The sequence below is a fragment of the Miniopterus natalensis genome, chromosome 8, assembly GCF_054644295.1.
Source record: "Miniopterus natalensis isolate mMinNat1 chromosome 8, mMinNat1.hap1, whole genome shotgun sequence".
Taxonomy (NCBI): domain Eukaryota; kingdom Metazoa; phylum Chordata; class Mammalia; order Chiroptera; family Miniopteridae; genus Miniopterus; species Miniopterus natalensis.
The window spans coordinates 81,760,735-81,904,913 of record NC_142088.1 but is presented as its reverse complement, the minus strand read 5'-3'; the positions used below and the strand labels follow the sequence as shown (position 1 = coordinate 81,904,913).

Genomic DNA, 144,179 nt, shown 5'->3' with positions numbered 1-144,179 from the left:
GGGCGGGGAGGGGCGGGGAGGCGGGGCGGGGCGGGGAGGCGGGGCGGGGAGGGGCGGGGAGGCGGGGAGGCGGGGAGGGGAGGGGAGGGGCGGGGAGGCGGGGAGGGGAGGGGAGGGGCGGGGAGGCGGGGAGGGGAGGGGCGGGGAGGCGGGGAGGGGAGGCGGGGAGGGGCGGGGAGGCGGGGAGGCGGGGAGGGGAGGGGCGGGGAGGCGGGGAGGGGGAGGGGCGGGGAGGCGGGGAGGCGGGGAGGGGAGGGGCGGGGAGGCGGGGAGGGGGAGGGGCGGGGAGGCGGGGAGGCGGGGAGGGGGAGGGGCGGGGAGGCGGCGGGGCGGGGAGGGGAGGGGCGGGGAGGCGGGGAGGGGAGGGGCAGGGAGGCGGGGAGGGGAGGGGCAGGGAGGCGGGGAGGGGAGGGGCAGGGAGGCGGGGAGGGGAGGCGGGGAGGGGCGGGGAGGGGCAGGGAGGCGGGGAGGCGGGGAGGCGGGGAGGGGAGGCGGGGAGGCGGGGCGGGGAGGGGCGGGGAGGCGGGGCGGGGAGGGGCGGGGAGGCGGGGCGGGGAGGGGCGGGGAGGCGGGGCGGGGAGGCGGGGAGGCGGGGCGGGGGAGGGGAGGGGAGGCGGGGAGGGGCGGGGAGGGGCAGGGAGGCGGGGAGGGGCAGGGAGGCGGGGAGGGGCGGGGAGGGGCATGGCGCTCAGAGGCTGGCGCGTGGGGGGCGGGGCCGGCACCCGCTCCCCTCCGGGCAGGTGGCGGGTCGGGGTCCGAGTGCTCTCGGGCAATCGCGGCGTCCGTGGGCCCAGCTCTGCGGTCCGGCGCGGCCGGGCTGCCTGCCCTGCGGCCTCTCCCCGCCCCTCCGGCCGCCCCACCGGCCTGGGGTCCGGCCGCGGGGGTGCCGGGCGGGGCTCCGGCGGAGGAGAGCGCGGAGGCACGGGGGTGGGACGGAGGGCACCCCGGGCAGGGCTTGCCGCCGTTGGCCGGCGGGCCACACCTGGGATGTCTTAGGTCAGTGTTTGTTTTCAGCACAAGAGTGTCACCCTAAGAAACACGCAGCCCTGTGGGAATTCCTGAGCTTAGGTGGGCCAGCTGCCAGCTGCCGGGGAGCAGCATCTGCGGGAGTGGAACGTGCTCCTGAGCCGGCGGCTTTTGCACCGGGTTTGCACATTGCGGTCCGGAGCCCGCGGGTGGTGGGTTAGGGAGCGGAGGGAAAGCGCCCTGGTGCTGGGGGACCCCTGGGATTCGATGAAAAGTGAACCATAGACACACTTAACAACTAACATGATAATAACAGTGAGGGGATTTGTGGTCTCTGCTGTGCTGTGGTAATTGTGCTTTGAGGGGTCTGGAAAAAAATCGAATTACTTTAATAGGCCAAAAGTATGTTATCAGGTATGTTATGGTAGATAAAAAAAAAAAGACAACAGACTCAGTTAAGGTGAAAAATAACCTTTGGTACTAAAAATAGCGCCCTAGGACAAGGCTACCTGCTATAAACTGCTTTTAGTTAGAAAGTTTTAATTTCACACCATCCCAAAAGGTTAAGGTTGGTGGTGCGTGGGCAGGCTAAATGGCCATCTCAGACTGTGGATAAAGAAAAATTGAATTTATTTAAGGAAAAGGGGTGGGGGATGGGGACACCCAAAGGGAAGGCTACAGGGCATTGAGCCAAAGGCTACTGGGTTTATGACGGCAGCAAAAATACACTCAGGACAGTGAGACAAGGAAGGTGCATAGAAGAGGCAACAGGAGCCCAGCGGGGCTGCTCTGGCCACCGAGAGGTCAGAGAGAAGGGGCCTTGGGACAGGGTCGGGGGTGAGCCCCGGGTGAGCTGCCGCTGCCCATTGCTCCCCAGGTTGCAAGATTCCTGGGGTCCCCTCTGAGGGAAGAAGGGGATGGAGATGGCACTGGCGTGCTCCCCTGGGGGAGAGTGTGCACTGGGTCCTTCATCCTCAGCATATTTATCTCTTTCTTGCAGGTGGGAATCTTAGGGGTGGTCTCGAGGGAGGGTCTCAATAAAATATTTACCCGCTTTCCAGGTGTGCTTTTTCAGGGTCATAGTCTCCACTGATTGGTGGGTGCCAGGGTAGGGGGTCATTAGTCAATGTAGCTGGTCCTGAGGCAGCCATGTGCCACTTGTCTGGTTTTGCTATTTTTCTGTGGCTGGAACTGAAACACAGCTGAGGCCTAGATGTTATTTTTAGGGAGGAAACAGGGGATCTAAACCCATAACCAGTGATGTGCTGGGGGAGGAAGGTTACCCTGGGGATGAGGGTCTTGTTTTCCCAATTTTGTTCCTTTCTAGGCATCTGGGGCTTTCTGCCCTGGTGAGTCTCTATACCTGGCCCATGGTCCTTGCTCTGCCCGTGTTTATCTAACACATCCTATGTGGTTGTCTTGGTCTCTGAGTGTGTAAGGCTGACACGCAGGCCTTCTCTGAGCATGTCAGGGTTAGTATGTAGCCCCATTTTCGTCCATAAAAGCTAAAAAGGGTTTTTCCATTTTTCAATTGTTGAAAAATACCAAAAGATGAGTATTTTGTAACAAGTGAAAGTTATCTAAAATTCAAATTTCAATGTCCACAAAGAGTTTTATTGGAAGGGCAATGCTCTGTTACGTGTGTCCATGCAGATGGTTGTTTCACAGGACAACGGCAAAACTAAGCAGGTGGGAGAGACTTCATGGCCCCCGCTGGCATTCCAGAGTGTGCTCAGGCCCCAGCTGTTCAGAAGGCAGCTCTGTCTGTGGATAGTACACCCTGGAGTGGGGGTGGACTGTGACCTGAGGGAAACTCCCACCCGGGGAGCCATTCCAGCCCTGCAAAGCTTCTCAGGGTTTGTCAGCTGGCAGGAGAGCCTTCCTCACCAGCTCCCTGGAGCTGCCTTCTCTGGGGGATGAACTTCATGGGCTCTGGGGCAGTGGCTCCGGCTGCAACATGTGGATTGAGTTCCGGCCCACACCATCTCCGGGAGCCCTACACTATGGGGCATAGAAGGGTCCCCAGGGCCACATGCTCCCAGCTGAGTGGTGTTAACTAGCTAGTTCTCACAAAAAGCTCAAGGAAGTCAGACCTGCACATTTATTACGCGGTGGCTCCCAGGGACAGTGACATGCCGCTCACCTGCAGCCTAGGGCAGACTGCCTTGGCATCGGGTTCTGGCCTTAAGACAGTTGTGGCCTGACTCCGTTTTTTGCTTGCTTGTTTGTTTATTTGTTTTAACCCTCACCTGAGGAAGAAACATTCAAACCTGTGAAGAATGTTTGTGAGTTTATTTGAGCCAAGCTATCGACAATTGCTAGAAGCAGAATCTCAACAGACTGAGAAAATACTCCCAAGAATGGCAGTTTTGCATCTTATTTTATTTACACATTACAATCGAAAGAGGAGATGCCAGTGGGTTACATGAAATCCATTGGTGCTAGATGAGGGAGGCGGGAGAAAGCAAATCGGGGAGACCTCTGGGATTGAATGAAAAGTAAAATGATAGACACGTACATATTTTACATAGGTGGGTGCAGGACAGTTAACATGATAAAACAATGAGAGGATTATGGTCTGTGCCCTGTACACTGGTTGTGCCCTAAGGATCTGGAAATAGGGGAGTTTCCCTGACATTCCAAAGGAATGTTATCATAGATGCAAAAGAAAATAGACATGTTTAGTTAAAGTGAAGATTGACCTTTGTCAGGGAAGATACCAACCTAGAACATGACTACCCACTATAGTTAGAAAATTTTTAATTTCAGACCATTTCAGTAACCTTGTGTTTATTTTAGATCTCTGAGTTTGCAAGGCCACCAAGCAGACCTTTCCTGAGCTAGTCAGGTTAGCATGTGGCCCCTTTTTGTCCATAGCTTTCACTGATTTTAGAGAGAGAGGAAGGGAGAGTGAGAGAAACATTGAGTGACTGCCTTTGGTATGCAACCCAACCAGGATTGAACTCCCAACCCAGACATGTGCCCTGACAGGAATGGAACCCTCGACCCTTCAGTGCATGGGACAATGCTCCAACCAAGTGAGCCAAAGCGGCCATGGAGACTCAGTATTTTTCAAATTGTGGTTTTTTTTTTTTTTAAACAAAACAAAACACCTCAGCCCTCAGTAAGAAATACAGTTTTCATCCCAAAGCTTCACAAAACTACCCCTGTTGTCCGTGATGGTACTCTTGTCATTGTCTATTCTATTTCTATTTCCTTTTTGTTAATCCTTACCTGAAGATATTTTTTCCATTGGTTTTTTCAGAGAGAGTGGGAGGGGGATAGAGGGAGAGAGAGAGAAACATTGATGTGAGAGAGACACATAGACTGGTTGCCTCCTGCACTCATCCCAACCAGGGGTGGGGAGTGAACCTGCAACCCAGGTATGTGCCTTTGACTGGGAATTGAACCATCACCCTTTGGCACGGGCCAGCACTCTAACCACTGAGACACATGTGCCAGAGCTCTATTTCTATTTCTATTTTTTGTTTCATTTTATTTAAATTTTATCTTTATTGTTGAAAGTATTACAAATGACCCTCTTTTTCCCCCCATTGATCCCCTCCCCCTGCACCCATCCCCCGAGGCCTTTGCCGAACTATTGTCTGTGTCCATGGGTTATACATATATGTATATAAGTTCTTAGGTCAGTCTCTCCCCACACACTCCTGCTTTCCCTCTGAGATTCATCAGTCTGCTCCATGCTTCTCTGTCTCTGGATTTATGTTGTTCATCACTTTATTTTATTCATTAGATTCTACATATGAATAAGATCATGTGACATTTGTCTTTCTCTGACTGGCTTATTTCTCTTAGCATAATACTCTCCAGGTCCCACCATGCTGTCTCATAGGGTAAGGGATTCTTCTTTTTCACAGCTGCAGAGTATTCCATGGTGTGAATATCTGAGAAAATGCTTGATATGATTTCAGTCTTCTGGAGCTTGTAGAGACTTGTTTTGTGCCCTAACATGTGGTCTATCTTTGAGAATGTCCCATGTGCACTTGAGAAAGCATATTCTGCAGCTTTAGGGTGGAATGGTTTGTAAATGTCAATTAAATCCATCTGACCTTTTGTGCCATTTAGAGTCGCTGTTTGCTTGTTGATTTTTGGTCTGGAGGATCTATCCAGTAAAGTCAATGGGGTGTTAAATTTCCCTAATATGACTGTATTGCTGTCAATCTCTCCCTTAAAGTCCTCCAGAAGTTTTTTTTTATTTTCAGCCTGTGTGAGTCTTTTGATCTGAGGTGGGTCTCTTGTAGACAGCATATATTTGGGTCACGTTTTCTTGTTCATTTGGCTATGCTATGTCTTTTGTTTGGAGCTTTTAATCCATTTATATTTCAGGTTATTATTGATAGGTACTTATTGTTGCCATTTTCCCCCCTTATGCTTATGTTTCTTATTCTATTTCAACTTCTTATTACAGCAGTCCCTTTAACATTTCTTGTAATGCTGGTTTGGTGGTGATAAACTCCTTTAGCCTATTTTTGTCTGGAAAGCTCTTTATTTCACCATCTACAGTGGTACCTCAGTTTTTTAACATCTCTGTTGACGAACATTTTGCTTTACGAACACCGTAAACCCGGAAGTAAATGCTTTGGTTTTCGAACACACCTTGGAAGTTGAACATGCCACACAGCCGAGTGCAAGATCCTGAGGCCTAGCTGTTGGCTGTTGATCCCTCGGTTTTTGAACGTTTCAGAACTCGAATGATCTTCTGGAATGGATTACATTAAAAAACCAAGGTTTCACTGTATTTTGAATGATAGCCTTGCTGGATAGAGTAGTCTTTGTTTCAGATCCTTGTTTTGCATTACCTTGAATACTTCATGCCATTCTCTTATGGCCTGTGGAGTTTCCTTTTTTTTTCTTTAAAAATATATCTTTATTGATTTCAGAGAGAACAAAGGAGAGAGATAGAACCATCAATGATGAGAGAGTCATTGATCGGCTAGCCTGCAACCCGGGCATGTGCCCTGACTGGGAATCAAACCCCAATCACCTGGATCCTAGGTTGATGCTCAACCGCTGAGCCAAGCCCAACCTGGCCTGTGGAGTTTCTGATGAGAAGTCAGCTGACAGCCTTATGGGGACTCCTTTGTAGGTAACAGATTGCTTTTCTCTACCTGCCTTTAAGATTCTCTTTGTCTTGAATTTTGGGCATTTTAATTATGATGTGTCTGGGTTGGGCCTCTTTGGGTTCTTGCTTGGGACTCTCTGTGCCTCCTGAACTTGTGTGACTTTTTCTTTCATCAGGTTAGGGAAGTTTTCTGCCATTATTTCTTCAAACAGGTTCTCTAACCCTTGCTTACTTTCTACATCTTCTGGTATTCCTATGAAGTGTGTATTGTTGCATTTCATGTTACCTCATAGCTCCCTTAAACTGTCCGTTTCTTTTCTTTTTTTTTTTTAATATATCTTTATTGATTTCAGAGAGAGGAAAGGAGAGGGAGAAATAGAAACATCAATGATAAGAGAGTCATTGATCAGCTGCCTCGAGCCCACAACCCGGCATGTGCTCTGACCGGGAATCAAACCCCGATCTCCTGGATCCTAGGTCGACGCTCAACCGCTGAGCCATGCCTGGCTGGGCGATGTCCTTCTGTTTCTTAATTGCTTTTTCTTTTTGGTTTTCTGATTGAGTGCTTTTTTTTTCTACCCTGTCTTCTAGTTCGCTGATCTGATCCTCAGCTTCCCCTAATCTACTCTTTATTCCTTCTAATTTTTTTAATTTTTTAATTTCTACTATGTCATTCTTAATTTCCTTCATAGTTTCCATTTCTTTTCTCATACTGTTGAGCATCCTTATGATCAGTATTCTGAACTCTATATCTTATAGATTACTTATCTCCATTTCACTTAGCTCTCCTTTGGAGAATTATGTTCTTTTATTTGGGGCTTATTTTTATGTTTCCCCAGTTTGGCTGCCTGTTTGGATTTGTTTCTGTGTATTAGTAGATCTGCTAAGACTCCCAGTCTTTGGATGGTCACTGGTGTAGGCCAATGTCAGATGCTGTTTGTGACTGGCCTTGAGTACCCTGTTTGAAACTTTCTGCACTCCACACCTTGTGGTTCCCTGTGCTGGAGCTGGGTGTGTTTGGAAAGAACCAAGGTGTGCACTAAGTCTGCTTTTCCAAACCCTAGGTCCTGAAGCAAATCAAGGAAAGACTCAAATCACCCCAAGGCTGATTGTTTTTCAGTCTCTTAATGAGCCTCAGGCTGTAGAAACTCCACAGGGTGGGGTGAGAGGTTGTCCAACAGGGTAGGGCAATTCCGCCTCCTCTCTCCCCGCCCCCCCCCATGGCAAAAGCTGCTTGAATGGTAAATGTCTGCTTGAGGAAGATGTCCTCTGCAGTATGGGGGAATGACTCAGCACAGGAATCCAGATAGCTGCTTTCTGAGCTCCAACCCCCAAGCCAGGACCCCTAGACTCTCCCCACACAGCTCCAGTCTACTCTGCCTTTCCTCTGCCAGAGCCCAAGGTGAATGGCTGCACACAAAACTTTGTGTGTTGTCCCTTTAAGAGGGTGCTTGCATTTCCAGCCGTCTCTCCCTGACAGACAGAAATCCCACTGCTTTTCACAGCCAGATGTTATGTGGGCACCTTTCTCAGTTCTGGTGCTCTGGCCTGGGAGGCCCAGCTTGGGGTTTAGGCCCCAGAGTTCTTAGTGGGTCTATTTTTTTTAAAATGATGATTATGAAACACCAAATTTATTTTATGATCTACTAGGTTGCAACCTGCGTTATGAAAAATGTGTTTGATAGCATCCAGACATATGTGTCTTTTCTCTTTTTCATCACAAAGCCAAGCAGGAAAGGGCCTCCTTCGTATATTGGCAAGAAGTTTCCTGCATCAGTTCCCATGACTCACCTTGACTTCCTTCCACCTAAGACAGAGCCCCCAGCCTCTATGAGCAATAAATACACATACATGTTTGTTTATACCTGATATGCATTGGATCTTAGTAACTGTGATTACCTGGTGCTGGAGGAGGGGAGGGACTGGAGATGGGGAGAGAATTTTGTTTTCACTGTACTTAGGTACTGTTTGAATTTTGTGTCATATATATTACATTAATTTTTTTATTTAAAAACATTTAAAACCTGCAAAAAGGTGTTAGAACTGAACCCACCACCAAGTTTATGCACTCTGTGTTTTCCCATCTACCCTCCACTCCTCCTCCCCATAGACATCTCCAACCACCCTCTGCACTTCCCCCTTGAAGTTGCTGAAGCTTCCACGTTGTCACATTCTAGGCAGCCCTGACAATTGATCATGTAAAAACTTGAATTGAAAGTTATTTGCCATCCTGTAGACTGTCCCCTCCTGACATTTTTTTTATTTTGAAAATTTAGACTTACAAAAAAAGTTGCGAATATATCACCCTTCACTCAGATTCCCCTAATGTTAACATCTCATATAGTCACATGTGGACAAAAAAAGTTCTATAGTAAATAACCTCACAGGGTGATCTGATTGTATAGTCCTAAATGAGCAGGTCATGGTGGGTGGTCACACTGCAGGCCCATAACTTCTTTAGTAAAAGGCTTATCTTTTTCTTAAGCAAGCCCTGTCCATTGTTTTTATGTATCGAGGCCAGGGTGGGGAACATCTGGCCAGAGGATTGTATACTGCCCAAGAAATCTTTTGGTCTGGCTCTGCCAAGGCAACCACAGGCAGGACTCAAAATTCCATAAATCTAGGAGCTTTTTTCATAGCTAATTTTTAAGTTGATAATTTTGTGTGGCCCTTGAATGATGTTATAAATATCCAAATCGCCCTTGGCAGAAAAAAATATTCCCCACCCCTGAAATAACATACCTTTGAAATGCCCCCTTTCAGACTCCTCCTTCTAATACCTGACCACCTTTTCAGACACCTCATAAAGCATACAAGCAGTAAGTTGATCCCTGTCTTGCTTTCTCCCACTTTTGTGTAATCTTCTGTACCTTCCCTTCTTCAACTTAAATCTATAAAAGAAACTGCAGACTGTCATTCTCAGAAGCATTTATCTCAATCTGTTGAGATCTTGCTTCCAGGTATATCCTCTGTTTGGCTCAAATAAATTTTTGTAAAAATTCTTTATAGGTTTAGAATCCTTACGTCAACATTTACCTGATATGGTAGGGCAGGATTCTGAAGAAGCCCACCCAGGACCACCCCATGAAACTGATCCAGGGCTAGGTACCAGCAGGGGCCCTTTGTTCTCTCCAGTGCCCACTGTGCATTAGGTGAACTTGGGGAAGTCTTTTTCTGGTAATTCCAAGCCCACTTGCTTTAGGTGGAGGGTCCTGACTTACTTGAGCTATTTTTATTGTGGCTGCTTTCAATTGCTTTTTTTAATTGGCTCAAAAGAAAAATTAAAATTAGCATGGGAAATTGTGCGGCTAAGGCTGAAAAGCCCAACAGTCAGCCTCCCTTTAGTACTATGGTGAGTTTTATGGACAAATCATACAGAACCTCAGTTTAGGAGTATCTACAGAAATGTAAGATTTAACAAAAAGTGATATCAGCTTAAGGTGGCTGAAATGGGGCTCTTTTTGTTATCAGTGGAAGTGGGGTTCTTGGGGTACTGCTGAATAAGCACTTATGGAGGCCCCCATGGGAAGATGTGATATAGTAGGGAGATTTATTTGTACGGAATTGCTTCCCTGGGTTTCTAAAGTTCAATTTCCCTTAGTCCAGTCACAGAAGTGCAGCTGGGGTTTCAGTAAAGCTAGAAGCAAAGCCAGTGCCCGGAGTTTCTGTTCCATGTTGGAGCCAGGTCCAGTATAGCATCAGGCTAGTTGCAGTCCATTAGTCCATTGTGTGTGGGGTCCACATGGCAGTGGGCAAATGCCAGAAAGCCAAGCATGAGCCATGAGCCAAGTGTTCCAAGAGGAACCAAGAGAACCAGCTTCTTTGTTCAGGGAATTAAGTATCCCAGATTTCTACGTCCTTGCAGTGCCCATGCCTGTTCTGGCCAATAACCTCTGTTTCCAGGTCTGATTGACAGAAATCACCTTCCCTAGTAATCTCAACTTTACTAGCCAAGTGTCTATCTTCCCTTTGTTGGGTCCCTTGGGAGTGCAAGGTTGCAGTTTCCTTGTGAAGCTGCCTAAATGACATGCGTATAATACCTGGCTTCCTTTTGCCCCTTTCCTGTTATTAATAGCTAGTTCATTACAATGGTATCATTTTGATACCTCTAAATTATTTTTGTGTGAATTCAATTAGAGAAAAGCAGGCTTTAAAACTGAACTGAATAAATGGAATGCTTACCTTGATTGGAAAATAGAAGCTTCTAAAAGGAGTACAGATAAACTTTCATCTCTTAAGAAAGCTATTAAGAAAAATTTAGACTATTTCTATCTCTCAGATAAAATTTCCTTGCTTCAGGAAGTTAATAAAGTTTTATAGTGCTAAAAGCAACCAAAAATGATAACCTCAAGAAACCGTAAAGTTTGGAGTGCCTTAATTTTTAACCAGTTTCCAGTAAATGGTTTAATACATGCTTTTGCTGAAATTATTGAAATTTTAAGGAAAAATAAAAAGAAACTTCTAGAGACTGTCTCTGAGCTAAAGAAAGCTTCTAAAACTGCTCAATGCCAACATTCCACTTTCCCCCTTTCTGCAACTGGACCACTACTTTTTGAGCTCTGTTTTCCAGACTTGTTACCTTTCTCCCCTTCCTCTTCTCTACCTTCTCCACCACCACCCTCTACTGACAAGGAGAAACTAAGGCTAGAGAGCCAGACCAGGATAGGTTAGAAAACCAGAAATTCTGGCAGCTCCCTTTAGAGGAAAGCGTCTCAGGATGAGGGGAACCAGCAATGGTGTACATTCTTTGAACTAGGACAGAATTAAGGAATCTAACTAAAAATTTTCTGGATCCTCTCCAGGACCCTGATGGGTTTGCAAAGGAATTTGATTTAATAGTTAAAATATATGATCCTGGCTATACTGACCTGCTCCAATGAATACACCTATTGGTTTCTGAGAACAAAGCAGCAGAAGGCCTACGTACGGTCTGCTGGAAAAGTTCTGTAGAGCATTTTTTAAAACAAAGAGAAATAGACCAGGAAAAATGCATGGAATTAGTCCATTGGCTTCACCAAGCCACCCCTGATATTTTTCACTGGAAAATAGACGGGACAAAAATCCAGCAATGTAGATGAAAACCTGATGAACCTGTACTTGCTTTCTTTGAAAGTTTTCAGGAAACTTTCAAACAACACTCAGGATTGTCTCTAGGCAGTTTTAAGGATCATCAAAATGATGCAGTGATCAATTCGGCATTGGTGGAAGGATTAGATGAGGGGCTTTAACTCTGATTAAACAACATGAATTAAACTATCCGATCACACATGCTGATAAAGTAGAAATTCTGCTGATCAGTTATTTAAAACTACTTAAAAGGAGGAAAAGGAATAAGCTACTAAAATTATGGATTTACAGCTCCAGCAACTAAGCAACCAGGCCAGACCTCCGCCAAAGTGCGTTCAAAGCGGGGAAGGGGGGTATGCTTTTACCATAGAAAGCCAGGCCATGGCAAGAAGGGCTGAAGAACACCGAAACAGGGTTTAGAGAAAGGAGGTATTACCGCAGGGTATAGGCTCTGCAGTGTCACAGGAAAAGAATGTCAGGGACACTCACACTGGAGGCGCTTTAAGCGATAGCGGCAGGGTTTATTAAAGTGAAAAGTGACAGCACTCTCAGAGAGACAGTGCTGGGAGGTGGGAAGGCAGCGGCTGCCCCAAGGTCTTTGTTGAGCCTCCTTGTATGCATTTCCTTGGATCTGGGAGAGAGCAGGCTTTCTCTCAAACTATCCAAACCCTTTCCCGGATTTTCCTGGTCTTGTGCCCTCCCCCTTCTGTGGTCATCATTTTGGTTCCTACTGCGCAGGCACTGGGTAAAGGAATTCCCTCTGCACCACTTTCTCCCTCCCCCGTCAGTCAGCACACTTTCTGGGTGGCTGAAAAGCCACCCTTCCTGTTTGCTCCTTTTGGCAGACTGATGTCGATTATCCCCGGGGTGCCTGTTAAAGCTGTTTTTTTCCTGCTTAATCAGCTTAATCAGATGTCTGGTTCCATTCGCTCCCTCCTCTCTTCTTAATATCTAACTAACTGCCACTCTAACAAAAAGAGACTGGAGGAACCATAGAGCTTCTCTGAGGATTGTGAGAGGGCATTTCCCCTTCTCCTTACCAATACTTTAGGGGAAATTGAAATTACCATAAAAAGGGGAAACTATGAAGGTCCTTGCAGATACTGGGGCTACTTTATCTGTTCTTACTCATACCTAGTTAGTTTCTCTCTCCCTCAAAATAAAATTTCTGTTTAAATGGTAGGGATAGCTAATCAACCAATGTCTATTTTTTAATCAGAACCCATTCCTTTTTTTTTTTTTTCTTTTCTTTTTAATTTTATTTTTGTTTAAAATGTTACAGATGTCCTTTTTGCTCCCCAATGACCCGTTCCACCCTGTCCCTTCCCCCTCCCCAGTCCCTTTCCCCACCATTGTCCGTGTCCTTGGGTTGTGCATATATGCATAAAAATTCTTTGGTTACTCTCTCCCCCTCCACCCACCCGCCCTCCTCCATCCCTCTGACATTTCTCACTCTCATCTATGCTTCCATGTCATTGAATCTATTCTGTTCATCAGTTTATTAAGTTCTTTAGATTCCACGTATAAGCGAGATCATGCGATGTTTGTCTTTCGCTGCCTGGCTTATTTCACTCAGCATAATATTCTCCAGGTCCATCCATACTGTCCCAAAGGGTACGAGATCCTTCTTCTTTACAACTGCATAGTATTCCATGGTGTGAATGTCCCACACCTTTTTTATCCACTCATCTACGGATGGGCACTTGGGCTGTTTCCAGATCTTAGCTATTGTAAACTGTGTTGCTATGAACATCGGGGTGCATATATTCTTTCTGATGTATGTTTCAGGATTCTTAGGATACATTCCTAGGAGTGGAATCACTGGGTCAAACGGCAGCTCCTTTTCTAATTTTTTGAGGAACCTCCATACTGTTTTCCATAGTGGTTGCACCCGTCTGCATTCCCACCAGCAGTGTACTAGGAGAACCCATTCCTTTTCAACTAGGGAATATTATAGGGCAAGATATATTTTTGATTGTCAAATCTGCCCCAGTTCATCTGATAGGGAGAAACTGCCCACATAACCTTTCCTTGAAAGGGTGAAATGTATTTAGAACTAAAGGAATCAGACGCTGAAGCAATTGAAAAAATAATGTATTTTAAAGAAACCTCCACAAAAGGAAACTAATATTGAGACTTAACATTTGCTGCTGGATGTTTCTACAGAGCTCTGGTCCCTTCCCAGTACAGATCCTGACAAGATCAAGTCAGCCACTCCTATTAAAATAACTATTGATAGTACTTTGCCTCTACCTAATATCCACCAATATCCTTTAAGACCTGATGCAGTAGCTGGAATGTAGCCTATTGTGCAAGGTTACTTAAAAAGTGATTAACAATGAAAAAATAGCCTTGGGTGAGGGGAAAAAAAGGAGGGGGGCTTATAATTCCATATACAGGCCCCTGTAATTCTCCTATCCTTCCAGAAAAGAAACTAAATGGGAAAGGACGGAGATTTGTACAGGATCTCATAGCTATAAATAAAATAGTTATTCCCAGACATCCTGTGGTTCCAAATCCACATAACCTATTATCAGCCATGCCTGTGAACTGCCAATATTTTTAGGTGATACATTTATGTAGTGCCTTTTCCAGTATTTCTATAGAAAAAGACAGTCAATGCCCCTTTGCTTTCACCTTGGAAGATTGTATATTTAATTGGATGGTAAGGCCTCAAGGATATACAGAGAGCCCCACCTATTTCTCTCATATACTAAAGGCTGAGTTGAATGATATTAAATTTCCCAGAGACTCCACTCTCGTCCAATATGTGGATGATTTACTTTTATGCTTTAGGACATCATGAGATTCCCAAAAGCAAACAATTTACCTATTACAACAACTAGCTATAAAAGGACACAAGGTCTCAAAGGACAAGCTTCAATTCTGTTTGCCCCAAGTGAAATACTGTGGTCATCTTATATCTAAACATGGGATACTAATTAATCCTGAAAGTCTCAGAGGAATCTTATCTTTTCCTCTACCAAGAACTGAGAGGAAGCTTAGAGGGTTTTGTAGGGTTGACGACACTGTCACAACTGGGCTCCAAATTTTAATTAATGGCTCAGCCTCTATATGTTGTATTAAACTCAGACTGGACTGATTCAATCCAATGGAACTCTGAAAGGAAACAAGCTGTAGGAGCTCTAACGGACGAATTATTTAATGCTCTCACTTTGGAACACCCTAATTATAAACTTATTTTTTTTCCTTCTCGTGCATGGAGAAAAGGAAATGCTTTAGAAGTTCTAACTCAGAAACATGGAGATCATCACAGACCTATAGGATATTATACTCAGCAACTAGACTCAGTAGCAAAAGGGCTTCTACAGCCACGTTGTGCAAACAGAAGAGATAGTTCTGGGTTTTTCTTTAACCATTTATGTTCTTCATTCTGTTGAATCTTTGATAAAATCTCACCATACGCAGCGTTACTCAGTCAGCGACTTGTTTCTTATAGAGTACTCCTTCTTCCTGTGTCTAATATTGCTTTGACTGGATGTAACAGTCTTAACCCAGCAACTTGCTATCTTCTTTACAGGATGAAGATGCCCTTGACTGCACTTTACTTATTGACCACCTTTTTGCTCCTAGGAATGACTTACAGGAAACTCTTATTGATAATGTTGACTTAATTTGGTTCATAGATCTTATCTGAAGAATGTACAAGGACATTACCGAGCTGGAAATGCAATAACTTCCATGGTGGACATACTGAAGGTTCTTATCTATCCGAAATGAGATCTGCCGAGCAAGCTGAACTAATTGCTCTAACTCTGGCTTATCATTTGGCCAAAGATCAAGTGGCCAATGTTTACACTGATGGTCACTATGCATGTGGTGTAGCTTATGACTTTGGAATGTTATGGAAGCAGTGAGACTTCTTAACTTCCTCAGGGCAGCCCATACAAAAATGGAAAACTGGTTGTAGAATTATTAGATGCCACACAGCAACCAAGACAACTGGCAATTATCAAAATTCCTGCACATTCTAAGGCTGCCACCATGGAAACAAAAGAAAATAATTTCACTGACGCTGCAGATAAGTACGCAGAATTCAGCAATCAAATTGTCCAGACCCGAGAAGGTTCTTTGCTCCATGGTAAATCAGCAGAAGACCTGCTTTTACAGTTCCAGCGTAAAGCTGACAACAAACGGGAACCTTCTATCCAACGAGATACCCGGCCTGGACCCACCGAGAAACCGATCTTACCTACAGGGACTCGCTTGCCTACACTTCAGCGTACACGAGCTAACACAGTGAGCTCCTGAAAAGATGATTTCATGGAGGAAACAGTATTCCTGGAACCCTCCTCTCACTGTAGCTCATACGGCACAACAGATGTTCTGTCTGTCCACATATAACCATGAAAAGCCACTTCACATATCCTGGGGACATTTTCTACTCTTTTTAGGTCCATTTGAGGTTTGGCAATTGGATTTTATCTAAATGCCACCATCTCAAGTATACAAATATGTGTTAGTTATGATTTGTATGTCTTCTCACCGAGTTGAGGCCTTCCCTTGCAAGAGAGCAACAGCCTTAATAGTAGGTAGATTTTTATTGGGAAAAATAATTCCCACTTGGGGAATTCCCTCTGATTTGACTTGGATAAATGGAAATGCAGAACTTGCCTGACCTTGGGGTAGTTTGGGAAGGAACAGGCAAACCGTATGGGGTTGAGGGGGAAGTAGAGCGACAAACAGATTCCAACACTGAGAGAACCCTGAGTGAGCCCGGACGGGAGGGCAGCTGGGACCCTCATCCTTGGCTGGGACAACTGTGGGAAACATGGTCTCTATGAAAATAAAAGAATGGACTCAGAGCAGCAGAGCCTATGGTCCACTGGGATTCATGCAGAACTTGCCTCTGAGGTGTGCCCTGGAGTTGGGAGGGAGAGGATGAGTTTTATTTTCTCCCTTGCATTAGTACTGTGTGATTGTTTTTAAAACAAAAGACATAGCCTCTATTAGTTTTAAAGTAGTACAGATAAGGTGTACTTGTCAGTTTTTCTTTAACAATGTTTATATTTATTTTCTTTTCTCCAACTGAAGAGCGATGGAAATATGGATGATGGATTGTGCGGCGGGGCTCAGCCCCACACCTTGGTCTGTGCAGGGCCCAGCTGCACTCTAGTTCTGAATGACAAAACCCTCTGGGCTCAGAGGAAGAGGAGATCTGGAACTCTCCTGATTGTCACCCACAGTAAAGAAGATATTTTACAACATGACCTACCATACAGACACATACTCAACTTAAACTTTCACATCACAATATTTACTCTTATTATCTGTGACACATTCTATTTTCTATTCAGTGCAGTTTATTTCCTGCTAGTTTGATTTCACAATATACTAATAAACAGATCAAGACCTGCAGTTTGAAAAACACCCCTTTGGGCCAATCCCTTATTGTATAAACGGGGAAACTGTTGATACAATAAACAGCCCTAAGAAGGGGATGAGTGCTCAGAATGCTGTGGCTTTTCAGGAGACATTTACTTATGACCTTTAAAGCAATGATACATTTTCATAGCTATTGGGAAGAAATAAGTCTGAATAATAAGAGATTATTTTAAAGTTTTAAGAGCTAGATTAAATTGGGCTAAGGGTCTTGAACCAGAGATCTCCTGCCCTTATTCAACAGTCCCAAATTCCTAATACTAGAGGCCCAAATAAAGTAAAGGTTTTGTCTTTTACCTGTCCATTCATCGACTTACTCGGAAAAGACCCGAGCGGCCCCGCAGCAGCCGCATGGAGATGAAGGTGCGGGGCTGCGGGGCTGCGGCGTCCCGGGAGGAGGGGTGCGGGACCTGCAGAGGGCCTGGCTGCTGCGGGAGCCGCGCAGGCCGAGGGCCCGAGGCAGCCCCGGGCTGTCAGCGGCCGGCTGGGATGGAGCCCGGGAGGGCCGCCCTCCTGGGCCTCGCTTTCCGCCCGTGAAAGGGCGCGGGTGGGGCCTGGCCCTGGGTCAGCAGCGGGCGGCCAGGCCGGGAGGCCGCGGGCTCGGGAGGGCCTGCGCACGGGTGGGAGGGGCGGCCTCCTGCCGAGAGGGGCCCACGGAGCTCCCAGCCGGGGGCCGAGGGGTCCGGGGCCCGCGGCGCGCGGGGCGAGGAGCGGCGGGGGGCTGGGGGCCCCGCGGCCCCGACGGAGGCCCTGCCGGCCCGCCACCCCGCGGCCTCACGTGGCACGCCGAGTCATTCCTCGTGCCGACCCGGCCGGGGAGCCCCGCGGCCGAGGAACGGGGCTCGAAACCGGGCGCTACGGCTCGGGCGTAGGAAGGGGGCGCTGAGCCCCGCGAGCCGAGGCAGCGGGCCCCCGGCGCAGGGCCCGTCCCCCAGCCGACCGCGGGGAGGGGTCTCCAGCCGCGTCGGCAGGGACGGCCCCGAGCCCCGCCGCCGGGCCCTCAGGCAGGCGCGGCGTCCGCGCGCGGGAGGGGGTGTCGGGGAGGCCACCGGGCTCCGTGCCGCGGGCGCCAGGCCGGGGCCGCCGCTCCCGCCCACAGGCCGGGCGCCTCGGGGAGGGTCACGCGCCCTGGACCACGGCGGGAGGCGGGCGCAGGCCCCGCGCTCTCGGGTCTGCGGGAGCGCCGGCGGGCTCGCTCCTGTGGGCCTCGGACGCGGCACTCTCCCGCGGGGCCGGTCGGGGAGGGTGAGCCAGCGGCCCCGCGCGGCGGCCGGCCGGCCGGAGCCCGACTGCAGCCCGCCCGCGGCCGCCCGCTCCCGCCGCGGGGACGCCGGGCTCCGGGCTCCGGGCGCGCGCGCTGCGCCGAGTCGCCGACCCCCCGCCGCGCCCCGCCCCCGGCCGCGGCCTCCCGCCTCTCCTCCCGCCCGCGCCCCCCAGCGCCTCGGGATTGGGGCTGTGAACCCCGCCCCGGCCGCGGCCTCCCGCCTCTCCTCCGGCCCGCGCCCCCCAGCGCCTCGGGATTGGGGCTGTGAGCCCCGCCCCGGCCGCGGCCTCCCCGCCTCTCCTCCGGCCCGCGCCCCCCAGCGCCTCGGGATTGGGGCTGTGAGCCCCGCCCCGGCCGCGGCCTCCCCGCCTCTCCTCCCGCCCGCGCCCCCCAGCGCCTCGGGATTGGGGCTGTGAACCCCGCCCCGGCCGCGGCCTCCCGCCTCTCCTCCCGCCCGCGCCCCCCAGCGCCTCGGGATTGGGGCTGTGAGCCCCGCCCCGGCCGCGGCCTCCCCGCCTCTCCTCCGGCCCGCGCCCCCCAGCGCCTCGGGATTGGGGCTGTGAACCCCGCCCCGGCCGCGGCCTCCCCGCCTCTCCTCCGGCCCGCGCCCCCCAGCGCCTCGGGATTGGGGCTGTGAACCCCGCCCCGGCCGCGGCCTCCCGCCTCTCCTCCGGCCCGCGCCCCCCAGCGCCTCGGGATTGGGGCTGTGAACCCCGCCCCGGCCGCGGCCTCCCCGCCTCTCCTCCCGCCCGCGCCCCCCAGCGCCTCGGGATTGGGGCTGTGAACCCCGCCCCGGCCGCGGCCTCCCCGCCTCTCCTCCCGCCCGCGCCCCCCAGCGCCTCGGGATTGGGGCTGTGAACCCCGCCCCGGCCGCGGCCTCCCGCGTCTCCTCCCGCCCGCGCCCCCCAGCGCCTCGGGATTGGGGCTGTGAGCCCCGCCCCGGCCGCCGGTGCGGCGCTGCCCCGGGAGGCCTGGGCCGGGCCGCGGGCCGGGCGGGAGGTGCGGCCGCGGCGCGGGCAGCTGCGCCCCGCAGGGACTTTGCCACGGGGCGGGGCGGCCCCTCTGCGCGGGACCGCGAGGAAGGCGCCGCGGAGGCGAGCACAGGCCTGCTTCCCGGGGCCTCCTGCTGCTGGGCCCGGGTCTCGGGCCCGGGTCTCCTCGAACCTGCACGTTTCTTTATTCCCCGTCGATTACCTGGTTCCTCAGTTTAGCTGCAGAACACGTCGCGAGGGTGGCTCCCCGGGGTGGGCCTCTTGTCTGCACACTTGCCCTGCTCCCGCCGAAGGCTGTGTGCGCAGCAGCTGCTATCGCAGGGCTCTGCTTAGGGCCAGTCAGCGTGGGCAGCATGTGTGTCAGCCGATTCATTCTCAAAATGACACTATTATTTTTTTTATCTGCCTCATTAGACTTAATTTACAGGCAATAAAATTCACAATTTTGGGTGTATAATTTGATGAATTTTGACAAAAGTATATAGTCTCACAATCAGTGTTCATGGCATGGAACATTCCCTTCAGGGAAGTTCCTGTCTGCCCCTCTGTGGATAACTCTGCCTTTGGCCGCTGGCAAGCACTGACCACCCTAGGCCTATCTTTTCTAGACTTTCATGCATATAGAATCATATAACAAGCAGACTTTTATCTGGCTTTTCAAATTCACTCCTGTTACCATTAGTTTGTTACTTTCTTTGCTAACCAGTTGATATTTCGGTTGTTTCCAGTTTGGGGCTCTTACGAAAAAAAGCAGCCATGAACATGTGTGTATAAGTCTTTGTGTGGGTATGTTTTCATTTCTCTCGAGGCAATACCTAGGAGTGGAACTGCCAGCTCATGAAATCGGTGTTATCATCTCCATTTTGTAGATGAGGGATTGAAACTCGGGGAGGTTAAGCAGCTTGCCTGAGTTCACACAGCTTGGCAGAAATTCAAAGCCAAGTCTGACCTTTTTGCCAGGTGGTCGCCCATAGGGGATGGGTATTTTGGGAGGTCAGCCCTCCTTGGTGGGTGATTACTGTGGTGCTGTGTGCACGGGCTGTGTGCAGTGGTATTCAGGCTGTGGCCTACACTAGCAGGCCGCGCCCCGCACAGGCTGCTGAGCACGCACGTCGCAGGACACGGGCACCCTCTGAGGGCAGCTCAGCGGGTGGCTTCTGGAAGCCTAAGCAGCAGGGCTGTAAGGTTTTTGTTTCATTTTGTAAAGGTGGTGTTTGCCAGGTTTCTCCACTCATGATTAGTTCTTTGAGAGCATAGCGTTTGAAATTAAGTATCCGGTTCCCAGTCAAGCTCTCACCCACTGGCCTTCCTGTTCAATGTAAATTTCCCAGCTCCACCATTTTACATGTGTCAATTGGCGCTCTTCCTTTAGGGAGAGCTTCCTCTTTATCAGTGTGCCCCGTGGACTATCTTATTACATGGGATATCCATATTATTACATGGGATAGCCATCACAGCTTTAATATTCAGTGAGTTCCAGATTTGGCCAGAAGCAGTCTCCCTAGGCTGACATCTGTATCCCTTTAACACACTTCCGTGATTTTCAGAGCACTTCCTTACTCTAAGGTGTAAGATGCTCCAGGCTCTTGTACTTCAGCAGCTCTGGTCCCTTTTACTGGAGAATGGAATTCAGAAACCAAGATTGGGCCCCTAGACGTACTCCTTGTTCCTGGGATATGTCCTGGCTTCTAAGGCTCCTTCAAGATATAGGAGTGTAAAGCAGAAGGTTAAGTGAAAGGTGGGGCCATGAGATAGGACTTGTGAGCGAATCTCAGCAAAACCAGTTTGAAGATTGTAGAGAACTTATAGTGCCAGGTTGACTGGGTAGGGGCACCTAGGCCAGGCCAACCACGCAGTGCAGTTTCTTTGCTCAGAAATATCTTTACAAATTTCACAAATTCATAAACCTCCTGGGGATCATCAATGTAAGAATGTCCAAACCTGTAGATAATTTTTGAGTTTGTTTGAACCAAACTGGGGACAGATGCCAGAAAGCAAGGCCTCAAATGCTCCAGAGAGTAACAGTTTTCTATCTTTTTTTATGCATTTGAAATTAGAGAGACCTACCTGGAGGTGGAAGAAGGCAAGGCAACGATTGGATTACAGGATAGTTAAGATTATGGGCTCTCATGGGGGTAGTTTTCCTTATTTCAAAGGTGTGCTAACCTAGATGCACAAGAACAATGGACAGGACTGGCTTAAAACCTTTCACTAAAGGAGTTATATGCTTGGGGCATGACTACTCACCATGACCTGCCCAGTTAGGAATTTATAATTACAGCACCCTGTGAAGTTACTTTCCATAAACCCCCCCTTTTTTTTTCATCCACAGGAGTAACATCTTTCAGCCCTTCTTGCTTTGGTGGCAATTACTTCCAGGGCAGAGGATGGGAGACTGGTTCTCAAGGATAGTGGTGGAGGGCCAGGGAGAGTAGGGGCAGATGTGGGAGGGGAAGGGTGGTCTCAGGGGCTCCAGAAGGTAGAGTGTGTCTCCCATAGCAACAGAAAATTGCATGGATTTTTCCCAGAACAGATCCTGTACTGTGTTCAAGGCTGACTGGCTGGCTGGTTAATGGGAGCCTGAACATGGGAGGGAATGCCAGGAATTAAAGGTAGTGACTCATAATGAGGGGCCACAAGTTCAGAGTTGGTTTCCCTGAAAATAACTGTGCCTTCTAGTCATGTGTGGGCTCCCTCCCTTCTGAAGGGCCTCCTGGCTTTGTATTCTACTGGAGCGGGGGCAGTGCTGGGCCTCCTGTGGCAGCAGGTGGGGACAAGTGCTGTGTGTTTCTAATGGTTTCACATGCCTCACCCACTGGTGTCCACCACAGTCCTAGGGCAGCATTCCTTTTTCTGTCTTCCAGACAAAGATGCTGAGGAGAGTGAGGTGGAGGAGGGCAGGCACCCGTCTCTGCCACTCTCGCATTGTTGGTGCAGCCTGGCTAGAGCGCTGGGCAGGCCACAGCAGGGCCTGGGCTGCTTGAAGGGAGAGGGAGTCCCATTCTCTGAGACTGGCCTGAGCAGCTTGAGCAGTCTGTAGGGGCTGAGGGGTCAGTGGCATTGCTCCCTCACAGGATACTGAACCCTGCTCTGCTCAGCTTCAGCCAGGCTGACCTATGATGAAGAAAGGACACCAATCCGTGTGACTTGACTTACAGGAACCACAGTGAAAGGTGCCATCTCACATCCAGTTGAGAGGTAAGATGAGTCATAAGTATGAAAGTGACTTAACTGCTCACCCTTCTCTGCTGGTGTTGACCCTTGATGGCGTACTGAGGGGGTTTAGGCACATGCAACTAGCTCTAGAGGGGGATGAGAGGGCTTGGAGTGAATAAAACCAGTGGTTTCAAGAAAGGCAAGGCTGAACCTGGACGGGAGAGCCCCAAGTACTCAGAGGGCAGCTGGAGGGGCCAGACAGGAAGTGGTGCCCTGGGGCCTTAGGTGGTCAGGAAGGAGCTGTGGGACCTGGCATCAGGGAGAGAACTCTGAGACTTCAGGCACTTGGAGGACCAGACAGGTGGACTTCCTTCAGGGCTGCTCCACTAGGTGTCCCAGGGGCCTGGTGACAGCCACCCAACCTTTCTCTGCCACTTTTTCCTCATATGCAAATGAAAATAATTCTGCTGACCTACATTTCAGGATGTTTGTGAAAACTAACTAATAAAACATGGTAAATTAAAGAGAGTGGAGAATAGGCAGAGAGAGAAGGAAAAGGAGGAACAGGAAGAGAATAAACAGACAATATAACAGGAGAAAAACAAGACGCAGAAGTCAGAAGTGAGAGGTTCACCAGCAGGGTGATGTGCAGTAGGGAGACCACCAGGAGGAACCAAGCTAACAGCCAACTTCTAAAAAAACCGGTTGTTAAAAAATATATTGTTAACAATTTGATGTTCTAAAAGCACATCTCTTAGTATAAAGTCTTAGAATGCACTACCTTATATAACCCCTATGCTTTAAGTGCCTTCAAGCCCTTTTTCACAATAGGAAGTTCTCCCCCAACGATAATCCATAATATTCCTTCAGCACTGTATCATGACAGCGAGAAAAAGTAGCTAACACTGAGACAACCATTAAGGAAGGTGAAAGGGACCATCATTGTCTGTATGAGTTTCACTTCTCAGATTTAAGTTAGCATCAGTGTCTCAGGTGGTCATTCTTATTTTGCCTTAAACACTAAGGGAAAAAGAAAATCTCTCCATTGCATTCCCCAGCAGCCAGAAGCTGTCATTAACTCTATATCTGTTTTATGAACATCTTTAATAAACAAAATTAGAATAAAGTTAAAGTTCTAAGAATATATATCAAATATTCAAATTTGTTTGTATGTATAAGAGAAAATAAAGTGAAACTACTTATGCTGTGTAAGTGAAAAACTGGGATACAGAATTGCAGTTACAGGATGATCACAGCTACCTAAAAATACCTAAAAAATGTATCTAAAAATAAAACATCAGCACAATAAAGATCTATGCATAGAGAAAAGTTTGGGTAGAAACAGAGCTACAGCAGGAATGAGAAGTTTTTTCCTTATGTTTTCCACACATTCTATTATTAATATGTATAACATAATGTAAAATATGTAACAAACATAATTTTAAAATACATGGACTGGCAACTGAGAAAAGAATTAGAGATGATTGAGATCATAGAAAATTCAAGAATAATAATTCTCTGTTAGAAATCTTGTCATAGGCCTCTTCCCACATTCAGAATGCTTCCTGGGCAATTTCAAACAGCAGAAACCCCTGATATGACTTTTCTTTGGTTGTAGAAGCACTTTTTATCAGGGGATTTACCTTACTAATGGTTTGGTTTTTGAAACAGTAAAGTGACTTTCCACTCAACTTTTCTGGGGATTAAAATAATAATCACAGACTTGCCACAGATCATTTATACAGCACTCTGTCCACCTAAGGGGTCTCGTTCTGGTTCCCCACTTCCTGCCTCTCTATGTGCTTCCCAGGGCAGTCACCATCCATTACTCATCTCCCTTGTAACCTAGCCTCGGTTTCTATCTAGTCATGCCTGGTAGTGTGCCGCCCCAGGGGCAAACTTCCTGTAGGCTGAACCACCATGGGAATGCTGACTCCTTTTCAGGCACAGGCATGGGCTCCAGCTCCAGCCAAGAAAATGCTAGTAGGTTCAGCTACCACTGACAGAGATCTACTTCTCTCTCATGTGAAAGTATGGAGGGGCAGCTTTCTCATAGAAGTGCTGGCAGAGACCATTGTTCCTTTTCTGAGCCCTCCATCCACAGGGCGGGCAGGCAGGTGCCATATCTGAGTCTCCATCAACCTACCTGGCTAACACTGTTTGCCCCATCTTGGTAATTCCCTGAGGCCCTGCCTACCCAACTTTTAGGCCCATACAAGCCATTTTCAGTGTCTTTTCCATACAAATGGCCAGTTTAGCTCATGCTTTGAACTTTCCTAAAATATTTCAAACAAGCAGCATCTGGCATCTGCATACCCCCTATCTCTTGCTAAGTGGCCATGGAACAGCACTAGTAGCAGCTGGCCTTGGTTTTAAGCTTGGCCTTCCCAGGCACATCCAAGCCCAACACAAGTAGCAGCCATCTGCAGATTACTGTGTAGCTCATGCAGCGTGGCCCTGGGCAGAGCACTGGCAGTAGCTGACCTTGGCCTGACCTCGCAGGGGCCCCAGAGCCAGTGTACCCTTTGGACAGCTACAGACCACACTGAAACACCCCCCAACTACCTCCACAGGTGACACACTCAAGGTGTAGACTTGTCAGGTACATGAGCCATGCTGAAGTGAGTTCTCCATGGGGTAAGCCCCTGACAGCAGATTCTCCACTGTGGTTATTTCAGGCCTCACAGCTGATTGGCCTGGGGGTAAATTCTTTCCATTGACATGCCAACAGCAATTAAGGCTCAACTTGAACAGGAGGGTGCACACAGCCCACATAAGGAGTGCACATAGAGTTCCCAGCTCAGGTGACCAGGAGGCTGTACCACTGGACTCTACAGGACACCTACTACATCAGGCCACTCTCCTACATCAGGGAGATGTAGCAGCTCTATGTAATACATAGAAACAAACACAGGGAGGCAGTCAAAATGAGAAGACAAAGAAACAAGTCCCAGATGAGAGAACAGAACAAAACTCCAGAAAAAGAACTAAGCAAAATGGAGACAAGCAATCTACCATATGCAGAGTTCAAAACACTGGTTATAAGGATGCTTAATGAACTTAGGGGAAGAGTATAGAAACAGTGAGAATTTCAACAAAGAGATCGAAAACATAAAAATGGAGATAAAAAACAAAAAAGAACCAGTCAGAAATGAAGAATACACTATCTGAAATGAAGCATACATTACATAGAATAAACAGTACAGTAGATAAATCAGAGGACCAAATGAGCATGTTGGAAGATAAGGAAGCAGAATACACCGAATCAGAACAGAAAAAAGAAAAAAAGTCCCCCCCGAAATGAGGACAGAGTAAGGAGCCTCTGGGACAACTTCAAGAGTACCAACATTTGCATCTTGGGGGTGCCTGAAGGAGAAGAGAGAGAGCAAAAAGTGGAAATCTATGTGAAAAATAATGACCAAAAATTTCCCTAACGTGGTAAGTAGACATGCAAGTCCAGGAAGAACAGAGTCCCAAACAAGAACAATCCAAAAAGGTCCACACCCAGACATATCATAATTAAAATGCCAAAGGTTAAAGACAAAGAGAGAATCTTAAAAGCAGCAAGAGAAAAGCAGTTATTTACCTATGATGAGCTCCCATAAGACTGTCAGTTGACTTCTCACAGAAACTTTGCAGGCCAGAAGGGATTGGCACAAAATATTGAAACTAATGAAAAGCAAGGACCTACAACTGAGATTATCCTCCCCAGCACAGCTATCATTTAGAATCAAAGGACAGATAAAGAGCTTTCCAGACAAGAAAAAGGTAAAGAAGTTCATTACCACCAAACCAGTATTACAAGAAATGTTAAAGGATCTTCTTTTAGAAGAAGTAGAAAAAGATTAAAACTATGAAAAATAAAATGGCAATAAATACGTATCTATCAACAACTTTTTAAAGTGCAAATGGATTAAACGGTCCAATCAATGGATGTATGGTGGCTGAAGGGATAACAAACCAAGACCCTTACATATACTGTCTACAAGAGACCCACTTCAGATAGAAAGACACACACAGACTGAAAGTAAAGGGATGGAAAAAGATATTTCATGAAAATGGAAGAAGGGGAAAAAAAGCTGAGGTAGCAATACCTCTACCAGACAAAACAGAGTTTAAAGCAAAGGCTATAACAACAGACAAAGAAAGACCCAGCAATTCCACATCTGGGTAATTTTCCAAAGAAACCTAAAACACTAAATTAAAAAAACATCCATCCATATGTTTATTGCAGCATTATTTACAGTTGCCAAGAATGAAAGCAACCTAAGTGCCCATCAATAGATGATGGATGAAGAGGTGGGGCACGCATGCAACGGACTATGCCGCAGCCATAAGGAAGGATGAAGTGTTGCCTCTGCAGTGACACGGATGGACCCAGCGGGTGTTGTGCTGAGTGAAAGAAGTCAGACAAAGACGGAGATGATTTCCCTTACATGTGGAATCTTTTTAAAAAAACAAAATAAATGAACAAGCAGAACAGAAACAACTCACAGAAACAGACTCAAATGTTCAGAGATACAGAGAACATTTTGACAGTTGCCAGAAGGGGTGTTGGGGGAGGATGGGTGAAAAAGTTGAAGGGATTAGTAAGTACAAATTGGTAGTTACAGAATAGTCATGGGGATATGAAGTACAGCATATGGAACATATAGTCAGTAATATTGTAATAACTCTGTATGGTGTCAGGTGGGTACTAGATTTATCAGGGTGATAACTTCGTAAGTTATATAAATGTCTAATCATGGGGTTGTACACCTGAAATTAATATAATATTGTACGTTGACTATAATTAAAAATAAAAATATTCTGAAAAAGAACTATTAAGGTCATCAAAAACAAGGCAGGCCCTGGCTGGTGTGGCCAAGTGGTTAGAGTATCAGCCTGTGCACTAGAGGGTCGTGGGTTGAATTCCAGACAAGGGCAGGCGCCTCGGTTGCAGGCTCGATCCCTGGCCCCTTGTCAGGGCTCATGCAGGAGGCAACCGATCAATGTGTCTCTCTCACATTGATGTTTTTCTCTCTCTCTTCCTTCCACTCTCTCTAAAAGGCAATGGAAAAAAATACCCTCTCAATTGAGGATTTAAACAAAACAAAACAAAACAAAAACACAGAGAAAAACACAAGGAAGTCTACCCTGGATGGGTAGCTCGGTTGGATAGAGCATGATCCCAATACGCCAAGGCTGCAGGTTTAATCTCTGGTCAGGGCACATACAAGAAGCAACCAATGAATTCATAAGTAAGTGGAACAACAAATCTATGTTTTTCTCTTTCTCTCTCTGTCTCTCCCTCTCTAAAAATCAATAAATAAAAAAATTAAAAACAACAACAAAAACCAAGGGAATTCATAGCCAAGAGAAGCCTAAGGAGACATGATGACTAAATGTAATGTGATCTCATGGATGGGATTCTGAAACAGAAAAAGGACATTCGGTTAAAACTAAGAAAATTTAAATAAAGAATGGACTTTAGTTAATGATAATGTATCAATATTGGTTCCCTAATTGTGACAAATGTACCATGCTAATGTAAGATGTTAATAATAGGGAAACTAGGTATGAGGTATATGGGAACTCTCTGTACTATCTTCTCAATTTTTTTATAAATCTAGAACTGTTCTAAAATTAAAAGTTTGGGAGAGGGAGAGGGAGAGAAGGAGAATGAGTGAATCCTTACCCTCTTTCCTGTGTAGGAGGCCATAGTGCTTGGAGCTGAGGTTGCCATCTTCTGACTGCAGAGATGACAATCCACAACCCTAATAGGCTTTAAAGCCATGTATTGGATTTGTTATTTGAGAAAATAAAGTTCACTGTTTAAGCTGTTTGGGGCCAGGTATCTTATTCCTTGCAGCTGAATGCATCACAACCAACACTCCTTACATCACTTTCCAGGCCAGTATGGTTGTGTGGACCTTCATCTCTTAACCAAGCTCTTTAGCCTGCTCCAACACCCCCTTCTTCCTAGTCTGGTTGCTGTCTTCCTTCTCTGGCTTCACCCCCTGCCTGCATCTCTCCCAATACCTGGAGGCTGGCAACGCTTGTCATTTCCAGGACAGGGCATGTTCTCTCCCACTTCCAAGCTTGTGCACACTTGATTCCCTCTTCCTGCAATGTCCACTCCTCCATCCTTATTTCTCCCAGCAAATATCTACTCTGATTCAAGTTTCAGCTTACCATGTATGGGAGGCAGAATTCTCATGTCTCAGGAGATCCTTGCCCACTGCTGAACATAGCCTGCATAACTGTGGTACTGTAAATATAATAAATTGTACTAAACAATTACATTATGTTGTACAACAGAGTTGTACAGGTTATCTGGGTGGGCCTGATTTAATCATACAAACTCTTTAAAAGCAAAGAGTAGTCCTGCCTGGTGTTGTCCAGTGGTAGAGTGTTGGCCCATGCTCCAAAGGGTCTAGGGTTCAGTTCATTAAGGGCATGTACCTGGGCTGTAGGTTCGATCTCCAGCTCTGGTCAGGGTGAGTGCCAGAGGTAACCAACTGATGTGTCTCTCTCACATTGATGTTTCTCTCTCTCTCCCCCCACCTCCCTTTCACTGTCTCTAAAAATCAATGGAAAAAATATCCTCAGGGAAGGATTAACAACAACAAAATAAAAATAAAAGCAGAGTATTCTCTGGCTGGTAGCAAAAAAGAAAGTCAGAGATTCAGTGTGAGGGGGATTTAAAGTACAAGAAATTGTCTGTTGCTGGCTTTGAAGATGGTGGGCTCTAAAAGTCAACTGCTGACTGACTACAAGAAAATGGGGACCTCAACCCTCCAACCACAAGGAAATGAATTCTGCCAACCAGAAGAATTAGGCTGGAAGCAGATCTTTCCCAGGGCCTCCAGATGAGAACTGAGACCAGCTGACATCTTGATTTCAGCCTTATGATACCAAATGGAGACCTCAACCATGATGCCATGCAAAGTTCTAACCTACAGAACTATGAGCTAACAAATAGGTGTTGTTTTAAGCCACTAAGTCTGTGGCAGTCTGTTATACAGCAATAGAGAACAAATTCAGCTGCTTCTCTGAAGTCTTCCCTCTTTTCCCAGGCAACCCTGTGACATCTTCCTTCCTACTTCTATGGCACCTCATACATATCCCTGCTGCAAGGCAAGTCGCTAGGCCTTATAATGATCCATTTATCAGTCTACTCTCCTCACAAATTCTGAGCTCCTGGGAGGTAATAGGGACTATCACTATATCACTGCAATCTCAGGCACAGAGCAGGAATGTAAAAAATATTTGTTGATTGAAAGTTTCATTAAGAAACAAACATCCCAAGATCATTAATTTGTAATCATATATACTAAAACAACCAAGAATGCTGGAGATTTACTGTCTAACGAGAGGAAAAGTCACCCATGTAAAAAGGGAGTAAAAAAAGAGAATATTTTAAATGTACATATGGGGTGTTTCTAAGGAACCAGGAGTGAATGAAGTCCCTAGGTGTGGTAGGTAAGGGAAGGAGTGAGCAGAGGTATGAGAAAAAAATCCATTTCTAGATTACTTAATAAACAAGTAATTATCGAATGCCTGCAATGTGGGTCAGGCCAGGAACTGTGCAAAACAAGGTACAAGTTTAACTTAAACCCTACTGAGGATGTTGAGATCCTCCTTTCTGTGGCATTCCAGGCTTAGAGTTTCAGAACCCAAGGGTATCTTAAAGACCTTCATTTTATGTGTACATAACTTTAAAATTTCTCCACTTAAAAAAAAAATTTTTTTATTGGTTTCAGAGAGAGGAATGGAGAGGGTGAAACATCAATGATGAGTCATTGACAGGCTGCCTGCCCTGAGCCGGAACACCAGGCATACGCCCGGACCGGGAATCAAACCTCCATCTCCTGGGTCACATAGGTCGGTGCTCGACTGCTGAGCCACGCCCACTGGGCAAATCCTTCCTTTTTAAAGAAGTGGGCTCAATCTGATTTTCTATTTAGCTATTTTTGAGGTCCTCCAGCATCAATATCTGCCCTTCTTTGTGTTGCTTGCCTGATTCATTGGCTCGGTCTGACAGTCATCTAGGCCGCTTTCAGGCTTTCACCGGGACAAACACCCCTCACTGAACGTCTCTGTTCCCTTCCTTTGACACCTCTGCTAATGCGTCTGTAGTAAAAGTTCCAGGAAGGAGCCCCGGCCAGGTAGCTCCCTCGGCTAGGGCTTTGCTCAGCTCCCCGGGGCCAGGGCACAGACCAGAAGCATCCAGTGAACGCATAAATAAGTGGAACAACAAATCTTTCTTTCTCTCTCCCTTCCTCTTTCTCTAAAGTCAATCAAAATATTTTTTAAAATTCCCGGAAGGAGACGCAGATGTCCTGACGTTCCTCGACGGGGCTCGGGGTGCTGGCGCCGCTCCCGGCCGGGCCCCCCCTCACCTCCGCCGCTGGTCTGCAGCCGTGGGCAACAGGCAGGACGGGGTGGGACGCCCCTGGAAGGCCAGGGGGTATTTTCGGAAGGGAGACCGTGGAGGGAGAGGTGCTTTTTGGATCGGAGAAGATGAGGTCAGGCCGTGGGCGCCGGGCCGAGGGCCGAGGAAGGACGCCGTGAGATTCCGCTCGAGCGCCGCCGCCAGCTCTGGGGCGGCGGCCACGCCGCGCTCGGGACCAGGTCCCCTCGGTCCCCTGCGCAGAGGGGACGGACGGAGCCGCGCGGATCAGGCCCGGCTCCAGGGGCGTGGCTTACGGTTAAGCGACAGGCCGACGAGTTTCTAAATCCTTCAGGAAAAAACTCTGATACGAGATCCAAAAATTAAGACGCGGGGGCTCTTCGCGGGCAAACGGCCTGCCAGCCCTCGCGGCGCCGCCCGCGGCCCCCAACGCCGCCGGCCGCCCACGCAGGACGCTTTTCGGGACCCGCTCCGAAGCCTGAGCGCTCTGCAACCCGCAGGCGCGGGCGGCCGGCTGCGCGTGCGCGTGCGCGTGCGCGCTCGGGCGGAAAAGGCTGCTGGGAGCGGCCTCCGAGCGCCGGGCCGGGCGTCCCGTCCCCGCGGCGCGCGCGGAGGCAGTGGGCGTGCGCACTCGGGCGGGAGGCGGGCTGCGCGCGCCCGAGCAAGCCGGTCGTGACGTGGGCCGCGCTACGCCCGACGTCACGGGCCCGTGTGTAGTGGCGGCGGGGCTGCCCTCCGCGGCGGCGCAGGCTAGGGCGGTGTGGCCGCTGAGTGCGGCGTCGGGGTCGCCCGGCTCGCGCGGCGACGACGAGGCCGACGACCCGGAGGCGCGGCAGCCCCGGCCGAGCAGTCGGCACTGCCCCCTCCTCCTCCGGCGTCTGGCGGCGCCCGGCCCGCGGCTTCCTTCTTTCCTGCTCAGCTCCCCGCGGGCCCGAGGGGCGAAGAGCGGCCCCGATCCCCCGCGCCCGCCGCCCGGCTTGGCCGGACTCCATGTGAAGGAGGGACGCGTCCGGCCCCCCGGCCCGCGCCCGACTCCGCGCGCCCCTCGGGCCCCCGGGCCGGCGGCCTCCCCCGACCGGGGGGCGGGGTGACAGGCCGCGCGGGGCGGAGGGGCGGGTGAAGAGGCCGGCGGAGGCCACTCTTCGGGCCTGCGGGTCCCCACGTCCCGCGGCGCGGCCGGTACGTGCCTGGGGTGGGGGTGGGGGTGGGGGTGGGGCGCGCGCACGCGGGGGGCGGCTGGGTTTGGGGTGTTGGGCACGTCCTCTGCGGGGTCCCTGGGCGGCGGCGATCTCACCTGGGGGAGCGGGGGGTGCGGGTCTGGCGCCGCCCGGCGCGGGCCCTGGCCGGCTGCCCGCACGGCCGCTACGCGCCGGGGCTGTCGCGGGTCTGTCTCCCGGTCGCCTCAGCCCAGTGAGGGTCGTGTTTCCCATTTCACGGATGACAGGTTGAGGCGCAGGCCCAGGAAGTTGACCGAGGTCATGCAGCTGGTGATCTGGGAAGCCTTGGTTCGAATATGATGACTTTTCTGTTGAACTGTATTTCTGCGTCTTGCAAAAATAAATATTTAAGGAAAATAAGACTAGCTGGAGAGTTTAGTTTCTTCCCGGGAGTAAATTCTTAATATGTAGGTAGACGTAGTTCATTTGCCCCCGTCGTAGACTGGAGTGTTTTGCCGCAGCCTCGCCCAGTCATTTCTTGGCCTGAGTCAAAGCGACCGAGCCCTGGCGGCGCGGCGCGGGGTCCCCAGGCGCCGAGGGTCGCGGGGTCCCCGGGCGCCGAGGGTCGCGGGCTCGTTTCCGGCCGGGCTCGGCGGGGCGCGGGGTGCTTCTCCCCGTCGGGCGCGGGTGGGAGGCAACCAGTGGATGTTTCATGTTTCTCTTTCACGTCGATGTCTGTCTCCCTGTCTTCCTCCCTCTCCCTCCCTCTCTCTCTAAAATCAATAAAAAACATATCCTCGGATGAGTATTAAAAAAGATTATTTTTAAAGGTTGGTACCAGCACCTTTATCTTTTTTGCAATAGGACTGAAGAGAAAAAAGTTCCCCTCTTACCAAAAGGAAGAACTATAGTTGGTAAAACTCCATATTTCTTGAAAAGTTACAATTTTAGTTGTGCATTTTATTCTTGATGCATACAGGGAACTTGTAGTTGGGTTATGTGCTTGATATTTCCTTATTGCAAAATTTGTTGCTGGATTATGTGGCAATGGCAACACTCTTGGTAATTTTTGTAGTCTTATGCAATATTCCTGAGTGTCAAAAATGTATAGAATATTGCAGAAAGTTACATTTTAATGGTGTGATTTCCCCCCCTCATTTGTGTGTAGCCACTAATCAGTGTTTATAAGCTACCTACCAATTCTCATTTTAGCATTGGCCTGTATTATTTCTTTGGTTATGGTTAGTGAAAAAGTAAAGAGCCTTTATGTTTCTTTTTACAGAAGAAAGTGTTGATAAATTTCTTTGAGTAGTTGCTTTATGCATAGTTGCAAATGTTAAAGAACTCTATTAATGCACAGTTACAGTACTGTATAATTTCCTCTAGTCTATTACCAGGTTTAAGAAAATTTGTAGTTGAATGGAATATCCAGTTACAGAGTTAACATGTGGATGGTTCACAGACTGACTTGTCGTTTGGTTAAAATAGAAGCCTGTTGAGCCTTGTTGAATTATGTTGAATACGATACCATTAAAGAATGGTTTTCTGGTCAAGTTCTCCATGTGTCTCTTTTGAGAACTAGCAGTTAAAGGCTTATCTCAAATAATTGGATTACATTGCAGACTCAATCTTTTAAGCAGTGTTTTAGGTGGAGCTTTCATTCCTAGTTAACCTTTGCTACCAAAGGGGTAAACTGTATTTAACAGATGCTAAAAATGAAGTCATATTTGGTTCTTGACAGTTCCCACAGCTTTGGTTTTAGGTTTTTTTCTTCTTCCCTTTGTAAAAGGGGTGCTCTCTAGCCCCCGCCCCCCCCTTTATTATGAAACTATTTGAGTCATACAGAAAATTGGTAATAGTGAACATCCATATGATGACCTTCTAGATTCAATATTTGTTGCCATCTTTTTGTGTTTGCTTTATCTATAAATAAATGTATATTATTTTTGGCTGAACTGTTTGAAACTAAGCTATAGACATCATGATACTTTATGCCTCAATATGTCAGCATGCATCTTCAAAAATAAGGACATTTTCTTATATATACAAAATACCCTTATTTTTATTTTTTTATTATTTTTATCATTTATTTATTTATTTTTTAATACCCTTATTTTTAATTTTCTTAGTTAATATTATTGATAATTAGTTAATAGTTTCTTATTGCTAATTCCTTAATGTAATCTAATATTCATCCATATTTAAGTACCTCCATTTGTACTGAAAGGTCTTCTATGACTTTTTACACCCAATCCCATCAAACCAGGATTCCAATAAAGGTTTATTCACTGCATTTGGTTGTTAAATCTCTGATCACTTCTAATCTAGAACAGCCTCACACTTTTAAAATATGAGTTTTTAAAGTGATCAAGTGTGTTGAATGAAATGAGTCACACTCTTGATTTGTCTGACACCCCTCCCCCCTTCCTGGTATCATTTAGAGTGTTCCTCTGTTCCCCCTTTTATTAGCTGACTGTAATCTAGGTTTAAAGGGTTGATTAGTTTCAAATTAAATATTTTTGGCAAAAATAATTACTAAGTGATGCTGTGTCCTTCATATTGCTTCCCATCAGGAGACATATACTACCAAGTCCTGTTATTTGTAATGCTGAGTTTGATCACTTGGCTATGGGGGTAAAGTAGTTTTTCTCCACTGTGGTTAGCACATAATCTGTGGCATGATAAATTAGCACTGTAGTGCTAGCCTCTTCTCCAATAATCTTTCACCTAAGAGTTGTAGCATCTATTGCTCATCCTTGTAAAGCTAACATTTATTTATTTATTTATTTATTTATTTACTTATTTTTAAAAAATATATCTTTATTGATTTCAGAGAGAGGAAGGGAGAGGGAGAGAGAGATAGAAACATCAGTGATGAGAGAGAGTCATTGATCGGCTGCCTCCTGCATGCCTCCCACCGGGATTGAGCTGGAAACTTGGGCATGTGCCCTGACCAGGAATCAAACCCAGATCTCCTGGATCATAAGTGGATGCTCAGCTGCTTAGCCACCACAACCAGGCAAGCTAACTTTTGAAATTTCAGTGTTAACAATCGTTTGTTGGTCTGTAGATAGACACAAAATGATTTTGTAAAATATCCAGTGCTGCTATATGTATTAAGCAGATTCTGATTTTGTGGATTTTTAATTATGAATTTAAGTTGTCTCCTATTATGCATAAATAAATAAAAAGGCTTACTTGAGGAAAATGGGAAAAATTCAGTGCTGTTTTTTTCCCTGCATTCTCCTCACTTGGAGTGTGTTTCTTTTAAGTTTTCCTTAGCCAGTATTTGTTGCACAGAAATTAGCAGAAATATAATAAAGGAAGAGTGGATTTACTAAAAACCACTCTGAGAAAACTGTCCATTTTCTGGTGTAATGGAAGGAGCACTGGATTAAGAGTTAGAAGATCTTAATTGTCCTAATTATACCACTGTGTGAAGTTCAAGAATTGTAAGTTTTTTTTATTTTTATTTATTATTTTTTTTATTTTTTTAAAAAATATATCTTTATTGATTTCAGAGAGAGGAAAGGAGAGGGAGAAAGAGAGATAGAAACTATCATCAATGATGAGAGAGTCATTGATCAAGCCCACAACCGGGCATGTGCCCTGACTGGGAATTGAACCCTGATCGCCTGGATCCTAGGTCGATGCTCAACTGCTGAGCCATGTCCGGCCGGGCTATAAGTTTTTTTTAATGTCACTCTGTTCTCATTTTATAATGTTAGTAAACATTATCAGAATTATCATTATCATTATTTCTGATAATGAAGCGTGTTGATTACATTTAGAGGTGAACCTCATTTTAATTAAACCAGATAGACACAACTCAAATACATTTAATATAAAGTTGAATTTATTTCCCAACTCATCAACTGACATTTGGTAGGTGATTGTTTTAAAAGAAGAGTTCATAATAGGATTTACTTAACTAGCACATTGTCTCATTAATAACATTTAATTAATGAAACACATCTTTTGTAAATCAGGATGGACTGTATATGTGGAAACAGAAAACCTTTTTCTTATCCTCAAGTGTTGTGTGAGGTATATCTCTATATCTATATACACACATAGTTGTAAGAAATGTGTCTGTATAACTTGTCTTTTGTCTGGGATATCCCTGAGATTTGTTGACTTCATTTCTCATGGTGGTTAAAATGACCTGATTTCTTTGTAACATCTCAAATTGTTGCCTTTATTGTTACTTCACTCTTAGATTGTTTCTTAATTTTTTGGTTATATTTTGTCTCCCCAGTTGACAGGAGGATAGGAATAGAATCTTTGGAGTCCCTCCTGTAACTAGCAGGTTGCCTTTCCCAAATGTGCTCAAGAGTGTTTTGTTTGGGATTCATAGTACCATAAATTTAAAAAGCACAGTGTGGTTTGTAAACTTTGGAAGTTATTTCTAATGGTATTTTTTCTCCCATTTGTGCAAGTAGTCATTTAGTGTGGACTTTAATAATTAATAATGACAAACCAGAAGAATAAGGTGTGATTTTTATCTGTCTTTTTTTTTTTATAATATATCTTTATTGATTTCAGAGAGAGGAAATGAGAGGGAGAGAGAGAGATAGAAACATCAATGATGAGTCATTGATTGGCTGCCTCCTGCACACCCCCAACTGGGGATCGAGCCCGCAACCTGGGCATGTGCTCTGACCGGGAATCAAACCCTGATTGCCTGGATCCTAGGTGGACGCTCAACCGCTGAGCCACACCCGGCCAGGCTATCTATCTTTTTTTGATAATTCCCGTATTACCCTGATGGCCACTGCCTCAGCCACATGCTCCTAGAGCCCTGCGCTGGTACTAACCAAATGGTACTACCATCATCTTTGTGTCTCCACTAGGAAGTTAGCTCTTCAAGGACAGAGGCCGTGTGTTCTTGATTAGGTTCCCTAACACCTAGAACAGTGCTTGGAGCCAAATGTTTATCAAATAGAGAATTGATAAACAGAAGAGACCATCCTTTACAGTGTTTCAAGATGCTTTTTTAAAACCCTCACTAGAGGATATTTTTTCCATTGCTTTTCAGAGTGGAAGGGGGAGAGAGAGAGAGGAACATTGATGTGAGACACATCAATTGGTTGCCTCCTGACCAGGGCCAGGGATCGTGCCTGCAACTGAGGTACTTGCCCTTGGCAGGTAGTAGTGAATTGAGTACCGTTCAGTCTGTGGGCCGACGCTCTAACCACAAGCAAGCTGGCTGGGGCTGTTCCAAGATTCTTAAAAGGTGATGCTGATTTGTAAATCACTGACGATTTACAAAAGTATTTGTTTGTTTCTTTAATTTATTGGTTTTCTTTGTTCTCTCCCAGTATTATTCATTTTATTTAGCAAACTTAAAACAATTTCTGCATTCTAGGCACTGCTTTAAGCACTACTTTAAAGATATTTATTTAATCCTTATTAGCAACCCAATGAATTATTACTTAATTCATTGTTACTATTATTATACCCATATTACAGATGAGGGAACTGAAACACAGAGACAGTAAGTATCTTGCCCATGTTCACACTTGTGTGTGATGGAGCTGCGACTTGAATGCAGGCAGCCTGGCTCCAGAATCTGCTCTGAACAGCTGTACCATGCTGTCTCTGCTTCATCAGGGCAACCAGAAACTTAGAGTTGCTTTACCAAAGTACAATTACCCTTCATGGAGTACCTACAGTGTGCTCCTGCGGGGAGAGCACTTTCAGAAGGCCTTGAAGACAAGCAACAGTTGAACTAAGGTAACTAAATTACCAAACACATTAACTGATTGTGATTGTTCTGTTGAAAACACACATTAAGTGCAGAAACCGTAAGGAAGAAAATAAAAGTAGTAAACACTTAAAAGTGTGAACTTGGGAGTTAGATCTGAATGTGAGCCCAGCTCTGCTGTTTAACCTCTCTCAGCCTCACTTTCCCATCTGTAAAACAGAGATAATAGTACCTAATGCATAGGTTTCTATGAGGTTTAAATGAGATAATATGGTTAGTATGTGCCTAACATGATAAGAGTTCAAAAAACATTATCAGTTATTGTGGAAATCTCCTGTAGTCTCCACAGGTGTAAACCAAAATTAATTCTAGACTGTAATGAAAATAAGCATTTATTTGAACAAAAGGAGCTGGAGCCTGGGATACAGATTCAGGTAGCAGCCTGAATGGTGTTCCACTGAGACAAGGGGAGGCCGCCTTTTATAGTGAAAGTTCCCTCCCAGGTTCTCAATTAGGTCTGTTTTATGTAAATGAGGTACCAGATTGTGCAGTTCTGATCGGATGGGACAGGTCTCAGTCCACTGGTAGAAAGATGTAAACAGTGAGCATCTTGTGGGAAGCCGATGGCTCATCTGAGGTTCTTTCCATTACAGTAAGTGAGAAGCCCCTGTCAGCAAATGGCCACTAGGCTCTTATTATTCATAAAATGTGGCTCCTCTGTGGACCACCGAGAGCTCATCCCAGCAGATAATTCCTTCTCAGGGTTCACATCAAGTGAATCTTCTTGGGGTCCATATTTCCCCCTTTCTGTAGAAACTTGGTAAATAGTGTTGATAATCGATCATGTTTTTCTTAGGTGTGTGTTGTTCCATGTTGGCACTGGAGTGGTTTGGCTCCCGCTATTGGTTTATCTAGTCCCTCGGTGGTATTCCTGAGGTTGGGCTAACGCCAATTGAGCAACTAGGGCCACTTACCTTTAAGAGGTTCATCAGGTACCTGTTAAACCTGGAAGGTTTATGAGACAGATTTTGCCATGAGGCATTGAATTAGTGAGGCATTAGCAATGTTGTCCTGTAAATCTCTGGAATAAACAGTATAAAAGGAGTTGAAAAATAGATTCAGGCATTAATTCTGCAAACATTGGGTAAATCAAGAGCAGTTGGCAAAAGACAGTTATACTTACCAGTCTAGTTAGCCTGTATCTTTTTCCCCCCCCTCCCAAGAGGAAGGGAAAGAGAGAGAGGTGAGAGAGATACATTGCCTCTTGACTGAATCTGCAACCTAGCCATGTGCCCTTACTCTGAATGGAACCCACAACCTTTTTGGTGCAGGGGACGACACTCCAACCAACTGAGCCCCTGGCCGGGGCTAGCCTGTGTCTTCTCGACCCAGATACATATTCAAGCAGTTTATTGACAGCAGGGGAAGAGTTCAGGTCATTCTAAATTCAAGGAGGTAGCGACTTGGTGTATCACTTCTGTTCTTGGTGCAGCCACCAACCTGAGTCTTTATAGGGAGTTTTAGACCTCTGGTTATGCAGAACAACAGCTTGACAATGAGCTACATTAAACACACTAAAACCATGGGAGTAGGACACTTTGCAATCTAGGCTTTAAAAAAGCCCTGAGCCCAGTTGGGAGCCAACGGAAAAATAAGCCCTAACCTAACTCGTCGCAAAAGTGGAATGTCCCTTAAGAGATTTTATGAGTGTAAGAAGGTTGTTTTTAATTCTACCTGGAAAGAGATATTTGACCAGGTACGGCATTGGGCTTTGAGCAAATAATCTAAGGCAACTCTGTGTGGAGGACTAGGGCCAGGAGGTGTGAAGGTCTTTGAGCTCTGAGGGCTCCAGCAGCTGAGCGGGCTGTTCTGTTACTGTTCTGCTCAGGTTTTACATCACTGTATCTAATTGCGCTGTGCCAAGGCCAGTTCATGAGCCCACAGTTCTAAGGAAGTGACTGCTCCCATGTTAATCTCAAAATCAACCTGCCATCTTGGAATGATCGAGATTCAGCTACATCTGAGAAGAGTTAAAAGGAATGGGACTGATGGAAATTGGAGCTAAAAAAACCTAGTCTTTTTTTTAAACCTTGTCTTACGTGCTTTGAATTGATGGTATTTAAAATTATACAACTGGATTTTTTTTTTTTTTTTTTTATGTACAACTGGATTTATTAACTAGTGTCGGAATTAAGAAGTACTAACATCCACAGAAGCACAAGAATCATACTCAAATTTACAGAGAGACATAATAATCAGTTTACCACACAGCTGGCTGTTTGTGAAAGAGTAATGGTTAATAAAATAAAATCCTTACGAACATAGTACTAATGTATGTCAGATTATATCAGTTACATAAACAGCTCAAATTTATAAGGGTAAAGACCCATACTTTCAGAGACAGGAAGGGAGCAATTCAATTCCTCTATCATTTTTATCCATTCTCATAAATCTGGTATTAGTTTCATTGCAATGTTTAGGCTAAGGTAGGCCAAAGGATCCAGTGAATCGAATTTTCTAGGTTCCAGAATAATTCTGTTACCTGAAGCTATGTCTCTGGTTGAAACATTTCTGGATCAGAAATTAAGAAGTTAAGACCAACGGCCAGTGAAGACAGACTCTTTCCTAATTGTCAGATAACAGTTTGGTCTTTTCTATCAAGTTAAAATTTCTTAGTAAATAGCACCAGGCCTCATTTCTTTCCTTTATTTAAAAAGGAAATTTTTCTCTCTTTATGCCTCAAAAAAAACACCGATTAATCATATGCACACTTTAACTTCAATAATACAATTTATGGACTCATAAATTTTAAAAATTACATTAACTGTTATCCATACTGACAGGTTTTTAAAAACATGTTAGGCTTATTCTGTCTGACATTACTTAAGATGCATTTTAGTTTGAAATATTGGCATGAGGTGTAGAAGACAAGGAACTCACAAGGGAAGTAATCTTCAAATACTGAAACTGTTCAATACAGTCCTGAGAGTGAAGTAAGAAAAGTTATTTTCTTGCCCGGCCGGGCATGGCTCAGTGGTTGAGCATTGACCTAGGATCCAGGAGATCAAGGTTCGATTCCCTATCAGGGCACATGCCGGGGTTGTGGGCTGGATCCCCAGTAGGGGGTGTGCAGGAGGCAGCCGATCAATGACTGTCTCATCATTGATGTTTCTCTCTCCCCTCCCTTTCTCTCTCTGAAATCAATAAAGATTTTTTTTTTTTTTAAAAAGAAAAAGGTATTTTCTAAGATGGCAGACTGACTACTATTGAGATTACTACTTCTATCTGAAAGAAATTTTCTTATATTTGAAACTACTTTTTAGTTTAAAGTATTGGGAAAAAAGACAGTACACGTTCTAAAATTTTCATGGAGATTCTATGTAACAGTTTATTTTAGTTGTCGATTTTATTTTACCATGTTGCTCTAAATCACCTTAGTTGAAATACAGGTATTTTCTACTTGAATAACTAATCAAGTATCAGTACATGAGTTAAGTTTTTTTCCAACAAGATAAAAGGAATGATTCACATTAAAAATGATGTGCCTTTCATAGACTAGCAGCACTTTGTCCTTCCAGGACATACAAATTTGGTTTCATTGACTCGTCAGAAACAAAGGAAAATGCATATGATTCCAAAACAGCGCCTTGTACAAGGGAAATGCAAAGATAAGCTATTTAAAATAAGTCACAGGGTGTCAATTAAGGCAGGTTCATACATTCCCCAATCTAGTCTTACATGCTTTCTGAGAATGATTTTAAAAGGGACAGTTGGTGTTTACCGAAGGAAATAGATCTCAGGTTAAGCAATACCAGGGGAAGGGCTTTAGGCCAAGGCAGATTCAAGGATTTAACAAGTTTCGCCAGTTGAGCTTTGACTATCTCTTGGGTTGTTCTACAAAGCCAGAGGATGGGATAGTAAGCACAACCGAATGCTGCAGTGTGGGCCAACTTTTGCATACTGGTGTAGCATTGGTCTTATAAAGTGGCCTCCAAACTCCTGTGGGGCTCTGGAGGGGTTTTTCAAGCAGGGAATATGCTTTTTTGAGGTATTTTAGTAACTGCTGCAGCTGTGGCCCTTCAACACATGGATGTTTCTACCCAATGAGAATACAAGCAAATCATCACCAGTACCTTGGCCTTGAGACGGGCAACTGGATTAAAATCCACTTTCCAAACCTCAAGCAAGCCATTCGTTTCATTTGCCCTTTTTGTAAAGAGATTCCCTTACTTCAGCTACCCATTTAATTGTTAACAAAGACTTTACAAACAATTACAGAAATTTAAATGGTTAGAAGCAAAATTTAGCTCTTTTAAAATTAAGGTTTGCCTAATAAAAGACTTGATGACTCAGAGCAAAGGACATAATTTTAGTAAGATATAAAATCTCTTTTTAATAGTTTTTTATTAAGAGCATACTAATAGTACAGGAAAACATTGTCATTTTAACACAGAGAAAGAATCAAACTCTAAGTTTGCATCAGCTTTTGTTATTTAAATTTACTTACATTCATTTTAATCATATTTTGCTTCACCACACTTAAACTTTCTTTCTCAAGGTTTCCTTTCCTGCCTCGCCAGGCAGCTCAGTCGGTTAGGGGGTCGTCCTCATGCACCAAGGTAACAGGTTTGATTCCGTCAGGCACATAAAAAAATCAACCAATGATGCCTCAGTAAGTGGAACAACAAACCTCTCTCTCTTCCCTCCCTCTCCTCCCTTTCTAAAAAAAAAAAAAAAAAAAAATCAATAAAGAAAAGATTTTTTCCCCCCACACACCTTACAGCTCTTGTCCCCTTTAGTTTGTCTCTTCTTACTCATTTACAAATAACCAATGTAATTAGGGTAAACTGTTTTCTTTTAATTCTTCAAAAATGCATTTCCATGCCTTATACCTTCTTTTACTGAAAACATATATATATTTTAATATGTTTTTATTAATTTCAGAGAGAAAGAGACGAGAGAGAGAGAAAAACATCAATGATGAGAGAGAGCCATCAATTGGTTGCCTCTTGCAAGCCGCCTACTAGGGATCGAGCCCGCGACCCGGGCATGTACCCTGACTGGGAATCGAACTCTGACCTCCTGGTTCATAGGTCAATGCTGAACCAAGAGAGTAAAGGGGAACCAGAAGGCAAGAGAGGAACTCTTTGTTTGGGGGTTTTACCTTTCCAAGATTTTGTGTGCTTGCAGTGGCTCCACTCTCCTAGCCAATCCATTGTTCCCAGGCTAGAGTGACAGGCAAGCACCTTCCCTATGTCACCGCAACTTCAGTGCCCATGTGCCCATCTCCCCCTTTCTTTGATTCCTTCTCCCAGTGATCTGTAGGGAATGGACCAGTGGTTCCCTGAGGAGCATGAAGCTGTAGCTTCCTGGTAAGCTGCCCAGATGACTGTTTATAATGTCTGGGTGGACTCCCCTCTGCTCTCTTCATACTATTAATATTAATAAACTAGCTAATTATGACAATAACCAATCCAAATTATGTTTCTCACAGATGGACTAAGTTAATGTTTTGCTTAGATGATCGAAGCTTGGCATGCTGTAAGAATTTCTTTAAAGCTGTTTTAAAAATCAGTTTGTAATCAATCATAGAATACATTCTATTGTCTGTGAGAGGTTTGAGATCCTTTCTTTTAAGGGTGGTCCTTAAGGTGGACCTACTGACAAACACAAACAAAAAGAAATAGAAACAAGATGGCAGCGTAGGTAACAGCTCCATTCGCTGCCTCCCGCCACCACATCAAAATTACAACTAAAATACAGAACCACCATCACTCAGAGCCTCCTGAAATCCGGCTGAACAGAAGCCCCACAACCAGGGAGCTGAAGGAGCACCAAGAGTGGTAGGAGGGGAGACGCTGCTGCGGGCCCACACGTGGTGCTGTGGGTAAACCGGGAGGGAATCTCGGCGGTGGGGGTTTCCCGGAGGAGGGGGGGGTCCCAGCCCCACAGCAGGCCCCCAGCCCAGGGCTCCAGGGCCAGGAAGAGACGTCCCCACAACTCTGGGCTGTGAAACCAGCGGGGACTGTCTGTGAGGGTTGGAGAGGCTGCAGGAGCCCCAGCAGCTCCTCTTAAAGGGCCCGTGCATGGACTCACTCAGACGCGCTCCCTCTGAGCCCCAGTGCCCGGCAGCAGCCTGAAAGGACCTGGGACACTTCGGGGGGAGGAACCAACCTGCCTGAAGTTGGGGCAAGAGGTGGAGGGGTGGCTTTCTCCCAGGCAAAAGAGCTGGCAGAGGCCATTGCTCCTTTGACGAGTCCTCCCCACACACAGCTGGCAGGCAGGCACCATATTTGAATCACCAACACCTGGCTCACACCTTTCGCCTCGCCCCATGATTCCCGGAGGCCCCGCCCCTCCCTACTTGGAAGCTCATCCAAGCCATTTCCAGGGGCTTTTCTCTGCAAGTGGCCTCTTGAGCCTTATGCTTAGGACTTCCCTAAAATCTCTCAAGCAGCAGTGGGCCCCATATGGCTCGATAAGTGGCCCCAGGCCTGGCACTAGCTGAAGCCTGCATTGGCTCATAGGTTGGCCTCTCCTGGACACCTCCAAGCCCAGCACAAGTAGCAGCCATCTACAGTTTGCTGTGTAGCTCATCCTGGGTTGCCCTGGGCAAGGCACAGGCAGAGGCTGACTTTGGAGTTCCCAGAGACAGTGCACCTGGTGGTCAGACTCGACCACGCTGGATTACAACCCTACCACATCCACAAGTGACACACTCAAGGGATGCAGTTGGTGACCACCAAAACTCCACTAAAGTAAATCCTGCTCCATAGGGGTGTCTCCAGCACAGCAACTCTCTGGCTATAGTTGCAGCTGGTCCTCACAGCTGATTGGCCTGGGGGTCAGAGCCTCCCAGTGACACCAACAGCAACCAAGGCTCAACTACAACAGGACAGTGCGCACAGCCCACATGGGAGCACCTAGAAGGCCCAGCTCAGGTGACTGGGGAGGCTTAGCCACTGGACCCTACAGGACACCTACTACACAAAGCCACTCTACAAATTCCAGGAGACATAGCAGCTCTACCTAATACATAGAAACAAACACCTGGAAGCAACCAAAATGCAGAGGCAAAGAAACATGTCACGAAGGAAAGAACAGAAGAAATCTCTAGAAGAGGAACTAAATGAAATAGATCCAAGCAAGCTCACAGTTACAGAGTTCAGAATAGTGGTTATAAGGATGCTCAAGGATATTAGTAAGAGTATGATGAAAATAATTGAGAAAATCGATGACATAATAAAGAACCAATTTGAAATGAAGGCTGCACGAACTGAAATGAATAATTTGCAGGAGATCAACAGAGTAGATCTGTTGCTGAGAATCAAGTCAGCAATTTGGAATATGAAGAAACAAACACCCAACCAGAAGAGCAAAAAGAAAAAAGAATCCAGAAATATGAAGATAGCATAAGGAGCCTCTGGACAACTTCAAGAGGCCCAACATTCATATTACTGGGGTGCCAGAAGGAGAGGAAAGAGAGCAAGAAATTAAAAACCTATTTGAAAAAATAATGACAGAAAACTTCCCCTACCTGGGGAAAGAAATAGACTTACAAGTCCAGGAAGCATCCCAAACAAGAGGAACCCAAAGAGGCCCACAGCAAGGCACATCAGAATTAAAATGCCAAAGGTTAAAGACAAAGAGAGAATCTTAAAAGCAGCAAGAGAAAAGCAGTTAGTTACCTACAAGGGAGCACCCATATGACTGTCAGCTGATTTCTCAACAGAAACTTTGCAGGCCAGAAGGGAGTGGCAAGAAATATTCAAAGTGATGAAAAACATGGAACTACAACCAAGATTACTCTACCCAGCAAAGCTGTCATTTAGAATTGAAGGTCAGATAAAGAACTTCTCAGACAAGGAAAAGCTAAAGGAGTTCATCACCACCAGACCAGCACTACAGGAAATGTTGAAGGGTCTTCTTTAATAAGAAGCTAATGAACAAAAGAATTTCATGAACTAAGTAGATCCAGAGACATTGACACATGTGACAGATGATCATATTTCAGAGGGAAGAGGGAAGGGGGATGGAGAGTGGGAAGAGATTAACCAAAGAAGTTATATGCACATGTGCATAACCCATGGACACAGACAATAATGGGGTGAAGGCCTGTGGAGGGCGTGGGAGCGAGGTGGAGGGGGTCAGTTGGGGGGAAAATAGGACACCTGTAATACTTGCAACAATAAAGATAAATTTATAAAAAAAACAGAAAGCTAATTTGCACATTAAAGTTAGAAAGTTCAGGCTGGAAGGAGACTGGTTTTTAAAGGAGCAGATTTTCCTGGAGCTGTGCTGTGCCTGAGCACAAGGTGTCTACTGCCACATGTCCTGAGACAAAGAAGGTAGTGCGGTGGGGGGAGGAGAGGAAGCCTCAGGTGCCATTTTTGCTTCTTTTGATTGTTCATGTGCCTTAGAGTCCTGAATACAATTGGAAGCCTCTAGGTGTACCATTAAGATAGCTATACCATTCAGTTTTATTTTATAGCTGCAGTTTTCTAACTTAGCTTTGAGAAAAACAAGCTTGGGGAGGTCTAAAGTTTCCCATAATGGCCAGTTTCACTGTAAATCCCAGTAATTCTTGTCCAAAGATCTAGCCAGTTACAATTTAACATGGGTTACCCATTTGCACTCCCTAATGAAGGCGTCCCCTCGAGTGCACTGTAAGCAGCGTGCATGTCCTCATAAACTTTATGCATCGGGCTGAGTCTGAGCCTTATGGATGAGATCTCCCACTGTGGACCAAGCCCAAAATTGGATGAAGGCTCCCTTCCTTGGTCAGAATATCCTTATGGACTAAGCCCTTACCTGAATGAAGGGTCCCTCCCCTGTAGACAAGTGGAGATGGAAAAACCAAAACCCAAATCTCTGACTTGAAGACAAGAGAACTGGAAATCTTGAATCCGAATCTCCCACTCAGATGAATGGAATCTGGCAAACAGAAAAAGAAATAAGAAAATGTTCAAATAAAGGCCAAAATCTTGAGCAAGAGGGTTGTTTGGATCCAGGAGGACTTGCTACCAATCGCTAGGACTGCTGGAGGAGCCCTTAGAGAACAGTGGTCTCTTGCCAGTACCTTGCATAAGTCCATGATGGCACTAGGACTGGAGCACAGTCAGTCTGGATCCCACCACGGCCACTATTACTGTAAACCAAAATTAATCTTCTATTGTAATGAAGGATAAAAACACTTGAGCAAAAGGAGCTGCAGCCAGGGGACGCAGATTCAGGTAGCAACCTAAATTGTGTTCCATTGAGACAAAGGGGAGGCCACTTTTTTCCCCTGGGGTTCCCTGCAGATAAGGGATGGGGGCCTCCTCTAGTATTAATAGTCTTTATCAAGCATCCACACAGAAACATCTAGATTTGTGTTGGGAACTTAGGAATTTGAGCTATCAGGCCAATAATTTCTCCTCTAGAATACACATACCTGGGTTGTGGGTTCGAGCCCAGATTGGAGTGCATACGGGAGGCAACTGATGGATGTTTTTCTCTCACTTTGATGTTTCTCTTCCTTCCTCCCTCTCTCTCTAAAAATAACGAAAACACATCCTCAGGTAAGGATTTTAAAATAAATAAGCTTATGTCGTGGTGAACGTTAAGCAGTTTATCAGAAGACTGTATAGAGAGAATGGAGAAAGTTGGTTAATTTGCCAAATTGGTTTAAGGAGGTTGGATAAGGGAAAATACTGTTTTCTTGCCTTCTGTCTTTGAGTATGTGGGTGTGTGTATTAAACAGGTATTTAAATGCAGGAGTCAGCTACCTGTTCATAATATTTCAGTTTTATTTCAGCTCCTTCAGTTTCTTGTGTGTGTACCTTTGTTTTTTCTTTGTGTTCTGGTTCCTTGGCAATGTGTGTCGTTTTTAGATTAGATCTCCATTCTCCATCCTTCTTGTGTGTCATTGTCTCTTAATATTTTCATCTCTTTGCTGTGTTACTTTGCATTCTAGGAGAGCTTCTTGGGTTTGACCTCCATAGTCACATATACAGTTGTGTTCTTTATGCCTCCAGTATGCATTAGGAATATTTTCATCTTGTGAGTATTTTAATTCTGCAGTTGAGTATCGTCTTGGCAGTCCTTGATCTCGCCCATCTCTTTTTCCTCTCAACCTTGTTTTGCATCTTGGATTGGTGTCTCTTTCAGCTTTCCATTTTTGTTTCATAAAGGCATGTCTTCTGCATTGAAGATATCACACAACTTTCTGTAAACCTCAAACTATCTTGGAAGGAAGACGTAATATCTGTCTATTATGTGCCAGAAACGTCACACATTAGCTTCACAGCAACTATGGTAGATCATATATATTATCTTAATTTTACAGGTGAGGAAACTGAAGCTCAGAGATGTTAAGGCTCTTGTTCAAGCCCTGGCTGGTGTGGCTTAGTTGGTTGAGTGTTGTCCCATGCACCAAAAGGTCACTGGTTTGATTCCAGGTCAGGGCACATGCCCGGGTTGGGAGTGTGCAGGAGGCGGCCGATGGATGTTGCTATCTCACATAGATGCTTCTCTCTCCCTCTCCCTTCCTCTCTCTCTAAAATCAATAAAAACTTTTTTTTTTTTAAAGACTCTTGCTCAAAGTCACATAGTAGAGTTTGGGATTTTGTCTGGCTCTTCTAGTTAGAGCAGGTGTTCTGTACATGCTCTTATTCCATGCAGCCTTCTCCATGGGCATGCGTGCACTGGAATCTGATTTAAAAACACACTCAAAGTCAGATATTTTCACTGCTCATCCATTATAATGACTAAGTCAAAGGGTTCTGATAAATACTCGGGTAAACCTGAATGATTTCTTTTTTTGTATTATGTACACTTCTCAGTGGGGTTAGAATAAGCTGAGAATACATTTAAAATGAGTGGTATGGAAAGTGTCTTTTTTCCTGATATCTAGGGAAAGTAGTACAGGAGAGTTTAATGTACTTCAGAGAATTGACTTTTTTTTTTTTTTTTAATGAACAGAATGAGCATTAGGAATTTTCAGTGTGATTTTAACTTAAGTTTCAGACTATATCATTTCTGAACAGGCTTTGAACAATACTCCCCAAATCTCAATGGCTTAAAACCACAAAGGTTGATTTCTTTTGTTCATTCTGTGTTCATTGAAGATCAATTTGGTGGTTTCCACTCAGTATTGTCATATTTACTTTAGGTCCCACTTTGGATCCTCACTTTGGGACCTCACTTGGGAGCAACCATTATCTGGAACAACTGATTGCCAGGTGTAAAGAAAAAAAATTTTTTTATATTGCACTGAATGCTTCTCACACTTTGGGTCACCAAATACGTGTGTGTGTGTGGCTTTCCACACACAAATTCTTCAATACCAGATGGGTGTGGCACAGTTTAAATTCTTACACTGTCTACCTGGAGATAGTGTCAGATCACACAAGTTAAGTCTTACGAGACTTCTAAGGCCAGGTAATTGGAAACTCCCATCACCCCTTCTCCAGTTTGATTAATTTACTAGAATGGCTCACAGATTTCAGGAAACACTTAATAGATTTCCAGTCTGTCATAAAAGGGTGTAACTGAGGAACAGCCAGGTGGAAGAGATGCATAGGGCAGGACATGGGGAAAGTGGGGAGTGGAGCTTCCATGTTCTGTCTGAGTGAGCTCCTCTTTCAGCACCTCCAGTTGTCTGCCAACCCAGAAGGTCTCTAAACCTATCCTGTTGGGTTAAAAACCCTCATTGAGCCCTGCTGGTGTGGCTCAGTTGGTTGGAGTGTCCTCCCAAACACCAAAAGGTTGTGGGTTTGATCCCTGGTCGGGGCAAGTATGGGAGGCAATCAATCCGTGTTTCTCACATTGATGTTCTCTCTCTCTCTCCCTCCCTCTCTTTCTCCCTCCTTTCTCTCCTTTCCCTTCCTCTCTCTCTAAAAAAATAAAAATAAAACAGCCCCTGAAATGGAGGCTTTATTACCGAGGCATGACTGATTCCATCATCACCCGTTAGCACCCAAACTTAATTTCCAGTCTCTCTCCTTCCCAGAGGCCAGGGAATGGGGTTCTAGCCATCTAATTACCTGGTTGGTTCCCCTGGCTACCAGCCTCCATCTCTAGGTGCTTGTCAGTAGTCATCTCATTAATATAAACTCAAGTGTGGTCTGAAGGGATTTGTTTTGAATATCAAGACACCTATGTGTTGTTACTGCTTAGGAAACTTTAAGGATTTTAGAAGCTCTGTGCCAGACATGGGGACAAAGACCAAATGTCTCTCACAAGGCACAGGGAGGGGAAGAGTAGAATGTCACAGCGCTTCATGGCTTTGATTTTACCTGGAAGAAACATTCACTACACTCGCCACCACGTGTATTGGCCAAAGGAAGTCTGTTGTCTGTATCTGAGTTAAATGGGTGGGGAGGTTCAACATATCCTTGTGCTCAGAAGGAGAAAACACGGGTGTCAGGGATGCTAACCCCACCCAGTTGAAAATCCATGTGTAACTTGACCCTCAAAACTTAGTTGTCCCTCAGAATCCGCAGGGGATTGGTTCCAGTACCCCCCTTGGATACCAAAACGGAGATGCTTAAGTGCCCCCATATAAAATGGCTTAGAACAGTGCACACAGCTGGCCCTCTGCATCTGCAGACTGAAAACAGTACAGGGGTTTATTGAGAAGATACCTGTAAGTGGACCTGCACTTTTCAGACTCGTGTCATTCAAGGGCCAGCTGTATATGTGAACAGCCCTACCACAGTGGCAATGCTGTGGAAAAGATTTTCAGAATTATTTTTGAAAACTAATAGGAGACAGCGACGAAAGTACGAGTTGATACTGATTATTATTTTTTTTAATCTTCACCTGATGATATTTTTTCCATTGCGTTTCAGAGAGTGGAAGGGAGAGAGAGGCAGAAACATCGATGTGAGAGAGACACATCGATTGCCTCCCACATGTGCCCCGACTGGGACCGGGGATTGAGCCTGCAACCTAGGTTTGTGCCCTTGGCCAGAATTGAACCCGAGACCCTTCATTCCGCAGGTTGATGGTCTAACCGCTGAGCCAAACTGGCTAGGGCAATACTGATTATTTTTTATAAGCCTTTGGGAACAGATATGCAGTCCAAGATAAAGTCAGTTTTTTTGTGTTTGTTTTAATATATCTTTATTGATTTCAGAGAGAGGAAGGGAGAGGCAGAGAGGAAGAGAAAAATCAGTGAGAGAGAGTCATTGATCTGCTGCCTCCTGCGTGCCCTCTGCTGGGGATCGAGCCCACAACCTGGACTTGTGCCTTGACTGGGAATCTAACCTCGATCTCCTGGATCCTAAGCTGATGTTCAACTGCTGAGCCACGCCACCAGCTGGACTAAAGTCAGTTTTTAATTGTTTCTGTGCTATTATTAAATGTTACCAAGTTGTATTTTATTTTAGATTTGTGACTTAAAGATACTTCATTATCATTGTTTGATAAGTTTGTGATTACTCTAACTTTGGCCAACTTGGCTACTTTTTAATGGTATTTGTGGAGTTTTAATCCAAAATATTTTGTTCGTTTTAATATAAGGAAATCAGACCAGTGCCCTCTGATTCAGTTTAAGGAGAGATTTATATGGTGGCTTTAATGTATTTTTAAATCAGTTTAGGTGTTTTTAAGTAGCCTGTTGACTCCTTTTTAAAATTAATAATTGCATTGTGTACTATGACTTACAATGTTTAAGAACAGTGTGTCATACAATATTTACAAAACATCTATCTAGCTCAGACACTGTAAGGAAACAAACAAAGGAGAAGGTACCCGTAGTGTTGATAAAAATTTGCTTTGAGAGAGTGCAGTGCTAACCAGCCAGTCTGTGAGCAGTGCGTGGTTGCATTCTAATGACTTCACTCACAGACCACCAGGTCCCTGCCTATATAAATCCTGCCCATGACTTGAGAAAGGGTAGATTAGTTATGTGCTCTGAGGTCATGTAATGTTTATTAATCAGCATCAGAAAGTTATGTCCCATAGTCATGGACTGTTAGAGCCTTAGGGTTGGAAGGTTTTTCTCAGGGATGTCCCGAGGGTTTTCTTACCTAGAGTTTTCCTGAAGTGAGTACCACAAACTGTATTCCATTCTGTTTGTTGAACACTGATGGTAGGTAGGAAGCCTGAGTTCAGTCTTAAATCTGCCATTAATTAGAAATAGACTGTGACAGAGTGACTTTAACATTTCTAAATTTGAAAAGTTGCCGTAGGTGATTTCTTTTTTATTTTTTATTTTATATCTTTATTGATTTCAGAGAGAGGAAAGGAGAGGGAGAGAGAGAGACAGAAACATCAATGATGAGAGAGTCACTGATTGAGCCCACAACCTGGGCATGTGCCCTGACCGGGAATCGAACCCTGATCGTCTGAATCCTAGGTCGACTCTCAACTGCTGAGCCACGCCCGGCCGGGCAGTGATTTCTTAAAGACCTGTCTAGCCTGTGATTCCATGAGACCCACCACTTAATAGAAAATAATAGAGTCAAAAGAGATTTAATTTTTCTTGCTTGGGAAGTTGTTAAAATGACAGTAGTCCAGGGAGGATTTGTGATAGAGCAGCATTAGGAAGATAAATAGCTTGGTTTAAATGCAATTAAATTGTCAGGATGAGACCTCTTACTTAATTAAAGGTATTTTATAACCAGATACCTTGCACTGAATTGTGTTTGACATATAGTAGGCTGTCAGTAAGTACTTGTTCAAAGAGTGAATAACTTTAGTACTGATGTGAGAGAAATCAGAATCACCTGTGGGATAGTTCAGGGATAAAATCCAGGATAGTAAGTATTGAGCTTTGGAAAATACAGAGAAGAACTGAGTTATTCTCAGGATATGAAAGGGGACCCAAGCTCACCGGCATGGCTCAGTGGTTGAGCGTCAACCTATGAACCAGGAGGTCACGGTTTGATTCCTGGTCAGGGCATATGCCCAAGTTGTGATCCCCAATTGGGGCAGCTGATCAATGACTCATCATTGATGTTTCTATCTCTTTCCCTCTCTCCCTTCCTCTCTCTGAAATCAATAAAGACATATAAAAAAAAAAAGAAAAGAAAGAAGAGACCCAAGGTTAATGAAATATGGTTTTTGAAATACTTTAGCCAAAAAGAGAGGGAATATCTTTCTGGAAAAGAAAAGAAATTACTGGAAAAATTGTACCCGCAGTCTTTAATGCCCACTAGAAATTTTAAAATGATCTAGGAATATACTTGGATAGGCCACAATGGTTGCATTAAAAAGAAGCCTCCCTGCTTCCCAATGAAAAACACATTTGGGATAAAACACATATTAACACATATTTTTTTCCTCGGAATCTTCCGGTTCCTTGTTTTCTTTTTCTCCACCTTCACACCTCTCACCAGTGCGTAGAAGTAGGCTGTGTTCCTAGCTTACTTCATTCTAGTTAGTAAGTTGGTATTGCCATTGGCTCATCTGATCCCCACCCTAGTGTTTTTTTGTTTTAATTTAAATCTTGCTTTTTTGCAAATGGGAAGGCCAAGTAGGGAGACACGGCTTCTTTAGAACGCGGGATACTTCAGCCTGTTTGGAAGCAAGATGGATAGTGCAGAACTGGTCAAGTAAGGCTTAACTGGAGTCTGAAAGGGCCTAGTTCTTAGATTTGGTTATATGGAAAGATCTCAGAAGGGAAAGCTGCAGAGATTTCTTGGTCAGCAGATTTGGAGAAGGCTTGAGTGGTTGCATTAGTTAGGGTTCATTCAGGGAAGCTGAACTGCTATGATATGAAGTAAGGGATTTATGAAAGGGGTCAAGCCTTACACAGTTGTGGAAGAAATTTGGAAATTGGAGTCTGTAAAGGGGCGGTGTCAGGTCAGTCCCTCATCATCCTTCCCAAAGCAGGGGTGCATGGGTTAAGTCTGAGTTTGCAGGTGAATCTGAGAAGCCAGGTGTGCCCAGCTGTTGGATTTGGGACCATGTAGAAGAGCTGGTGGAAAGCTCATGGAAAGCTATTGCCTCTGCATAGTTCCTCTTCTATGGTCTCCTGCCAGGGTTTGGTGGTGGGCCTGAGGGTGCTATTTGGCCAGCAGGGTTGGCCAAAGAGCTGCATGTAGAGCAGGGGAGAGCAGAGACTGTGAACTCTGACAGCTCTGCCTCTGTCTAGCCATGACCTTTAGGTAGTAATTTCTTTTTTTGCCAAGTCTGACCTCAAATCATATGGGAAGAGGATTCTGGGAAATGTAGTTTGAACTTACCCAAGTTGAGTACTGTGTAAACTGCCACAGCATATAAAGATTGGATGGGGGATCACTGTGGGGGATGTGGTAGTTGTGGAGTCAACAGTGATATTTTATAGAGCTAGGGTCATCCTACTGTGAGAAAGCAAGCTCTTTAAATTCTCCAAGCTTTTTCCCTCCTGTGTGAAGTGGGGAGATAATATCTACCTTATGGGATTGTTATGAGGATTAAACAAAATGTTTGTAAAGCATTTAGCAGAGTGCCAACACTGTGAAAACTATCATAAATGTTAGCTTTTATTATAGTAGTAATTGTAGTAGTAATGAGAAGGGATTGAGAAATAGGGTGTACTTTGAAAGGGAAGGGGACCAGTGGAGGGAAGAGAGATGGACAGAGATAAGATAAAGTAGAAGATACAGTTTCTATATTTGAGAACTTGTAGTCTAGCTGCAGAGAACACATGTAAACATATAGAATAGTTAGTGAAGCTATTATATGAGTAATATCCTTTAAGAAAGATGACGCCATGAAGAATGGAGAGAGCAGGAGCTGTCACTCCAGTGTGGTTGAGGTTAGGTGGTAATAATATATGAAGCACCCAGCACACGGACAGTCCACAGAGGATATTATTTTCCACTTCTTTCATTTTAGAGGAAAAGCTGACCATGTAGGGGGATAGGGAAGGCATAAGCTGGGTCCATAAAAGGGTTTGGACACGTAGAAAAAGGGAGGAAGCATTTCAGACAGAGCAGAGATAGAAGGTGGTATCAGCAAGGCATGCAGCTCTCCACTAGCACAGCTCAATACCGGTTGACACCTACTCTTTGCTTTTGGTAATCTATTTGTAATTTTTAGAGATTGTCTGTTTGCTCCTGCTTGGACCCACCTCTGGACCCTCAGTCAGTTGTGGCCTAGGGTGTGGGACCATACTTGGCTAACCCGGTGACACTTGGTAATCAGATGGGGGGTTGGAGGAGGTGGTGGTGGTGGAGGGACACGGACGGGCTTCCAGAAGAAGGCGAGTATGGGAGAATAGCTCAATCACTCATGTTGTCACAGTTGTTCTGTGCTACAATCTTACCTTGTTCCTTCCACTTCCCCAGTTAAGCATTTTATTCTTGTTTTAAACAGTTAGTACTTGTTGAGGTTACCATGTTCACCATCTGCTTGCTGGCTTTTGTTTTCTTGGAATCACTTCCCTTCTTTTTGAAGTATATTTTTTTGGAAGTTCCTCAGCTAAGTACCTGTTGGGGATAACTTAAGATTTCTGTTGGAAATCTCTTCTTCTTGACTATTTTAGTTATGTATGAAATCTAGATTGGTGGTTATTTTTCGCTCAGAATTTTGAAGATAATATTTTACTGTTTTCTGCCATATAATCAGACATAAAAGGCTATATGGATGTTTTATTAGTAATGATTTTTTTATTGTGGTTAGAGACTATATAATTGGTTTTTGAATGGAAGTATTTATATTGGTTTTCTTTTTTCTTACTATTTTAATTTTAAAATTTCACTTTCAATAACTAATCAGTTATTGAAAATCTTAGCCAAAGGGAATCAGTAAAATAAGCCTTTAAGAAATTTATAATAATCTAGTTGTAGTTGTTCATGTGCAAATTGGGACATATGGTTTGCCCTCCATATGTGCAAAAAAATTATGTAGCTTGATTGAGATAATTGACATAAAATGCACATTTAAAGTTTGTAATTTGGTAAATTTTGACATGTATATACCAGTGAAATAATCCCTTTATCAAGATAGTAAACATTCACTACCTCAAATAGTTCTTTATGCTCTTTGTAATCCCATCACTATATTGCCTTTATCTCTTGTCCCTAGGCAACAATGATAAAGCTGCTATGAACATTTGTGTACAAGTATTTGTGTAGACACATGCACTTATTTTTCTTGAGTAAATACCTAGGAGTGTAATGGGTGGGTCATAAGAAATTGCCAAACTATTTTCTAAAGTGGTTTTACCATTTGACATTCTTACCAGCAGTGTGAATATTTTAGCTGCATAATATCCTTGCCAACACTTCAGATGGCCATTCTTTTGGAATCTCATTGTGTGTTTTTCTTTCGCTGCTGTTTTCCCACAGTGAAAAGCAGAGAATTTTACTTTCTTTTTTTGAACAGTTTCAGTTTTACAGAAGAATCGAGTATAACGTACAGAGTTCCCACATACCCTCGTACCCCATCATACTTTCTTTTATTATTAACATCTTGCAGTTGATGAGCCTGTATTGATACATTATTATTAACTATAACTAAAGTCTGCAGTTTACATTAGGGTTCACTCTTTGGGTTGAACAGCTTATGGGTCTTGACAAATGTATAATGACATGTTTCTCCCATTAATGTAGCATCATACAGAAGAGTTTCCTTGCCCCAAAAATCTCCTGTGCCCACCTATTCATCCCTCCCTCCCTTGGTCCCCTGGCACCCACTGATCTTTTTACTGTCTTTATAGTTTTACCTTTTATAGAATATACTTGGAATCATATAATATATAGCTTTTGTAGATTGGCTTCTTTAACTTAGAAATATGCATGTAAGGTTCTTTCATGTCTTTTTGTGGCTTGATAGCTCAGTGTTGTTGTTTTTATCACTGAGTAATATTGCATTGTCTGAATGGTTTGTTTACCCATTCCCCTATTGAAGGACATCTTGCTTGCTTCCAAGTTTTGGCAATTACGGATACAGCTGCTAAACATCTGTGTGCAGGTTTTTGTGTGAGCATGAGTTTTCAAATCATGATACCATAACATTTGGGTGAATAACCAAGGAACATGATAGTTGGATTGTATGGTAAGAGTATGTTTATTTTTTTTTAAGAAACTGCTGGATGTTTTTCAAAGTAATTGTAACATTTGACATTCTCAACAGCAGTGTATGAGCATTTTAGTTGCATAGCATCCTTAGTGACCTTCGGATGGCCAATCTTTTGGAATCTCATTGTGATTTTGATGTGCATTTCCATAGTGAGCAATGATGATGAGCTTCTTCATGTGTTTATTTGCCATCACATCTTTTTCTTTTTGGTGAAATGTATGCCTGAATCTTCTGCCCTTTTCTTTATTAGGTTGTTTGTATTTTTTAATTGGGTTGTAAGAGTATTTAACATATTCTAGATACAAATTCTTTGTTAAATATATGTTTTGTACGTATTTTCTCCTAGTCTGTGGCTGGTATTTTTATTTTCCTCATAGTGTGTTTTGAAGACTAAGTCACTAATTTTGATGAAGTTGAATGCATTTTTTTTAAAAAAAATTTAGTCCGGCCGGGCGTGGCTCAGCAGTTGAGCATCGACCTAGGATCCAGGTGATCAGGGTTCAATTCCTCGTCAGGGCACATGCCCGAGTTGCGGGCTAGGCAGCCGATCAATAACTCTCTCATCATTGATGTTTCTCTCTCTCTCTCTCCCCCTCCTTTCCTCTCTCTGAAATCAATAAAAAGATATGTTTTTAAAAAAAAATTTATACCATTGCTCTTCAGAAGACACTAAGAAAATGAAATCTTTGCCAAGCTCAGAGACACCAAGTTTTTTTTCTAGTAGTTTGATAGTTTTAGTTTTTATATTCAGATCTATGATGTAGTCTGAGTTAACTTTTGTATGTTATGAAGTAAGGACTGAGGTATCCAGTTGTTCTGCAACCATTTATAGAAAATATTTTTCTTTCCCCATAACTCTAGCACCTTGTCATTGAGCTATATACCATATGACCCACCAATTGCAGTGTATAATTCAGTGTTTTTTAGTAATATTTACAGAGTTATGCAACCATCACTGCAGTCATGAACATTTTAGAACATTTTCATTATACCAAAAAGATGCTTTGACCCCTTTGGCCATCAGTCCTCAATCTTCCCATCTCTTTCCCTCCTCCCCCACCTCCTATCCATCTATCTTCCCAGCCTTGGGACACCCCTAGTTTACTTTCAGTGACTTTGCGTATTTGCCTATGCTGGACATTTTACATAAATAAAATTATATAATATGTGGTCTTTTATGACTGGTTCCTTTCACTTTGTATTTTTTGTTGTCCGTTCCTTTTTATGGCAAAATAATATTCCATTTTGTGGATAAACCACGTTTGTTTATCCATTCATCAGTTGGTGGACATTTGGGTTGTTTCCACTTTTTGGCCATTATGAAAAATGCTGCTATGGACATTTGTGTACAGGTTTTTATGTGGACATATGTATTCAATTCTCTTGGGTGGTAGAATTACTGGGCCATATATAACTCCATTTAACCTTTTACAGAACTGCCAGACTGTTTTCCAAAGGGGCTCTATCCATTTTACATTTCTGCCAGAAGTGTGTAAAGGTTCTGATTTCTTTATACCCTTGTTAACACATGTGGATTTTTTGTCGTTTTTTGTTTGTTTTTGTAATAACCATACCAGTGTATATGAAGTGGTATCTCATTGTGTTTTTGATTTGAATTTCCCTGCTAACTAGTGATGTTGAGCATATTTTCATGCATTTCATGTATTTTAAGAAATACCTATTCATATCCTTGGCACATAAAAAATGAGTTATCTTTTTATTATTGAGTTGTAAGAATTATTTATATATTTTATATATAAGTTCCTTATTATATGTGTGCTTTGCAAAATTTTTCTCTTATTCTGTGGATTTTCTTTTTTTTAAAAAAATCGTTTATGCCTGGCCAGAGTAGTTCAGCTGGTTGAGTGTTGCACCGAAAGGTTGCTGGTTTGATTCCTGGTCAGGGCACATACGTGGGTTGCAGGTTTGATCCCCCGTTGCGGCATGTATGGAGGGCTGCCAATTGATATTTCTCTCACATTGATCTTTTTCTCTCTCTCTCTTCCTCTCTCTCAGTAAGTAAGCCTGTCCTTGGGTGAGGATTAATATTTTTTTAAAACTTAAAAAATAAAATAAGAATTATAAAATAATTGTTTATTTTTAGGTGTTCCAGAGGAGAATTATGAGTTTCCAAATTGTCTACATTTTCAGTAAGAGGAGTTTATATAGAATTTTATGCCAATTTTAATCAAATACTTAACTCTATAAGTTTAAATCTTATCAGTAGGTTAGAAAAGGATTTTCTTTTTTTTTTAAATCCTTCCCCAAGGATATGTTTTTATTGATTTTAAAGCGGGGGGGGGGGGGGGGGTGGGGGGGTGGGAGAGAAACATCATTCAGTTACCATGCCTCCCTTATGTGGCCCAGTCAGAGATTGAACCCAAAACCTTTTGGTGTATGGGACAATGCTCCAACCAACTGAACCACTTGGCCAGGTATACTATATTCTATTTTGTCTATTAGTGTAGCCATTCCTGATTATCTTTTGGCACTGTTTGCATGGTATATCCTTTTCCATTCTTTTACTTTAAGCCTGTTTTGTCTTTGAATCTAAAATGTTTCTGTTGTAGATAGTATACAGTTAGACTATGTTTTTAAAAATCTATTCTGTTAATGTCTGGCTTTTAACTGGTTTGTTCATCCATTTATATGTAATGTAATTACACATAAGGTAGGATTACATCTGCCATTTTATATTTGTGTTTTATGTGTATTGTGTCTTTTTGTTCCTCATTTTTTTATTATTGCTGTCTTTTGTGTTAGATATTTTTAGTGTGCTATTTTAATTCTCATTTCTTTTACTATTTTTTTAAATTTATTTTTTAATGGTTTACATTGGGATTAAAATTAATATCGCAACTAAAACAATGTAGTTTGAGTTAATATCAACTTAATTACAGTGGTATACAAACATTTTTCTTTTGTAAAACTTCATCTCTCACCTTTCCTGTGTGCTGTTATTGTTGTACAAATTATATCTTTATATATTGTGTGCCCCAACTGCACATGATTATTGCTTTATGCATTTTCTTTAAATTTGTGTATTAGTTTCCTGTTGCTGCTTGTGTAGAAGAGTTAATATAGCAAGCCTCACTGCTTATCTTAGAATGAACTACTTATGAGGTCCATCCTTGGCTGACATATGAGAACTTGGATTTCAGAAGGGTTCCCACCTGCCTAACTGATAAGAATGGCTTACTGTACCTAAGTTGCTTATGAACAATATAGTTTATGCTGAACACCTGCTTTTATCCTGGGAATCTGAAATTTTGGTATGTGCTAGGTAGAGGTGGTCTATCTGAGCAGTGCCTAATATTGTTGAATCCTGTGAAATCCCTCTAGCAATTCATTGAAACTGGGGCGGTCTTGAATACTCCCTACGTGTAGGTGTAACAGATTCCCACAGATTTGGTGGCTTAAAACAACTTAAGCTCATTATGTTACAGTTTTGGAAGTAAGAAGTCGGAAATGAGTTTCACTGGGTTAAAATCAAAGTGTCAGCATTGCTGTGTTCCTTCTGAAGGTTCTAGAGGAGAATCCATTTTCCACTTTCTAGAAGCTTCCTGCATTCATCTACTCATGGCCACCCCATTCCGCCTGCAAAGCTAACAATGTCTAGTCAAGCCTTTCTCATGCAGCATTACTCTGACACTCACTTTCTTGCTTGTTCCTGTGATTTATAAGGACAGCCATGATTATGTGGGATCCAACCAAATAATCCAGGATAACCTTCCCATCTAAAGTTTCTTAACTTATCATATTTTTAAAGTCCCTTTTCTTATGTAAATTGATAAGCAGAGATTCTAGGAATTGGGGCATGGACATCTTTGGGGTGGACTGGTTTTGTACCTACCACAGTCAGGAGAAATGAAGAGTTAGAAACAAAAGGTATGCTTATTCCGTCTTTTATTTATACTTATATAATTATCCTTACTGGTGTTCTTTTTGCCTGTGGATTGGATTTCCTCTCTAGTATCCTTTCATTTCAGCCAGAAGGACTTCTGTATTTCTTGTATGGCAGGTCTGATTGTAATGACTTCTTTGTGCTTGTTTATCTTGGAATGTCTTAATATTGACTTCAGTTTTGCAGGATGATTTTGCTGGATATAGAATTCTTGATTGACAGTCTTTTAGCATTTCAAATGTCACTCTCTTGCCTTCTGGTCTCCTAGGTTACCAGTTAGAAATCAGGTGAGCATCTCTTGTACATGATGATTTTCTTCTCTGTTGCTGCTCTTAAGATTCTTTGTCTTTCAACAGTTTGATGATGGCATTTCTAGGTTTGGACCACTTTGATTTTTTTCCTGCTTCGAGTTTTTTGAGCTTCTGGAATGTACACATAGGTTTTCATCATATTTGGGAAATTTTTGGCTATTATTTCTTAAAATATTCTTTCTGCTCCCCCTTTCTTCCTCCTCTCCTTCTGGGATTCCTATTATGCATTTGTTGGTGTGCTTGATGGTTTCAGTTATTGTACTTTTCAACTCCAAAATTTCTATCTGGTTCCTTTTTTAATAAATTTTGTTTCTTTATTGATGTTCTGTTTGATGAGACATTCTCATACATCCTTAGTGCCTTGCGCATGGCTTCCTTAGTTCTTTGAACATATTTAAAATAGTTGATTTAATGTCTTTGTTTTGTTAGTCTAACCGCTAACGTAGGCTTCCTGAGGGTCAGCTTCTGTTGATTTCTTTTTTTCCTGTATATGGAACCATGCTGTCCTTGTATGTCTCATGATTTTCTTAAACACTGGACATTTTAAATATTATAGTGTGCCACCTCTGGAAATCAGATTCTCCTCCCTCCACAATTTTTTCGTTTGTTTGTTTATTCTTATTTATTCATTTAGTGACTTTTAAAAACTAATTTTTTAAAGTCTGAATTCTTTGTTGTGTGTGGCAACTGAAGACTGCTCAGTTAGTTTCTTAGATGCCTGGAACCAGTAAGTTTCACAATCTTTTTTGAGAGGTTCTCTGTATGAGGCTGGCCTTCAGCATTCTTCTGGGCATTTACAACTCCACTTTAGTCTTTACTTACTGCTGCACAGAGCCTCAAGGTTAGTCAGAGGTGAAAGCCTTAGGGCTTTCTTAGGCCTTTCTTCAGTATGCAACAACCTTGGTGGACATTTGTGTGACTTCTAGGTTCCCAGGAATCTGTTGGAGCGTCTCAAAGCTTTCTGTTGACATCTCATTCCACAGCTTTTCTAAAAAAATTTTTTTTCTTAACCTATTGTTTTGCCCCCAACTGTTTTCTCCTTCCTCAGACAGTTGAAATAATGCAATAATTGCCTGATTGGTTTTAACAAACACCCTAAACTTTTTGCACTGAAAGAGCTTTGAGTCAGGTTAAATATAAGACAGCCTTTCAAATGGGGTCTTCCATCCAACCACTAGATAGGTCAAATAATGACAATTTTGGGAGAATTGGACTTTGAAGGCATTCCTGCCACATTCCGTCCTATCCTATGGCTTCCAGGCTGCTCATTTTCATGGTGATTGAGAGCTGTTGGTTTACATTGCTACTTTGGAGCTGGGAGTAGAAGGCAGGGAGATAGAAATAGGGAGGGTCAGAACACCATAAGGCTCTCTCTACTTAAATTTCTATTTATTTATTTATTTATTTATTTATTTATTTATTTATTTATTTATTTATTTATTTATTTATTTATCTGTCTACCTACCTACCTACCTACCTACCTATCTATTTAAATTTTTATTTATTGATGAGAGAGATCGATTTGTTGTTTCACTCATTTATGCATTCATTGGTTGCTTGTATGTGCCCTGACCAAGGAACTGAACCCGGAACCTTGGTGCATCGGGACGACGCTCACAACAAACAGCCAGGGCAGTCGCTCTTTTTATTGAGATGCTTAAATGCTGCCTAGATTGCTGCAAGCCTTTGATTAATGTCAGAGTTCTGAAAAAGTTGATCCTGACAATATTTCCTTTTATGGAAGATAATTTTTGTAAGTCTTTACTGTTTTTGTTGATGTCCTCCCTTTTGTCTCTAAACATGACCCTTTTTACTCATCTTCATATCTGCCATTGTGTTGTAGGAATTTGAGTTTAATAGATTATCTCTTAAGGTTTTTGACTCTCAAAAACTTTGGTTCTTGTTTTTAGCTTAGATAGCCAGGGGCCTGATATAAAATTAATATGAAGTAATAATATTGGGTTTTTTTTGTTCATTCTCAATAATTGAGTGTCTGGGGAAAATAAAGGACCTGTCTTCAGCAAAATGTATAAAGTATTAATATTGTATATTTCTCATTAGTGTTTTTTATACTGATATTTTTTGAGTGTGTGTCTGCCTCTTCTGTTTTTTCTTATTATTAATGTTTGTTTTTTACCTCCTAAGGCAGTAAAGAATGCTGATGGGAGAACCATTTCCCTAATTTTCAGATTGTTGAGCTGGTTGCCATGATGGGTAAGTTCAAACTAAAAGAATTTTTATCTATAATTAAAGGGTAAAATAGGAGAGAAAATTTTTTCCTGTGTGCGTGATAAACTTGTAGTAACTATGGAAAACAATACGGAGGTTTCTCTTGGTAACCATGAGTACAGTGCCATCACATGGTCCAAATTCTCCACTTTTGTCAGCTTCAAATTGGGTACCCTTTTACTGAACTATCAACTTTTCATTTTGGTTACTCTGACTTGCAGTTTGAGCTGTGTATTAATCAAATTGATTTCTACTATACTTCTCAAATAATACTGCACTATACTAAGCAACAAAACAAAGAACAGTCATTGCTTAAAAACATATACCAAAGTAGTCCTAGAAAAACATGAATATTTTAGTGTGAGTCACAGATATTTGAATTTTTTATTGAGGATGTTCTCCTATAATTATTTTTAAGTATAAGGTATCTAATTAAACATGTCTAATAAAAGATTTTACTTGAAATTATTTCCCAAATATATTCTGGTTTTTCCCCAAATATATTCAATGTCCTGTCATCATGTGTCAGAAACCCACTGCTGCTTCTGTGTGACTGTTGGTCAGACTGTGGAACCCTCTGGACATCCTTACTGCCATGCCTGTTGGATCAACTCATGGTCTTTACAACATTTATAACCTGTCTCATCTGTCTAGTACCTATGACTACCACAGAGATTCTTAATTGAGTAAAACAGTCTGAGAATTGTTAGAATAGTGCTCGTGGTGTATCTCAGCTCATGCTTTGCTTGATCTTTTGTGGATTTGTTAGTTTACATCTTGTTTGCTTCTTTAAAGTAAGTTTCCTATTGGATATTTATTTACCATATGATTCTTCTTCAAGCCAGTAAAGAAGAAAGTCAGTTAAGTTGCTCTTTATTAGTATGTCACTTCTTTGAGAAGTTACTTTTATTCAAATGGTCCTCTTTATTTTTGTATACATATGATAGAAAACGGTACTCTTTTTTTTTTTTTAAAACAAGGAAATTCATATATGTAAATGTGATAAGAGATTTAATTCAAAGCCTTCCCAGGCATTTGCTTATTTTTGTATTGTGAACGTGAAAATACCTAAATTCTAGTGTTTAAGTTTTTTCTAATGAAGAAAATAATTAAAACATAGATATGTTTAAGTATTAGAATCCCCCTCACCCAGTGCAGAATTAAAAATCTTACCTTTCTCAAGAAGGTTATGTCAGATAATTTTATTCCAGTTGAGATCATTCTCAGCTAATTTTTTTTTAAGGGAAGATTTATTTTTATCAATAAATGACATAGTCTGGCTTGGACCCATGGACAATACACATTTTGTGATTATATTATACCCTTTGGTTCAGTTACTCTTGGGCTAAGCTAACATTTTGATGAAATTTTATTTTACAAAGGTTACTTATAAAATTCTTCTAAACGTGGAATTTATTAGTAAAACCCTTGGAGTCATTAATTTTCATTTTAATATGCAAATAGTTTCACTACAAAACAGAATATATGAGTGTTAATACATTAGAGAAGTCAGTATTTGTGTGTTTGAAAGACTGATGAAACCATTGAATCACCACATTCTTTTAAATGATTTTTCATGACAAGATAAAGCATGTGTGAATTATTACTATTCTGGAACATAAATTATTACCAAAATGGTTACATTTTAAAATGTAAACTGTAAACTCCCTAAATTCCTTATTTCCCAATTATGTATTATTATTATTAGTGGAATTGATTTACTAGTGAAAATCAATTACGTTGTCCCTGAAGTTTTCCAGCGAGCATATAATTGGCATTACTAGGAGGCTCATGCTTATAGTCTTAGGAAGAAATCTTTGCTATATTTGGAAAAAATTAAAAGTTTATGGTTCATGATTCTTTCACTCAGTTTTAAGGGCTTAGTACTTTTTTCCTTAGGAATGGATTTTTCTTGTACCGTTCCTTTCTGAATTGTTCCTGGCTGAGATTATGAGAGAGTCTTAAACATGTGTGGTCTAATTGAGCTTGTTGGGGAGAAGGCCAGGAAAGCACCTTACAGAGTCAATAGGACGTCTAACGGGAGAAGAGCTCTGAAAGGAACTCTGTACTTTGAGCATAAATGCCAAGTAATGATGATATTTATAGAAAGTTATTTCCCCCCACTTGTTTTAATTAAGATTTTAGATGTCTTGTGATGTTTGTTTAGGTGTCATAGAAAAGAAGAACTTGTCATACTTGTCATAACAGGGCTGTTTTGACCTATATTCTAGGATGTTACATCACTAGAAGAATCAGAATTACTTTGTTTTGCCTGTAAATGTCTTGTGTGGACACCTGGTAGCATGCTAGTGCTTGTGTCCAGTGCTATTTTAATGTTACTGCCTTCAGTTTTTAAATAATTAAAATTTTATTTCACCAAAATAACAGAAGCATAGGCATTGAAAATGTTCTAGATGCATTTTTGCATTAAATTTCATTATTAATTTTGTGTTTGATGTCAGTAGTAAATACATATTGAAATTATAATTCTGAGTATGTTATTTTAAAAATATCTAGATGATCAGCAAGCTTTGAACTCAATCATGCAAGATTTGGCTGTTCTTCATAAGGCCAGTCGACCAGCATTATCCTTACAGGAAACCAGAAAAACAAAATCTTTATCACCAAAAAAGCAGGTATTTGTTTCAATAATATTTTTAAAAAGTTATATTGTTGTTCTGTGAATTATTTTTCTTGAATATCCTGATCTTATAGAGGTTTGCTTAAAGTATTCATATTTTAATACTTTTCAATCAAATATTTTGTTACATATTTTTAAAATAAGGGTGTGTGTTTAAAAAAAAAAAAGATAGCGTTGCATTTAATGTGGTAACTGCTCTCTGACGCTATTTCATCCATTCTTAAAGTACTTCACATAAGCAAATTGTTTTCATTTAAAGTAACCTACTCTCTTTGTCTACAAAGAGGATCATTTTGATTCTTACAGGATTTAGCAAATGCCTGATACCCATGATGCTGTCACTTACAGATCTTGGTGGTCTTTCCTGCTGAGCCCAGATTCAGCCACCTAATTCTCAACTTGGCTCCTTGGCAGACCCTATCAATTGATTGGAATTATATTGAAATGAAACCTCCTTCCCCCTCTGCTCTGTTTTAAATGAGTGCCTAAGAAAAAAGTGATTTAGAAATTCTAGAAATTTTATCTGATTTCTGAAATGATTTATCATTTCATTATAGAATGATGTCCGAGTCAAATTTGAACATAGAGGAGAAAAAAGGTAAGAAAAGAAACATTACATTTCAGATTATTGATTTAAATGATTTAAATACATGTTCTAGTTAAAGCCATTAGAGAGAGGTTTTTTCTATAGCTTAATGAAGGCTCATGGCTTACAAATTGAGATGGAATAGTCCTTGGTAGTGTGTAATATGTATTTAGATTTAAGGTAGAAGCTGTCAAAATTCATGCCAAACATTAGAAAGGATAAATGTTTTTATTTTGCGATATTAGGAAGTAAATAAGATTACATAATACAGCCATTGAATATTACCATTTCCTTTTTTTTTGCTTATCATAATCATGTCATTATCTTCCTATCATAAATCTCCCTATCATAATTATACTATACAGAATTATGCATGTGGACTTACCATTCACAATTCTGATTATACTCAAGGTACCTCAATCATATGGCATGTACTTAATTAGTAATATTGAGGGAAATGGGTTGGAATGGTGGCTGTAAATTATTTAGCAGAGGTGTAAGCCTAGTCTTGTTCCAGGTATCTGTATCTCAGTACAGTAGTGGAGATGGGTGGTGATGGTTAACAACAGAATTATTAACAAGACTAATAGGAGCTGGAGAATATGGGATTTCATGTTTGTTATTCATATCTCATTAAATTAATTTAATGAAAGATCTATTTATTTTTAGGACTTTCAAAAGGCTCATACATCATATGACCTGAGATGTAAAAATGTTTTACACAGAGATATGGTTTAAAAAATTGGGACATACCAGATACACCATACAACTGTTGTCCATTCTACTTGTTTTCTATTTACAATTCTTTTATGGATATTTTCACAGTTTTGTTTTTTCCATTCATGGAACATTATTTATTGAGTGCTTACTATCTGCTGGGCCATGAAGGGATAAAGTCAATGACACAAATGGCCCCTCCTCTTACAGAGCTTACAGGCCAGCATAGACATCGCCAAGCTTAGGTGCATGGTCCCCAGGGACAGCACAGGCCACTGTGTTGTGACATAGGAAGAAAATACTAGAATTAAAAAATTTTAATCCTTTAAAAATATTTATATTTATATTTAAAATATTTATATTTAAAAGTTGATAAGGTTACAGAAATAAAAATTTGAATCCCCAAAGGATGACTTTTGTTCTTGTTAACAGTTTTGGTCCATTCCGTTGTGTGGGTGTCATGCAGTTAAGTTTAATTATTTTCTTCAGTGAACATTTTACATTTCTGTTTAATATTCATATAACAGTTTTAGTGCAAATTAGAAACTGCAGAAGATTTTAAGAATTTCCTTTTTATAATTTTTATTAAGATAGAACAGACTTCAAGTTTTTGAACTTAGTGTTGAGAATTAGTGCACTTGATCAAAAATAAGCCTTTGTAGTGTTCACATAAAGTGAATGCTTACATTTTTACTTAATTTTAATTTCTCTATCCAAGAGATAACTGTTGAAGTATATTGTTTAACGATGCCTAAGGAAATAAAATATTTTAAAATTCTGTTTATACAGAATCCTTCAGTTCCCCAGACCAGTTAAACTGGAAGATCTGAGGTCTAAAGCTAAAGTTGCCTTTGGACAGTCTATGGAGCTACATTATACCAATAATGAGGTAAACGAGAAGTTTAACTTTAAGTAGTTCTTATTTTGGAAAGTAGTGTGTTCATTTCAGAGACTGTTTTAGGACTGCTGTGATTTTATTCAGGGATTGATAAGGATATGGTGTGTTAGAGGAATGATAGAGCACAATTAAATTTATAAATTTAACAAATTAAAATGGGTTTTTTTCCATTGTCAAAAATATTAAAAGGTTCTACTGTGAAAATAATTCAATGAGAATCTATTTAAGGAGGAAATATATATATATTACTGAGACGGCTGCTTATTTATGTTATATTTTTACTCTGTGTATTTTATTGATAAAATGCCTTTCCTCATACTCTGTCCTTGGCTACGGAGATAATAGAGCTTTGGTACTGAGATAGTTTAGTTAAACTTACAGGATTATTTTCACGCTGGTTAAGACATGATTAGATCATGCTTATGTTTGGGAGTGAGTACGTGATCATAAGGGCTGCTGTGGCTGGCACTGAGGAGCTCTCTGTTCTGGGGAAACCCCTTTTGAAACTTCTGTAAAATTTGGATTGGATTCGATGATCTCTGGAGATTCTTTCAGATCCTATGAGGAGATCTCAAGATCTTCAGGTCTTAAAATTTTCAGGGACAACGTAGTTAACTGGTTAATTTTTACTGTGATTTGTTGTTGTTGCTTTACTCATCCCCTCAGAAAATACTTGTTGAATTGCCAGGTATAATGCTATGAGTTAGGAATTATAGCTCCTTATGGAATTTATAGACTTGTAGTAGAAGCAGATAGTTAGTAAATGAGCTGTTTAAATATATTTAGTTCTTTGAAGGAAATGCATAAAGTATTGTGATCAAGAATAAAGGCAAGGGCAGCAGGTACTCTTTTTAGGTAGTGCTGAGGGAGAACTGACTGAGGTGCTAATGTCTAATTACTGAGAACTGACGCACGAAAAGCCAGCCCTGCAAAGTGTTTGAAGGAAAGAGCATTCTTGGTAGTGAAAGCAGCTTGAGAGCAGCGTGGAGGTCCTAACATGGAAAAGACTTCCATGTTTCAGGAACAGAAAGGGGACCAGTGGGAATGGAGTGACAGTGGAAAGCTTAGTAAAAATTAGTTTTAGAAAACATGAAATTGCTTTGCAAATGTTAAAGCATTATGCAAATAAATTTCAAATGAATTGTTAAAGCAGAAGAATATACTAATATAAGTGTGTCTAAAGAAACACAACTGAAAATGGAAAATATTTTGATAAAAAATCCATTTCCAAAGAAGTAAGATACCTGAACAAAGTGATGAGTGCTGTAATATTTTAATACCTTAAAATTTTATTTTTCAAATACTTTTTGGCTTTAATAGCCATGAACCCCTTGTTGCCTCGCCCTGTCTTGGCACTTATTATTTCTGTTTGTGCTGGCCTGATTTCCAACTGCCAGTCCCTGAGACCCTGTTGGCTTTTCAGGGGTATGGTTAAAGGGCCTATGCTGAAGTACATACCAAGGATAGGGTGGGAGATGGGGATGGATAGGCTCCACTTGCCCATAGTGATAACTTGCTGAAAAATACACCCTTTATGGATCTCCTTCTCTTCCCCGCCTTCCCCACTTCCCTACCAGTGTTTCTTAGTGTGTCTTCCCATATAAACAGTCTTGAACTTGAATCTTTATGTCATGGTATGATTCTAGGGGAACCCAGATGCATCTTTGTTTTGGTTTGGTCTAAAACTGTGTCATAGAAAATTTTCAGATGTCAAGTACATTAAGACTACAATGTTGTCTTGATGTAACAGGCAAGTAGAGCTATCAAGAAAAATGATGGTGTTAGTTTGACATCATTTTTTTTCATACTGTACCCCTGTCCTGTTCCTAGAATCATGTTTCTTTTCTGAGTTCTTCCGATTTGTTTATATAATTTTTGTAGGATTTTCTTGAGGTCTGACATCAAGCTAATTGATCTGTTGTTTTAGGAACCCTCTTCCATTTTCTAAAAATAGGAAAACTTCTCCATTTTCAGTTTTTTTTCTTTCCCTCATACTTTCTGAAGGATTCCTGGGAATGGTTCTGCCATTATGTATGGGTGGCCTTGGGCAGGAATATGGTAAAAGAGGCATTAGGATGAGAGATCATGTTGTTTAAAGTTTCTTGGACTGAGAGATTCTGTGAGGATCTGTGATTCTATGAATTAACCATGTCATAATTTACATCATGATCAACTCAATGCATGCTGTTGAACATTGGGGTGCTAGGAAAGAACTTTCAAGGGATGTTAGTTTTGTGGGCCTGTGGACAAGCAGAAAACTCATTTATACTGCTTGTTATTCCAGTTCTATAAATATTTTTTTCTAGTGTAATATAAATTTTTTCCAAAAGAACCGTTATTCTATTGACTTCTAGCTTGCCAGAACCGAAACAACCAGTAAATTTAAGCCAGAATTGATTGGATTTGTTCGTTGGGCTCCTGTTTATGTAAAAAGTGTCAGGTGTGTATGTGTCTGTGTGTGTTGTCATGGGGGATAGATATGAGGGCGTGAAGGGAAAGTAAGTGGATTTTCTGCCCTGGCCCGGTGACTTAGTTGCTTGGAGAGTTGACCCGTCCTGTCCACCAAAAGGTTTTCACATCAGTGTTTCTGTCTGTCTGTCTGTCTCTCTCCCCGCCTCTCTCTAAAAGTCAATAAAAACATATCCTGTCCTAGGGTGAGGATTAAAAGGGGCGGGAAAAAAAGAAAGTACAGGAAGTGGATTTTTAAGATTGGTTCCATTTTAGATGGATAGAGGAGGAGAACTTTTATGGACTGTTTCCATGTTTCACTATGTAAAGTCAGGAAGATAATTTACTTCTTTCAAATTTAGGTTCTATTTAGTGAATTTTTGAATTCAATTTTTAGTTTCCTTTTCAGAAGGGTTTTGTATTAAAACACAAGTGATTTATCAATAATATGCCAGAGGGAAATCGATTTCATGAATGAGGCTAGAATGAATTCATGAAGCAGGAAAACATTGTGTGATTTATTTAGTATAATTTAGACAAGTGTAGGGACCTGTAAAACGTATAACAGGTGACCTTAGAACACACAAGGGACCACATGAGAACCACGTTCCTAGTAGCGTGGGCTCCCGGCACCTCTCCAGAACATCCGTATTTCCCATTGTTTGCAAACGGAGAAGAGCAAAACACTTAACATTTTGTTACTGTGATTTAAACTAGTATTTTTCCCCAAGGCAACAATATCTTGTAGAAGTAAGTATTCCAATTATAATTAAATGTGTAGTAAAAGCAAATATTCAGCTTTTCCCTTTAAATGAAAAATTGGTAAAACAACCTTCATCATTTCTTTAAAATGTTTTCTAGTGCTTAAAGTATAATAAAAAAGAATATTAAAGATAGGAACAAGATGTACAGTACGGTTCATAATTGACATAATGACAAGAATTTAATCAAGTACATCAGGCTTGTTCTAGGGTACCAAACAGTTAATATTTTTTTGTTATTAGAAAAAATTCTCATAGAGAAAAAAGGGTCTGATGAGTTGATAAGTTGTAATGTATAAAATTAGCTACCTGCAGAAATTGGAAATATAATTTCCAGCACAGATTAAGTGACCATAAGCAGATTGTGTGATGGAATTCTTTCTCATTAGTCCTCCCTTAACAGGGTAGGCAGGTTCTGTGACTTTAAATGAAACAACTTATAATGAAACCATTTTCACCATAGACTAATTGATATAAACACTAGTTAGGTTCCTATACATGAGGACCTGCTGTATTTGTGTCTGGCACGCCGGGTCAGCTCGCGGGTTTGGGTGCCGCTGGAGCTTTCACCCTTTGATACTTACTGAACAACATGTAGCAAGTGCTTGCTCTTCTCTGTGCTCCCGGTTAATTGTGTGTGTGTGGCGGGGGAGGGGGGGTTGGTAGGGCGTCCTTGTCTTCAAGGAATTTACACTGTAAAGGACCCAAAACTAACTAGGTCTTTACATTTGAATGGCTTATATACTGTGCTAATTAGAGCAGGCTAAATGTGGGATACGGTCACTTGTTTTTATTGTCCTTCTTTTAATGAAATTGGATATACTTTGAAGGTTGTTGAAAGAATCGTCTTATGCTACTAAGTTTCTTTTTTTAAAAAAGAAAAAGGTATTTTGATTTTGTTTAATTGTATGAATCATGCTTGGTCTCATATACCCCCAGGTGCTTTTGTCCTTTGTAACGTCTGATCCACTTGGGGAACAATGAAAGCAGGTTTCCACATCAGGATTCACTGTGGGCCGCTGACTGACTTCGCTTCTATTTGTTTAGAGTAGTGGTCAAGTCACCAGGGTTAGGGATATGAGTCCCTCCAGTGCAGCTGCACAGATGCTCATTGTGTTTGGTATGTTGATAAGCACATCCAGTGAGAATGCAAATCCATGATACTATTAAAAAACACACAACAACTAAAAGTTTCATCAGTGCAGACAAAAGATAATAGTACCCTTTATTTTATGTAGTTTTCGTGTGCACTCTTTAATGCTGTTTTGGAGTGAAGATACTATAGCTTAAGTTTAGCAATATTATGGAAATATCCTAGATAATTAATTTTTAAATGTGTTGAAAAATTTAATGATTCAAAAAGCAAAAAAAGTGTTTATATTTATTCTGTTATTTTAGTGCTGGTAGAATTGGAAGAACAAAACAATCTGGATACATGTATTCATTCAGAATTCCATTATACTGACAAATCAAAGAGGCAGGTATTTGAGAGTTATAAGTTACAATTCCATAGTGACAGAGATGGTCCTGGAAGGACTGAACCTTGGGAGATGTCTGCATGATTCCTAATTTTCCTTTTTGTTTAGTTGGTAATTCCACTAACTACTCAAGATGACTTGGACAAGGCCGTGGAACTGCTGGACCGCAGTATTCATATGAAGAGCCTCAAAATACTACTTGTAATAAACGGAAGTGCACAGGTATGAGTTGGGTTTTTTCAGCAAGGACTATAGGGTTTATGCCTGTAAAAGTCAACATATGAAACATGGTTATAGTCTATTATTATTAATATATTTTCAGTATGATTAAATGAAAATTTACACATTGTAACTGCTATAGTTTAAATCCTTACTCCTCAAAACTATATAGCCAAAATTACAAGTGTAATATACTGTACATATGAAACTAGCAGAAACTAAGAACTTGGAAAGAATTATGTTAAAATTTCCAAGAGTGGATTTGATCAGACCCACAAACAATGTAGAATCTCTAGGATGTTTTTAGTAGGGAAGAGGATTTTGTTAAAGCCTTAGAGGGGAAGAGTAGCATTAACCCTCCTTTTTCCTCTGTAGGCTACTAATTTAGAACCATTGCCATCACTAGATCATTCGGATAACACAGTATTCGAAGCAGAGAGGAAAAAACGGCTTTCTGTACTAGGTAAGAAAGCTAGTGTCTGAATTGTGAATGGGCGACTTCTCAGTTTTTTCTCTATCCTTTTATGTAACCTAAACATAACTCTGATAAATAGCAGCCTATCTCTATGTTCTCTATAGTTTATCTCAGTTAACTATGTTCTAGATCTGATATTTCTTTTTTCTTTTTCTCACCATACTGTTGTCTCTGTAGTATCTGATATTCTTTTTTTTTTTTTTTTTTAAAAGTCTTTATTGACTTCAGAGAGAGAAAGGGAGAGGGGGAGAGAGAGAGAGAGAAACATCAGTGATGAGAGTGATTGACCGGCTGCCTTCTGCACACCCCCTGCTGGGGATCAATCCCGAACCCGGGCATGTGCCCTGACCAGGAATCAAACCACAATTTCCTGGATCCTAGGTAGATGCTCAATTGCTGAGCCACATCAGCGGGGAGTATCTGATATTTCTTGAAAAATTACCTCAAGTATCAGGATTGGCAGTCTCCAACTTACACACTCTTTCTTTATATCCCCCCAACATTTTAATGTTGAACAGATTCAGATTACTCAAGACATTTTACCTGTACAAATAAACTGCAGGGAAAAAATGAAAAGAAGTATTTTAATATATTAAAATGAATGGATGGTCCATCTGGAGTAGCTCAGTTGGTAGAGCGTTGTCCCCTGCACTGAAAGGTTGCTAATTCAGTTCCCAGTCAGGGCACATACCTGGGTTTCAGGTTTGGTCCCCAGTAGGGGAGCATACTGAAGGCAACTGATGGATGTTTCTCTCTCACGTTGATGTTTCTTTTCCCCATCCCCCTCTCTAAGCATGACCTCAGGTGATGATTAAAGAAATAAAATTAATGGATGGAATAAGTTCGTAAGTTGCCTTTCTTTGAAGTTTAGTTAATGCCAAGAGTGTTATCAAAATAGTTTCCAGATTATGCTTTATTAGTATTCAGTTTTTATTTCTCATTAATAATATATTGTTATAATTAAGCTTATGGTGCAAAGAGAAATGGAAACTATGCCTTTTTTTTTTTTTTAAAGGAGCCTGTGAGAGGGGCATGGGTTGGGCAGAGGTGCTCTGAACTGCCCGGTCTTCAGTTTGTTTAAAACACTGATAATCTACACTTTTATATTGTAAGAGCATTATATTGCTCAAAAACCACTGGTATAAATGTTTTTGACAGATTGGGGGATGAATCTGTCATTAAAGATAGCACAAAAACATGTGAGGGGACTGAAGGGAGGGGACAGAAGAGGAGGCAAACAGATGAATGAAAGGGGAGGAGGCAGGAGAGGTGACAGAGGAGAGATGTGGTTGAGAGTCTGGGGCTGGTAACAGGGAGGATTGTTAATAACAAAAGAAGATTAAATTAGCATGTGAACCACCAAAAATATTAGTTATTTATCTTCTGCTTTGGTCCCCAGAGACAACTATTTTATGACTATTTCCTTCTGAGTATCCATCTTACAGAAGTCCTACTTTTGTTTTCAGAAATGCTGAAAATGTGAGCAACAGAGAAAATAACATGAGTAAAATAAAAATTGCTCATCTGCATTTGGAAATATTTTTATATAATTTAAAATTTTGGTGAAAGAACATTAGGGATACCTGAATTCCAGTTCCAGCTCTCTAATTAACCTGAGATCATTAATTTTGTCCACATCTTTAAATCATGGGATTGTTGTAGCAATAAATTGAGAGAGCACCTTTAAAGTACATTTTGCTTTTCAAACTAGAAAGCACGACCATTAGTAATTATACATTTCTTTCTTTTAATTGATTTTAGAGAGAGGAAGGGAGAGAGAAAGAAACATCGATATGAGAGAAACATCGATTAGTTGCCTCCCGTACATGTCCCGACCAGGGATTGAACCCACAACCTGGGTATGTGCCCTGACCGGTAACTGAACCCATCACCTTATGGTGCACGGGACGACACTCCAACCAACTGAGCTACTCTGGCCAGGGCAAAAATTGCCAATTTATTTTAGTTGCATTAGACAGAACAGGCTAATACACAAGTAAGCTGACGTTTTAAATTCATTTTGAATTAAAATTGTACTGAATATCTCACTCGTGTTCTGCTAATAAACATTCTTGTTTGGCTTCACTGCCAGTATAAGAAGAAACTGGACATTGTAAAGTACTAACCTCTTTAAACTCAGAATGGCTTTGATAGATATGAGCATTCTCTTTCTTCCTTGTTCACTAACAGTTATTCCCTTGAACAATTTTCATAAAAGATAGCTAGAGGGAAAACTTCCATTGGGAGGGAGCCTACGCTGGTGTGGAGGTCGTGACCAAGTGTGCGTTGGCACACCCATTGTGAGGAGCAGAAGGGAAGAGAAATGGGTTAGTAAGTAAGGAGATGAAGACACTTCATAGTCTTTTTTTCTTCCCTGTCTCCTTTTAGTAACTGGTATATTAATCTTCTTTTATAATCAAGGGTATAAGGAGGGAATAAAAATATTAGGACAGTGTGATCACAGTTGTTACAAAGCCTAAATCAACCCCTGGCTTAGAGTTGAGTCCCTACTCATTTTAGTCACGTGTAGGAAATGATCTCCTTTGTTCACATTTCTTGGTAATTTTATTCTCTTTTCCCTACTTCATCACTAACAAGTACTGCTGTATACTTAACTATCACCCCTTTACATAAGGCAAAGCCCTTTTTTTGTTTTAAATCTGATCAGAGCTTTTAATGCTCATAGAACTTTCCCATATGTTTTTTGTAGTTGAATTTCAAAAAATTAGAAGCAAAGGAGAGGAGCTGTGTTAATAAACATAACATTATTTCTGTACAACCAGATAAAAAAAGTGGATTATTGTCAGGAAGAAATTAGGTGATTAATTAGGTGAACTATATTCTCCAATTTTCTAAACTATGAAGAAATGTACATTTCAGGAACATGGCTTGCCACACAGAAAAAAATGCCTGGTTTTAAGTACCAAAGGATAAAATTCAGGACTCCAAATTGAAAGCACTCTAATATGGACTAAGTGGTTAAGAAAAGTCAACTCACTTTAGGTTTGTAAAGACGACAGAGAGGGAATGGAAAGAAAGTTTTGGAGCCAAGTGTGCATAGCATGTGTTCATTATGAATAATTTTATAATCACAATCCTCGTGCAGCAAAGAGATTCAGTCCCATGTTTACAGGTGAGGAAACAGGTTTCTGGAGACTGGATAACTTTCCCAAAGACATATAGCTGGTGAATAACTAGAACTGGGATTTAAACGTAGGTCTGACTCTAAAGCCTGTATTCTTTCCACTGCATCATGACACCTTCCATAAATTACATTGAGGGGTAACACCTGGCACAAGTGACCTCTGGGAGTTCAGAAGCAGCGGCATTCATTTAGAAATCTGTCTTGTGTTATCAACCCCACAGTGCAGTAATCAGCAGCCAGAAGAATGTACCACTTAATAAGTGTAAATGAATATTACATTGGGGTAATAATTATAGTAGGGTGGGTGTTTAGAAAGGTATAAAAATATTTGCAGTTTCACAGACATGAATGTTTTGATAAGTTTTAATAAAAACTGGGTTTCAGTTGCTAAAATTATTGGTACTATAGTCCAGAAATTCTGTGTATAATTAAAACAAAAATGGATTCCATGCTGATCTTTATAAAATCATATACTTTTCTTCTTTGAGGTCCCACTAGTAGAGATCAAAGCTCCCCTCCCCCAGGATACATTCCAGATGAATTACATCAGGTTGCCCGGAATGGGTCATTCACCAGTATCAACAGTGAAGGAGAGTTTATTCCAGAGAGCATGGACCAAGTAAGCAAAAGTTGGATGTGGTTTTTCATTTTATTTAAAGGGATCTTGTCAGGATCAGTGTAGTTTGGCAGATGCTTGTGTGTGTGTGTGTATTGTGTGAGAGAGAGTGTGTGTGTGTGTGTGTTTACATCTCTTCTCCAACCCCATATCTTCCTTCAGTGAACAAAATAGTAAAAAATGTAGGAAAGTGCCCACTAATTTATGTGTGTCGTGTGCATTCATGCATAAAGAAAGCTGGGATAAGGCAGGTTATTTTATATTGCCCATCCATAAATAAATGCATGCATTTGTAACCCTGGGGTTAATATTTATATTTTTAAATTAATATTTGAAAGATGTAATAAAACAACAAATATTTAACTTTGTGAAGGTGAGGTTTATCAATTTCTAAAACATTTAAAAATGTTAGTAAGTGCTCACTCCAGCAGCATGTATGCTGTACATGAAACCACACAGAGAAGATTAGCATGGCCCTCGCACGGGTATGATGTGCAGATTCCTGAAGCGTTCCATATTTTTGTGGAATCTAATGAACAAAATAAACAAACGAAATAGAGAAAAAAGTTATTAAAAGTTTTGTAGTATTGAAGTATTTCCATGGAGTTCCTGTTGTTCCTTAGCCTTACATTGGCTGCTTACAATTGCAGTCTCATTTTCTAGTAATGTGGCAGTCAGCGGTCTCATTTGGGTGGGGCCTTTGTTCCGTTTACACTAAGCAAAATTATGTGAAATTTAACGCTTTTATGTATTTAGTCCATAGAGAAACAATATTTTTCTCTTAGAAAATTTTGAAGTAGCCCACCTATAAGGGACAACTACATCTTAAGCATTTAAAAATTAGTAGGGCAGGGGTGACCTCTGTTGGGTATGGGGTTTCTTTTTTGAGTACTGACAGTGTTCTGAGATTGTCATGAAGGTTGCACAACTCTCAATATACTAAAAACCATTACACTTTAAATGAGTGAATTTTATGTTACATGATTTATATCTCAATAAAGCTATTTTTTTAAAAAACTAACTTCTGGTTATATTATATCAAATGGTGGAACTCTGTATATTTTTCTAGATGCTGGACCCATTACTTTTAAGCAGTCCTGAAAATTCTGGCTCAGGAAGTTGTCCCTCACTTGATAGTCCTTTGGATGGGTAATGTTGATTGTAGTTTTTGTTTTTTAACATATGTGGGTAAATATGCGCATATGTATGTGTGTATTATATGTATAATACACACACACAATATGTTGAGTTATCAATGCTTTTTTGCTACATTTAGAGGAATGTAATTGATACTTGTCTATACTTATGGCAAATGGATTATTTTATAGTTTGGAGAAATCCCTTAACCTCATGGGGCTCAGTATGATTATTAGTTAAAACTGATACTTCATTATAATATTTTGAGTATTCCTGCTTGCCAAAATTGTATTTTGAAGCTAAATGCAAATTTAGAATTTATGTAAATTTACTTTTAAAACCGTGTTTGCAAAACTATCAGACTTTTTATTAATGTTTTGGAGATTTTGTGAGTTGTTACACCTTTTCAGGATTATGTTCATTCTGGCACCAAATTATAAATAACTTAACATTCTTGGTAGCTATGGCCCAGTCTGTTGGTTGTGATTTAGAATTTAAGTACTCTTGTTTTGTGAAATAACTGTACAGGAATATAAGGCAGGTAAAGTTGCAACTGAATTTTTTATTCCAAGTGCTCCCTCTCTCCTGGTCTCAATTAGGACACACAGAGTCAGTATCTGTATTAAAATCTTTACCTATTTAATCTCTAGGATTGCTTTGTGAAAGCAGATTGTAAAAATATAACTAATATTGTATGGGAATAGACATTTACTTTTCTGTTACCTGTGTCTTTGTGTCTATGTCAAGATGGCCATATAAAACATTTAAGAAATTCAGGGAAATAATAATGTGAAAGATATGTACTTGATGAGTTAGAAATTATCTCCGATTTTATAGATGTGGAAACAGTCTCAGAAAGGGGATTTGCCAAGGTTAGAACAGCTAGTTAAGTGGCAGAGCTAGGATGAAAGACAGGAATTCCCAAACACCTGCAATTCCAAAGCATATCATTCTTACCACTATACTCAGTGGGTTCATTTTTTTTTTTTTTTTTAATATATCTTTATTGATTTCAGAGAGAGGAAGGGAGAGGGAGAGAGAGAGAGAAACATCATTGATGAGAGAGTCATTGATTGGCTGCCTCCTGCATGTCTCCTACTGGGGACTGAGCCTCAAACCTGGGCCTGTGCGCTGACTGGGAATCGAACTGAGATCTCCTAGTTCATAGGTCGACACTCAACTGCTGAGCCATGCTGGCCAGGCCCCAGTGGGTTCATTTTTAAAGCCAGGCTTTTTGCCTGCATGTACCAAATAAGAGTTTAAGAAGAAACTTCTCTTTTTTCAGTTAATGTTAACATTTCAGAGTGAGCTCCTTTTTATGTATATATGGTTTTCACACATACGTACAGATATTGATGTTGCATACAGTTTTTATAATGTCTTATTTACATTCTCTCAATTTAATGTGACTTTTTCTACTTTTAGAGAGAGCTATCCAAAATCACGAATGCCTAGGGCACAGAGCTACCCAGATAATCACCAGGAATTTTCAGGTCAGATTATCCACATTCTAAATGTTTAATGTGTATGTCATTGAATAATGTTTTAGGTGGCAGGGAGAGGGGAATTTTTTTTAGTCAAATAAAAATGTGTGAATGTGGTTTTCATTATTTGAAAGAAATATTTGGCTTTTTGAATAACACAAGTTTTTATGTGTCTTAGTAGACTATGATAACCCTATCTTTGAGAAATTTGGGAAAGGAGGAACGTATCCAAGGAGGTATCATGTTTCATATCACCATCAAGACTATAATGATGGTAAGTTGCTGGCAATCAGACCACAAGAACAGTTTGTGAAAATTCTCAAAAATAATAAATATAAAAATAAAAATTTCATATTTAAGTAATACTATTAGAAATAAACTTGTTTCTCATTTAGTTTTCTGCCTAAAAATTTTTTTAAAACATTGGGTCATAACCAAAATTATAATAACACCTTAGCTTTATGCCAACTTACTTCATAATATTTATCTTTCCTTTAGAAGAAAAGGAATAATTAAAAATGATATTATTCAGAAAGTTACTCCTTCATAAAATTCATACTTGTGTGGCCCTTTTAAGGAAAAAATATTGCTACCTATAAACTTTCCAATTTTGGTTTATATTTTAAATCATGATTAGAAATGAGACTAAGGTATATTTTTTCTACTTTTTAATCCCAAAATGAGGGAGTTCTGTTCTATGATTTTATGAATGTGTGTGTGTTAACATAAGAGATTATTTGAATTTCTATTCAGATCCTGTTTTGTTTTTTTCCTACTTTTCATTTCTGCTTTCACCTTTTTTCCCCCTTGTGTTTTCATTATTGACTCATTTACTATTAACAAGGATTTTTCCTTGAACTCTTTAAAAAATGGTAATTTTAGGTTTAAAACATATGATCAAATAATTGTTGCTGTTTCAGTTTCTTAGCCTAGTCACAGGATAGATTTCTGTTCCTTACATTACAAATTTTAAAAACATTCAATTGCAACATATTAATAAAAGTTTTAAGGTGATTATATTTTTGTTGTGTAGGTCGGAAAACTTTTCCAAGAGCTAGAAGAACCCAGGGGACCAGCTTCCGGTCTCCTGTCAGTTTCAGTCCTACTGACCACTCCTTAAGCACTAGTAGTGGAAGCAGTATCTTTACCCCAGAGTACGATGATAGTCGGATGAGAAGAAGGGGAAGTGACATAGATAATCCCACTTTGACTGTAATGGACATCAGCCCACCCAGCCGCTGTAAGTAGTAGCCATTGGCATTGTGAAATGTATAACAACCTGTACAGACATTTGATTTTTTAAAATATATTTTTATTGATTTCAGAGAGAAGAAGGGAGAGGGAGAGAGAGAGAAACATCAGTGATGAGAGAGTCCTTGATCAGCTGCCTCCTGCACGCCCCCTACTGGGGATCGAGCCCACAACCCCGGGCATGTGCCCTGACTGGGAATTGAACCGTGATCTCCTGGATCCTAGGTTGATGCTCAACCGCTGAGCCCTGCCGGCCGGCCAAAGTGGTATTTCTAAAGGTGACTGGAATGCCAGGTGTAAGCCCGGCATCCCTGCTGGCTGGCTTCAGGTGATTCCGTCCCTTTCTGCTGGGAAAATTGCTGTCAGTCCGTCATCCATCCATTCACTTCTAACCTCTTGGTTGAGGTCTGGCACCGAGGCTTCACACACCCTCTGAGATACAGTCTGATAGGGAGAATGGTGTCTGCAGCAGTAATCACAGTGTAGCATTTAATCTGGATCTTAATTGTGAGTAAGGATTCACAGTGAGAAGGTGACATGCAAGAGGCCATGGCATAATCTGAAGGTGGGAATAGTTTATTTTTGGCCAAAGGGGAGGACATCTTACTTGGAGGAGTACAAATAGGACTAGAATGGTGACTTAAGGCCAGATTGTGAAGTATTTGGACTTTATCATGTAAGTAATGAATACAGAGATTCGTGCCTGAAGAGTGCAGTGATATTTGCATTCTCTGAATTCCTCCCTTTTGTGCTAGTGTTGTCATATTTTACTTTTGCTTCTATGCCCTCACACTACGTTGCTGATGTTTTTGCCTTAGATAGCTGTCTTTTAAAGGATTAAAAATAAGAGAAGAATGTCTTTTATATATCCTTCAGTTTATTTCTGTAGATCTTTATGTAGATCCAAGATTCTGTCAGAGATCAAATCTCTTCTGCCTGAATAATTACTTTAACCTTTCTTCTAATAGAAGTCTGCTGGTAATTTTTTCACCTTTTGTTTGTTTGTAAAAGGCCTTTATTTCTCCTTTATTTTTGAAAGGATTTATTTCTGGGTGTAGAATTCTGGGCAAATTTTTTTTATTTTAGCACTTTAAAGCTATCTCTCTGTTGTTTTTGGCTTTTATACTGTTCTGTAATTTTTATCTTTGTTCCTCTGCCTATAGTTTGCTTTTTTCCCCTCTGGCAGTTTTTAAGATTATCTCTTGTTAGAATTAGAGTGTTGCTCTTTCCAGCTTTCTACATCATAGGCAGATGGAAAACTAACTATAATAAAGATAGGAAATAGTCTATCTTACAATCAGTGGTATCTTAGATTGAGTAAAAGATACTATTACATTTGTAACCAAGAAAGAAAATAATGTCATTGGAAAAAATGAGGTATGGGATTATGGACCTTGTTTGGGTTTAAAATTCTTAGAAAATGGACTAAAGAGAAAAATTTTCAAAGGTGATGATTGTGCCCTGGCCAGTGTGGCTAAGTGGCTGAGCATCGTCCCGCAGAGCGAGAGCGTGCTGGCTGGACTCCCTGTCAGGGCACAGCCCAGGTTTCAGGCTCGATCCCCCCCCCCCCTAAAAATAAATAAAAAACATGTCTTAAAAAACCAAAACCATGGTGATCATTATAAATGTGGATGATCATGGTTTTCCCCTGCACTCAAGCAAATTCAATTAAGAATATTACCCATGCAGCGTGCTTACTTACTCCTTAACCATTCCTGTGCTGTCTAGCTCTTCTATTTTAAGAAAGTGTTCTTTTTTAGCACCTCGTGCTCCAATCAACTGGAGATTGGGCAAACTGCTTGGCCAGGGGGCCTTTGGCAGGGTCTACCTCTGTTACGATGTCGATACAGGAAGAGAGTTGGCTGTTAAGCAAGTTCAGTTTGACCCGGATAGACCTGAGACCAGCAAGGTAAGAATCACTGCACACAGAAAACATTTTTAATAAAATAAGTATAACACATGATAGGATTTTTTTTTCCCTTAATACACATTATGTGCAAAACAGATAATTAGATATGCTTATCTACTTTGTACTGTGGATTTTCCTCTTAATGCTCAGTTATATTCTCACTCTGATTTAGTATAGCTTTAGCATACCTTCAAGGACTGTTATGAAAGTTATTGTTTAGAGACTTAAAAATGTTTATTCCTTAGGAAGTAAAACTTTCAGAATTAAATCACCTTGATGGTCAATGAAATTCAAATTTTTTACTTTTACTAACAATGCTGTGTAGACTTAACAGTGAGTTCTGTCTTTCAGGAAGTAAATGCACTTGAGTGTGAAATTCAGTTGTTGAAAAATTTGCTGCATGAACGAATTGTTCAGTATTATGGCTGTTTGAGGGATCCCCAGGAAAAAACACTTTCCATATTTATGGAATATATGCCAGGGGTAAGTTAGTGTGTCCTTTGAAAATAGACATGTTTTATTTAAAGGTTTAGTTGAGGAAGGAAGAACAATAAAACTTTGATTATAAAATGTTATACCTAGTTAATGAAATTTTGGAAGAGTTTTAAATAATTAGTAATATAATTTTATTTTCTGTCTTCATCTATCTTTGTATTTTTTAACTCACTTTTTAAATGCTGATATATACTAAAATAGGTTTCAAACATCATCACAGTTCATCCTGCGATTTCTCTAAGAGCCTTAAAAATATTCATAATAACTGCTTTGTCCAAACCAGGATCCCATTCAGGACCCAGTGCATTTAGCGCTATGCCCCTTACTCCTCTTTTAACCTAGAGCAGTTTTTATATGACATAGATTTGACATCCTTATTTTCTGTAAACTCCAAGTTAGATCTAAAGTCTAAATTAGACTCAAATTCAGCATTTTTGTTAGAATGCATCATAGATGATGCTGTGTACTTTATGTTGCATCCTGTTGGGAGATACACAGTTTTGGGTTATTCATTATTAGTGATGCTAAGATTAACAGTGAGATTAGGGTGCTTGACACCCTGATTCTTCCATTGTCAAGTTTTGTTTTTCCCTGAAGACCAGAAAGTAGTGAGTTAGAGAGTGGCATACAGTTCCTTTCCAGCTGTCACCTAATGTTTTTAACACGGATTGATAGTCGTCACCTCAGTAAATGATTTTATTAGGAGCTACAAAGTGTGACTTGCAAACTCTGTCATTCCTTCTATGTTATTTTATAATATGTAGAGTACATTCTAATACTAATGACTTTCAAGATGGCGGTATATTTACTTATTTCAAAGGACATGCATTTCGCCCTGGCTGGTTTGGCTCAATAGTTAGAGTGTCAGGCCGTGGACTGAAAAGTCTCTGGTTCGATTCCTTGTCAAGAGCATGTACCTCGGTTGCAGGTTCAGTCCCCTGCCTCGGTTGAGGCACGTGCAGGAGGCAACTAATCAATGTGTCTCTCTCACATGTCTGTCTGTCTGTCTGTCTGTCTCTCTTTCTCTCTCTCCTTCCCTCCCTCCCTCTCTCTCCCTCCTTCTCTCTCCCTCCCTCTCTCTCTCCCTCCCCCTCTCCTTCCCCCTCCCTCTCCCTCCCTCTTCCCCCTTTCCCCCTTCCACTCTCTGAAAAGCAATGGAAAAAATATCGTCAGGTGAGGATTATAAATAAATAAGTAAATAAATAAAATAAAAAGACATGCATTTCCATAATTTAATAGGCTGTACATGATTTATGGGTCTTTAAGGGAATAGCTTATTAGAATTATATGTAGAATGTACAAAGTTGCAGGGTAAGATTATGGATCTTAAAACTGGACCAGCATGTGATAGTAATGGTTTTAACGTACCCAGTCTCACAAGAGCAACAGCAAACTTTTTGTTTCTGTCATCGTGAATTATTAACTGTTTATAGTGATACCATTGTTAGTCATTATTGCTACTTTTATTTTCATAGATTCTGTTGGCAATGTAAATGAGTTCTTAAAAAAAATCTCCACTTGGAAAACAAACTGGTGGGATGTATTAAAGGTCATAAAAATATTGAAGCCTTTTGACCTGGTAATCTCACAGCAATGTATTCTACAGAAGTAACCCAAAAGAAGGAAAAAGCTGCATACATTTATTTTAGTATTACCTGTGATGGGAAAAAAAGGAAATTCATTGCCCATGGTGGAAGTAAATTATGATGGCATTGTCCAAGAGAATATATGTTAAAAATTAAAATTGTGAAGGCTATGCAGCAAAGTTGGAGAAAGTAATTACATAAGAGCAGAAGAGAAGAAAATGCTTTTTTTAAAAAGTTCTTAGTGATTTTTAGAGGGAGAGTAAGGGAGAGGTAGAGATAGAAACATCAATGAGAGAGAAACCTCTGTCAGCTGCCTCCTGCACACCCCCTACTGGGGTTGGAGCCCTCAACCCAGTCATGTGCCCCAACTGGGAATCGAACCAGTGAACCAGTGACCTGTTGGTTCATGGGTTGATGTGCAACCACTGAGCCATACTGGCTGGGCATAAAATGGTTTTTAATAATGATTATGATGTATATGTCTATATTTTAAATATATCTTTATTGATTTCAGAGAGAGGAAAGGAGAGAGAGGGAGAGACATCAATGATGAGAGAGTCATTGATCGAGCCCACAACCTGGGCATGTGCCCTGACCAGGAATCGAACCCCGATCGCCTGTATCCTAGGTCAACACTCAACCACTGAGCCACACCTGGCTGGGCAATTATGATACTTTAAAAGTATCTGTATTTGGACAAGGACAGAGAAACTTAGAAAAATGAAAATGTGTTATGTTGGGATTGTGATTTTTTTTTTTTTTTTTTTAGATATATCTTATTGATTTCAGAGAGAAGAGAGAGGGAGAGAGATAGAAACACCAATGATGAGAGAGTGATTGATTGGCTGCCTCCTGCACGCCCCCCAGTGGGGATGAAGCCCATAGCCTGGGCATGTGTCCTGACTGGGAATGGAACCTTGATCTCCTGGATCATGGGTTGATGCTCAACCACTGAACCCCACTGGCTGGGCTGTTTTTCTCTTTTATTTAGGTTTTCATCACTGAACTATTTCATCACATAAATATTTAAATTAATATAGAAAATAATTATGAATAACTGTGATTAGAGACCCAGATTGTTGAAGATAAAATTAATAAAACAGTTAATTGGTTAGAGCTGATTTATATCACAGATGGAAATGGTTAATCTTTATATAGTTAGCAACCTTAGGACTAAACTAGAACTATTCAGGAAGAGTGTTAGATCATATTTCTCATTAGCTACACTTGGTTTTATAAAAGTAGCTATCTCTTCAAAGTATGGGCTGCCATTCCTTGAATTTGAAAAGTACGTTACCAAATTGGTTGTAGTTCATTGACAATCTAAATGAATTGCACGTATGGCAAGCCCATGGCGTGTTTGGGCTGGACGTACATGTTGCTAGACTTTCCTGAACCTCCAGGTTTGTGAATGATGCTATATGATTTATCTCATTAAATTAAGTATGCTGGATTCAAGATTTGCCAAAATTATCATTCTGTTCTTCAGTTTTCTCAAACGTAGCGTTCCATTCCTTGGTTTATCTACAACTACTTTCAGTCTAGAATGATTATTTTATTTTCAGTACCTGTACTAGCAGTTGATTTATCTGGTATTTTCACACATTCACACACACACACACACACACACTCTCACACTTTTTTAGCTTTCACAGTGCTTCCCAAGCCATTCCAGTTGTTTATACTGAAGAAGGTAACATTTTTATGGCACACATAGGTATAAGGATGACACCAATGGATCTGTTAGTGCCCTCAGCCACTGGCCCAGCTGCCTGAGGGTTTAAAGGATCCATAAGTCCCTCACTCATTTGCAACCTACAAGTATTTGGGGACTTAGTGTTTGGAAAGCTCAATACTAGCCAGGTTATTTTGTGTATTACTTCAAGTAAAGGCACAGTAAGTAGACTAAAGAAACAAGCCACACTTACTGATAGATGTGGGGCTTGGCTGGGTTCACTCATTGCCTGAGGCTTTCCTTGAGTTTGCAGCCATGGCCAGCAGAACTGCCTCTGTCTGCCCCTTCAGGGATAGCTCGTGAACAGTGGATGCAGCAGAGGGTTAAACATGTAACATCCAAGGATCTATCTACATTTATGTGATGAAGTACATACATTACCAAAATTCAAGGAAAGGCAGAAACATTTGAATATATTCTTTGTTTAAAGAAAAGATTTGTCCCTCAGGAAGCACTTACCTTCCATCTTTTAAAGTGGTTTATTGTTCACCAGATTTGCACATTGGAATCAGTAGGGCCGCTTTTGTGAAACTCAAGTGCCTCTCACTGCGACTGATTCAGCATTCTGAGAGGTGGCACCATCCTGCCTTAAAAACACTTAGGAAAATTTGAAATTTCTCTTTAATATATTTTCTCACGTTTTGAGCTAGAATGTTGAGTATATAAAGGAAAACCTTAAAAGCCTCATGTGTTGCCCTGGCCAGTGGGCTCATTGGTTAGTGTTGGTCTGCAGGTTTGATTCCCCGTCAAGGGCACATACCTGGGTTGCAGGCTCGATCCCCTGGTAGGGGCACCTGTGGGAGGCAAACAATTGATGTGCTTCTCACATCAATGTTTCTGTCCCCCCACCCCCACCTCCCTGCCACTCTCTCTAAAGACCAATGGGAAAAATATCCTCAGGCAAGGCTTAAAAAACCCCCAAAACCCTCACGTGTTTGGATTATCTCATCATACTCATTTTTTCTCCAGAGAAATAAATGAGCAGATATCAATAAAACACTTTTAAAAATAGAAGAAGAGCCCTGCCGGGCGTGGCTCAGCGGTTGAGCATCGACCTAAGATCCAAGCAATCAGGATTCAATTCCCGGTCAGGGCACATGCCCGGTTGCGGGCTTGATCAGTGACTCTCTCATCATTGATGTTTCTGTCTCTCTCCCTCTCCTTTCCTCTCTCTGAAATCAATAAAGATATATTTAAAAAATAATAATAAAAATAGAAGAAGAAAAAATAATTAAGTAGGACATATAGGAAAACAAATAGGAAAAACAAAAATATAACCTGGGCAAAAACGATACAGAAGTACTAAGGAATCTTTAAAGCACAGCTGTGAGGGATAGGAGACAGTAGAACCAGCACAGCCATGGAAACACGGGTCGAGAACCGTCTTGAAGGCCTCCTGTAGCTGGGACGACGCTCTCCCACAGCCCAGTCAGGGAGCAGGTGGGGTGTAAGGGGTGAGGTGGCCGATGTGCTCTTGCTGAGAATCCTGTGCTCTCCAACTAAAGCTTCCCACTGATAAGCTAGGATTCTTCTAAAAATAGAGATTTAATACAGTGGTTTTCATTTCAAACCCTACCATAGTTTTCTTTTGTTTTCTTTTAGGGTTCAATTAAGGACCAATTAAAAGCATATGGAGCTCTTACTGAGAATGTGACTAGGAAATACACCCGTCAGATTCTGGAGGGTGTCCATTATTTGCACAGTAATATGATTGTTCATAGAGATATCAAAGGTAGGTAATGAGGTATTTTTTATTTTAAGTACACAGTTCTTTTGTGTGTGAATATGAATGAAACGAGTAATATGGTTAAGAAATGTAACATTTAAATTAATACATCTGCCTTGAAAATACCATAGGAAACAGTTCTGCTTTCTCATGGACTCAGTCAGTATTCCAGCTTGTCCTGATGTTCACGTCTCCACAGTGGGCAGCTCCCCTGTGAGATTCACAGATCAGTCAGGTTCAAGTGATCATAAAAACTGAGACCGTGTTTCATGTATGGAGCACAGGCTTAGAGTGTAATGGCTAAGAGAGAGCTCTGACACTAGATGGCCTTGTTCTTGGCTTTATCTGTCATTAATCGCGTGCCTCGCACAAGACACAGAGTCCCTCTCTGCCTCCGTTCTTGTAGTCAACAAGGATGCTGGTAATGCCCAACTCATGGGATTCTCATAAGGATTAAATGAGTTAATCCATATGATATACTTAAAATAGTGTCTGGCATGTAGAAAGCATTCAGAGAGCCATGGTGAGAGTGTACTTTATGTCGAGATCATATTTCATTAAAGCCCTTGGAGTGGGTGTTATTACCTGGGGAGAAAGTAAGAGGGAGGAAGAGAGCCTAAAACTGAGCTGTGGTGAACTTCACCGCAGTTAAGCTTACTTTTTAAAACTCAGCTGTTTTCAGGGATCAGGTATGTAAGGTAAATGCATGAAGTGAGACAGAGGTGAGTGGTGATGTGTAAAATTTGAGGGTGCTTAAAATCCTGTACTGCAAAGCATACCTGGAGGTTTGAGTCTATAAAAACTGAAGTTTGGTTCCATAAATATTGGGTTGTGACCCCAAATTAAACGATGACTCCATTCAGTCAACTGATAACAATAATAAATATACACATATAAAAATAATAAAATACATTTTTATTGGTCTTCCTGAGGGCTCTTACGAGCTGCCAGGTATTGACAGCCTTCCTGTGGTGACCACATCTGAACATGGCCATGTTTAGGCTGAAGAGACACCTCTGACCAGTGTCTGATAATGTGGTAGAATCTGCTGCAGGTGCCGAGCCAGATCCTGTGCACGAGAGGAGCTACTAGTGAGCCAGAGAATGAGGAGGCTCGTGATTAAAAGAAATAGGAGCCTGTCTTTCATTTCAAGACCCACCCAGCTTAGGCAGACCTCAGTTGTCAAGTACAAAAGCTGATAGCTTAAGGAAGCACATAGGGAAATTATTCTATAAGGAATGATCTCTGTTCAAGCCAGTCTCTCTTTAGTAATCATGCTGAGACAAGGTAAAGGAACCAAGGGGAGCTATTGCCATGTGGACCTTGCCAGAAGGAGTGACGAACCATATTGGTAAAATGAGGAGGTTAGAAACAAGCTGATTTAAAATCATTATAGGGCAAATATATTGACAGGAGAAAAGGTATAAAATTAGATGGGCAAATGGTCACAAGTTTGTAAAATAAAAGTATAACCTAGAAGAAAAATTTTCATATGATTAACAGTGGTTATTTCCAAATGGCAGGGTGAGTGATAATTGTTTTCTTTGGCATAGTTTTTACTTTTTCTCTATTTCGCAAATTTTATGAGAAATTTTTACATTGTAAGGGAAAAAGAAAGATAGTTGATGACTTTTAAGTTTAAACCTGTGAGTTTATGGGTTTATGAAACAGGCTAACAACTAATTGATCCTTATTGCTAAGGAATGAACTCATTTCACAGCAGATTCCTTTATTCTGCCTTTCTTTTACTAATTACACCATTGAGGACCACACAGTGGATGAAACGAAACTTGTCTTTATAGAAGTATTTTGACTAACAAATGAAGAAGGAATGATGGAATAGTGCCAATTTACAGCCGGTAATGAATTAGTAGGTATAAGCATTAAACATGAACAGCTGCTGACACCTAAAACAGAGACAGTTGAGCATGACATACTTCCTATCACTTGGACTACATTATCATATCTATGAAGTAGTTTTGCAAAAAAAAGGAGAAAAGAATCTGAGTCTGATCAAGCCTCTAGATTCAGCTGTCAAATTTTAGAATTATAGAACGTATCTATCAGACAGATGAACATGTTAAATATGATGCCTTGGGATGGAGTCAGCAAAACCTAGACAGTGGGAAAGCTACAGGCAAACAACTTAGATTCCTCATAAATTGCAAAGGAAAAAGACTAGAGGGAGCTTTCGATTGGGAAAGACTTAAAAGATATATTGAGTCTCAGTGTATGGAACTTCCTTGGCTTCTGATTTTTACAAAACTGTAAAAACCACTGAGTATATATTTAACATTATTAAGGAGTTGTTATCCATCCTGTTAGGTGTAATAAGAGTCATTATCTTTTAAAGCTATGTATTGAATTGTTGATCGTGATGTCTTGAATTTGTTTCAAATAATATAAGATGGGAGAGGGAGTGGCTGGCAGCACAGTTGGGGAAGATTTCCAGATGGTTGTTGGGGTTTGGAGATGGGTATGTATACTATTCTGATTTTGTGTGTGTTTGAAAAATCTCCTTAATAGTTTGCTTTTAAGGTATCCAAAATAAGTTTTGAAAACTTAGGAGTCTATATTGGGAACATGACTACACGTTTTCTACCCAGCCCTTTGTATGGATGGGCATTGATTCAACCTTGGTGATTACTCCTCAGAGATAGCTCTCCCTGTCTGTGATCTGCCTGGGACTGTGCCTGCCCAGCTTGTAGCTAGTAAAATCTGGCTTGTTTGTTGTCCTTCCCCTGGTTAAATATTTTAGAGATAGTGGCTTTATGACCGAGCCCTCTTTACATGATGCAGAGTGAGATGTTCAACAGGGTAGACAGTGCTGTTCTACAGAATCACCTGTATGTGTCTCACTTGGGCTTCTGGCATGCAGAGAATGCATCCTATCCCCCCTGCAGAGAGGCTGTGGAGAGCCCCATCCACTAGGCTGGGCATTTGCTGGGAGAACACAAAGACAAGTACAGAAGCTCACAGTGGGAATGCACAGGATACATTCTCTCCTGTCCAAATGTAGCTTTCCTCCACTATTCACTGTCCTTAGAGGCCATTAAAAAAAAAGAATAAGAGAATAAGGATTTTTAAAAATATAAAACATGGTTAAGCCCTGGCCAGTGTGGCTCAATTTGTTGAGCGTCATTCCATACACTGAAAGGTCACCGGTTCGATTCCTGGTCAGGGCACATGCCCAGGTTGTGGGTTCGATCCCCAGTCAGGGTGTGTATGGGATCAGTGTTTCTCTCTCCCTCTCTCTCAAAAATCAATAAAAAAAATATTTACAAGGCCTTTCATCATTTCCCCTCACTCAAAAAAATACATAGTTAAGGTTACAGGAGACTTAAAAATAACAAAGTAGCCCTGGCCACTGTGGCTCAGTTGAGTGTCATCCCATGCACCACAGGGTTGCTGGTTCAGTTCTAGGTCAGGGCACATGCTTGGGTTGCAGACCTGGGGGGCCTGCAGGAGGCAGCTGATCCATGTTCCACTCTCACATTGATGTTTCTATCTCTCTCTCCCTCTCCTTTCCTCTCTCTGAAATCAATAAAGATATATTTTTAAAAATTAAAAAATAAACCTGTGGTGACCCCCCCAAAAAAGATTATACACAGATAGCTTTATTTTCAAGAAAGAAAAATAAGTAAAATGGATATAATATTAATGAATTTATCTCATTTTCTATGGACAAGTAAAATGAAAATGATCATAGGGAATTTGCTAAAAGGATGTGTTTATTTACACATAAAAAAATACTTATCAATGAGTTAAGACCAAAGTAAGCTCTATTTTAATGCAGGACTGCCCATGTATTATAAGAATCATATATTAGACTTGAAGGAATAAATTAAAAAATTAGATAAATTGCTTATTTAAAAACAGGTAGTTTATAGAAAAAGCTAAAAATGAGAATAGAAATAATTTACATAAGATAGAAACAAGACTTATAATCCCAGAAAAGAAGATTGAGTTTTAAAATGACAAATAAAGGGGAAAATAGAAAATAAAAAATAAATGAACTGAGCATCTGAATCATGGTCTCTGATATCATTAAAAGTAACCAGGCTCCTTGGAGAGATGTCTGACTCTAGGACTTGAGCAGGAAATATACAGGTAGAACCTGGAGCATCTAATAATGCCTGAAAGTAAGAAGATGCTAAAACCACCCCCAAACCAAAAACAGACAAGAACACAATGATGGGGTTGTGACAAAGGAACACAGGAGCCAATAGAAAGAGTTCGCAATGGCCAAAGCTGGAACAGTGTGAGCAAAAAAAAGTCACATTGGTTTATACCCCAAAGTATAAAATAAATATCCATGTGTTCATACTGATGCAAACAAATGGTCGAATAAATAAATGAGAGAGAGAAGACAAATCTCTTGTGCAGAATAATTCCAAATAATTGATGTATCTACTCAGCCTGGAGTGTTAACTCCTGCCTCCTTCGCTGTGGGCTGCGCACGGTGAGCCCTTCACAGAGTGTAGTGGGGGGGAGGGGGGAAGACACTTAACAATGGAGAATTCAACAAATTACCTCAAGCCAGGCAGTCAGTCTATTTATAATAAACTAAGTTTGTTATAAAAGTAAATGAAATTTTAAAACAGAAAGCTCTAAGAGAGCTTAGAAAAGATTTAAAATATATAGAAATTGAGAAGTAAAATTAATATAAAGCAAAACCCAATACTTAGAAAAACTATAAAATGTCAGGTAACTAACATTATGTTATATAGCAGGAGAAAAACATGCTAGAAGTTTTGATTATGAGGGTGCCTCAGGAACATTTTTCTTCTCAGGGAAATAAGCTTCAGCCACGAGCCTCTTGCTCTGTGACAGAGAAACCAGGCCCAAGAGCTCGCCGTTGCTTTCCATCCTGCTCTGGGCCCTTCCCCTTTCTCTTTCCCCCTCCCCTCCCTCCGCATCAGTGCTTTTCAATGGGAGAACCTTCCTCTTAGGTTTTAAAGCACACGCTTGACTAAAAATTTAGAATTTGTCTTGTAAATCCTGAATGCGCACTGTGTGACTGGCATTGCAACAGGTACTGTTTGGAAGATGAAAGTCAGCCCTTTTGGAGACACATTCAAAAGTCTGCTAAATTTAATTCTCTGCTGCTGCTCTTTTATATTACATTCCAAACTGGCAATAAAGATAATGAAATAAGGATGTTTCTTATTTTTAGGTGCAAATATTCTGCGAGATTCAACTGGCAACGTCAAACTAGGAGATTTTGGGGCCAGCAAACGGCTTCAAACCATCTGTCTTTCGGGGACAGGAATGAAGTCTGTCACAGGCACGCCCTACTGGATGAGCCCGGAAGTGATCAGTGGAGAAGGCTATGGCAGGAAAGCAGACATCTGGTAGGCTAGATGCGGGGTTTGCCTGAAACACCTGCCTCACTTATTTCCACCAGGATGGAAATTACTGAGCCAGATTTCAATTAGCTTTTGTACTTCTGAAATAGGATGTCAGGATTACAAGGATGAATATTTTAATATGCCTCTTGGAAACGTAATTATTGACTAAACAGACTTCTTGAACCCGTCTTCGTTTCTTTATGAAGGATTTTATCTTAAGCAATTTCAACATCAGAAAACTATTTTTCATTTCCCTGAAGAACTTTAAAAGTAATTAATTTTATTGTTAGTCTCTTATAATTCAGTTATTCTTTAATTGCTTAGTCATTTTAAGCTAGAACATAAAATGGCCATTTCCTACTTCCTGTCAGAAAAGTTTTTAATAGGTGCTCATTTTAGGCACCTAAAAGCAAACAAAGGATTTTTAATATTTGTATTTATAAAATAAAGGCCAAAAAATTATACTTAATGTCAGTTTAGAGAATTACATAAAGCAAAAATTACAAAACGAGTAATGCTTTATGCTTAACCATTGAGTCAGTCCTTAAATTGTGGCTTATTTTCATTGATTCTTATGTTTAAATTATGTTATATATATTTATAACCTTTTGATGAAACTAAACTTGAAATCGAGTCATACATGCATATGGACTTCACTCCGTTTCTCATTTTGTAGTTAACTGTCTCTTTCGTGATGGCATCATTTGTGTGACGTAATTGAAATCTCTCTCTAGGAGCGTGGGCTGCACTGTGGTAGAAATGCTGACCGAAAAACCGCCTTGGGCAGAGTATGAAGCAATGGCTGCCATCTTTAAAATCGCCACTCAGCCAACAAACCCAAAGCTGCCACCGCACGTCTCGGACTACACTCGCGATTTCCTCAAACGGATCTTTATAGAGGCCAAACTGAGACCTTCAGCGGGTGAACTCCTAAGGCACGTGTTTGTGCACTGTCATTAGCAGCTAGCATCCTCTCCTGTGCCTCTGCCTGGCTCCCATCGGTTCAGTCACCTTCTCTCTGACTGCACTTTTCTTTTTTATAAAAAAGAGATGGGGGAGAAAAAAAGACAAGAGGGAAAGTGTTTCTCTTGATTCTTGGTTAAATTTGTTTAATAATAGTAACCTAAATTTTTTATATTTAATCTTTTTTTCCCCTTACAAGAACTTGAAACTTTTTTTTTTAATTTTTATAATGTACTGATGTGGTTCAGAGATTGTAAAGCACTTTAGTACAGGGCCACTCTTTCTCGTACAACAGATCATTTGGAATACCTAGAGACTGTAGTCTTCCTCTGTGTCACTGACAGACTGGTGGTGATGGAGAGACCTGGAAAACAAGAAGAGAATGATATGTACTTTGTAGTTTTTAATGATAGTATTTAAAATAGATTCTCATTTGTGGGTTTGAGCCCTAAACTTGAGTTTAGAGTGGGTACACAACTTAAAGAATATAGGTTCCTTCTTATATCTGTATTCTTTAGATCCCAACCTCTGTATACCAAGCTTTTTGCTCAGTAGGAATCTTGACAGAAAAAATGAATTTCCAGGAGGTATGTTTATTTGTTAATCCTAACCAGTGTAATAAGCAAATACACTATAAAAGGTCCATGTTAGTGGAGTCTATAAACCTTGTGGGATAGCTTTCTGTTTTAAAAAAAAGATACTATTTTATTTTAAAACAGATATGGGAAGTCAAGGAGCAAATCCAAATTAAATGACAAAAGGAGGTTGCTTTAATTAAATGTGTGAGCAGTAGAAGAGACCACGTTTGCCAATCAACAGAAATAATGAAAAACAGAACTAAGTGTTGTTTAGTGTATTTTAAACTGTGTTCTTTACGTGAGGGAAAAAGTCCAAAATTAAGAGAATGGAGAAATAATCAAAATAATGTATATCTTCCTATTTCTAGCTCCTGATTCCCCATAGGTAACATTTCTTAGGAACTAAGAGTTTAACCTTAGTTAAACTTAGAGTGTCCATGAAGCTAGTGTCATGAGATAAAACCCTTGTTCTTGTGATCACAGAATACTAAAGCACCTCAAAAAACAGAAAAACAGTGGTTCTCAGGGTGGGGTAGGGCTAAGTTTCTCTTGGCATTTGGCAGTGCCTGGAGAGGGTTTTGGTTGTCACAACTTAGGTGGATGCTAGTGGCATCTGGTGAGTGGAGGCCAGGGGTGCTGCTAAACAAACCACAGTGTGTAAGGCCAGCACCTCCTGCCCACAAAGAGCATCCTGCTCAAAGTGTCAGAGTGCCAAAGTTAAGAAGCCCTGTGGTAAAGATCAACTTCTGTTACAAACTGATAACAGCCCTTGACAAAGCAGGTTCCTTACAAAAAGTAACCTTCAGAGAGAAAGTGATGTAATGCAGGATGCGTGTCTCACAAGAGCAGACGCCACTGCTTCAAGTCGGGCGAGTGATCTCAGCACATTAGCAGTCCGTCCTTACCAGCTGCACAGTGCACCCAAGTCAGGAGCTCCCGTTTTAGAAGCAAAATGAATTTAAACAGAGCTTATTGAACTCAGCTGCCTGTATATATTCTTTCCTCAATCAGTTTATAGTTGTGGGAGAAGAAAAGCATATCAAGACAAGTGTTAACTACTTTATAGGAAGGTTGAAACTGCCAGGTATTTCTAGTGTTATGTGCACACCAAGAGGAAGGACGGTGACTGGGGAATTCCACTGTATCTCATGGAGTTGTGCTGCTGAAAAATATGAATGATATCAGCAATGTGGCCGCTTGTAATGTTTTTCAGTATATTGCAGCAAGTGCTAAGTACTTTATTTTTAAAGGTCTAGAAAACAGTAGTCCTCCTGGAGGCCCTCAATGTGATGCCTTTAATGGGGGACTCAGGTATTTTATTTTCTGCTAAAAAGTATGATCTTTAGGGACTCAGCTGTTTGTATCAAGGCTCCCATCTGCCATTCCCTGTAGGAAATTTGGGATTTCACCGGCTAGCCTGAGAAGAAGTCAGAGCACAAAGATCCCCCCACATCCTATAATCAAAGGCAGCGCCTCACCAGGAAGAATATAAGTCTGTGGTCCCTTGCCTGAAAATCAGTGGTCAAATCCTGTGCTGTAAACATAGTCCCCAAGGATATGGATCTGTTATTTTCTTATCTTTTCTAAGTGAAGGCATCTCTTCTACTTGAGCAAGATCATAGTATCTGGACCAATGGGCTTTTCCTCTGTTTCTTTGTCTTGTGTGTTTGTGATTTGCTCCTGGCTCATTTTTGATCTGTCAGGGTAGCCAGAGGTGCAGAGCATGAGACAAACGGCCTTTAGGGAGAGATCTTGGGAGACTGAAACCCAAAGCAAAACTCTTTGCTTTTTTTCAGTCTCTCTTTTATTTTTAAGTGCTCTAGAAAGTAAGTCACCTGAAAAGAAACTACTGCTTAGACACTGCTGCAGGAGACCTTTGTTTTATAGGAAAATATTATTAGCTATGGGAAAATATTGTTCTGTATGTAAAGACTTAAAAATAGACTGGTAGTTTACAGAGTTATTATATAAAATGTGATGTGAATTTATTTTAAACAAGTTGTAAAGGTACCAAAACCACAAGAAAAGTTAATATATATAAAAGCTACGAGAACAAAAAAGCTGGAAGTGGGATGAGGTGTGGAAGACAAAAGTAAATGTAAGAAAGAAGACTTTGAAACAGAACACCGTTATTTGGGGCAGTTAAATATAACACTCCACCTTTTTCTCTCTCTCTAATGTATGGATCAACAAATGAAATTTGAACTTTTTAAAATGACTCTAAATGTATTTTGTTTTTTAAATGCACAACTGATTCTTCTATACTGTCACGTTCCTTTGCTGAGGCTTGAAGTGGTCAGACTGCTGGCTTGTGCCTTCACAATGCGTTCTGCGTGGACCGCGGCCGACTTTGGTGCTGGAGAAGATTCGCTGGCAGTCTTACCTGTGCTTTTCAGGAAGTACCTTTCTACTTAGGCCTTGAGAGAGTCAGAATGGCATGACATAGGTTGGGCCCAAAACAAGATCTTTTACATTGCAAACAAAGTGTGCTGAATAAAAGGCTTGAAAAATACGACTGATGAACATTTTGATCGTAATTCTTTAAAATGTGTTTAAAAATATACAGACTGAAATTTTCAGTATGAATATCTTGAAAAATCTTCCATTTTCTCATTTACAAAACATGTCTCTAACCTGAAAAAATGGTTAAGGACTGTTGCCTTAGAAAGTTTTCAAAGACATCATCAGCCCTACATATTTACATGGAATTGGGATGCACAGGCTGAACTACAAAAAATTAAAACTCATTTTAGAGTAACTTGAATTGGCTTTCTCTTCAGAGTCTTTATCTCATTTTCAGTAGAAACTACATGAAAAGTGAAATTACTTGTTTAGGGTAACTTTCGGCTGCTCTACCTCTTACCTGTCAGATCTGGTCGGTGGTGTTTCTGAGGTGGAGTTGTGATAAGGTGCATGAGGTCATTAAGAAAATCAGATCTGAATCGTTTATAGGCATGACCAGGCTTGGGTTCAGAAGCCAAGATGTTGCCACATGCACACTCCTTGGTCTACTGCACAGTTCTGAGCCAGGGTTTCATCTGGAGGCCAGGGACCAATAGCTTGCATATAAAATCACCTGATGTCAATCAGTTATAGTAATCTATCAATTTTTAAAAATAGGGTGAATCTTTTTTATTTGTTTATTCAATAATTATGGCTTATTGTGTCAGGTACTAAATTAACTTACAGAGGCCACTGTCTAAGGAGGAAACATGGCAAACAAGACCCCAAGTGAAAGTTCAGCAATGATGTTCTAAATTCTTACTATTTTTTGTGATGTACGGAGATAGCAATTTTGGGTAATTATTAGTGTTATAAACTAAAATATCATTAACAACATGGATTAAAAGTATTCCCAAATTAGAGAGACCTCCCTTTGGCCAAGCAGCCTCTCTCTCTTGGGACACCCTCTTATAAAACCCAGCCTCTGCTCAAACAGTTCCAGCAGTGGAGGGCATTTATTCCACAACATGGTGGTTTTTCCTTGTTTCTTTTAAAGAAAAAAATACTTTATTTTGGTCTAAATTGTTAAAATACCTAAAACATTTGCTGGAAATTGAATTCTGTCAACAGTGTTATTTATGCTAAGATCAGGACAGTTTCTTGAGACCTTACTGTTTTCTGTTAAGTTTGACTTTTGTTACAAATGTAATGTTCATATTTATTTGAATTTTAAGATTGGTTAAAGGTTAATGAAAGGCAATTTAATTGTTAATTTTTGGTAGTGCCTTTTACTCTGTATGCCTTAATTTTATTTTATATCAGTAATTCACATTATCCATGGAATTGAAGTTTCCCCCCAAAATCAGTAGTTTCAAGAGTTGATTTGGCCTTAGACTGTGTATTGGCCCTTAAATATTTCTTAATGCCTGTTTCCTCCTCCTACCCTTTTCTACCTCTTTTTTCAAATGTTAGAAGACAAACATTAGCATTAGTCTGTGATAGACAGACTGCAGTGTCCCCGTGAACTGAGATACGGAGAGAGGTGTTCTCATTCTAAAGAGACACACAGTAAACTCTTTTCCAGGCGGGCTACTTGATTTTCAATCACATTGACACTGCCCAGATTCTTGGTATATCATGGTTCAGTTACAATTATCAGCAGAGGTAGAATGGCTGTTTGGCCCTAAAGAGGTTGTTTAAATGGTTTACAAATGTTAAGGCAATGAGACTTAGGGCAATGAGCAAGAAATCCAGGGGTAGCGAATTCTCTGTAACATTGTGACGAGAACTCTTACTTTTCTGTGAAGTGTGTGTGTATGTGTGCGTGTGTGTGTGTGCGTGTGTGTGCGTGCGCGCACACACGCAGTGGAGCAGGGATGGGAAGAGAGGCAAGGAATGAATGTTCAGTTAGATTAGCTTCTGTTCTTGGAGGAACAACTCCAGTGTGTATGACCTGCTGATGGTGAGTGAGTGTATTTGTCCTCGGGTAGGAATGCCAGCACATTTTCCACAAGTAACTAGTGCAAGTGATTGTTTAATAAGGTATTTATTGTAAGTTGCCAAGCTGTTGGTTGCTAAAAATAGATTAAAAATGAATTTGTATGTGTGTGAATAGCTTATATATAATCCTTAGATAGGAAGTAATTGATCTTGCGTGTTCTTCATGAAATCTTTGGGACAGAAATTCTGCCAGACATTGTCAAAACAAGTTTCCTTAGCTTGTGAAACGTCCAAAAGGAAATTTCCTTACACCTCTTTGGTTGCCTGGGGAGCACATGCTGTGAAGCCCCTGCTCCCACTTCACAGTGGTCTTCAGCTTTGCTTGACTTCCGCCTGAGTTGTGGACAGGATGCCATGGCAGGTGTGGGGAGTGCCAGAGCCAGCCGTTTCCTGCTCGCGCCTCAGCGCTGTAAATGTCAGGAGCCCTCGAGAGTCTGGAGGGCCTTCTCAGTGATGGTGAGAGTGGACATGATCTGGTTTCAGGAGGTTGAGGGAGGAGTCCTCGCTACCGTAAAGAAAAGAATGCATCTTACCTGTTTCCTGCATGCAGTCTTTTATGTAATTTTTCATGTTTTTCATACTTCTGCATTTTAATTGACAGTAATGTATTTGTTAATCACAGCAAAGGCATTACATCGGTGAGTCCTGTTACTTCCTGTGCCTCATCACTGTTGTTTGCATTCACAATTGGTGTTATCAGAATCGCTTTAAACCAAAGCTTTTATATTCCTCGCACACATTGCCAAAATGATTCACACTGTTACTTCTGCCCACCTTTAAGCTAATAGGATAAAACTGATCAAGTAGATACTAGTAGAATTTGTATCTGACCTATCCTTCAGGTAAAAGGAGAGGTGCTCCGTGTTTGCATTTAGACATGCAGAATTGACTTCAGCTATTACAGAACTACATAGACGTTACAAGCCTGAGCTATACACGTGCCAGTATTGTTAACATCAGCGACCATGGACACTGACTCATGATGCCTCAGATTGGAAGTGTGCTTTCTTCTAGTGTCTTAACATTTAGGAACTTATGATTGACTTGAGGGGCATTTCAGGAAAGCTGTGAAGAAAAGTAAATTATAGGCATTTTGGAGCCTAAGGAGGAGTCTGCATCCCAATATGCATGCAGAATTTGTCCACAGTAAGGATATCTGAGTCTCTTCATGACAGTTGAAAACAGTAAAGTTTGTGACTATACTGAACAGCACTTTTATGCTCATTATTATTTTTTTAGAATTTTGTTTTTTAACTAGTGGTGATTTTAGCATTAGCATTACTTGGTGGGGAGAGATAAGTAACAAAATTACATCATAAACTCTAGTAGGTACTTAGACTCCAAACCATTTGGACATATTCTAATTTTTCCAAAGACTTTTTCCCACCTGGAATATGGAGGGAAGACCAGTGGAAACACTGAGCTAAAAAGATTAACGGGCAAAAGAATGGGCTTGTGGGCCAAACCCCTGCAATATACCCTGTTCAAGCAAAATGTGATGTCTGAGGGTAAGAATACTTCTTTAAAAACAAATGATTGTTTCTAATACAATGTTAATTAGTAAAGGTTTACATTTTTTCTATTGCTGTTGGTTTTAAAATTTGCTGCATTCAGAAATATTACAAAAGTTAATACCAGAAATACTTTTAATGTTGGACATCTCTTACATTTCACATGGTTCTTTTTATTCAAATATCATTGTAAATAAAAGTAAACTTGGATAAATTTGAGAATAGACTTTAATTGTTGCAAACTATGATTATCAATTTGTAAATTACCTTTTGACCTAATGTACATTTTTTAATATAGCCATTAAATTTTTTTTATTTAACCTATTAGTTTCTGTCTGTAAACATTTTTAATCTCAGTTGAATGCTGGGCAGTTTATAATTATGTACAAAGGTGTTTTTTCCCTATCAAGGTTGACTTTTGCACATTTTTGGAAGTGTTTAGTTTGTACACTGATGTACTGCGTTGCCCAGTGCTTGGTGTGTGTGAGCATCGTGACTGTGTGCACTGAACTACTGCCCCCGCCTCTGCGTTTGAGCTTCTCTCAAGATGTAGCCGTCGTAGCTGCACTGCTGTTACAGACTTAAACGGACCTTACTTCTTTTACAAAGTATTCTTATCTATGGTCCTGTCTTTGTTGAAGAACTCAGGAGTTCAACATCACTTTCTGATTTTATATGTATTTTAAAATCCATGGCTAAGTTGAAAGTATGCTTGTAACTCTGTATCAAGGGATGTGTGTGGAGATGTCTCTGTCTGTAGGCACATTTATATATTACAGTAACTTCTTATTTTCATTTTATTTCTACATTTTTACAAACTTGTTTTATATAAGGATACTGTTTAGTTAGAATTAAATATATATAAAAGCTTTCTGAGAGATTATTTACTATATGAATATATTTTCAGCTGGCTGATCAAAAATATTTTTTAAATTTTGTTTTTAACCATTCAAAATATGTTTGTATTTCCAGACTTAGACACAACTTTACTTAGATATCATTAAAATACTCTTGCAGGGAATAGCATTGAATTTTTTGAGAATTCTCTGAAATGCAAATTAAGAGGAAAAATAAGTTTTAAACAGTAGCAAAACACACTGCCCACTAAAATGGCCTTTGAATTTTCAGAGCTATGAAAAAAATGCGAGAAACTAAATTGTCTTGAAGATGCCAAGATTTTTCTATCTCCAGTTTCTTTGGCTGGTCCTACTGTTGTTTTTGACTGTTTCCTTTATTCTACCCTAAAGATTTCAACTTTTAGTTTTTTTCTTACTGGGCAAGGTCAGACTTCGTTTATGATTCTCTGCAATTGACTATAAATTGGTTTAGAAATGTCCAAACATACATTGAGTGTCTTTATACTGTACTGCGTATGTTAAGTAACTGGCAGAAAAACTAAATTTGCAATATGACAATGTTATTGTACTTAAGGAAATCCCTTTTTTTAATATGCGGTACCACGTAAAATTACTTGTGTTAGGAGTAAAGTCCCTGTTGAAGCTGAGCGTCACTAGGCGTGTTGCGTTGCAAGGAGCCAGTGTGAGTAAGGCCTCCCGGGAGCCAGGTGCAGTGGGTGTGCCACATTTCATGCGTGGTTTGACTCTGTGTTCACTGAAAGCCGTGCTTGTAAAAATGTATAAAATTTTTGAGTTTTACAGATTTTATGTATTTGTTTTTCTTGCTGGTAAATAGCTTTTAAAAAATCTAATGTGAAAGAAACCATGTTTATATTTTGTTAGCGGTCAGTGACTCTGTTTATATGGAAATTTGTATATTGTTGGCACACATCTTTGTTCAGATTTATCATGCATGAAGGCCTGCAATAATTAGCACAATGAAAATGGCTTTTTTTTTTTTTTTTACGTTAGTTCATTTGAAAGATTGTGGTGCAAAGGGTTACTCCGAGAAACCTGGAGTATGGACTATAAATGATGGCACTTTGAGTGTTAATAAAGCTGATATTTATTTCCACTGTGGCTGGTTTGTCCCGATCTGTTCTTGGACATACTGTGTTCCCAGCTGCCTGTCCTGTGCCCGAGCCTGTCACTTTTTAGGAGACCAAGCACAGACTAACCTAGAAACATTGCAACCACGTCTTCCCAGGACATAAATCTGTAATGTCCTACCCAGCATGCTCTGGCGTATGTTTTCTCTGGACACTTGACTACTCAAATCAGAAATTAGCAGTGATTAAGAGCAGCATAAAGCGAAATAAGCGAGGCAGAGAAAGGCAGACATCACATGATCTCAAATGTGGAATCTAAAGAACTTAAACTGATGAACAGAATAGATTCAATGACATGGAAACAGAGATCAGACTGACGAATGTCAGAGGGATGGAGGAGGGGGGCGGGTGGAGGGGGAGAGAGTAACCAAAGCATTTATGTGCATCTATGCACAACCCAAGGACACGGACAATGGTGGGGAGACGGACTGGGGAGGGGGGTGGGACCGGGTGGAATGGGGAGAAAAAGGGGCATCTGTAATGTTTTAAACAAAAATTTTAAAAAGCAGCATAAGCAAAGCCCTGCCTTCGAATCCGACGGGTTGTTCGTAGCTTCACGACCAAACAGCAGTGCAAGGGCACAGGACTCTTTATAACCGCTCCTAAGCTCTCAACTGAACTTCTCTCTTAAAAACAAGGTACATTTTTTAAAATAGCACGAACAAAGCCTACGTAGTCAAGGTGTAAGGAATGGGTGTTCCCACAGTATTGGATGTCATTTAAATCAGTACTTCCCTCTAGAGGGCAATTTAGCAATGCAAGTCAAAAGCCTCAGAGTCTTGTATATTTTCTGACCCAGCAACTTTGTATCTAGGAATTCTGTGGTAAGATAATGTGCTAAAATACAGCTATAAAATCCCCAAATTGAGGCCTTGTCCAAGAATGGTGGCTTATGACTTCAGAAATTTGTCTCGGCTCTGGAGGCTGGAAGTTCGAAATGTTGCACAGCCAGGCCTCCTGTTGAAGGGCAGGAAATCTTCCCCTGCTGTTCCCTAGCTCCTGGTAGCCCTGGGCTCTCCTTGGCTCGAGGTAGCAACTGCAGTCTCTGCCTTCTGTCTCCCAGGCTGTTCTCCCTCTGTGTGCGTTTCCCATTTTTATAAGGACACCAGTCCTATTGGATTAGGGCCCACCCTGAGGACCTCATTTTAACGTGATTACCTCTAAAAGCCCTGTTTCCAAATAATGTCATTCTGAAGAACTGGAGGTTAGGACATCAAAATACGTTTTTCGAGGGAACACAAACCCATTATAGTCTGTTCTGTGGCCCCTAAAAATTCATACTCTAACCACATGCAAAATACACTCACCCCATCCTACCATATCTGTCTTAATCATTCCAGTATCCATGCTAAGTCCAATATTTCATCTAAACATCAACTCAAATCTCCACCATCTAAATCATTCATATCAATTATGGGTTAGACTTGGTGTATGATTTCATGCTGGAGCAAAAGTCTTTTTCCTCTGTGAACCTATCAAACCAGACTACTTACCTGCTTTCAAGGGGGACAGATGGAAGACAGACATTTCTGTTTTAGAAGGGAGAGATCTAAAGGGAAAAAGGCCTGGGTCCCGAGCAAGGCTGAAACCTAGCAGCCAGCAGACTTCATTCCACTTTAAGACGAGGAAAATCCTCATTGGCTCCATGCTGTGTCCTCAGGAGCCCACCGGAGTGGTGATATTGCTCCCTCATAACCAAGGAGATGTCTCGAAGTCGTTGGGCCTGCACCCTGTGCCTGTGCCTTCCCAGCCCATGGTGGCAGCAGCCCTGCTGGCCTCTGAACTGCCTTCAAGTCACTGTTCCCTTTTTAATAAAAAAAAAAAATTTTTTTAATGTATTTTTATTGATTTCAGAGAGAGGAAGGGAGAGGGAGAGAGATAGAAACATCAATGATGAGAGAGTCATTGATCGGCTGCCTCCTGCACGCCCTCGACTGGGGATGGAGCCCGTAACCGGGGCCTGTGCCCTGATGGGGAATCGAACCCCGATCTCCTGGATCCTAGGCTGATGCTCAACCGCTGAGCCCTGCCGGGCCGGACACTGTTCCCTTTTCTTGAAGTAGAGCATGTTAGCAGCCGAAGAGCTCTCTCGGGCCCTTTCCTGCCCATAGAATTCCAGAAGTCTGGCAGCCCTCCTTCATTTAGTTCCATCTCTGTGCCCTTCCAAGTTGGCAGGGTTGCTGGGAAACAGTTAATTGCACCCATAAATTACAAGCCTGATCTCTTTAGCAACTAGCCGCCCAGCCGCACACCCTGGTGTTCTCTCCAGAGCATACTTTCTCATTATTTGTAGCATGATTACGATAAGAATTTCCAAAATCTTCAAATTCTGGTTCCTTTTTGCTTAACAACACTTCTTTCTTCCATTTATCTCTTTCTCACATGTGATTATTAGTAGGAGAAACCAGGCTAAGCCTTCAACTTGTGCTTCGAAGTTTTTTCAGCTAAATAACCAATTTCATCACAAGTTCTTTCCACCCAACAGAACAGTTTAGCTAAGTTCTCTGCCACTTTATAACAAGGGCAACTTTTCCTCTAGTTTCCAGTAACATCTCTCATGCCCACCTGAGCGCTCAGCAGAATCACCTTTAATACCCATGTTTCTAGCAACAGTCTCTTAAGGCAACCTAGGCTTTTCTGATTTATCATGCATCTCAAAATTCGTCCAGTCTCTACCCATTACCCAGTTTCTAAGCCACTTCACCACGTTTTTAGATATTTGTTACAGCAGTACCTCATTTTCATTTAACAAAATCTGTGCGAGCGTTCTCCAGAGAGGCAGTGTTTTTGAGTTGCACTCCAGAGGCAGCATTTTTGTTTTCCTTGGGAAACTTGTCTTTGCTCGTAAGGCCTTCAACTGATTGGACGAGGCTCACCCACGTTACTGAGGGTATTCTGCTTTACTTAAGAGTCTGCTGATTGTAAATGTTAATTATATCTAAAAAATACCTTAATAGTAGCCTCACAATTGGTGTTTGACAAAACATCGGAATACCATAGTCTAGCCAAGTTGACCATCACAGGAATTAAGCAAATAAATTGTAGGAAATCCATATAATGGAACTCTTACATTATTGATTAAAAGAGAGCAAGTTGGCCCAGCTGGTGTTGCTCAGTGTTGAGCATCAACCTATGAATCAGGAGGTCACAGTTCAATTCCCTGTCAGGGCACATGCCCAAGTTTTGGGCTTGATCCTCAGTAGGGGGCATGCAAAAGGCAGCAGATCAATGACTCTCTCTCAGGGATGTTTCTCTCTCTCTCTCTCTCCCTCCTCTCCTTGAAATCAATGAAAAAATATTAAAAGACAGAGAGAGCAAGTTACCTGAGATGTATACTATGATCCCACTTTTGTTTAAAAATAGAAAAATATTGGGGTGTCACTCAAGTGGTTGGTGGAGTCATAAGTGATTATTATTTTTGCTTATCTGTAATTTTATGATAAATGTGGATGTTTTGCTTATTACAAAATATTTTCTTTTTCTCGGCTTTGTTGAGAGAGAATTGACCTATAACACTGTGCAAGCTCGAGGTGTGGAGCACGTTGCTGTGATTACGACCATGGCATCATCCTTCATGCCAGTTACCACTTCGGTGATGAGAACAGTGAGATGCACTCTCTTAGCAACTTTCAAGTATAATACAGGATATTAACTATCATCACCCTCCCGTGCATTAGGTCCCAGGGCTCACTCATCTTTAAAATGGAAGTTTTACTCTTTCACCAGCAACTCATTCCCCCACCCTGCAGACCCAGGTGACCACCACGCCGCTGTTCCTGTGAATTCAGACCTCTGTGTGGATTTCACACGTCAGTGGTATCACGTACGACTTGTCCTTCACCGCCTGACTTGTGTCACTTCGGGTGACGCCCTCCAAGCCCATTCACGTTGTCACAAATAACAGGGCTTCCGTCTTTCTCATGGCAGAAGCCTGTTCGCTGTGCGTGTGCCGGCGGTGAATAATGCTGCGAGAGCCGCGAGGGCAGCCTCTCCCGCGTCCTGCTTCATCTCCTCTGGCGGCACACCCAGGGATGGGAGTCCCGGGCCGCGCCGGCTCTCTCCGTGGGCTTCTGAGCCCCGCACCGCCTCCCGCACTGGCCTGCAGGCGCACCGGCGGCGCCCGCTCCCCTTCCCTTCGCAGCCTCGCGAACGGCTGTTGTTTCTGGTCTCTGATGCGTTCGTTCCGACAGGCGTGAGGCGGCTCCTCGCTGGGGGCTTGACTTGCGCTTCCCTGATGATCCGTGACGCGGGGCGTCTTCCCGTGTACCTGCTGGCCCTTTGTATTTCATCTTTGGAAACAAGTATATTCAGTTCCACTGCCCAGTTTTTGGTTTGGTTGTTTTTTGTATTAAGTTGTATGAGTTTTAATATATTTTGGATATTAATCCCTTATCGGCACATGATTTGCAGATATTTTCCCCCGTTCTATAGATTGTCTTTTCATTCAGTTGATTTTTTTGTGCAGAACCTTTAATTTTCATGTAGTCCCACATTTATTTTTTGCCTTCGTTGCTTGTGCTTTCGTTGTCATATCCAAAAAACATCACAAAGACCAATGTCAAGGAGTCTTTCTCCTGTATTTCCTTTTAGGAGTTATATGCTTTCAGGTCTCATATTTGTGTCTTCAGTCTGCTGAGCTAACTTTAGTGAGGGGTGTGAGATAGGGGTCCAGCTCCGTTCTTCTGCATGTGGTTACGCAGTTTCCTAACACATTTACTGACGAGACTTTTCCCCATTGAGCAGTCTTGTCAAATACTATTCACAAGGTATTTTCTTAATCAGGAGAATGTTCCTTCAGTCACTCTTCCTCATCTCCTTCAGGAAAACTGGCCAGGTTTGTCAGCAAAGGCTTTAAAGGGGCGTGTGCCTGGCCCGGCAGGCGGCTCCGTCGGTGGCAGCAGCCCGACGCCGAAGGGTTGTGGGTTTGGTCGCGGGCACCGCAGGCCCCTCAGTGCGCAAGCCGACGTCTCCCTCCGGGTGCTTCCCTCTCGCTCTCCTGGCCACTCTCCGGAAAGCAATGGAAAAAAAACAGACAAAAAACGTATCCCTGGGTGAGGATTAAGAATATTTTTTAGAGAGGACAGATGTTGAACCTTCGTTTCTCAGAGCTCGCTTTTACGAAAACAACCCAAGGTGCAGTTAAAGATTTACACCCATTGATATTCATCACAGGGCTTCTTATAACAAGGTAAAGTGGAGCAGCCCCAATGCCCTTAAGTCAGGGCTTGGTAAATGAGATGCAAGCTGCCATGGAACGGAAAATCAGTCATTAAACATTCATTGTAATGAGGGGTGAGCAAAGCTGATGTTGAGGAAAAAACAGTGTGTATGTCCCAGTAAAATCTTCATGGTGTAAAAACACACAGGGAAAAAAGCCTGGAAGAAAAGAAGCCAAAAGATAGCTAGAGGTGATTTAAACAGCCTTCGCTGTGCTTTTCTTTGTTTTCCAAGACTTGCATGACATGTGTTACTTCATTTAGAGAAAATATTAACATGCAAAAGCCAGTTTTAAAGGTTTGGCTCCTCCACTTCTTGAGTAAGTGAAATGTATGTGGAGCAGGGACCAACAAACCAATTCACTGAAGGCCATTTACTGAGAACTGGTGCAAGTCCTGCGGCTGACTCTCAGTCTTTAATTTGCTCAGCCGATAGCAGCATCTAAAACACTCAACAGTTCCTCACCCTGGAATACAATGAGTGGAAGGCAGGCCTTCCAGGACTCCTGATTCTCCTGTCCCCCTGTCCCCAGCTGGCCTTGCCTCACGCCCCTCACCTTCCAGCCTCTTCACTGGTGCGTTCTCAGACCTTTCCTCGGCCCACCTTCATTCCCGAGGGAACCTCTGTTAGTTCCACAGCTGCAATATCATAGCTATGTTGACAGTTCCCAAACTTACATTTCTAGGCCCCAGAACTTCAGACTCATATCCAATTCCTTTCTTGACATGTCATTTAATTGTCTAACAGGCCCTACCAGTGTGGCCTGAATTGCACCCTCCCCACGTCATTTGCTGAAGCCCTAACCCCCAATGTGAGTGTATTTGGAAATAGCCTGTGGGGAGGTGATAAAAGTTAAATTAGGTAAGAAGGGTGGGGCCCTAATCCAACAAAGCTGACGCCCTTATGTGAAAAGAAAGGGACAGCAGAGAGCTTGCTCTTTCCCCAACTCCTACATGAGGATAGTGAGGAGGTCAGAAGTCATTTGTAGCCGGGAAGAGAGCAAGACCTTGAACATATACTTCCAGTCCCTAGAACTTTGAGAAAATAAACTTCTGTTGTTTAAATCACAGTCTGTGGTATTTTGTTATTAGACTGGAGGACACCAATACAGCTACTCACATTCAATTATGTCTGCCCTTCAAATTTTTACCTTTCCTAAGGTACATCATTTTTGCAGTTTCTCAGGCCAAAAATCTTATTCTTTACTCCTCTCTCTCACTTTCTATATCTAGTCAGCCAGCAAATCCAGCTCTGTCTTCAAAATGTATTCAGAAAGGAACTACTCCCTGTTCATGGTAAAGCCAGTGATTTCTTTTAAAATCAACTTTAAAAAATGTTCAATTACAGTTGGCACTCAGTATATTAGTTTCAGGTGTGCAGCATACTGGTTAGACACAAATTATGAAGTGATCCCCCCATCAGGCTTGCACCCACTGACACCACATATAGTTATTACACTATTATTCACTACATTCATTATGGTGTACTTCACACCCTCATGAATCTGAAACTGCCGATCTGCACTTCCTAATCCCCGCACCATTTTCACCCAGTCCTCAGCCACTCTCCCCTCTGACAACCATCAATTTGTTCTGTGTGTCTCTGAATTTGTTTCTGGTTTTGAAAATTTATCTTTATTGTTGAAAGTATTACAGATATCCCCCCCCCCCACTGGCCCCCTCCACCCCATACCTACCCCACCCCCGGCCTTCACCACATAATATTGTCTGTGTCCATGGTATGCATGTAATTTCTTTAGTTAATCTCTCCCCACCCACCCTTTCCCTTTGAGATTCCTCAGGCTGTTCCATGCGTCTATGTCTCTAGATCTATTTTGTTCATCAGTTTATTTTGTTCACTGAATTCCACATATGAGTGAGATCATGTAATACTTGCCTTTCTTGACTTATTTTGCTTAGCATAATACTCTCTAGGTCCCTCCATGCTGTCTCAAAGGGTAAGAGATCATACTTTTTTACAGCTGCATAGTATTCCATGGGGTAAATGTACCACAGCTTTTTATCCACTCATCTACTGATGGGCACTTGGGCTGTTTCTAAATCTTAGCTATTGTAAATTGTGCTGCTAGGAACAGAGGGGTGCATAGATTCTTTCTGATTAGTGTCTCAGGATTCTTAGGATATATTCCTAGAAGTGGGATCACTTAGTCAAATGGCAGCTCCATTTTTAGTTTTTGATGAAACTCCACACTGTTTTCCACAGTGGCTGCCCCAGTCTGCATTCCCACCAGCAGTGCACCAGGGCTCCCCTTTCCCCACACCCTCGCCAGCACATGTCATTTGTTGATTTGTTGATGGAGCCATTCTGACAGGTGTGAAGTGACACCTCATTGTGGTTTTAATTTGCATCTCTGATGATTAGAGACTTTGAGCATTTTTTCATGTCTCTTGGCCAACTATATGTCCAGTTTGGAGAAGTGTCTATTCAGGTCCTCTGTCCATTTTTTAATTGGGTTGTTTGCCTTCCTTTTGTTAGGTTGTATGAGTTTCTTATATATTTTGGATATTAACTCTTTATCAGATATGTCATTGGCAAATACGTTCTCCCATATAGCGGGCTCCCTTTTCGTTTTCGTTGATTTCTTTTGCTATACAGAAGCTTTTTATTTTGATGTAGTCCCATTTGTTTGTTTTCTTGTTACTCTTGCTCTAGGAGATATATCGGCAAATATACTGCTATGAGAGATGTCTGAGATTTTGCTGCCTATGGTTTCTTCTAGGGTTTTTATAGTTTTACTATTTACATTTAAGTCTTTTATCCATTTTGAGTTTATTCTTATGCATGGTGCAAGTTGGTGGTCTACTTTAATCTTTTTGCATGTACCTGCCCAATTTTCCCAGCACCATTTATTGAAGAGACTGTCTTTACTCCATTGTATGCCCTTACCTCCTTTGTCAAATATTGAGCATAATGGCTTGGGTCAATTTCTATGTTCTCTGTTCTGTTCCACTGATCTATGTCTGCTCTTGTGCCAGTACCAAGTTGTTTTGATTACAGTGGCTTTGTAATATCACTTGATACCTGGTATTGTGATCCTTCCAACTTTGTTCTTCTTTCTCAAGGTTGCTGTGGCCATTCTGGGTATTTTTTAGTTCCATACACATTTTTGGAATGTTTTTTCTAGGTCTGTGAAATATGCTGTTGGTAATTTAATAGGGATTGCATTGCATTTATAGATTGCTTTGGGTAGTATGGACAATTTAATGGATGTTAATTCTTCCAACCTATGAACACAGTATATTCTTCCACTTGTTTATATCTTCCTCTACCTCTTTGCAGTGTCCTGTAGTTTTCTGAGTACAGGACTTTTACTTCCTTGGTTAAGTTTCTTCCTAAGTATCTTAATTTTTTGTTGCAATGGTAAATGATACTGATTTTTTAGTTTCTTTCTGAGAATTCATTATTGGTGTATAAAAATGCCATCTATTTTGGGGTGTTAATTTTGTATCTTGCTACCTTGCTGAATTCATTTATTAAATCTAGTAGTTTTTTGGTGGAGTCTTTAGGATTTTCTATGTACAATATCATGTCATTTGCAAATAATTATAATTTTCCTTCCTCCTTTCCAATTTGGATACCTTTTATGTTTTCTTCCTGTCTAATGGCTATGGCGAGGACTTCCAGTACTATGTTGAATAAGAGGGTGAAAGTGGACAACCCTGTCTTGTTCCTCTTCTTAGGGGAAATGGTTTTAGTTTTTGTCCATTGAGTATGATGTTGGCTGTAGGTCTGTCATATTTGGCCTTTATTATGTTGAGGTGTGATCCCTCTATTCCCATTTTGCTGAGAGTTTTTATCTAAAACGGCTGTTGGCTTTTGTCAAATTCTTTTCCTGCATCAATTGACATGATCATGTGATTCTTGTCTTTCAATTTATGTGATGCATCACATGTATTGTTTATTTTGTTTTTTGGATTCCACATATAAGTAAAATCACATGGTATCTGTTTTTCTCTGACTTATTTCACTTAGCATATCGTTAGGTCCATCCATATTATCATAAACGGTAAGATGTCATTATTTTTGTGAGTAATATTTCATTGTGTACTTGTACCACATCTTTATCTGTCTTTTGATTAAAGCATTTAGTACATTTACACTCGACATAATTATTGATAGGTATGTAGTTATCGCCATTTTATTGTTTTCTGATTATCTGTAGGAGTTTGTAATCAGATCACCCTGTGAACTTCCTTTTCCTCACTGGACTTGTCAGATTCATTACAGAGCCCCATTTTGGTCCATACTCTGAACTGCCAAACCTGTTGTGGACCTTGAGAAAGAAGATACCTACTAGACAGGGCTTCTGGCGATCAACTGAGCTCAATTTAATAAAACAAAACACTAAGAACCGAGCAGTCATTTCTACACAGGGGCTTCTCCCGCAGGCCCCGCTACAGGGGAAGCCCGCGCTGAGGCCCCGCCCCCGCCCCGCCGCGGGCCGCCGCGTCCTGGGCGCCCGGAGTCCAGCTTCACCCAGCGGGGCTGGGCCTCCCGACGCGCGGGGCAGCGCCTCCGGGCGGTCACACGGAGGACTTGGGGCTGCCCGGGGACGACGGCCGGGCGGGCCCGAAAGCGGGTTCGCCTCGTGAAAGCGCCGGGCTCGGCAGGCGCGCCCTTCCCCCGGCGCGGAGGCTGTCTCCCCCGCAGCTCAGGCTGCAGACGGCCGCGGAGCCCGCCGAGCCCGCCCCGCAGAGCCCGCCCCGCAGAACCCGCCCCGCGGCCCCGCCCGGCCGCAGCTGCGCTGTTCGGCGCCGTTTCCTTTCCCGCGGCCCCCGCGCTGCGGGCTGGGCGCGCCCCTCCTCCCCCGCTCACGCGGGACGGCGCGCCGTCTTCAGCTCCTCCGCCCAGTGGCCCCACCTGGGAGGCGGCTCCCGGGGCCGCCGCGCCGGACGGCCTCTGGGCCCCGCTCGACTGCGCCGCCCCGGCTCCCCCTGCACCAGAGCGCCGGCCACCCGCCCGCACGCCGGCGCTCAGGCTGCGCGGAGGCACCGCCGGAAGACGGGACGAGGCCCCCTCCCCGCGGCCCCGCGGCGGGACTTCCTGTGCAGTCGCCGAAAGCTTCCGGGGTGAACCGGAAGTGCCGCGAGCAGCCGGCGGGAGGCCGCGCGAGTCTCCGTCTGTGCGCCATGGGCAAGCGGGACCGGGCTGACCGCGGTGCGCGAGCGGCCGGCGGGACGGTCGAACCCGGGCCCGGCGGGGGCGGTCCTGGGCGGGTGGGCAGAGCCCGGGGGCGCCGCCGCGGACCCCTCGCCGCGCCCCCCTCGCGGCGGGAGCGCGCGGGCCGCGGGGCCGGGCGGGCGGGGGGCGCTCGGGCCCGCTCACGGCTGTGCTCGCCCTGCAGACAAGAAGAAGGCCAAGAAGCGGCACTGCGAGGACGATGAGGAGGAGGAGGACGACGGCCCCGGGGGCGACCCGCAGGAGGCGGTGCCTTCGGCCGCGGGGAAGCAGGTGGACGAGGCCAGCGCCAGGCTGGACGAGTACGGCGCCAAGGACTACCGGCCGCAGATGCCGCTGAAGGACGACCACCTCTCGCGGCCGCTCTGGGTGGTGAGCGCGCTCGGGCGGGGCGGCCGGGGCCGCGGCGGGGGGCAGCCGGGGGCGGGGGCGGCCGGGGGCGGAGCCGCGGCGGGGGCAGCCGGGGCCGGAGCGCCCGTGCCCGCTGGACCGGGCTTCCTTCATCTCTAAGCCCTCCTGTCGCCCCGCTTTGCAGCTCTACCACAGATTCGGGAATACTTTTATCTACCGAATAAATGATGTTTGCTAGTGACATTTTAATTCCTCACTTGTAAAAGTTAATGGAAAACATATTTGCTAGGCGGCTTTTTTGCTCAAGGTGAAGTAACGTTGTATTTTTGGATTCTCGCCAAAAGGTAACTTGAGAGTAGCTAGTAAGGTGAGTTTTCCTGTGAAGAATAATAGGAGGCAGCTACTATTTTGTAAACTCTTCTGTTCTCGCCACTCCTTGTATCTGATCAAAGGCCCACAGTTGTCTGGAGTGCTGACAAAAATATCCCTGGTGTTGGTAGGTTAAAGATCACTTTTTGGACCGCTTATCTTTTATAGATAATGATACGGAAAAGAGTCTAATAGTCTTTGAAACTCATTAGTTTTCTTGTCTGTGTCCTCTTGGTGTTTCTCAGGCTCCTGATGGCCACATTTTCTTAGAAGCCTTCTCTCCAGTTTACAAGTATGCTCAAGACTTCCTGGTGGCTATTGCAGAGCCAGTGTGCCGACCAACCCACGTGCACGAGTACAAGCTGACTGCCTACTCCTTGTATGCAGCTGTCAGTGTTGGGCTGCAAACCAGTGACATCACTGAGTACCTCAGGAAGCTTAGCAAGACGGGAGTCCCCGATGGAATTACTCAGTTCATTAAGGCAAGTGGGGGCAAAGGCTAGCACTTTGCCCTCCTTCATGTAGTAATAGTGGGGACAGGTGCGACATATTGTTACTGTGGCAACAATCAAGAAAATGCCATTCAGCCCTTGCCAGGTGGCTCAGTTTGTTGAGCATTGTTCCATGTACCAAAAGGTTGTGGGTTCGATTCCCAGTCAGGGCACATACCTAGGTTGCAGATTTGATCTCTGGTTGGGGTGCATGTGGGAGGCAACCAGTGGATGTTTCTCGCTTGCTTGCTCACTCGCTCTCGCTCTGTTTCTCTCTCTTTCTTCCTCTTGTCCCCTCTTTCTAAAATCAATAAAACCATAGCCTCAGGTGAGGATTAAAAAAGAAAAGAAAGAATGTTACTCAGATCTAGTGTGGGGAGCAAAACAACTGATTACTCCAGCAACTACTCCTATGGGGCCAGCATGTGTTCTTGCTGAGGCCACACTTCCCACGAGTGGGTATGCATACTGGCCAGGGTTATTTAGGAATGCAGCCCAAAGTTAGTGGTGTATGGACTGAATTGTGCACCCTCCAAAATTAATATCTTGAAGCCCTAACCACTAATGCGGTGTATTTGGAGTAAGGAAGTAATTAAGGTTAAATGAGGTCATAAGAGTGTCCTTAAAAGAAGAGACATCAGAAGACTTGTGTGCTCTCTTTCTCTCTTTTTGCATGTACACAAGGAGAGGTTATGTGAGCACACAGCAAGAAAGTAGCCCTCTGCTATCCAGAAGAACATTCACTAGAAACGGAGTCACTGGCCCTTTTACTGTGGACTTCTAGAAATAAGTTTCTGTTGTTAAACCACCCAGTCTATGTTGTTCTACGTAACAGCTCACGTAGTCTAATACAGATGGGAAGCTCCATCTAAGGTTGAATATCTGCACCAGACAATAGTCAACAAATTTTATTAGGGAAGTTGAAAAGGAACACAAATGGTGAAGTGGGTAGAGTTCCATGTGAAGGGTAGCTGAACATGCTTGGGTTTGTTCTGTGAGATATGTGAATGCCTTTCAGGAGAGATGGACAGTGGCTTTTGTTGCCCTCTAGTGATCTAAAGGAAGTTGGGTTCAGAGCCTAATCTGAGTGACAGAAGAGGAGTGCTGTAGGCCTCCAGTACAGTAATGCATCCGAGCTCAGAGAAGCTGGCAGGGACCCTGGGGAGAGTTCTCTTCTTGAGTGATATGGAAGGCTGCCCAGGGAAAAGGGCCTGCACCTTGCTGGAATGAGCCCACATTAGCACCCTGCTGTACTGAGTCTTGGCTGGGAGCTGCCTGCAGGAATGTGGGTATTGGCAGAGTGCAGTGGTGGATCCAGAAGGGCAGCAGTGGAGGCAGGAGCAGCCCTAGGTTTGGGGTGGCTTTTCGTGGGCACCACATGGCCTCTGCTGCATTCCACCCTGGAGACTGCTGGGAACCTGGGAGGATGTGTGTTGTAGTCTCTGCCATAAGAGGCTTACATGTTAGTTGGGGGAATAGGGACATTGGTGAGGAGGCTAGGAGGCTTTGCATTTAATTTACACAGCAGACAATTACCGAGCACACTCACTGGCCAGCTTTGTGCTGGGAGCTGGAGTAATACTGATTTGGCAGGATGGACCTATGGATTAGAATGGGGCCCGTGGGAATGGAGAAGAAAGGGAAATAAAGGTTTTAAGCCATGTTCTATTATGCGATGTGCATAAAAATTAGCCAGTCAAGAGGAAGGTTTTGCTTTCAAAAAGAAGAGGCTAATAGGAAAAGCTCGATTGAGGCAGCTCTGACCTGTTAGGGTTGCCATTGAGTTTTTCTGCACTAACAGGAGTTCTTCCCCTCAGTGGTAGGTGGTAGGACAAGCCCCATAGTGGTTGTGTCTGAGTGCGCTGCATGCTGCTAACTTTGCCTGTTTGGTTTTCACTTCTTGCAGTTGTGTACTGTCAGTTACGGGAAAGTCAAGTTGGTCCTGAAGCACAACAGGTAAGGGATTCTGTGACTGATTTGTCGAAGGCACTTCCACTAGCTACCACGTTCCCCCAAGCAGTGGAGGCAGGGCTGAGATACCAGCTTATTTATCTTCAAAGTATGGTTTTGCCCACAACCCTCATATGTTATATCATAGCCAGTAGCTCACAGCTCAGATTTGCAGAGGGTCATGGGGCAGTGAGGAAGTGGAGAGAGGCATCAGGCCACTGTCTCCAGACTGTAATTGTGCAGTAGAACCTTCTGAAAGGGGTGTGCTGGTCAGTGTGCACATGCTTCCTCGTAGGTACTTCGTTGAGAGCTCCCACCCCGATGTTATCCAGCATCTTCTCCAGGACCCAGTGATTCGGGAGTGCCGCCTGAGGAGCTCTGAAGGGGAGGTGACTGAGCTCATCACAGAGACCTTCACAAGCAGATCTGCTGTGCGTGAGCGTTTGGTTCCCCTGGGGCTGGGGCATTAGGATTGCAGCTCTCATGCTTCTAGTTCAGCCTTTGCAACCCAGTGACCATGCAATTTTTTTTCAGCTTTAGGTCTTGCTTGGTAACATTGGGGTTAAATGTTGCAGGCAAATGTGGACCCTGTCTTTCTCTTACAGATTGCGAAGACTGCTGAGGGCAGTGGTGGGCCCTCTACCTCCCGGGTGGCAGATCCGCAGGGTAAATCTGACATCCCCACGGACCTGTTTGACTTTTATGAGCAGATGGACAGAGATGAGGAGGAGGAAGAGGAGACACAGACAGTGTCTTTTGAAGTCAAGCAGGTTAGCGACGAGCCCCCCCTGGCTCCTCCTCTCGGTGGTGTCCTCGGCTAGCCCGGCCCTGCACGGACTCTTTCTGTAGTCTGAGAGAGGAGGAATGCCCACCTCCTCCCTGCTGTCTGGGCTGCAGTGTCCACCCTCCTACTGGAGTTTGGTCTGCATGTCCCACTCCTTAGGCTGTGGTCAGCTTCACAGAGGAGTGGCGCAGAGGGGCGTTTCTGGTGGCTGGTTGGATTCATTTTGTTTGTCCTTCATTTGGGTTCCTTTTCCATGTTTTAGCCAAGCTGTTATTAAGCAAGATCTGAAGTTGCAAGAGTCTAGATAAACTGCTGTTCTTTTGACCACAAGGCCCTTAGGGTATGTGCTCCTCATGCACACACTTTGGAGTAAGGCTCTAAGTGCTTCATGTGCTCACTCCCCAGGAGATGATCGAGGAGCTTCAGAAACGCTGCATCCACCTCGAGTACCCGCTCTTGGCGGAATATGACTTCCGGAACGACTCTGTTAACCCTGACATCAACATTGACCTGAAGCCCACAGCTGTCCTTAGGCCGTATCAGGAGAAGAGCCTGCGGAAGATGTTTGGGAATGGGCGTGCACGTTCAGGGGTCATTGTGCTTCCTTGTGGTGAGTGGTACTAAATAGGAATATGCCCAGGCTGCCTCCCACTCCCTGTGTGCCTCTCTCTAAGTCACCCTTGGCCAGGGTACAGCCACAGTCAGGTGACTCCCTGATTTAGGACTCGACAGGTATTGGAGTGCTGCTGTGCACAGGGCCCTGGCCTCCACACGGGATGTGGTGTGGAGACAGCACTCCTGATCTCAGGCTATTCTAGGGAGGTGGAGACAGGTGGTAAATAAGTCGCCTGTGCAGTGTTTGAATTTCAGGCAGTGTGGGGAAATAGCATTGTGAGGGTTGAGAGTGATGTGTGTGTGTGGGGGTCTTATTTTACTGGCTGGGGCTGGGTTCTTGTTCTTGCAGTTAGTTTGTGAGGTCTGTCTGTGTGGAGGCTCCCCAGCACAGAAACTGGGTTTGTTCCCGACCACTTGTTAAGGTGTGCACATCACAAGGGGCAGTGGCAGCCCCCTTGACTCCTGTCAGGTGTCGTTTGTCCCGAGTCATGCTAGCTCCTGGCCTCCTTCATGGCTAGCAGTCACAACAGACTCACCCAGGGGAGGGACCTGTGCTTTCAGCTTGTCCTTTTTTTAAAGCTCCATGAGTTATTTGATGCCCATTCTTGGTAAAGAAGAATTGCTGTTTAAAGAAATAGCTTGATTTTTGTCTTGATCTTCAGATGGTAGACGGTAGTAAACGTGGAAGCTCCTGGATTTTCCCGTTCTCTGTCTTGACCAGCAGTGTCCATACTTGCTGCATTCCTGACTAGGCCCAGTTTGTTGTGTAGTCACAACAGCTCTTTTACTGCATTCTCCTTGGAGGACATGTGCTGGGCACACTACCCTAGCAGCACTGCTTCCCCATGGCTTCGGGCAAGTTATGCCCTGGCTTTCTTTAGTTTTACTATGTTTAAAATGGCAATAATAGTGTCTCTTATCTCTGGTTTGTTTTGAGATTTCCTCATTTAAACAAGATATACGTAAAATGCTACAACAGGCACTGGCACTTGTTTTTACTTCTTACATTTCTGTGTAAACTAGGTATGTCTCCTTTTTATAAAGAAGAAAACAGAGGCTCCAGAGCAGTAAGTGCCTCACAATGTCAACTGTGAAGATCAGTAAAAATCATTTGCTTAGATTTTTGTGCTCTTGCGTCTGTCTCTGTCCTTCATTTCAGCCTGGTCTTGGGTTCCTTGTAGGTGCTGGGAAGTCCCTGGTTGGTGTGACAGCTGCCTGCACTGTCAGAAAGCGCTGCCTGGTGCTGGGCAATTCAGCTGTGTCTGTGGAGCAATGGAAAGCCCAGTTCAAGATGTGGTCCACCATTGACGACAGCCAGATCTGCCGCTTTACCTCTGATGCCAAGGACAAGCCCATAGGCTGCTCCATTGCCATTAGCACCTACTCCATGCTGGGCCACACCACCAAAAGGTCCTGGGAGGCTGAGCGCGTCATGGAGTGGCTCAGAACTCAGGAGTGGGGCCTCATGATCCTGGATGAAGTCCACACCATACCAGGTAAGCAGGATGAGAGCTGGGCTGCCCACTCATTGCATGGATAGAAGTGGATTTCCAGCCGTGGGGTTGAGGGCGGGACTTACTGGGTAAAGCTTTAAATAAGTCATAAGCATGTGGGGGTGAAGGTGGGTGGATGGTGTCGCACTCACAGCGACCTGAGTCGCTGGTCCAGAGGGTCCTTCAGAAAACGATACTCTTTCTTTTTCCATCTTACTGGTGCAGCTCAGCTTACCCTTAACCTGTATTTCCTATGGTCCTGCGAAAATGACTAGGAGCACTGAAAATCCTTGCAGTAGTGTTGTTTGGTCTGTTTGAAGACTGAAGTATTGTCCTTAATATGTTAGAGAAGCCCTATGTCTAGCATCCAGGCAATCTGTTTTTAAGAACAGCTCTATTGATAGGATTTATATATCATAAAACCCTCTCATTATAAGTGTACAACTCAAGGTTTTTAGTAAATTTATGGAGTTGTGCAGCCATCACCGTGCTCCAGGTTTTGAACTCCTTCCTCATGCTCATCTGTAGCCAGTGTGGTCACTCAGCCCCACAGCCACTGATCTGCTTTCTGTCTCGGTGGCCTTGTCTTTCCTGGAAACATGAACAGAATCATCTGTCTCTTCCTGTGTCTTGCTTCCTTCACTAGGCTCAGTGGTCCATCCACATTGTAACATGTATTGATGGTGTGTCCTTTTATTGTTGAGTAGTATTCCAGGCAAACCTCTCTTTTTTTAAAAAAAAAAATAAAATGTTTTCATTGATTTTTAGAGAAGAAAGGAGAGGGAGAAAGAGAGAGAAACATCAACAAGAGAGAAACATCATTTGGCTGCCTGCTGCATGCTTCCTGCTGGGGATTGAGAGCCAGCAACCTGGGCATGTGTCCTGACCAGGAATCCAACCAGTGACCTCTTGGTTCCTGGCTCCACACTCAACCACTGAGCAACATTGGCTGGGCCAGGCTAACCACTCTTGATAAAACAAATTAAGAGGAACTTGATAAATTTCATAGAGTATGATTAATGAAATGATATCAGGCATTTTCACATGGAGTATTCAAAATATTGTCAAAATTGCTCTAATGTCTGCTTTTTTCCTATATAGCGAGAATTCCTCAAGCACCTCTGGGTGCCTGACGATACCTAGATATTCACAGGAAGCCAGGTAGAGATCAGGGGTCTCTCAGGTAGAAGGAACAGGGGGCCAGTCCTGAGGCAGGAAGGTACTTGGTGTGGCCTGACAATAGCATGGTGGCCCTGTGACTAGAGGGGAATAGAGGAGAGCAGTCAAGTTGAGGTCGGAGAGGGGTGGGCAGGGTTGGGCCTCACAGGTCACAGTAAGGCTTATCCTCTTGAGTGGGTGGGAAGCCATTGGAGGGATTTGAGCAAAGGTGGCGTGATCTGACCAAGGCTAGGAAAGTGCCCCCCTAGCTGCTGTGCTGACAGTAGACTGAAGGAAGCAAGAATAGAAGTGGCTAATGGGTTAGGTTGTGGGATCCCAACGAGAGGCTTGACCCAGTCAGAATAAAGCTGATCTAATCTGGGTATGTTAGGCTGACAGGCTAGATGTGGGAGCTGAGAGGAAGAGGAGTTGAGGCTGACTGTCAAGTCTGACTTGAACACTTGGAAGGATAGAGTGGACATTAATTGAGATGGGAAACTATAGAGGGAGCAGATGTCAGAGAGTGCGGATCAGGAGCTAGGCTTGAGATGTGTTAATTTGATTGCCTGTTAGACATTCAGGCAATGGTAAAAACATTAGAAAATAGAAAGTATGAATAGATGTTTCACCAAAGAGAATGTACAGATGCCCATAAGCATTTGAAAAGAAGTTCAGCATAATTAGCTCTCAGGGAAACACATACTAAAAGCACAGTGAGACACCACTGCACACCTATTAGAGTGGCTAAAATAAAAAACTCAAATACCCAGTACTGACAGCACAGAGCAGCTGCTGCTGCCACAGGTCCCCAGAGGGAGTGCAGAACGTGCAGCCACTGTGGAGAAACCTGGTATATTAGGAAGTTACTGTGTGGCTCAGCAGTGCCACCCTTGAGTGCCCCTCCTGGAGAAATGGAAGTGTAGGTTCATACAACACCTGTGTGTGGATGTTTATTCTAGCTCCAGTCCTGATATTCAGAACCTAGCAACAGTGACACGCCCACCTGTGAGCGATCTGAGAGGCAGACTCGTGCGTCTGTCCCGGACACTCCACTAGTGAAAAGGGACACTTGCTGCATGTGACACCCCAGCTGGATCACAGGCAGCCTGCTGAGCAGCTTGTCTCAGAGGTTCCACAGTGTGTGATGCCTTTGCTGGGACATCCTTGAAACCAAACTCTGTGACGAGGACAGATCAGTCATTGTGCCAGGGTGGGGTAGGAGAGGGTGTGACTTAGAGGGAGGGCACAAGGGGGCGTCTTTAGGTGATGGATTAATCTGTATCCTGATTATGGTGGTGGGTACACAAATCTATACATGTGTTAAAATTTTTAGAACTGATCCCTCCCCCCCCCCCAGAGAATGGTCAGTTTTACTATATGATTACTTAAAAACTAACTGGATAGAAAGAATTTGGAAGAGGGTGGGTATTTGGTCTGATTGGACCAAATTGATGATATAATCATATCACTTGAGGCTTAGGAAGGCTCAAGGCTTTTCTGCCTGAGAATATATTCAGTATGTTGCTGTCCTTCTGTAACATGTGTCCCAGGTTCCAGAGTGGGGCAGCCAGGCTCGGCATTGGCTCTGGAGCAGTGTGCCCACAGTTCACTCTTGCCTGTGTGTCTGTCTCTCTGGTGCTTCTCTGCATCCCCTTGTCTATGTTTGGGTAGAAGAGTGAAACCAAACATCTCCAAAGAGTTTCGAGGTCAGGTTGACATCATAGCAGAGAGCAAATGTTAAATAAGGGAATTCTAGCAAATCAGCATAAGTTTCTTGACTGTTAAACATTTACCACGTTGGAGTAGGTAGAATGATAAATCTTTGAGAGTTATCTCAAAAAGTAAAAATTGCTGTGTTTTATTTTTGCTTGTTTTCTTTTTTTAAAAAAAATTTTTCTTTGTTGAAAGTATTACAGATGTCCCCTTTTTTTTCTCGCCATTGAATCCGCCCTATCCCCAGGCCTTCCCCATACTATTTTTTGTGTCCATGGGTTATGCATTTATGCATATAAGTTCTTTGATTAATCTCTCCCCACCCACTCCTTCATCCCCGCCTTCCCTCTGAGATCCCTCAGTCTGTTCCATGCTTCTATGTCTCTGGATCTATTTTGTTCATCAGTTTATTTTGTTCATTAGATTCCACATACGAGTGAGATCCTGTTACACTTGTCTTTCTCTGACTGGCTTATTTTGCTTAGCATAATACTCTCCAGTTCCCTCCATGCTGTCCCAAAGGGTAATAGATCCTTGTTTTTTTACAGCTGCATAGTATTCCATGGTGTTAATGTCACACAGCTTTTTTATCCACTCATCTACTGATGGGCACTTGGGCAGTTTCCAGGTCTTAGTTATTGTAAAATGCCCTGCTATGAACATAGGGGTGCATAAATTCTTTCTGATTGGTATATCGGGTTTCTTAGGATATATTCCTAGAAATGGGATCACAGGGCCAAATCGCAGTTTCATATTTAATTTTTTGAGGAAACTCCATACTGTTTTCCATGGTGGCTGCACCAGTCTGCATTCCCATCAGCAGTGTACCCCAGGGTTCCCTTTTCTCCACACCCTCACCAGCATTGTCATTTGTTGATTTGTCGATGGTAGCCATTCTGACAGGTCTCTGTATTTCTACTTATTACAGCAGTCCCTTTAACGTTTCTTGCAGTGCTGGTTTGATGGCGATAAACTTCTTTAGCCTGTTTTTGTCTAGGAAGCTCTTTATCTCACCATCTATTTTGAATGATAGCTTTGCTGGATAGAGTAGTCTTGGTTTCAGATCCTTGTTTTGCATTACCTTGAATACTTCATGCCATTCCCTTCTGGCCTGTAGAGTTTCTAATGAGAAGTCAACTGACAGCCTTGTGGGAGCTCCTTTGTAAGTAACAGATTGCTTTTCTCTTGCTGCCTTTAATATTCTCTCTTTGTCTTGAATTTTTGGCATTTTAATTATGATGTGTCTGGTCGTGGGTTTCTTTGGATTTTTCTTGCTTGGGACTCTGTGTGCCTTCTGAACTTGTGTGACTTTTTCCTTGACCAGGTTAGGGAAGTTTCCTGCCGTTATTTCTTGAAACAAATTCTCTATCCCTTGCTTACTTTCTTCCCCTTCTGGTACTCTGGTAATGTGAATATTGGTACATTCATGTTATCCCACAACTCCATTAAACTGTCCTCCTGTTTTTTAATTGTGTTTTCATTTTGGATCTCTGATTGAGTGATTTTTTCTACCCTGTCTTCTAATTCACTGATCCTATCCTTAGCGTCCTCCAATCTGCTCTTTATTCCTTCCAGTGTATTATTTGTGCTGTGTCATCTTTCATGGTTTCCATTTTGTTTTTCATGCTGTTGAGCATCCTTGCAATCTGTATTCTAAATTCTATATTTGATAGATTGCTTATCTCAATTTCATTTAGCTCTTTTTCTGGAAACTTCTCTTGTTCTTACACTTGGGGCTTGTTTTTTTGTCTCCCAATTTTGGCTTCTTTGGGTTTGTTTCTACATAGTAAATAGATCTGCTAGAACTCTTGGTCTTTTGGGAGCATCTCTGGTGCAGGTCAGTGTCAGACAATTGTGACTGTCCTTGAGTACCCTGTTTGGAGCTATCAGCAACCCATGGTTTGTGGTTCCCTCTGCTCAGGCTGGGTGAGTTTGGACAGAACCAAAATGCACACTACAGTCTGTTTTTCTAAGGCCTGGGTCCAGAAGCAGATCAGGTAAAGACTCAAAGCTCTCAGAGCTCCGCCTCTCCTGCAGGCTGATTGATCTTAGTCTCTTAATGATTGTTGTGTTCTTTTACAGATCTTCCAAAAGGAGCCCCATGAGTTCATTATATTAATAAGACATTCTTGTATATATTAAGTGCTTACTGCATGGGTGGCCCTGTGTCAATTTCATTATTTTCATGAGTATTTCTTGAGAATCCTTCAAGGAGCAGGCACTGTGCTTGGACTGGAGATAGAGTGGGAGGGACCAACAATCAAAGAATCAACCAATAAATGTCAAATAACAACTCTGAGATAATGTGCAGTGAAACAGGCCACAGACAAAAAGTATGTCCCTTGACTCCATTTATATGAAATTCAAACACGAGGCAGAGTCCTCTGATAATGAAGCCAGAGCTGGTGCCCTTGAGTGAGAGGATTAATGTTGGCAGGATGGGCCAGAGGGCAGGCTTTGGGCGCTGCAATCACTCAGATCTTGACTGGGTGACTCTGCATTTGTGCCTGTGTAAAATTTTATCAGGCCTTGCATGTGATTGCATGTGAGTTCCCCCCCTGTGGCAGTGCCGTGGCTGTATGAGAATGTCCACAGCTGTGTGACTCGCAGCAGATGCCCTGGGAAGGCTTGCTTTGGGCCCCATTGCCCAGGCAGGTCTAGCTCGAGCTTCCCTGAAACAGGTAATCCCTGGGTCATACCTTTGCTGCCTCCTGGGGCCCACATTAGCTTGGTATCTCCATTGCCATGGCAACCATGTCCTGATGTGGGGAACCTGTTCTGAGGTCCTTGCTACTGTCTTGAGCTGGCAGAGTTTTGGAGGTTAACCCTGACCTTGGTTTTTGTTTGTTTTCCGTGTGTGTAATCCACATTAGGCCGCAGTATGTGAAACTCTAAGACCTGGCTGTTTCCTTGGGGTTAAACAGCCTTCTTTTATTTCATATTATGTTTTTGGTTTATGTTTTGGTGCAGTCTGACCTCTCATTCCTAAGAGTGTTATTGATGGCCTTACCTTTATTTGTGGTAAGATGAGCATTTTAACTTGAATACAGTTGACCCTTTGTACAACGCGGGGGTTAGAGGCAGTGGTCCTTGTGAATCAAAAATCTGTATAGCCTGGCTGATGTGGCTCAGTGGTTGAGCTTCGACCCCTGCACCAGGAGGTCACAGGTGTGATTCCTGGTCAGGGTACATGCCCGGGTTGTGGGCTCAATCCCCAGTAGGGGGTATGCAGGAGGCAGGCAGCCCATCAGTGTTTCTCTTTCATCATTGATGTTTCTGTCTCTCTCTCCCTCTCCCATCCTCTCTGAAGTCAATAAAAACATTAAAAACAAAATTAAAAAAAACAAAAAAATCACAAATGGTGAATTGCTCCCTTGGTGGGGGAAAAAAAAAATTAAATAAAAATAGATGCTCCCAGGTCATTGTTTCTAAAAAAAAACAAAACCAAAAAAAAACCTCTCCGTAACTTAAGTTGGTCCTCTGCATACGCGGATTCCCCACCTCAAATCAAAAGTACTGTTGACTCTTATGGACACATACAATTTAAACTTGTGTTGTTCAAGGGTCAACTATTAGAATTTTAAAAAGGTGAACCTATGGAAACCCATAAATTGGGTCTTTAAAAATCTCACACCCTTTTATGTGTTTTATTTAATTGGGTAAGTCAGAAAGAATTGCAACATTTAAAAGAATGGAAGACACAGGAAGTTGCTGTTTTACCAGCTAATTGGAGTAGGGAGAGTCCTGAGGCAGGTCAGGGTACCTGTAGTTCGTCGCCCCCTGTTCTCTCCTTGGTTTCTGGGAAGGTGATGGAAAGCCAAGCAGATCTGGCTCCTTTTGTTCCTCTGATCCCCAGGCACCCAACTACCTTCGTGGTAACCTTGGTGCAAGTCCCAGGGTGTCAGATCCCTTTGATAATTGGAGCTCAGTGGCATGTTAAGGGTTGTAACTCCCTTTTCAAATTGCCGCTGGTGCTTCTGCTTGACCGTCGTGTGGAAAATTCTGGACTTGCTAACATGGAGCTCCCTGTCGGCTTTTCCTTCTTGCTCTCCTGTCCATCCTTTTGAAGAGCTCTGGCAGTGTCAATTACACTGTGACCCAGAAACCCGTGCGAGTCCACCTAAGTCACAGGCCATTGTGAAGTCACAAGGCTGTATGTGGTACTTGAGCATTTACAAAAGTGACAGCGAACTGCCAATTGTTTCCCCAGCCAAGATGTTTCGACGGGTGCTCACCATTGTGCAGGCCCACTGCAAGCTGGGTTTGACCGCAACTCTCGTCCGGGAAGATGACAAAATTGTTGACTTAAATTTCCTGATTGGGCCCAAGCTCTATGAAGCTAATTGGATGGAACTGCAGAACAACGGCTACATCGCCAAAGTCCAGTGTGCTGAGGTAGCTGTTCCCTTCCTTGCACAGCCTCTGGGGAGAGGTGAATGGGTCAGGTAGATTCCTCTGGGAAGATACACAGGTCAGGACCTGAGCAAAGCGCTGCCACCTCATGCAGCCCTTCAGTCACCTGTGAGCTGTGTGGTGGGTCTGCCACTTCACAGACAGGGCACACGGGGCATGGTAAAGTGAGAGTGCTAATCCAGACTGGGAGGGACCCCCTTCACTGGGGTGGTCCTGCACCAGTAGTCGTCCAGGCCACCACCGATGCCAAAGCCTATTGGTATTGATGCCCCTAGAAGGCACCTGTGGCCTTGATCATTTTATTTCTAAGAATATGTTTTCCCAATATTATTCTGTCATGAATACCCGCACAGGTATATGTTAAAAATATATCTTGAAAGATAAGTCTTCTCAGAAGGAACAGTAACGAATTCTTTCTGGCACCTAAAAGTGACTGTCGCTCAATGGTTAGAGCAGAGTGGCCTTTGTCGTGAAGGGTGGAAAGGGGCCTGCTGGGTAAAGGTGAGTGTGAGGACTGTGTGCAGGTAGACTTGCTCTGTTGAGAAGTTTCCTTTCCTTTAGTTATGTCTTTGTAATAACCACCCATCTTATGAGACAGAGTTGCCAGAACCTTGGAGGCCCTGACCCTCTCCAGTTGCATCTCCCCTCCCCCTGCCTACGACAGAGGACCACTGTCTTAGGGCTATTTTACCTCCTATGTATAATCTCCTGAACATAGGTGGTTTCGTCTTACCTTTTAAAAAGTCTCTATATATCTAAAAATAGAAACAGGTTATTATACTTGAATGATTTCTGTCATTTGCTCTATTTTTATTCCTTGCATAATGCATTATTTTTTGATGATGAATGTAGCTGTAGTTCACCCCTTGGAATTGCTCTGTAGTATCCATTATACAAATAAACTACAATTCCACATATAATGGAATATTATAGAGCCGTAAAAAAGAAAATTTTTTTCCAGTGTTGACAGACAGTTGAGTTGCTAAGTTTTTAAAGTTTTTGACAGCTTTGTCAAAGTTTAGTTTACATTCTGTAACATTGACCTGTTGTACGTAAATGCTGTGATTTATAGTTTCTGTGGTTTTAGTTAATGTAAAGAGCTCCGTAGTTATCCCCACAATCTAGTGTTAGGACATTTCCGTTCCCCCAAAGTTCCCTTGTGAACATTTGCAGTCAGTCACTGTCTACTCCCGCCCTAGCTAGCCACTGATTTCTTTACTGTTGCTATAAATTTGAGCTTATTTATGACAACATTGCTGTAAATGTTTTTGTGCTCATTTCCTGGGGCCCTTGTGTCAGAGTTTTCTAAAGCACTGGACTGTGACACTATAGTAGGTGATGACATCACTCTGGCAGGCCATGGTCAGGATAGAGAAGAATCTACCAGAATGTATAATATGTATTGAGGGTACATATTGTTTCATAAAGTTGTGTTTGTGTGTGTGAATGTTTAGTTTGTGAGGTAACAATCCAAGTTTGAAGGCACTGCTCTGGCAGAGACACTGGCAGTAGCTCTGCTGGGCGGAAGGCCCTGGGCAGGGTCACTGTCACGAGGCAGACTGTTTTCCTGAGTGAGCGTGTAGGCAGCACTGTCGAGGGCAGGTGAGGTTGCTCCGCCTCCTCCACTGACCCGATTCCTGTTGTATCACAGGTGTGGTGCCCGATGTCCCCTGAGTTTTATAGGGAGTATGTGGCTATCAAAACCAAGAAACGGATCTTGCTGTACACAATGAACCCCAACAAGTTCAGAGCTTGCCAGTTCCTGATCAAGTTTCATGAAAGGAGGAATGACAAGATTATTGTCTTTGCCGATAACGTGTTTGCCCTGAAGGAGTATGCCATTCGGCTGAACAAGTGAGTAGAAAAGTTGAAGATCCCTCTTAAGCCAGTTTATCTTTCCTTTGTGAGAGTGCAGAGGCACCAGTTCTTTCTTGAAGCTTTCAGGAACTTCTAGGATCCAAAGGTCTGGTTCTGTGGCCCCAGTCCCAGGAACCAGGCAAGACAGAGGAGCAGGTAGTTGGAGTCAGAGGTTAGAGTATAGAAAAAGGAGCTTGGTCACTCTGAGCCCAGGGAACAGGCACTGAAGTCATGCAGCTTTGGAGCTGGGCTCCAAAGATGGGGCACATTGGGAGTTTCAGGCCGAGTGAGCACTGCGGGTTGTGATGAGGTTGGACTGTATGGGCCAGGGACCAGGGAGGCAAGGCAGACTGGGCCAGCATCCCAAGTATGGCCTGCCATTGAGAAAGCTTCTTAGGAAACACCAGAGTCCTCACGAACCTACAGCCCCACACACATGCCTGTGTTTAAGCCTGGCTGTTGTAAATGCCCTGTAAGGAGGAAGAGGACTGTGCTCCTGCGGCAGTGATGCAGGACGTTGCATGCTTGTGAGTGTAGCAGAAGGTAAGGCCCTTCTGCAGACAGGCCTCATTCTGTTTGAGGGGTGGTGTGCATGCAGACCAACTTCTGTTTAGCAAGTGCGGTTTAATCCTCACCTTAGCCATGCAAAGTCATTGCGTTGTTCCCGTTTATTATAGATGACTATGCTGAGACACAGAAAGATTAAGCTTCTTAAATATCTAAAATTGGCCCTGGCCAATTTGACTGAGTGGTTAGAGTGTTGGCCCGCAGACTGAAGCGTCCCAGGTTCGATTCCGGCTAAGGGCATGTACCTCTCTGTTGCAGGCTCAGTCCCAGTCGGGGTGCAGGCGGGTGGCAAACAATCGATGTGTCTCTCTCACATTGATGTTTCTCTCCCTCTCTCTCTCTCTGTTTCTGAAAAGCAATGGAAGAAATATCCTCTGGTTAGGATTAAAAAAAAAAAAAAATTCTAAACTTGTACCTTTTTTTAATTTAGAAAAGATTTATTTTTAAATATATTTTTGTTGATTTCAGAGTGAGAAAAGGAAAGGGAGAGAGGGAGAGAGGGAGGGAGGGAGAGAGAGAAGCATCAGTGATGAGTCATTGATCGGCTGCCTCCCACATGCCCCTGCTGGGGATGGAGCCCGCAACCCGGGCATGTGCCCTGACCGGGAATTGAACCCTGATCGCCTGGATCCTAGGTCGATCTTCAACTGCTGAGCCATGCCCGGCCGAGCAGAAAAGATTTTACTTTTCATCAGGGTAACATAGATCGTTGTGAAAAACCGCAGCTCCTGTGTCGGTGTTCCCACCCACAATTCTTGTTCCCTAAAGGCAACCACTTCAGTTTTTTCCTCTATCTCCCTTCATGTTTCTGAGTAATAATTTATATAGCAATTTCTTGATTACTAACTGTAGAAGTTGCCTGTTAACTTCCTAATTTAGGATTTAGCACTCTTGCATAAACTGCCCCTGCCCCCATCCTCCCAGTATGTTTGGGGTTAAGTTAGTATTCAGCATTACATTATTTTGACTGTATATGTATTGTTCAAGCCATCAGTGTCCTATGATTACATTATTTTTTGTAAAATTTGTATTTTCTGGAGTTAGTAATTACCTTGTCATTGATTTTGCTTGTTTTTTTAATACACTTAATTACTCCTCTTTAGACCCTTCCTGCAACCATAAACTCCCTCTCAGGAGGGTCAGACACTTCAGTTCTTTTCAAATTTCTTTCCCTTGGTGGGGTCCCTACCAGCATGTCATCTGTCCAGGCCTAGAGGTGCTGCTCGGTTCTCCTCTGGGGGCTTCCCTCTGACATTGTCCTGTTGTTCCCTGTGCCTCTTCCCTGTGTTGGAGCCCCCCTTTCTCTTATCTCAAGCCTCTTTCTTGGTTACTTGTTTTGAAGGAGCATATCCTCCAGTAGAGTCCTGAGAGAAGGGTTGTAGGAAGAAAATTATTTAGGACTTTTCTTGCAAATGTATATATTCAGCCTTATACTTGATGAGCAGTTTGGCTGGGCCTCCGAGTGTGAGAGGCAAGGCTGTTTTGCTGGGGCTCCCAGTGTGGCTGCCGGGAAGCCTGGTGCCCTCCTGATTCCTCTCTGTACAGCGCCTGCTGTAGTCATCCATGGCCTCCTTTCAGGAAGCTTTTAGGATCTTTTTTTTGAGATTTCAGAACAGTATGTCTAGTGTGTTCATTTTCTTTCATTGTGATGGGCAGTCTTTAGACCCTTTTTTTGTTAATCCTCACCTGAGGCTATTTTTCCTATCGATTTTTAGGGAGTGGGGGGGGGGAGGAGAGAAGGAGAGAGAGAGAGGAACATTGATGTAAGGGATACACATCAGTTGCCTCCTGCACGAGCCCCGACTGGGTCTGGTGATTGAACCTGCAACCCAGGTATGTACCCTTGACTGGGAATTGAACCCATGAACCTTTGGCGCTTGGGCCTATGCTCTAACCACTAAGCCACACCAGCCAGGGCCATTAGACTCTTAATATGAAAACTCATGTTTCAGTTTTGAGGATTTTTTTTTTTACTTTGTTAACTCACCTTCTCTGTTGTTTTTCTGTTTTGTTTTTTTTGAATTCCTGCTGGTAGGATGTTAGGTCTTTGAACAGGTTCTCCAGCTTCTCCAGTTTTCTTCTATTTTTTCTTCCTTTGCCAACCCTTTTGTTGAGGTGTTTGATAATTTGCAAGAGTTCTTTATTGCTAACTGTTCCAGTTTCATGCATAGTGTCTTCTCTGGGGGTGTTAGAGCTTTTAAATTTTCGTCTGTTTCCTATACTGTCTCTCTTTTCTTCAAGCTTTATTGTTTTGATTGTTTCACCTCTTCTTCAGATCCCTTCTGATGTTTGGGAATCTTTAGTTGTATTTTCTTGTTTACGAGTCAGTCATTAGAAAGCTGATTGCTCTTTCCGTATTGCTTAGCCTTGCTTAGCCGACCTGTGGACCTCACTGTGGTGTGATCGGGCAGACACCTAGTGATTTGTCAAGAGATTGCAAAATGCCAGTATCTCTAGGTCTTTTTTCTTGGGCAGGACGGTTTCTCCAAAGAGGAACCTTCTGGTCTGCTGGCTTCCAGCATGTGGCGGGGAGGGAGAGGGGGTTCCCTCATTCTCCACTTTCAGCCTCGCCTCTGTCCTCAGCTCTGACTGAGATTCCTGAGTGCAGAGCCTCCTGTGCATCCAGAAGCTAAATCCAGGTTTCTGCCTGGTAGGAGGAGGCACACCTGGCTGCTGGGATTGGGGCCTCACCCTGCTCCTCATACAGATACTCTGCCAGTCCTCTCTGCTGTCCTGTCCCACCACCCACCTTCTGAGGCATCTGGTGATTGATTCCTGAGCACTGCTGTGTTCTGTGCAGAAGAGGGCTTGTTTGTACTGGCTTTCCCTCCTGCAGCTTGGCCATCTGCTTCCTCTAGCCACTAGCTCAGGTACCATGCCTGCAGCCATCTGAGTGTCAAGTGTTGACTGCCACAATGTTGTTCACTCTGTTCTTCTCCTGCTCTCTTTGCCCTTGTGGGTTTCTGTCTTTTTAATCCTGTTCTGTCACATTGGTGTCAGTTTGAGAGGGGCAACAAGGCAGTGCACCTGTTTACTGTGTCATATTTAACAGCTGTCTTTCTCTCCTCCAACCCTTACTCCCCATTTCAATGCTTCATCTAGAGCCTTCTTTAAGTGTCCTGCGCCACACCTACATTCGAGCACACCTGAGGCTTGCCGTTTGGCTGTAGCCTCCTGAGCACTTACCTGGTCAGGGACACACATTTGCACAGCACTGGAGTCTGAGCCCGTCTGGCACAGTGGAGAGCAGCAGGTCACGGCTCTCTTACAGACACTGGAAAGACAGAACTTTTCCCTTCCCCTTCCCCTTCCTCTTCCCTTTTTCTCTCCTCTCCTCCTCCCCCTCCCCCTCCCCTCCCCCTCCTCCTCCTCCTCCTCCCCCTCCTCCTCCCCTCCTCCTCCCCTCCTCCTCCCCCTCCCCCCTCCCCCCTCCCCCTCCTCCTGCCCCTCCTCCTCCCCCTCCTCCTCCCCCTCCTCCCCCTCCTCCTCCCCCTCCTTTTCACACCTCTGGCCTTTAAGAGTATGAAGTGCTTTCGTTTGCCTTGTTTTCTTGCTTTAAAATAATCCTATGGATCCTGGGCATATGCTCCATTCTGTAGCTTAGGACTGATGTAGGGGTGGGGGGGTCCCCAAGCTTCTGGCTCATCCAACCTTAATAACAAAGGTACAAGTGTCACTCAGGTACTTTGCAGGAGAGACTGTTGGGTTGTTTGGTATGTGAGGAAGTGGGAAGGGCATTAACTTTGGAGTCTGCTGTGCTGGGTCTGAGCCCCAGCAACTCTTCCTCCTAGCTGTGCACCCTTGGGAGTGTTGTTCACCTCAGCTCCTCTCACTCTTTGCCACAGGCGCTTGCCACCACCTGCCTCAGGATTCTTGTGCCTGGCATCTGACAGGTGCTCAACTTATGTTAGGGGCTCTTTTGCAGGTTGATTCCCTTACGTTTCATTTTCTGTGTGTGGGAATCTTCAGAAACAGAGGGTTCACCATCATGCAAGTAGTTTTTTACAATGGGGAAGGAGAAAAAGAACCACATAAAAACCTGGTATCGAAAGAGAGGCTGTTCTGAATGAAGATGGCGTTTTCCAAGCTTTTCTACAGCATGACATAAATAGGCAATAACAAGATTTGTGTGGTGCCCTGAACACTCTTGTATGACAGGCTTGCAGTGGTTGGGGCGACCAGAGGCCATCCACTTGGGTGTCCATCTGTCCCAGGCCCTCCCAGCTTCACCATGGGCAGAGTTTTGCTCTCTCAGGTACACCTGTCACCAGTTTGTAGCACAGGGTTGGGAAGCATTGTGTGGAGGGTCAAAAATAGTGCTTTCTGAGTCCTCCATAGGCACTGCCCCTGGGGTAGCGAGTGGCCTGAGTGGTGGAATGTTTATGCTTGGATTCAGTCTCCTCGGACTCCGTTCCTCATGCGTAAATGGGGAACATGAAATGTGTCTTTACATTTCTGAGGACTATTGATAGGGATGGGTTGATTTTTTTCAACATGGCATCTAGCTCTGTGTTTGGTATGGGTGGGACCTATATATCTGGAAGTTGTCCATGTCATCACCAGCATCATCATCACTGTTATTCCTGACCCCTGGAAAGCTACAGAAACTGGGTAATTCCACAAATGGCAGGGAAATGGCATTGCCAGGTGCCCAGAGGTGATGGATGACCAGTGGGGCCGTCAGATAGGGTTGTGCCCTTTGACTGAGAGGTGGGAGTTAAATAGAAAGGTTTTGAATTTAGTGTTATAGGAGGTGAGTGGGGAAAGTCTGGACGGGGCTCTTTGCTCCTTTCTACCCCTTTCTTGGAGAATGTCTTTGTCATTAGGAAAGACTTGTTTCCAAACTTCAGTTTGCAAATAGCAGTGTTTCCTTTGCTGCCCCCATTGAGCTTCATGAAATCCAGGGGATTCTCTTTGTATAGACAGGAAGCTTTGAGCTAGAGATCTTAGTCCAAAAGCAAAGAAAAAAGCGAAGGAGGTAATCCCAGGGAGAGGTGACTGTGAACCTCAGCTCGGTGGTTAAGGGATTGAGTATGTGTGTTTTGGAAGGGGGGAGGGTATATTGCCACTTACTTTTATGTGTCTCCTGCTGATATTCTTGCATGGAGGGTCTTCCTGGGAGAGAGCATTGTGCAGGAGCTCCTTTTCCCTCTCAGCGTGCTTCCAGGATAATGGAGGAGTGCTTTTGTGGTTTTCCTAATGCAGTTTTGTTCTTCTCTAGACCCTATATCTATGGTCCTACTTCCCAGGGAGAGAGGATGCAGATTCTCCAGAATTTCAAGCACAATCCCAAAATCAACACCATCTTCATATCCAAGGTCTGTGTGGCATGTGAGGCGGTGGTGAGATCCCAGCAATCCCAAGGCCTGAGGGACACTGGGTGAAAGCTGGGCAGTGAATTGGTGTTGAAGGAACATCATGTGCCAGTTTTCATTTCCATGTGTCTGGGCAGGGGAGAAGTAGATTTAGAGCTGTGTATCTCACATAATCTGTAAAGTCTTTTGCTTGACAAAAGTTTTTCCCACCTCTTTTTGGGATGCAGGAATTTTAAGTTATGTTTTCTTTATAAAAGGGAAAAAAGCTCATCACCTATTCTGGCAAAAGTAGGCATTTGGATGAGATCCTCCTTGTGGAGTAGAGATTCCTGCAGGGCTCGGGCAGCTTTGGTCCTGGTTTCTGCCACACCTTGGTGAATGTAAACACAACACACACTCATGGAGGCCTGGCCTGGTGATGGCTTTAATTTACAGACAGAAGCTATGGCCCAGCTGTTTAGGTCAGGTTAGAATAGACCCACAGCCCAAAAGAAATGAGATTTACCTATAAAGTGATCTTGCCTGGATCTGTAAGCACCAAACTTTGATATCTGCCCGGAATCTAGATGGTTGGAGCCCCCATACTGAGACAGCTGTCCTGAGTCAGAATCCAGCCCTGTGAAGGCAGTGGCACCCATAAAGTCATGTGTCTGAATGTGCTGCTGGTCTCAGTGGCCTCCATTTAAGAGTGTGGGTTGTTATGCACACTTATTTCTATAGCCAAAAATAAGAAGAATCACAGAGTTTCTGTGGATTGGGCCCTCTTGTCTTTGGGCCTTAGCAGCCCACTCTGGCAATCGCTGAGGTGGATGGTGGTGACTGGGGGCCCTAGGGCTTCTTAAGGACAGCTCTCAGGAGAATCCTCACTAGGTTCTAGAGGCTGGCCAGCACCTGAAGGACCCTGGCACAGAGAGAGGAAGATGGTGATTGTTTTTCTCAATTATCTGTAGAGTTTATTTAAACTTGAGACCAGTTGTTTTTTTTTTCTCTTTTTGCCTTATATTAAAAAACCTTCCCACACACACGACTGCTTCATTTCTGTAGGTGGGAGACACATCATTTGATCTGCCAGAAGCAAATGTTCTCATTCAGATCTCATCTCACGGTGGCTCCCGGCGGCAGGAGGCCCAGAGGCTGGGGCGAGTGCTCCGAGCCAAGAAAGGTAAAGGTGGTCTTTCCCCTCTGCTCTGGGAGGTCTCCTTTTGAACCACGTCCAATAGGAAGAGGGCAGGGTCAAGCTGCTTGTGCGTGTGTGGTGGTGAGCTTGTGCTCCTGGGCCAGGTGTACTCTGAGGAAGGGAGTCCCAAAGCGAGGACCAAGGTCTCCTTGGCTCTTGTTATTTGTCATGTATTGGGGGTGAATGTACTGTTTTCTATGACAGCTGCTTGGGTCTCACACAGATATCCTCTACATTGAGCTCTTACATTGGTAGATAGTAAGAGGAGCTTAGGACAGCAGTGCTTAATGATGTAGACACAGAATGGAGGAAGCAGAGCCGGGGCCACCAGTGGATGTGTAAGAGCTGGAAGTTGTCCCCTGAACATCAAGTCGAGAGTAAGGGGAGGGCCTGAGGAGCAGCTTGAGCAGCCACAGGTGGATACCTCCCTCATAACCTGTGAATTGTGGTGCCAATCACGGGCATCAGAAGCTCAGTGAACGTGGGTGTTGACCATAATTTTTTGGATATGACTCCTAAAGCATCACGCAAAAATAAATAGCTGGCCGGTGTAGGTCAGTGGTTAGAGTGTTGGCCCCTGTACTGAAGGGTTACGGGTTCAATTCCTGGTCAAGGGCATATACTTGGCTCGCAGGTTCGATCCCTGGCCATGGTTGGGGTGCATGCAGGAGGCAACCAATTGATGTGTCTCCTTCACATTGGTGTTTCTCCTCCCCTTGCCCCCCTTCCATTCTCTCTAAAAATTAATGGAAAAAATCTAGTGAGGGTTAACAAAAAATATATAAAATAACCAGTTGGAATTATATCAAACTAAAAAGCTTCTGCACAGTAAAAGAAGCGATCAGCAAAATTAAAGGCAACCTGTGGAATTAGAAAACGTATTTGCAAATTATATCTAATAAGGGGTGAATATGAAGACCTCATACAACTCAATAGCAAAACACCCAAATAATTCCATTAAAAAATGGACAAAGGACCTGAATGGACATTTTTCCAAAGAAGATATACAAATGGCCAACAGGTACATAAAAGGATGCTCAACATTACTAATCATCAGAGAAATGCAAATCAAAACCACAATGCCTGTTAGAATGGCTGTCATCAAAGACAGGAGGTAAATGGTGGCAAGGATGTGAACAAAAGGGCAGCCCTTGTGCCTGCTGCTGGTGGAATTGTAAATTGTTATGGCCACTATGGAAAACAGTATGAAGATTCCTGAAAAACTAAAGGTGGAAATGCTATAGCGTCCAGCAGTTCCACTTCTGGGTATTTTTCTGACAATTGAGATCAGTAGGTAAGAAAACTATGCCCTCATGTTAACTGCAGCATTGTTTGCAGTAGTCAAGGCACAGTGACGATGGAAGTGCTTTGACAGGTGAACGTGTACAGAGAATGTGGTATATATGTACATTAGAAGAGTGTGCAGTTATAAAACAGGAAATCCTACATGTGCAACACCATGGATGGACCTTGAGGGCATTATGCTAAGTGAAGTAAGTCAGAGAAAGACATGTACGGCATGATCTCACTTGTATGTGAAATACACAAAAACCCCAAACCAAAGTCATAGAACAAGTTCACATTTGTGGTTACCAGAGTTGGGGTAGGGGTGGGGACACTGGATGAAGGTTTTCAAAAGGGGCAAACTTCTAGTTATAAGGTAAATAGCACTGGGGGTGTAGTGTACAATACAATGACTATAGTTGTAAAGAAATCATATAAACTAGTCACTTTAAAATGATGCCGAGTTGCCATCTTAGAGGAACTGCCTTGCTGGTCTTACACCTCAAGCCTCTGTGATGTTAAAACAGGGCAAAACAACCTGTGGACTGGGCCTTGGGCAACCTTGTGTCCCAAAGAACTGCTTGCAGAGGTAACAAGAGAGCAGATATGATGACTCCCAGAGTGAAAATTAAAAGCATTATTTAGAACTAACATCACTAGATTATCTTCTCTGCACCAATAGAAATGCCTTCCTTCTGCTGATGTGATCGTTCCCCTTTCCATTCTCATAAACACCCCTTGCCTTGGTCTCCTGATCAGAACACTATTTGGGATTCTGCCTGAACCAGTGCTTCCCAAATCGCTATTCTTATTCATTTAAAATAAATACTTGTTGCCTCTCACTTTGGCCTTTTATTTTTTATTTATTTTTATTTTTTAATTTTGATTCATTCACACTAGATGGCTATTGTGTTGGCTCTTGTCTTTTTTTTTTTTTTTTAAGTCTTTTATTGATTTTTTTAGAGAGAGGAAGGAAGGGAGAGGGAAAGAGAGAGAAGGGAAACTTCGATTGGCTCTCTCTTGTATATGCCTCAATGAGATTGAACCTGCAGCAGGGTATGTGCCCTGACCAGGAATCAAACCCTCCACCTTTTGGTGTACAGGATGACGCTCCAACCAACTGAGCCACACCAGCCAGGGCTGGCCTTTTATTTTTAGATTAACATAGTTAACACTTCTGTATGGTTTTTTTGAACGTTGATAAAGGTAAACCCTAAAAGTTCTCATCCCAAGAGAAAAAGACTTTTTTTTTGGTATCAGTATAAAATGGTGGATGTTAACTAAATTTATTGTGGTAATTATTTCACAATATATGTAAGTCAAATCATGCTGTGTACCTTAAACTTACACAGTCTGTATGTCAGTTTTATCTCAATAAAACTGAAAGGAAAAAAAAAAAAACTATTTGATATAGATATCTGGCCCCTTTCTTTGCATCTCTGAGCTCTTGTAAGACTAGGAAACAATTGAATTCAGAAACAGTATACAGCATAAATGTTCAGATTCTCCTGAAAGATCAGATTTTATAGGCTACAATATTTTCTGTTTTAGTTTCTGTGCCAATTCTTCTGTTCTAGGTTTTCTCACTGAGCAGCTTTACTGAGATATATTTCACATATCATACAATTGGTCTGTTTCAAGTGTACAATTCAGTGCTGTTTAGTATATTCATGAGTTGCATAATTATCACCACAGTCTATGTTTAGAATATTCTCATCACCCCCAAAAGAAATCCTTACTCATTAGCACTAATTCCTTATTTCCCCTTATCTCCCAACCCCCAACCGAGGCAACCACTAATCTCCATTTGTCTCTCTTAATGTGCCTATTCTGGACATTTCTTGTACGTGGAATCAAGTGGTTGAATTAAAAGCTGGTTGAGTTCACTCTTGGCTTTGAAATCAGTTTCAGAATAAGGCAACGCAGAATAGTAAGATGACAGTGTCCAGGTTCTTACAGCCCTGGATTTGAAACCTGTCTGCCACTTAGTAGCTTTGCGTCACTCTCACAGCTATCTGCTTTTCTCTATCATTGTCTCTGCTCCTGAGGGATTAGGGCCTCATTGTGGTATTTATTTCCTCCTGTCCAGACTGCACTGGTTTACATATCGGCTTGCCACAAGCAAAAAATAGCAATCCCAACCACCTACCCTTTAAACAAAAATATACTTAGTACTTTCAAAAAAAGGACAATTGCTCTACCCAGAATACCACATGCATCAGCAAAGTTAGATTCCAGTTTGGCAGATGGTCTGAATCTCATTGAACACCCCTCTTTTCTTACCTCTCCCTTGTGATTGTTGAAAGGCTAGACCAAGTTCCTGGACTTGAGCCCTGCAGGGAACTTGAAGACTGAAGCTTTCGAGGATCCCCTGTATTTGTAGTTCCTGATCCCCGAAACTCCCCCAAATGGCTTTCTTTATGATCATTTTATAATTTCTCCAGATAGTAAAGTCACAATTAGATGGTATCTGGTTACTTATTCAGTGGCCACTCTAAGAATTAAGTTTGCCAAGTGCTGTCAAGTTGGGAAGAGGTGGATTTGTTAACTAGTACCAGACTTTGGGCTGTGGGAAGAGTCAGATTGGGCACAGTTTTGATTGGTGTCAAATGTTGGCAGGGGAATTGAGACTAGTATCTTCTAAAGAATAAAGAGAACTAGAGGAAGGAACGTGAGCATTCTATGACTGTCTTTAATTTAGCATAATGTTTTCAGAAGGGCTGCCCACATTGCAGCATATGTTAAACTTAGCTCTTTATTGCTGAATAATAATATTTCATTGTATGGACACACCACTTTTTTTTGACCTATCACATTTTATTCATTCATCTGATAAATGGATATTTGGGTTGTTTCTACTTTTTGGCTCTTAGAATATGCTACTGTGAAATTTATGTGCAAGTTTTGTGTGGATATATATTTTCAGTTCTCTTGGCTGTATATGTAGGAGAGAAATTCTTGGGTCATTTAGTAATTATATAAACATTTTAATAAGCCACCAGACTGTTTCCAGAGTGACTGTACCATTTATGTTCTCACTAGCAATGTACGAGGGTTCGAACTTCTTCACATCCTTGACAACCACTGTAATAGTCTTTTTAAAATTTTAGCTGTACTAGTGTGTGCCAGGGAATATCTCATTGTGACTTTGACTTGCGTTTCCTGATGACTAGTGACGCTGAGCACCTTTTCAGCTGTGTGTCGGCCATTGGCACATCCTCTGTAGAGAAACGATATGCAGATCTTTGACCCTTTTTGTAATTGGGTTGTCTTTTCATTATTGAGTTGTAATAATTATTTATATAACCTAGATACAAGTCCTTTATCAGATATGTGCTTTGTAAATATTTCCCCCCATTCTATGGGTTTTCTCAATTTTTTTGACATTGTTCTTTGAAGCACGGGAGCTATTAATTTTGATGAAGTCCCCATGTAAAATCAGGGCAGTCACCCTGACTGCAAAGCTCCCTCACTGCATTAGTTGCTTTTGAGCCCTGGACCCTTAGTTCCCACATTCTCACAGCCAGTGTTGTTTTTTCTCCTGCCCTCTCCCCAGGGATGGTTGCAGAAGAGTACAATGCTTTCTTCTACTCGCTGGTATCCCAGGACACACAGGAAATGGCTTATTCAACCAAGAGGCAGAGGTTCTTGGTTGATCAGGGTTATAGCTTTAAGGTATGTTTCCAGTTGGTCTCTGGTCAGAGAAGGACCACAGCTTTTTTTGTGCTCAGGCCTCCAATAGAAGTGGGGCACTGGTAGTACCAGTGTGGGATGGGGCTACTCAGGCAGGCGCCGGGCACTGGGAGGCTGGAGTCCTGCTGCAGACTCCCTTTGTGTTCGCAGGAATTACAGGAGCTGTGAGGGAAAGTGCTGTGCAGGGCCTCCTCCTGCCCCCACCTTCCCACAGCAAATGATTAGAGAACTGGGCCTCTGAAGCAAGAGGCTGGAATCTTTGCTACTAACATTTCGCAGTTGTGCAAAGAATGCAGGTGTTGGTGGGGAAATGAGCAAGGCTAACAGGATTTGAGGTGCCAAGAAACTGTGGCCCTAAGTATGTTAGTCTGAGCCCCTGGGGTTGCTTTCTTAAGGGCCACTCCCTCCAGGTGGCTGGAACAGCTCTTCCCATAGCCAGCTGGTGAGTCAGCCTCAGTGAGCCTCACAGACATGAGCGCCGTCCAATATACTACAAGTCAGGGATTTGAATAACGCGAAATTTGAAAGCTATGGCTTTCATTTGCTGAGGAATTTCTTTCCCACTGAGACAAATAGTAAGTTTACATCAGGATTTAGTGTTCCAAAGGGTTTTTGTTTGTGGGATTGGGGGGGGAGATGCTGGAAGCGGGACTAAGGGGCCTCGCTGGGACTTGGTGTGCAGGCTCCTGGGGTCTTAACTGAGAAAGACGATGGGCTGTCTTACACAGACCCTGTTACTGACCTTCGATGAAAGGGTAGGGTTAGCCAGCACCTCCTCCCTTAGGCAGAGGCAGGGACACTGCAGGATGTTTCACACTTGCCAGGATTCCTGCTTGTCTGTAAGCGATGGTTAAACTGCTGCATCTTGCTAGCAGATTTCTCAAGTTTTCTTAACCTCCCTGGTCTTGCAGTCCCTGATTATGCTCTGTACTGAAGTGACTCCTAAAGCCAGTCTCTGGGCTGCCCAAAGGAGCTCCTCTGTAGCCACCTACTCCACTGGGCCTGAGGGAGGGACGTGATCAGAGCAAGTGAACCCAGGAGGTGGTGACGGGAAAGGGCCAAGGGCCAGGAGACGGAGGGGAGTTCATTTTCTTTTCTTTTTTTTGAATTAACTTCATGTTGCTTTAATAAGCATTTTTAGAGGAGGCATAGTGTAAAGTGCGCTTTGAATGAAATGGAGGTGATTTCACAGATGGGAATGATGAGACATGTAAATATGGCAGTAGAGTTTGAGGAGTTGGTCACTTAGTGACCTCTACAGTGTTCCACACACCCAGACATTTCATACTGGGCTCTTGACACATGGGGTGCTAAGACTGCCTATGGCAAGTCATGACCAGCAGGCTCTGGAAAGTTCTCTGGCACAGGGTTGTTTTGTGGAATGACCTCTCTGCTTTGCCTGCTGGTTTTGGCTTGGCAGGTGATCACAAAGCTTGCCGGCATGGAAGAGGAGGAGTTGGCATTTTCGTCGAAAGAAGAACAGCAGCAGCTCTTACAGAAAGTCCTGGCAGCTTCTGACCTGGACGCTGAGGAAGAGGTAGTGGCAGGAGAATTTGGCTCCAAATCCAGCCAGGTGAGTGGGGGGGTGAGGCTCCAGTTGTCTGTTCTCCCAGGAGACTGAGTTTTTAGACACGTGCGCATGTGCCTGCAATTTTCTGAAAACATGCAGAGAATAGAATAGTGACAACCTGTTATCCTGTTGGTGTGTATCCTTCCTTCTGTATGTGCTGCATTCATGGCTGAGCCCACCGTGGCTGGACTTGGTCTCTTGCTGTGTTTACACAACAGTCTGGTGTGAGCATTTGTTAGTATTTCTGTGTTGCAGCCCAGGAAGGCAAACGTGACCACAGGCTCTCATGAGGGTGGCTGCAGAAAGGAGTGCGACTGGCCTGGGACCTCCACTCTTGGCCTTGGGCAGTCCCTTTATTGTGGGTTTCCTCCTTGTCACCACACCAAGCCTTCCAGACTAAAGACAAGTCTGAGGACCCAACTCATACTTTAGTTTCAGTACTTATTTTGAAAAAAAATCAGTTTTTTTTTGGGAAAATACTCGACTTTTTATTCTACAAATACTTATTGAATGCCTATTAGTGAAACTATCATTGTGGATAATTCTTATTCAGGCCCCGCAAGGAGAGAGGTATAGTTTGGTGCTTTTAAAACTAAGTTGGTATTAGAGCCAAAAGGTGAGCAATGGCTGGAACAAGGAAAGGGAGAAGTAGCGTCACCTGGGGGTGCTGCCCTCCCTGCAGCCCGAGACTTTTCTCCCCTCAGACCTGGGGCCTGTGGGCTGGATCTCCGGGACTCTGTATGGAAGCCCCTGGGAGCTCCCTGCCTCTGACTGTCCCAGGCCCCACTGCACCTGGGCCCTGTGGTTGGGCTCTCAAAGGCACTACCTGGTGTCTGTCCGTATACTGGGCTGTCGTCTGTTCCATGGCGGAGGCCGGACTCTGGGGAAACCTGGGACTGGAGTGGTGCCTGTTCACACCACACGTCTAGGCAGATGTGCTGCCCTTTGAACAGATGACTTCACTGAGGTACGGGCATTTGTATTTGCCCAACATCACCCATGACACGTAGACCAGATTCCAGTCCAGGACTGCTGCTTTCCACTTGCTGCAAAGCCTTAGGCTGGAGGCTCAGGAAATCCTGAGGGACTTCTGCCCTCACTGTTAAAAATTCTCTTCAGAAATTGTTAAGAGAGGCAGGGCAGCATTAGGATTAAGTACAGGGAGTCTGCAGCCAGACTGCCTGTGTTCAGGTCGTATCTCTTCAAGAGCTGAATGATCTTGTACAAGGTACTTATCCTCTGTGCTTCAGTTTTCTCATCTGTAAAATGGGGGTTATAATGGCTGTGAGCATCCAGTAAGTTAATACGTGTAAACACCTGTATCCATACTTGAGAGGTCCATGCCTGAGGCATATAAGAGGTTGGTAAATGTTATTTTAAGAATAATACAAGTTATTAAACTTACTATAAATGCTATACAAGCAGTCTGTCCCCTGGAAACTAACAGTGGCTGGGCCCTGCAGGTGTCTCGGCGCTTTGGCACGATGAGCTCCATGTCCGGGGCAGATGACACTGTGTACATGGAGTACCACTCTGCGCGGAGCAAGGCTGCCTCCAAGCACGTGCACCCACTTTTCAAGCGCTTCCGGAAATGACTCCCTGGGGCCGTGGATGAAGCACGTCGTCCTCCATCATTGGCCAGACTGGTGTTGATTTTAATACCTGTGACGGTTGAAGAAAATGCATCAGGAAGTCAATTCTGTCTCCATGGGTTAGTCCAAGGTTTAAAAAGCAGGGAGACTTTATTCTTTTTGGTCTTTTTAGACCACCTTTCAAACTTGCTGGGGAGTGGTAGTTCCTGTATATAAAACTTTGTAATACTTAAGGTGAATTTATCTTACTGTTCTCTTGAATAAACAGACCATTCAGCCACTCATTGTTAAAGATGTCCTTGTTCCTGTCATAGGCATGGTCATGTCTGGGTGACAACCCTCCATCAAGGCCACCCTTTGTGGTGGGCAGAGGGGTTAGATGGGGCCCATTCCCAGGGAGCTACTGGGGTGGTGAGAAGACACTGGCTACTTGGTGTTGAAGTGTTGACAGGACAGGCCCTGATTGCAGTGTGCAGGGCTGCCTGCTCTTGTGGAGCTCTGGTGGATTCCACAGAGAGCACCCACAGGTAGGTCCTCAAGTTCCCCATGGCCATAACCCCTTAGGAAGCACAGTGCACTTAGC

At 42.8% G+C, this 144,179-nt stretch overlaps 2 protein-coding genes and 1 non-coding gene across 9 annotated transcripts; all 3 read left to right on the top strand.

The window, feature by feature from the left end:
* The first annotated feature begins 31,431 nt into the window (after positions 1-31,431).
* Positions 31,432-97,348, top strand: MAP3K2 (mitogen-activated protein kinase kinase kinase 2). Of its 7 annotated transcripts, none has more exons than XM_087819938.1 (17): positions 31,432-31,505; positions 62,547-62,615; positions 65,148-65,266; positions 65,829-65,869; positions 67,364-67,463; positions 72,268-72,381; positions 72,754-72,841; positions 76,487-76,617; positions 77,684-77,763; positions 79,177-79,244; positions 79,414-79,509; positions 80,269-80,475; positions 82,247-82,395; positions 82,747-82,878; positions 87,814-87,943; positions 93,114-93,291; positions 94,023-97,348. In XM_087819938.1, exons 2-17 carry the CDS (start codon positions 62,609-62,611, stop codon positions 94,246-94,248), a joined length of 1,866 nt encoding a protein of 621 aa, XP_087676064.1. In that variant the 5' UTR covers positions 31,432-31,505; positions 62,547-62,608; the 3' UTR covers positions 94,249-97,348. The 7 variants fall into 7 exon arrangements, with proteins under 7 accessions (XP_087676064.1, XP_087676065.1, XP_016057199.2 ...); XM_087819939.1 differs by lacking the exon at positions 31,432-31,505 and adding an exon at positions 50,341-50,503 and having other exon boundaries at positions 62,551-62,615; XM_016201713.2 differs by lacking the exon at positions 31,432-31,505 and adding an exon at positions 50,341-50,503.
* Positions 77,030-77,136, top strand: LOC148092649 (U6 spliceosomal RNA). The gene has a single exon (XR_015714969.1). It is a non-coding gene; the product is annotated as a U6 spliceosomal RNA (small nuclear RNA).
* A 15,702-nt stretch (positions 97,349-113,050) lies between the features above and the next one.
* On the top strand, positions 113,051-143,876 carry ERCC3 (ERCC excision repair 3, TFIIH core complex helicase subunit). Its single transcript, XM_087819936.1, has 15 exons — positions 113,051-113,183; positions 113,371-113,576; positions 114,170-114,406; positions 116,322-116,371; positions 116,661-116,796; positions 116,971-117,135; positions 117,555-117,759; positions 118,946-119,260; positions 126,339-126,523; positions 128,193-128,395; positions 134,187-134,283; positions 135,325-135,442; positions 140,298-140,416; positions 141,855-142,007; positions 143,468-143,876. Exons 1-15 carry the CDS (start codon positions 113,156-113,158, stop codon positions 143,597-143,599), a joined length of 2,349 nt encoding a protein of 782 aa, XP_087676062.1. The 5' UTR covers positions 113,051-113,155; the 3' UTR covers positions 143,600-143,876.
* The last annotated feature ends 303 nt before the right edge of the window (positions 143,877-144,179 follow it).

Bases quoted from the DNA above. Each gene is read 5' to 3' on its own strand.
- MAP3K2 (XM_087819938.1), top strand. The intron at 67,464-72,267 runs GTAAACGAGAAG...CTTTTTGTTTAG, and splicing joins TACATTATACCAATAATGAG to TTGGTAATTCCACTAACTAC. The intron at 82,879-87,813 runs GTAAGTTAGTGT...GTTTTCTTTTAG, and splicing joins TTATGGAATATATGCCAGGG to GGTTCAATTAAGGACCAATT.
- ERCC3 (XM_087819936.1), top strand. From the start codon at position 113,156: ATGGGCAAGCGGGACCGGGCTGACCGCG. The intron at 116,372-116,660 runs GTAAGGGATTCT...GCTTCCTCGTAG, and splicing joins TTGGTCCTGAAGCACAACAG to GTACTTCGTTGAGAGCTCCC. The intron at 116,797-116,970 runs GTGCGTGAGCGT...TTTCTCTTACAG, and splicing joins CCTTCACAAGCAGATCTGCT to ATTGCGAAGACTGCTGAGGG.